The sequence below is a fragment of the Spermophilus citellus genome (genome assembly GCF_964194105.1).
Source record: "Spermophilus citellus genome assembly, chromosome: 2".
NCBI lineage: Eukaryota > Metazoa > Chordata > Mammalia > Rodentia > Sciuridae > Spermophilus > Spermophilus citellus.
The window spans coordinates 133968938-134113116 of record NC_138183.1 but is presented as its reverse complement, the minus strand read 5'-3'; the positions used below and the strand labels follow the sequence as shown (position 1 = coordinate 134113116).

At 37.4% G+C, this 144179-nt stretch overlaps 4 protein-coding genes across 8 annotated transcripts; 3 read left to right on the top strand and 1 right to left on the bottom strand.

Annotated features, from left to right (window-relative positions):
• Window positions 1–30260: 30260 nt before the first annotated feature.
• EI24 (EI24 autophagy associated transmembrane protein) lies at window positions 30261–46569 on the top strand. Of its 3 annotated transcripts, none has more exons than XM_081279367.1 (11): window positions 30261–30415; window positions 34253–34365; window positions 37769–37914; window positions 38738–38798; window positions 39930–39996; window positions 40511–40635; window positions 41175–41294; window positions 41639–41750; window positions 42873–42984; window positions 43420–43494; window positions 45045–46569. In XM_081279367.1, the coding sequence occupies exons 2-11, from the start codon at window positions 34324–34326 to the stop codon at window positions 45205–45207; spliced, it is 1023 nt and encodes a 340-aa protein (XP_081135493.1). In that variant the 5' UTR covers window positions 30261–30415; window positions 34253–34323; the 3' UTR covers window positions 45208–46569. The 3 variants fall into 3 exon arrangements, with proteins under 3 accessions (XP_081135493.1, XP_081135494.1, XP_081135495.1); XM_081279368.1 differs by having other exon boundaries at window positions 30270–30419; XM_081279369.1 differs by lacking the exon at window positions 30261–30415 and adding an exon at window positions 37189–37254.
• Window positions 46570–52038: 5469 nt separating this feature from the next.
• On the top strand, window positions 52039–79048 carry STT3A (STT3 oligosaccharyltransferase complex catalytic subunit A). 2 transcript variants are annotated; one of them, XM_081280992.1, is made up of 18 exons: window positions 52039–52124; window positions 54535–54661; window positions 55661–55721; window positions 57715–57836; window positions 58206–58351; window positions 60417–60507; window positions 62079–62185; window positions 63159–63323; window positions 63659–63839; window positions 64610–64765; window positions 66077–66168; window positions 66801–66956; window positions 67214–67402; window positions 68715–68831; window positions 68948–69050; window positions 75530–75718; window positions 76448–76563; window positions 77656–79048. In XM_081280992.1, exons 2-18 carry the CDS (start codon window positions 54574–54576, stop codon window positions 77692–77694), a joined length of 2118 nt encoding a protein of 705 aa, XP_081137118.1. In that variant the 5' UTR covers window positions 52039–52124; window positions 54535–54573; the 3' UTR covers window positions 77695–79048. The 2 variants fall into 2 exon arrangements, with proteins under 2 accessions (XP_081137118.1, XP_081137119.1); XM_081280993.1 differs by lacking the exon at window positions 77656–79048 and adding an exon at window positions 77498–77605.
• Window positions 79049–82818: 3770 nt separating this feature from the next.
• CHEK1 (checkpoint kinase 1) lies at window positions 82819–105756 on the top strand. 2 transcript variants are annotated; one of them, XM_081280994.1, is made up of 13 exons: window positions 82819–83108; window positions 83873–83957; window positions 84793–85016; window positions 86415–86479; window positions 86569–86638; window positions 91036–91224; window positions 92439–92543; window positions 94487–94582; window positions 99438–99546; window positions 100377–100554; window positions 100782–100913; window positions 102474–102575; window positions 104960–105756. In XM_081280994.1, the coding sequence occupies exons 1-13, from the start codon at window positions 82820–82822 to the stop codon at window positions 105053–105055; spliced, it is 1740 nt and encodes a 579-aa protein (XP_081137120.1). In that variant the 5' UTR covers window position 82819; the 3' UTR covers window positions 105056–105756. The 2 variants fall into 2 exon arrangements, with proteins under 2 accessions (XP_081137120.1, XP_081137121.1); XM_081280995.1 differs by having other exon boundaries at window positions 83004–83016.
• Window positions 105757–125935: 20179 nt separating this feature from the next.
• On the bottom strand, window positions 125936–132484 carry LOC308641583 (acrosomal protein SP-10-like; the record flags this gene model as incomplete). The annotated part of the gene is made up of 4 exons (XM_081280258.1): window positions 125936–126060; window positions 128505–128624; window positions 130395–130874; window positions 132433–132484. 4 exons carry the CDS (start codon window positions 132482–132484, stop codon window positions 125936–125938), a joined length of 777 nt encoding a protein of 258 aa, XP_081136384.1.
• Between the last annotated feature and the right edge of the window lie 11695 nt (window positions 132485–144179).

Sequence of the window (144179 nt, the reverse complement as noted above, 5' to 3'; positions counted from 1 at the left end):
ATACAAAATAGGGCTGGAGATGTGGCTCAGTGTCTGAGTTCCCCTGAGTTCAATTCCCGGTTCTGAAAAGGAGAAGGAGAAGGAGAAGGAGAAGGAGAAGGAGAAGGAGAAGGAGAAGGAGAAGGAGAAGGAGAGAGAATTGGATAGTTCAAGAAAGGAGAACCAAGAATTTTAATAGGAATCAGAAAATGAGATCCCCATTGTATGGGGAAGCCTTTATATCTGGAGGGACAAAAAAAGAAAACCATTACTCTTTCCCTTTTCTCTGTGGCTATAGGAAACAGAGGCTAGATAACAGTTTCATGGGTTTAGGGACACTCCTGAGATGATTCAGCTCTGTGAAAATCACTTTTAGGTTACATTTTAGTCATTTGAAATATTTATTTATTTATTTATTTCTGCAACCTGGGGATCAAACTCAGGTCCTTACACATGCTAGGAAAGTGCTTTACTCCTGAACTACCTCCATCCCATAATTTGGTTCTTCTTGAAACCCTCAGTTAAAGCAGGGGTTTAATTTGTATGAACTCCTGAGGATTGAATCCCAGTGTATGTAATCTCAAAACTAATCTCTTTTTTTTGTTACCCCCAGTATGCCCAGGTATTCAGAAATATGATGCTTCAGAAATGAAGTTAAGGAAATGAAAATGCCAAATAACACCGTCATTTCATTGCACTAGTCTAACTAAATAAAAATCACTTCAACACCAGGAAACTCCCAGCCATCAGTGTGCCCTGCAAATGCTGCCTTAGGCCATAGCTGTCCTCTTTAAGGCCTCAATTCAAAATCATGACAGCATTTTCAACTCTGTAAAAATGATTAGTAAAGAACTCACATTCTCCCCAAAGGCTCATTTTCAGCGGTTAGTGTTGCCCACAAAGTCATTCTAGTCAGGATTTAAACAGGCCACTCTCTTCTAGTTGTCGTATCCTATAAAGTAAGAGCTATATTTCACTGAACTCCAAGCCCTGAAGAAGAGGTGGGCCAAGTAGGTGGTAAGTTTGTTCTGACAAAGATTCTTTGCTTGACCACACTCTCATCAAGCTCTAAATCTTCTAGCTCCTATGTACATCCTTGTAAAATTCACTTTTAGCAAGAACCCTGCTAATTCAGTTTAACAAGTACCCTACAACCTCAATATTTTATCACCCTTTATACCTAATCTAGTTCCTCCTTCTCACTGTGCCCCCAGTTGATGTCTCAGCCTGTCTTCAGCAAGATTTCTGGTATGTCAGTTTAGCCAGAATCCTTCTCATTCCTAATGTTTCTTCTTAGTAATTTCCCATCCACTCACTTCCACCCTATTCCTTAATTATAAATACCCACTTACCTATGCTGTATTTGGGGTTGAGTTCAATCTCTTTCTCCAACTGCAAAATCCCACTGCAGTAGTCCCTATATATATTTGATGTTCCCAAATAAAGACTGCCTTACTGTGTCTTAACAAGTGCTATCAAATAATTTTTTCTTTGACAGCTCCCTTAAAAATATAGAGTGAAGAGCTAGGGATATAGCTCAGTGATAGGGTGATTGCCTACCATGCTCAAGGCCCTTGGTTTGATCCCTAGCTCTGAAAACACACACACACACACACACACACACACATACACACACAGCAACTCAGTTTTCTATGAGAGGAAAAATTCACTCTTGGCTGTTGATTTGATCCCTGGGCCATGGGAGAAACCATGCTGTAGAGCAGGAGTGCTCTCTTAGCAACACAAAGCAGTTGGGCATAGAATGAATAGAAAACCAGAAGCTTGAGAGGCTTGGCAACCTAGGATCATTCAAAATCTGCATATTCAAATAAATCCAGATTCTTTCCAGGTTAAGAATTTGTTCTTTGGGAATAATGATTGTTCAAGAATGAAATGCAAAATGTTTAAGTCAAAGACAGCCCTCCCATCACCTATTAGAAAAGATTACCCCAAATCTGATAGTAGTAAATTGTTTTTTATAGTTAAAAGAAATAAATAGAAATTCATCTTAAATCCTTTTGCTTACCTTGTTTAGAATAGAAAAGTATTTGTCCATATTAAGTGAACCATCTCTACTAATTGCAAGATCTGAAAGAATTTGCAGATTACTGTTTCATATATTTGTGTGATTGTAGCTGATCTAATAGCTAGATCACATTACAAGAGGCAAAAACTAAGCAGAAGGGAAAAGGAAGGGATAAACTGGAAAAAAATCCATGGCCTAGGAGTTAGGAGTTGGGCTTTGGTGACAACTTCACCATTAGCTAGCTTTGTGTCCTAGGGAAAATTGCTTAGGTTTTCTAAACTTTAGTTTTATTATATATAATACAAAGATCAGACTAAAATCCTCCCCTGCTCATACATTTCATGAATTTAAACTCTATTTTTTCCTTTCAGAAACTGGTCCCCAAACCAGGCATGGTGGCCCATGCCTGAATTCCAGTTACTCAGAGGCTGAGGCAGGAAGATTGAAATGTCAACCTTGGCAACTTAGCAAGACCCTGTTTCAAATAAAAAAGGCTGAGGATTCAGTTCAGAGGTAAAAATGCCCCTGGGTTCAATCCCCTGTACCAAACAAACAAAACCCCAAACAAAACCCCTAATCTCCAATGTCCCAAAATTGTGTTTAAATTCACTCTAGACTCACTGAGGGATTATGGAGCATCTTTTAGTATTTGTGCCTTTATTTCTCCATTCAAAGACTCACACATACTTCATAGGGATATTATGAGAAAGTGAGATGAAACAGTACTTAGTTATATGAAACTCCAAAGAAAATTAGAAATCAAAGAAAATCAAATCTTCAAATTAACTCCAAATTCTGTATTCAGGAATTTCCTCCAACCAGACCTCAAATGCTACTCAGTTATAAAATAAACCTATATCTATATCTATGTAGGTATTCGTCTATCTATATTTATATATCCATTAGAATTTTTTAAATTCCTTATTCTAAGGGTTGCTGGATTTACCAAATAAAAACATGGGGCAGTTCATTAACTTTTAATCTTAGATAAACAATGAATAATGTTTTAGAATAAGTATGTATGGGGGCTTATAAAACAATACCTAAGATAATGGCACTTTGACATGCCCAGTGCTTTGAGCTTTAGGACATTGGAAGAGCCTTGGATCAATGTCTATTTCTGATTTTTCTCTTGCTCTCTTTTTTTCTTTCTTCCCTTTCTTCTCAAAAGAAGTTGTATTCTTTTTAATATACATAGCCTATCAAAACAGTTAAAAACAAAGTTTCTAAAAGATATTTTAATTGTTATTGAATAATAATTCTGGTCTATGTGGCATTGTCTCTCTTTTTCCTTTCATAGTTTTTAAGTGTTTTTTAATGGGAAATAAGAGAATAACTTTTGTGTGCCCTATCTGGATATTGTGTGAGAAGGATCAGATTGCTCCATGGGGAGAGAAAGAGTAAGGCAGGAGTGGGTGGGGCCGGGGGATACAGGAGTAAAGGAGGGTATAGCTGGCAGGAAATTTAAAATGAAGTAATGACATTAGCCTCTCCTTTATGTTCACCTTTTCTTTCTTTTTCTCTTTTACAGTTTTGGGGATTGAACCCAAGACCATAAGGAAATTCTCTTAACACTTGGCTACATCCCCAGCCTTTTATATTTTTTATTTTGATATTGTTTATTTTATATTACTAATTTTCTGAGACTGGCCTCAAACTTGCCATCCTCCGGCTCATCCTCCTGAGTTGCTTGGATTACAGGTGTGAGCCACTGTACCCAGCAGTAATTTTTTTTCTTTTAATTAAAAAAAAAAAACTGTAGAAGCATTCATAATATCAACAAAATAACTACAAGTTATTTTTCAGTTACAGAGTGACTGTTAACATAAAAATTATTTCATAGAAGTTACTTCAGGGAAAACTGAAGATGAAAAAACTATCTTTCTCATATACATACCAACAAGAACCTGTTTTAAATTTCATACCAACAAGAACCATTTTAAATTTCCATTCCAATTTGCAACCTTCATCTTGTACCAGGCAAAGTTTCTGGCTATTTGAGCGCAAAGACACATTCAGTGGAGTGTTAACATACAAAAGAAGACATTGTAAAGTTTAAAAAACATCTTACACAACCTTACATTTCAATTTTTTTCTTTAAAAGGAGTGAGTTGGATACAGGGATGTCAAATGCTTTATAGACAAGAAAAAAACTGTGCTAGAGTCAAATATTTATCATCTTTATCTTCATCTGCCTCTTCTCTTTCACTCTCCACTTTGTCTTCCTCTTCTTTCCTCTGCTTTTATTTTATTTGCTTTTTCAGCCTTCCCAGCTTTTTTGCTGCATCAGGTTTTCCCTGAGCCTAGTAAGCAACATAAGCTTTTCGTGTTCTTCTTTTCACAAGGCTGTATCTTCAGCATCCATGTTATTCCACATCTTTCTCAGTTTCTTCTCAGTATTACCAATGGACAAGCCAGGGTGTCTTCCTTTGATTTTTTGGGCACTACTCAGAACAAAACAGAATGCCATAGGAGGTCCCTTGGAGGCTTTGGGGTCCTTGAACTTCTTTTTTGTTTCCCCTTTAGGAAGGATATAGGTTTTCATTTCTCTTTCATAATGGACCTTGTCCACCTCTGCCATGTCTTCACTTTTTCTTTCTCTTTAACACACATGGTCTTCCACTTCTCTGAGCACTTTTTAGAAAACTCTGAGAAGCAGACTACAGCATCTGGGTGCTGCTTCTTATTCTCCCACAAAGTTTGCAGCAAGGATGCATATGTTAACAGTTTGCCTCTTGGCTTCTTAGGAGTTCCTTTGCTCACGTTTAGTTGTTTCTTCTTACTGTGGCACAGAGTTGCCCAAGGTGTATCTAGCTCTCACTTGTCCCAGCACTGTCTCTAGGAAGCTCAGTGTTCTGCAATGACAGTGAGAGCCGGAGCCACTACATTCACCATTTTAATACCAGATCATGTCATGTAAACCATAGGGCCTGAAAGATAGAAAATAAAATTTGATCAGTACATGCACACAAAAACTGGTACCCAAATGTTCATATCAATGTATTTAGAAAAGTCAAAAAAGTGGAAATAATGCAAATGGCCATTAAGGGATGAATAGATAAGCAAATTATGATATATTCACACAATGGAAGAATGATATTTAGCCATAAAAAGAATAAAGTACTGATACAATCTACCACATGGATGAGGCTTGAAAACCTTATGCTTAGTGAAAAAAGCCAGACACCAAAAGGCACATATTGTATGATGCTATTTATATGAAATGTCCAGAATAGAACAATCTATAGAGGCAGAAAGTAGATTAGTGGTTGTCTGGGCTACAACAAGTGACTGCTAATGCATGTGTAGTGCCTTAGTTTTTTGAAGGATGCTGAAAATGGACTAGAATTGGATAATTATAGGTAGTAAAATTGGTTGTGTGATGGTTCTACAATACTATGGCTATACTAAAAGCCACTGGATTTACACTTTAAAAGAATGAATTTATTATTTATGATCATATCCCTAAGGTATTATTTTTTAAAAGTCAGTACAATCAATCAATCAAACAAACAAAAACTTGGTCAGATCTCAAATGTTGCTAAACAGAGCCATTTCTAAAAAACCAGCAAAGGTCTGGGCACAGTGATGCACATCTGTAATCCCAGCAATTTGAGAGCTAAAGCAAGAGTATCATAAATTCAAGGGTAGCCTTGGCAACTTAGCAAAACCCTATCTGAAAGAAAGAAAGAAAGAAAGAAAGAAAGAAAGAAAGAAAGAAAGAAAGAAAGAAAGAAAGAAAGGAAGGAAGGGAGAGAGAGAGAGAGAGTTGGGTATGCAAGGAACTTAAGCTAATTAATTACATTAATGTTTATTAAACTTTTTATCTCACAGAATTTTCACAACAAAATGGATGGTGGTTAAACATCAAAGAGAAAGTTCGGAAGTTTCTAATCCCCTGTAAGGGAGGGAGAATGTGTCAGCTGAGTTCGTATTCCTGTCTGCTAAAGGTCAGTTTTCTCCCAACTGGGAAAATCGGTTGGAGTTAAGACAGCTATGTTTTTGGTAGACTGTGCTGTAATAGATCAGGTAAGCTCAGGTAAGATTTCCTTCTGCATCTGCTGTAACCCAAATGTTTGCAGTTAAAAGTAACCTTACAAGGGCTGGGGATGTGGCTCAAGCGGTAGCGCGCTTGCCTCGAATGCGTGTAGCCCGGGTTCGATCCTCAGCACCACATACCAATAAAGATGTTGTGTCCGCCGAGAACTAAAAAAATAAATATTAAAAATTCTCTCTCTCACTCTCTCTCCTCTCTCACTCTCTCTTTAAAAAAAAAAAAAGTAACCTTACAAAATTTCAGTGGGCTCTTGGTTTGTGTTTTGCTTTTACTACATTCTCAGCCTTATTACAATGCTTTATTTCTTGTTTTGGTGCTGCTTGGAAATTTCCTCATCCCTAGACATCTTTAATAAAAGGTGCCCAGTCTGCACATATCCAGAACTCCAAAGATGTTTCGGGGCTCAGAGCTCTCAAAAAGCTCTGGGTGGTATCTTGCCTGTGATCCAAACTTAGTGTCAGAATCTGCTCCTGTGCTGTGAGATCTTTCTGTGTGTGCCTCCAGCCCTTATTCCTTTCCTGGTGCTGCTGAGCTACACTAGAACAGAAAAGAAAAAGAAAAAAAAAAATAGCTCTACGTCCAGTAATGGCACCCTATTTGGTTTATAGCCCTGCTCCAAGGCCTTCCAAGGAGGGAGGTTTAAAACATCAGAGGCTACTATTCCTTGCAGCCAGCCAGAGAGCTTAAGGACCAGCTGGTTGTCTTTCCTCCTCCTTTTCTCTCCTCAGCAGGATGGAAAGCTGCTTCCCCTCCCTCTTTCTCAGGACTATAGTTCTTCTCATTGCTTTCTTCCCCTCACCTCCTGGCTGTCTTTCACAGGCTGCCAGGTTGCCATGCCAATAAGGTTCCCATGGTTACTAGGAAGAGCTGCAGCATTCCCATAGGCAGCTCCCATCTACCCAAAGAGAAAGGGAGACCATTGCTGCTCCCAGGGCAAAATAAATAAATAAGCAAATAAAAAAGGACAGAAGTGGTCTCAGCCCTGGAGCTGTTGGAAGAAGAATCTTGTTTAGCTATGAATTCTCCAGACTGGACCTTGGACCAAATCTTACTGTCTCTAGTCAGGCAGTCTCTTCCCTAAACCTGAGGACAGCGGCTTCTGGCTCTGGTTCAAGTCCATTGTTTTGCCGAGTGTGGGGTCCAAATAGATACCACATTGTGAGGATTGTGTTAATATGTAAATAACTAATACATCTGTGTTGTTTGTCTAGCAAGGAAACTGGCAAAATGCAAAGCATGCTCTCTGTCTCCACGGTTGGATATCTTATTGGAGAAACTGCTTTCTCCTTATGGTGCTGTGTTCTGTGGTGTTCTTCCTTGGATTGTCCATCTTAGGCCACATCATGTTTGTTTGTTTAGCAAAGTTTGTTTTAATAAAATATAAGTATATTTTAATATAAAATTAAAAAATAAATAATTTGAAGAAAAACATTCACTATTCCAAGGTCAATATTTTTATTTCCTCTTCTTAAGTATTTATTTTAAAAATTTCATTTTCTTGTTTAATTCACATATAATAATTATACATGTTTATGGAATACAGTGTGATATTTTGATACATGTATACTGTGTGTAATGGTCAAATCAACATAATTAGCACTTTCATCTCTTTAAATATTTATCCTTTCTTTGGGCAAGATAATCTTAAAACTCTTCTCTTTTAGGTCTTCATAAAATATAAGGGCTGGGGTTGTAGCACAGTGGTAGAGCTCTTGCCTAGCATGTGCAAGGTCCTGGGTTTGCTTTGCAACACTGCCACCAAAAAGAAGAAGAAGAAGAAGAAGAAGAAGAAGAAGAAGAAGAAGAAGAAGAAGAAGAAGAAGAAGAAGAAGAAGAAGAGGAGGAAGAGGAGGAGGAAGAAAGAAAACAAACAAAAAACAGAAGTATAATAAATTATTGTAAATGATAATCATTGTTTTGGTCTGTAGAACTCTAGAACTTTTTCCTAGGTCAAGCTGCTTCTCATTCTTTTTTTTAATATTTTTTATTGGTTGTTCAAAACATTACAAAGCTCTTGACACATCATATTTCATGCATTAGCTACAAGTGAGTTATGAACTCCCATTAAAAAATATGGAACGCTTCACGAATTTGCGTGTCATCCTTGCACAGGGGCCATGCTAATCTTCTCTGTATCGTTCCAATTTTAGTATATGTGCTGCCGAAGCGAGCACCTGCTTCTCATTCTTGAAGATAGCCCACCTTCTCCCTTGAATGTGTATCTATCTTTCTAAATAAATGTTTGTCTGACTTTTTCTGGCTCGTGCTGAAATTTTTTTCTATCATATATGCCAAGAAGCCCATGGGTTCTGAGTTGAGTTCTCTCTCTCTCTCTCTCTTTCTCTCTAGGAACTCCTCGGATCCTTCTCCGGAGACAATTTTTCTCCTGTGACATCTTTTGGTGCTCAAATGTTGGGCTTGATTATGACTTATTCTGTCCCTGTAGCTTTCCCCTCTCCCTCCCTCTCTTCCTCTCAACCTTCCAAAGACCAGAGAGCATAATCTCAACAGTCTCATTTGATGTGGGTCCCCTTTTTGGGTGGCTGGGAAATCCCCAGGCTATGTAGATTCAAGTGGCAATAAAGGTGACGGCTGACAATGTCCTAGGGATCTGGTAAGAGTCTTTGAACTCTAAAGACCATGAAGGAGCTTAGTGGTCCTTTTTTTTTTTTTTTTTTTTTTTTTTTTTTTTGTAGTTGTAGATGGACAGCATGCCTTTATTTTACTTTTATACAGTGCTGAGGATTTCTTTGGTGCCCAGTGCCTCACATGTTCCAGGCAAGTGCTCTGCCATGGAGCTACAGCCCCAGCCCCCTCAGTGATCCTTTTAAAAGCTCTTTCTTTTTGTTATGCTGCACAGTGGGAATTATAGGTTTCTCAGCCTCCATGGATCTTAAAATGGTTGATGTTCTTACTGTTTCTCTTCCTCTTCTCCTTGGCCAAAAGCCCTCTTCCTTTTAGCTTGTTTATAAAAGCACAAAGACCCCATTCCTGGATCAGAAGGAACATATATTACTTGTCTGGAAGGTGCACATGAGGAATTGGTCTCCCAGAGTCTTGAGCACCGGTCCTGAGACAAGTCTTAGTCTGATTTGAGCTTTTTGGCCAAGAGGTGGCTCATTATACCAGAGTGTAAACTGAGCAGTCTCTCCTTCTTCAGCAATGCTTCTACCCCAAATCTGTCCCTGGTGTCTATCATTTAAATAGGGACCCATTATGAGAGATTCTCAAGATAGAGCTCCCCTGGCTTTATCTTATTTTTTTAAAAAATATTTTTTAGTCATTGCTGGACCTTTATTTAATTTATTTATTTGTATGTGGTGCTGAGAATTGAACCCAGGGCCTCACATGCGCCCAGGTAAGCACTCTACCTTTAAGCTACCACTCCAGCCCCTCCCCTGGCTTTAAATTAGACTGCCTTTTAGACTCTCACAAGATATCTTTTCTGTACTCCCCTCATCTGGAAAGAACAAGACCAAAAATTCTCACTTCGAGTAAACTATCCCTTATCTCTCCTAGTTCAGGGAGCCAATTTACTTTCTCTATTGGGGATATCATCCAGAGCACTAACGGGCTTGCCTCCCACTTCAAATTGAGGAGCATAATATGAAATCATGTCCTGTCCCAAAAGGACAAAGGGAATATGTAAGGCAAATTTTAAAGGCACAGCTATCTGGCAAATGTCCTCCTTAGATTAAACAGTTATCAAGAAGTTGGTATACTCTGTTCTGAGTGAGGCCCAATTCTCCCCCACACATCACTATCAAAGTTGTGATGGTCTTAGCACAGATAAACCAGGATTCATTACAAGAAAGGCATCTAAGGGTTTCATGGTCTCCCAAGGTAACAAGTCACACGCTAAGGGTGGATAGACCAGAGGCTTGCACCTTTTTCGTGGCCACCATGAAGGAGGAGAGAAGTTATGATCATACTGGTAAGGCAGCAGTTAAGTCCAGAGGCCATGGAAGGAGTGGCAGAAACTGCTGACAGCCAGAAGTCCCAGGATTGGGGAGACATCCCCTAGCCAAAAAGACAGTTTCCTTGGTGCTGGCACCCATGTTCTGTTTTCTTTCATTTTGTTTTATTTATTTATTTATTTTTACGAGGGGAGCCTTGTCCTCAAAGGTAATACCAGAGGATGACCTAATCACAGTTGAGAAAAAGGAGATGCCTGATAATTTTCTACACCCAAACCTGGCCTGATTATCAGATGGGGAAATGAAATTTAAAAAATAAAACTCTATGCCAAAAATAAATAAATAAACAGATAGATCGTCGCAATGATTGCACAACTCTTCAAATATATTAATAGCCTTTGAATTACACACTTTCTGTGTGTGAAATATTATTTATGGAATTATAGCTCAATAAAACTCTTTTTAAAAACTGAGAAAAAAATCAAAAAGAAGTATTTAGGGCTTGGCAAACAGTTGAGCGCTAATAACTTTAGTAGGTTAATATGCAAAGTCAAACAAAGCCCATTGGTCTTAATCTCTAGCTAACTAAGGAGAAATTCTTTTAAACCTTTGCTAATTCTGGACTCAGCAAATTCAGTTCAGAATCTTCACTTTTTGGAGGGAGGGGGCTGTACTGGTGATTGAACTCAGGGGCACTCAGCCACTGAACCTCATCTCCAGCCCTATTTTATATTTTATTTAGAGATAGGATGTCACTAATTGCTTAGCATCTCAACATTGCTGAGGCTGGCTTTAAACTTGCAATGCTCCTGCCTCAGCCTCCCAAGTGGCTGGAATTTCAAGTGTGCGCTACCACTGTATCCTGCTTGGAATGTGTTTCTTTTTTATTTTCTGGGTGTTGTCAAGGTAAATTGAGACTACTTTTCTAAACATTTATCAATGGGAAAATTCCCTTAGTCCATATTTTTGTTGTCATGACAAAAATACCTGAGACTGGATACTTTACAAAGTAAAGAGGTTTATTTGGTTTATGATGCAGTGGCTGGAGGATCTAAACAGCATGGTTTCAGCATCTTAGTTGGGGTCTCATGTTTGTGTCACAATATGTCTGAATAGCAGAAAGGGAATAGCCATGTACAGAAGGATCCAAACACATGGGGGTGGCCTCCCTTTGTAACAACCTGCTCTTATGGGTTTATCCCTTCCAAAGTCAGTTATGATTCAATCGTCACCCAATAGACCTCACCTCTTAAAGGGTCCACTGTCTTTCAACATCATCACTCAGAACATCATCACTTCCAGCACATACATCTTTGGGCGACACACTCAAACCATATCTAAACCCTAGCATCCCTCAACATTATACTGTGATGTCCTGGTAAGATAACTTTATCATCTCCATAATGGGGACAATAATAAATATAATTTATGTTAGCATATATAAAAAATTAGAGTAAGCAAAGGAGATGTACTGGGGTTCTCCAGTGGAACCTCAGCCATCATTAGCTGAGGACATTTAGCACATTTAGGAAATATATATTTGTTTTTTGGCCCTAGCTCCTGGCAAAGAGCCCTACAATCCTTGGAAGTTACTGAATAGGAGTACCTTTTGTTATTCACATCAAGCCCCTTTCAATTATATCTGAATTTATACAAAAAATATATGAAGCCAGAAGTGGTGGCACACGCCTATACTCTCAGCAACTCAGGAGGCTGGGGCAGGAGGATCCCAAGTTCATGGACATCCCCAGAAAGTCAGTGAGACTTGTCTCAAAATAAAAATAAAAAGTGCTGGAGATGTAGCTCAGTGATAGAGGCCCTGGGTTCAATCCCTAGTACTACAAAACAAACAAACAAATTAATTAATTAATTAATTAATGTATGTGTATATATGGCAGTTTATATTATAATACATTATATATCAAGGTGAATCTTAGTGGGCCCCTACATAGCTTTTGGTGGGGAGGTTGCTGGTCACCAGAAAGACTAAGTTATGATTAGAGAGTTGGAACTTTCAACCTCACCCAACTCTCCAACCCTAGGGAAAGGGAGACCAGCTGAAGATTGAGTTAATTACCAATGGTCAATGATCCAATCAATCAATCATGCTTAAATAATGAAACTCCATAAAAATCCTTAAGTTCAGAGAGAGCTTCTAGGTCAGTGAATTACATCTGTATGCCAGTAGGTGGCACCCCAGTGAGGGCATGGAGGCTCAGAGCAGCCCAGTCCCTCTACCTCTTCTATGCACTTCTTCCAGAGTTGTACCCTTTATAATAACCCAGTACACTTAAGTAAAGTGTTCTGAATTCTGTGAGCCATTCTAGCAATTAACTGAACCTGAGGAGGTGTCATGGGAATTCCTGGTCTATAGCTGGTCAGTTGAAAGTATATGGTTTAGGGCTGGGGATGTGGCTCAAGCGGTAGCGCGCTCGCCTGGCAGCCTGGGTTTGATCCTCAGCACCACATACGAACAAAGATGTTGTGTCCGCCGAGAACTAAAAAATAAATATTAAAAATTCTCTCTCCTCTCTCACTCTCTCTAAGAAAAAAAAAAAAGAAAGTATATGGGTTAGGACTTTTTACTGGCATCAGAAGCAGAGGCCTTTTAATTTATTTATTTATTTTTATTTTATTTTATTTTTTTTGTACTGGCGATTGACTCCTGAGGTGCTTAACCACTGAGACACATCCCCAGCCCTTTTTTATATTTTATTTAAAGGCTTAGGGCCTCACGTAATTTCTGAGGCTGTCTTTGAACTTATGATCCTCCTGTCTCAACCTCCCAAGCAGCTGGGATTACAGGTGTGCACCACTGTGCCTGGCTGTACTTTTAACTTTTAACTGAGCCTTTTAACTTGTGGAATCTGACACTAACTCCAAGAGATAGTGTCAGAATTTAATTGCATTGTTGAACACCTAGTTGGTGTTAAAGAATTGAAGAACTAGTATGAAAAAACACTATCTTGTCTAGTATGAAAAAAACACTATCTTGTTAATGTAAATTTTTATTGTCCCGAAGATACTTCACAATTCTGCACATCCCAAATAACCGATAATCATGCAAAATATTTCTTGCCTATAGACATGCAAATTAATTCCATCAATCGAAGCTTAAACTAGGCATTGTGAGACACACCCATAGTTCCAGCTACTCAGAAAGATGAGGGAGGAAGATTGCAAGTTCAAGCCAGCCTCAGCAACCTAGTGAAACCCTGTCTCAAATTTTTTTCAAAAAAGGGCTGGGATTGTGGCTCAGTGTCAGAGCTCTTGCCTAGCTTGTGTGAGGCACTTGATTCAATTCTCAGCACTACATATAAATAAATAAAATAAAGGTCCATTGACAACTACAGATGTAGTTCAGTGGTAGAGTGCTCATATGGAAGACCCTGAGTTCAATTCCCAGTACAAAACAATAATCTCTGAGTTGGTGATATAGCTCAGTGGTAGATCACTTGCATATGCAAGGTCCTGGGTTTGATTCCTAGTATCCTCAATAATAATAATAAATAAAAATCAAATTATCATCCATTATAAATTCACTTTGAAATTCTTTATTCCATGTGAATCTGTGGTTTTTTGGTTTCTGCCTTGAACTAGTTGTAACATCTTAGCAATTCCCTCACTAATAATTAATTACATTTTCATTTAAAAAAATTCTATATGAAAGTTGTGTTTTATCTTCCTTGGAAATTATCCTTGAACAATTCTTGTCTTACTATTTTTGTAAAACAAGAAGTACCTTTAGTCCTAGAGTTTATCCAATACACTAGGAACATCCCCAGCCCTATTCTGTATTTTATTTAGAGCAATCCTCCTGCCTCAACCTCCGGAGCTGCTGAAATTACGGATGTTAGATATGCACATTAATGAAAGATTACATTTATTGAGCAATATGTTTATTATTTTCTCTTTTGGGGGGGGTGCTGGAGATTGAACCCAGAACCTAATACATGGGAAAGTGCCCTACCACTGAGCTACACACTCAGATCCTTGCTGAATATTTTTTTCAGACATCATTTTAAGTACTTATTTAACTACATTATTTGTATTGTCCCTATAAGGTAAGTAATGACAAACACAATTAATTACTCCCACATTTAACCTGAGTGGTAAGAATCAAAAATCATATCCTAGCTGAGTGCTGTGGCTCATGCCTGTAATCCTAGTGATTTGGGAAGCTGAGCAGGATGATCCTAAATTTGAGTGCAGCTTCAGCCACTTAGTGAGACCCTATGTCAAAATTAAAAATTAAAAAAGGACTGGGGACATAACTCAATGTTATGGGTTCAATCCTCAGTACCCCCCCAAACTCAATTTTACTATCTATAATAAAAAGACTTTATTTCATTCTCTCCATTAGCATTATCTTATTTTACTTTTTGTACTGTCTTACCCAAGCAAATGGTTTAATTATACGTTACAGGAATTTCCCCAAAGACCAATAAGCCCCTCAATGGAAAACATCGGTAGTTTGAACAGTGCCATTCTTTGAATTGTTATTGTGTAACAAGAAAAAGAAATGAAGAATTGATACATCTTACAACATGGATGGACCTGAAAACATGTGCTAAGTGAAGAATCCAGTCACAAAGTACCACATATTGAATGATTTCATTTATATGAACTAAAATAGAACAGATAAATCCATAGAGTCAGAAAGCAGATTGATGGTTGCCTAGTGGTAGGAGGGATTGGGGGGGGGGAAAGAGAGTGAATGCCAACAGAGAAAGGGTTTCTTTCTCTTTCCTTCCTTCCTTCTCTCTTTCCCTCCTTCCTTTCTTTTTCGTAGTCCTGGGGATGGAACCTAGGGGCACTTTACTACTGAGCTACATCCCTAGATCTTTTTTTTTTTTTTATTTTGGGACAGTGTCTCACTAAGCTGGGGAGTCTGGCTTCAAACTTGCAATCTTCCTGCCTCAGTCTTGTGAGTCACTGGGACTATAGGTGTGCACCTGGCTAAGGTTTCCTTTTTGAGTATGAAAATATTGTAAAATGTATTGTTATCTGGCTGCCATAGTATGTGCCTACAATCCCAGTTATTTGACGGGTTGGGCATAATTTGAGCCTAGGAGTTGAAGGTCGGTGGGGAAAGAGCAAGACCTGTCTCATAAACAAACAAATAAAATTACTGTGATTATTGCATAACCTCATAAATATACTAAAAAGCACTGAATTATAAAATTGGCCTATGAGCTAGAACTCATGCCTAGCATGTACAAGGCCCTGGGTTCCAGCCCTAGCATTACAATTAAAAAAGAAAAGAAGAAGAAGAAGAAAAAAAAAAAGAATTGTATACTTTAAATAGGATTTACATTCCTAGCCCCCCCCCCCTTTTTTTTGAAACAGAGGGGTTTTTTTGTTTGTTTATTTGTTTTTTTGGTATTCTTGTGTTTATTTATTTATTTATTTACATATGACAGCAGAATGCATTACAATTCTTATTACACATATACAGCACAATTTTTCATATTTCTGGTTGTATACATAGTATATTCATTCCAATTTGTGTCTTCATACTTGTACTTTGGATAAAAATGATCATCACATTCCACCATCATTAATAACCCCATGGCCCCCTTCCCCTCCAACCCTTCTGCCCTATCTAGAGTGCGTCTATTCCTCTCATGCTCCCTCTCTCTATCCCACTATGAATCAGCCTCCTTATATCAAAGAAAAATTCAGCATTTGTTTTTTTTGGGGGGATTGGCTAACTTCACTTAGCATTATCTTCTCTAACTCCATTTATTTACCTGCAAATGCCATGATTTTATTCTCTTTTATTGCTAAGTAATATTCCATTGTGTATATATGCCACGTTTTTTTAATCCATTCATCTATTGAAGAGCATCTAGGTTGATTCCACAGTTTAGTTATTGTGAATTGTGCTGCTATAAACATTGATGTGGCTGTGTCTTGTAGAGTGTTTGCCTTGCATGCACAAGGCCCTGGGTTCTATCCTCAGCACCACAAAAAAAGAAAGAAAGAGAGAAAAACAATTATATATCAATTCCAAAACCAATTAAGAAAAGGAAGTAGAGACAAAGGGGAAAACAATAGGGGAGGAGGAAGAGAGAGGAAAGGAAAAATATGGAATAATGGTTGGGCTGTGTTTCAGAAGGTACCAGTCTTTTAAATTCTCATCAAATGCTCTTGATCCATAACCCCTTAGGCCTTTGTCTGGTGGGGTAACCACAGGAGTCCACCAGCTAGAAATGATCCTCTGGGCTCTGGAGCAGAGCTCTTTGGAGGCTGGAATGCATGGGAGTTGGGGAGATGGGAGCAGTGGGATCCTTTTCCAGTTGTCCTAACCCCCCAGGCAGGTTCTATAAGGTCTTTGCTTAGCATCTGGATGGCCATCTTAAGTGACAGCCATTTAAAAGGAAAAAGTTTTGCTTTCCTACCCAAGGGCGTTTCTGAGAAAGGCTCACCACTCCCTCATACTAACCCAACCCCTAAACCGCCTACATTAGGTTCTGCCTGGCTCTGATTCCTAAGCCTGCCCCATAAATGTCCCGAACCCAAGCCTGTTTTGCCTCTCTCTGATATAGAGAGATGGCCTTTATTTGTCAGCTCTGACAACTAAACTCTCGTGTGTATCTCTGCCTGGTTTCCATCTTTAATTTCTCCCTTACCAGTCTCTCCTTCCTGGCTTTCCCTTCAGATTCAAATAGTGCAAACGAGAGCTCCCTGCTGCATAGTTTAATAGGTGAGTATCCAAGCCAGGGCCTCCAGGAGATGGGTTCCAGAATACTCAGAGGGGGTCCAAAGCCAATTTAGTGAGTGGAATCTAAGGGTGGAAAGAGGAGAAGCCAGGACATAGGACAAAGCTTCTGGGCTAAGCCAGTGACAAAGCCAGAAAACAGTGCTGGGCAGGAAAGGGCTACAGGCAGGTAGGCTGGATGCTATATTCAACAGCTTGCCATCAGCCAGGGAAGGTGAAGCCGAAGATACATATGGAGCAGGACCAGAAAGACTGGGGAAAGCTGAGGGAAAACAAAAAAGCTGGGAAGAAGGAAGAGGCAGCTCAGCAGCAAACCCCAGGAGAAATAACCAGCAGCCCTTGAAGGGAAAGTGAGGAACCAGAGATGCGTAAGCGAGAAGTGAAAGATGGAGACCAGGCAGAGATGCACACAAGAGTTTATTTGTTGGAGCTGACAAATAAGGGCCATCTCTCTGTATCAGAGAGGAAGAGAGGCCCCAAGATGTTTGGGTGTTGAGCTTTTGTGGGGTAGGGGTTTGGAGGGGTAACTGTGGTGCTGTGGGATAGGCTTGGGGTGCTTGCATCAGAGCCAGGCAGGTGGGAATAGCATGGGATTGGCTGAGGTCAGTGGTACCATGGAGCTTTCCAGAGCAAAGGGGTCCGTCCTTCTAGGATTGGCTTAGGGTTATGGTACCATGGGGTAGATCACTAATGGGGGTGGGGGGAGTTTGGGTACTGGAAAGTAATGGAAAGCGGAACTTGTCTCATAAGATGGCAGTTAGCATTTAAGATGGCTGCTCAGATGTTAAGTCAATACCATATAGCCCTCGCAGCTCAGATGTTAAGTCAATACCATATAGCCCTCGCAGATTTGTGATTGTGAGGAAGGGTCTTGATGTTACTCAAACTTGGAATCCTCCTACCTCAACCTCCCAAGTAGTGAAGTAGCTTTCTTTAGGTATCTATCTTGTAGTTGAATTTGTTAGATGTGTGGGTTTATAGTTTTCATCTAATTTGGAAAATTTCAGCCATTACTTCAAAAAATTTTATTCTCCTCCTCCTTACCACACTCTGCTTTACACACTGTAATTGCATGTATATTAAGTCCCTTAAAAATGTCCCATGGTACACTGATGTTTTTGTCTTCTTTGCTTCATCTAGGATACTTTCTATTTCTCTCTTTGAATTCACTCATTTTTTCCTTTGGTAGTGCCTAATCTGCTCTAGTTCCATATATTTTTCATTTTAGGCATTGTAGTTTAAATCTAGAAGTTTGATTTGGACCTTTTAATATCTTCATCTGTCTCTTTTTTTTTGGGGGGGGGTAGGTCCTGGGAGTTGAACTCAGGGGCACTCAACCACTGAGCCACATCCCCAGACCTATTTTGTATTTTTTTAGAGACAGGGTCTCACTGAGTTGCTTAGTGCACCTCGTTTTTCTGAGGCTGGCTCTGAAGTTGTGATTCTCCTGTCTCAGCCTCCTGAGCTGTTGGGATTATAGGTGTGTGTCACTGCACCTGGCTTCTTGTGTTTCTTTAACATGCTAAATATTTTCTCTGTCTTCTTGAATATAGTTAACAATACCTCTTTTTATGTCTTTATTTACTTATTCTGTCATTTATATAATTTATGGGTCTAATTATTGTCTTCATTACATATCACTTTTGTGTGTGTGTGTGTGCTAGGGATTGAACCCAGGGTCCAGTACATGCTAGGCACAAGAGCTACTCCCCCAGTCCCACCTAGTCATTTTTTATTAAATGACAGACATTATAAATGCTTCCTTGTTTTGATTTGGGTATTTCTGTATTCATATACATTATCTTGAGGTTTTTTCCCCTGGGGTACAGTTAACTTATAGTTAACTTATTGGAAATCCTGTGGTATTTTCAAATATGGGGATGGCTTTTAAACATTTAGAGAGGCAGAGCAGATTTTGGTAAAGGGCTAGTTTTTTCTACTAGCAAAGCAATATCCTTCTAGGCATCATTTTATTACATGTCCTTTTGTAACAGTGGTCAGCTTTATGCTTTGAATTTAGCCCTTACTGCTCTTCCATTGTAACTTATTTTTAAAATGGACATGTTTCTTTCTCTTCTTTTCTCCTTGCTCCTTCTTATTCTCCCTCCCTCCCTAATCTCAGGGGAAACTGGATGACCTTTCTTCCCCATCTTAGGCAGATTTATGGAGGGTATTTACTCTCTTTGAATATATACCCACCATAGGAAAGAAGTAATCCAGACTTTGGGGATGGTACCAGATGACCTCAGAGATGACTTTTTATCCCCCAAATTAACAAGTGAATTACAATTCCAGCAGAGAACATATGGAATGTAACCTTTGAATCATCTCTATAAAAGCCCCCTGTTTCTACTGATGGGCAGAATCACAGCCTTTGGGACAGGAGTCCCCTGTGTTTCTCCTTTGCTACCAAAGCAATAAACCTTCTTTTTCCTTTTTCTCAAAACTGTGTCCTCTTAATTGGATTGGCAGCAGGGACAAGGATTGAGCTTTTGGCAAGCTTATAGTATTTTTTCTACTCTGGCAAGTGGAAAAACAAAATATTCCTAGTTTTTGTGAGGCTCAGGGATTATTTTTTAAAATCCCTTCAGATCATTCTTTCTTGAATTAAGGTAGTTTCCTCATGTGCCTGTATCCATCTGTACTCAGCTGAAGACATCTGGAGGACTCCACAGATCTCCAGAACTTCTGCCCACCTCTTTGCACTCTCTTCCTCAGCACTGTGTGTGGTAAACTCTGGTCACATTTGCCTCCCAGGACTCTCAGTTCCTTTGTGTGTCTGTCTTTCATGCTGCCCTTCCTAATAAGACAGGGCAATCGTAGAGTTCATCTCATTTGTTTCCCATTCCAGGGACCATTGTCCTACATCACCTGATGTCTGATGTCCAAAAAATGATTTTGGTATGGATGTTGTCTGTTTATGTCCCTATATGTAGGAGGGTAAATCCAGTTCCTGTTGCTATATCTTTGCCAGAAGAGGAAGTACACCTCTGTTTTAGACTTCTTTTCTTTTCTTCTCTTTTCTAGTGATTGAAGCCAGGACCTCATGCATGCTAAGTTGGTGCTATACCCCACCCCCAGAAATCTGTTAGTCTCCCCATCCCACCTACTGGGAGGAGGGTTACCAAGGATTAAACCCAGAGGCACTTTACCACTAAGCTACATCCCCAGCTCTTTTACTTTATTTTTATTTTGAGATAGGATCTTACTAAGTTGCTTAGGCCTCACTAAGTTGCTGAGTGCCTGGCCTCAGATTTGCTATCCTCCTACCTCAGCCTTCCAAATTGCTGGGATTACAGGCTGGATTACATCCAGCATTTTTTTTTTTTTTTAGAGAGAGTGAGAGAGGAGAGAGAGAGAGAGAGAGAGAGAGAGAATTTTTAATATTTATTTTTTAGTTCTCGGCGGATACAACATCTTTGTTGGTATGTGGTGCTGAGGATCGAACCCGGGCCGCACACACGCCAGGCGAGCCCGCTACCGCTTGAGCCACATCCCCAGCCCCATCCAGCATTTATTAATATGTTTTCTATTGCCAATGACATAATACCAAAGACTGGGTAAATATTAACAAAAAGAGGTTTATTTTGGCTCATCGTTCTGAAAGTCCAAAGTTGAGGGGCAGCATCTGGTGATGACCTTCTTGCTGTTGTCCAACATCTTGTGGTAAGAGTCTAGCAGCATATGGATATATCTATCTGGTCCCTCCTTCCTATAAAGCCACCAGTATTCAATCATGTGTTTTTTTTTTTAAAGAGAGAGAGAGAGAATTTTTTAATATTTATTTTTTAGTTTTCGGTGGACACAACATCTTTGTTTGTATGTGGTGCTGAGGATTGAACCCGGGGCCGCACGCATGCCAGGCGAGCGCCCTACCGCTTGAGCCACATCCCCAGCCCAAATCATGGTTTTTTGGTTTTTTTTTTATCCTAATGGCCTTATCTAATTCTAGCCACCTCATGAAAGCCCCACCTCTAAACATTATAGTTCCGTTGGACTAAGTTTTCACTTTCTTAACACTGTAACAGTGGTCTGCTTTATTCTTTGAATGTAGCCCTTACTGCTCTTCCACTGCAACTTGTTTTTAAAATGTACATGTTTCTTTCTTTTCCTCCCTCCCTGCTCTTCCCTAATCTCTTTCTCTCCCTAATTGATACCATATGACAAAGACCAACCTGCAATCACATTGATAATAATTCTGTGTGACCAAAAGCCCTCAGGTAAGCAAAAATGTTCTATCAGGTATGATATCCCAAAGGTTTAGAGATTATCTCTTGGAAGCTGGGTATAAAGACTAGCTCTCTGGACAAGATTAAATTATTTAATACACATGCACATGTACACACCTCACACCTTTTTGTTGGGTACTGTCAATTGGGGCAACTAAACAAAATACCATGTAGACCAGCTGAGAAACAGATTGTAATGGTCAATTTGAATTGTCAACTTCATTAGATTAAGAGATGCTGAAGAGGGCTGGGGATGTGGTTCAAGCGGTAGCGTGCTCACCTGGCATGCGTGCAGCCCGGGTTCCATCCTCCGCACCACATACAAACAAAGATGTTGTGTCCGCCGATAATTTAAAAATAAATATTAAAATTCTCTCTCTCTCTCTCTCTCTCTCTCTCTCTCTCTCTCTCTCTCACTCACTCTCTTTAAAAAAAAGAGAGAGATGCTGAAGATTAAGAGGCTTCTGGGGGGCTGGGGAGGTAGCTCAGTGGCAGAACGCCAAACGTGAGGCACTGGGTTTCATCCTCAGCACCACATAAAAATAAATAAAGATATTGTGAAGTCAAGATACATTATATATATATACATACATACATATATAAAAGAGGCTTCTGGGGCTGGGGTTGTGGCTCAAGCGGTAGCGCGCTCGCCTGGCATGCGTGCGGCCCGGGTTCGATCCTCAGCACCACATACCAACAAAGATGTTGTGTCCGCTGAGAACTAAAAAATAAATATTAAAAAATTCTCTCTTTCTCTCTCTCTCTCCTCTCTCACTCTCTCTTTAAAAAAAAATAAAATAAAAGAGGCTTCTGGATGTGTCAATGAGGGTGTGTCTAGGAATGGGGCTGGGGCTATAGCTCAGTGGCAGAGGAATGATCAGCATGTGGAATAACAAACTGAAGTGGAAACCCTCCCTAAGCATGGGCAGCACCATCCAATAAGATGATGGCTTGGATGGAATAAAAGTTGGAAGAACAAGGAAGGAGCAGTAGATTCAAGCTTGATTCTTCTTGAACAGGTTCTTGATTGCTGCTGTGATTGTGAGTGATTCTCTGAAGTTTCCGAAGCCTTTACTCTGGGACTGGAATAGCACCACTGATCCCTCTTGTTCTGAGGCTTCAGCCTCTTGGACTACGCAGCTATTGGTTCCTCCAGCTCTCTAGTTCTGCAGATGGCCATTGTAGACTATCTAGCTTCTGGTTAGGTAAGCCAATTTAATAAATCCCCTTTTTATAATCATACTTCTTGTTAATTCTGCTCTTCTAGAGAACTCTAATACACAGATATTTATTTTCCACAATTCTGGAGGCTATGAAGTTCAAGACATTGAGCTTGCCATCATGGTCAAGTTCTTGATGGGGAACTTTTTCTGGCTTGCTGATGGCCACTTTCTCACTGTATGGTTGGGTTTTTTTCATGGGAAGGAGGGGGGGAAAGAGGGAGAGAATGTACACTTGTGCAAGCACCAGAGACACTAATCCCATACAGGGGACGCTGTCCTCATAACTTCATTTAAAGGCAATTACCTCCCAAAAGGCCCACCTCCAAATACATAACATTAGGGGTTAGGGCTTTAACTTTTTTAAAAAATGCATTCTATGTTTTGATTTTCTTTTTTAGGGCTTTAACTTTAACAACTGCATTTTGAAGGGTCACAAATATGCAGTTCACAAAAAGTACACACTTAAAGTTCCTTCTTGAAACTCTTTCCTCTCTCGGCTTCTGGAAAAAAGAGAAAGAAAAGAAAAAAGAAAGAAAGAAAGAAAGAAAGAAAACCAAACACTTTGCCCAGGTTCTGTTTTTATTTTTGGTATACAAAGTATATTCATACAGTTTGCGTCTTCATACATGTACTTAGGGTAATGATGTCCATCTCATTCCATCATCATTTCTACCCTCATACTCCACATTTCCCCTCCCACCCCTTTGCCCTATCTAGAGTTCATCTAATCCTCCCATTCTCCCCTTCCCAACCCTACTATGAATCAGCCTCCTTATATCAGAGAAAACATTCAGCATTTGGTTTTGGGGGATTGGCTAACTTCACTTTAGCATTATGCTCTCCAACTCCATTCATTTACCTGCAAATGCCATTTTTATTCTCTTTTATTGCTGAGTAATATTCCATTGTGTATATATACCACATTTTCTTTTTCCGTTCTTCTATTGAGGGGCATCTAGGTTTCACAGTTTAGCTATTGTGAATTGTGCTAGTATATACATTGATGTGGCTGTGTCCCTAAAGTATGCTGTTTTTAAGTCCTTTGGGTATAGACTGAGGAGTGGGATAACTGGGTCAAATTCCAAGTTTTCCAAGGAATCTCCATACTGCTTTCCATATTAGCTACACCAATTTGCAGTCCCATCAGCAATGTATGAGTGTGCCTTTTTCCCCACATCCTCACCAACATTTATTGTTGTTTGTATTCTTAATAGCTGCCATTCTGACTAGAGTGACATAAAATCTTAAGAGTAGTTTTGATTTGCATTTCTCTAATTGCTAGAAATGTTGAACAATTTTTCATGTATTTGTTTGACTGTATATCCTCTTCTGAGAAGTGTCTGTTCAGTTCCTTGGCCCATTTATTGATTGGGTTATTTTATTTATTTTTTTTGGTGTTTAGCTTTTTGAGTTAGTTATATACCCTAGAGATTAGTGCTCGATTTGATTGTGAGTGGTAACAATTTGCTCCCAAAACATAGGCTCTCTAGTCACTCACTAATTGTTCTTTTGCCAAAAAGAAGTTTTTTAGTTTGAATCCATCCCATTTATTGAATCTTGATTTTAATTCTTGTGCTTTAGGAGTCTTATTAAGGAAGATGGGGGGCTGGGAATGTGGCTCAGGCGGTAGCGCGCTCGCCTGGCATGCGTGCGGCCCGGGTTCAATCCTCAGCACCACATACCAACAAAGATGTTGTGTCCGCCGAGAACTAAAAAATAAAAAATATTAAAAATTCTCTCTCTCTCTCTCTCTCTCTCTCTCTCTCTCTCTCTCTCTCCTCTCTCACTCTCTCCTTTAAAAAAAAAAAAAGGAAGTTGGGGCCTAATCTGACATGATGGAGATTAGGGCCTATTTTTTCCTTCTATTAGATGCAGGGACTCTGGTTTAATTCCTTGATCCACCTTGAGTTGAGTTTTGTGCATGGTGAGATATAGGGGTTTAATTAATTTTGTTGCATATTACCCAGGTTCTCTTTTAGGCTTTTGTGTTCTTTGATTTTGCTCCTCAAATGTTGGTATTACTTGAATTTTGGTACTCAGTCATCTTTCCACTCATTACATGCTTCTTTCCCTGAGGAATCTCTTCTACTTCCTTTATTTCAACTATCTTCTATATGCTGATAATCTCCAAACTTATTGCTATCTAGAACTCTTCCTGACTCAGATCCAACTGCCTACTAAATAAATATCTCCACTTGTATATATGACAGACACCTGGAACTCAACATGTCTAACTGAACTCCTTCCATAATTCTTACTCCTCTTGTATTTCCAATTTCAGGTAATGGCATTTCTATCCATCAATCTGTCATTTAGCCAACTTAGAAATGTTGAAGTAATTCTTGAATTTATTTCTACACTTCTTTAGCCAATCACCAAGTCCTAAAAAATCTTCCTTCTTGTTATCTTGCTAAACTGTTTAATATAGGTTTAGGTCTTCATCGTGTCTCTCTTAAATAATGGAAACAACCAGCCTCCTACTTTTCACATTCAATGCCACAATTTTGTTCCTTCAAATCCATGTGTTTTGATGCTACTAAATTTGTCTTTCATAAATACAAATATAATCATATCATTCTCTGTAAAGTCTCTCAATGGCTCCTCACTCCCACCAAAAATGTCCAAAAGCTATGGATTGACATAAAAAGTAATTATCTAACTGCCTAGCTCAACTTCCATTAATCTTTTCACTTATTCTTTCAACAAAATTTTTTAGTTGTATATGGACACAATACCTTTATTTTATTTGTTTTTATATGATGCTGCATATTGAATACAGTGCTTCATACATGCCAAGCAAGTGCTCTAGCACTGAGCCAACAACCCTAGCCCCATCTTTCAACAAATTTTGAGTAGCTCTTCCAAAGCTAGAAATCATGCTAGGCACTAGAGATATAAATGAACAAAGCATTAATTAATAAAATAATTAGAATTTGGCAGAATTAGTATTTTGGTAAGAGAAGTTCAAGGCAGTCTTGCAGCTCAAAGGGGGAATGGAGAAGGCTTCATAAGAGGTGTGGCTGATGAGTAGGACTTATCTATTTAAGTAAAGCATAGGGTAGAGCAGGAGGAGGGAGGCAGAGGGAATGCCATCTGAATACCTGGGATAAATAAAAACATTGGTACATTTTACAAATAATGGCTGAAACTTAGAGTGCAGAGGGAGTATGGCTTAAGAGGTATAAAGGTAAAGATACTCAGAGCCCAGGGATTCCCCTATATGAATAAGGAGTTTGGAATTTATTCTGATGAGAATGGTAGCTGGAAGCCACTGATAAGTTTAAAGCAGAAAAAAATAATAAAATATTGATTTTTTTAAAGCTCTATCTGGTGGGGTGTGGTGGCCCACACCTGTAATCTTAATGGCTCAGGAGCCCTGAGGCAGGAGGATTGTAAGTTCAAAACCAACCTCAGCAATTTAGTGAGGCCCTAAGCAACTCAGTGTGGCTCAACTGTTAAATACCCCTGGGTTCAATCCCCAGTACCCAAAAGAAACAACTCTCTGTCCACTGTGTAGGGGAATGGATTAGAGATGGCTGGCTAGGGACAGGAAGACTGTTGTAATAATTTAGGTGAAAGACAATAACAGCAGTAGAGCCATAAACAAGGGGGTGGGTTTGAGATACTTTTAGTGGGTAGAATCAAAACTATTTTATTGCTGTGGGAGTAAAAAGAGGAAGCCAGACACGATGTATTCATATTTGCAGTCACATTGTCTTTGTTTTTTTTCTCTTTCCTACATATATGTATTTTTAAAATTTTGTTCTAATTTGTTATCCATGACGTAGAATGAATTTTGACACATTGTCCTTGTTTTTGTGCCTGGCACATATTGGGCAAGTGTTTTCCTTGGGGCTTATGTTCTAGGTTTCCTCTGTTAGCCCCACATGTTTATATGGCTGGCTCCTCTGTATTCAGATCTCAACACAAGTCAGTTTCTCAAACTTTCTTCCCTTCCTACCCTTCAAATAGCCAATGGCAGCCACCTTGCCAGGTATTGTTTGTCATTTCCATGTTTTATTTTCCATCATTTATCAATATTTGAAATAATCTTGCTTTTTTCCATTTTATTTTATTCTATCCTACCTTAGCTTACTTATCACTCTACGTGAATGTGAGCTCCATTAAAATAGGCAGCTTATCTGCCTTGCTTATCACTAAATACTATTATTTGAAAAGAGCCTGGCAAGTAGAGGGCACTCCTATTTATTTTAGGAAGTGTATCTCTTGCCAGTTATCTTCCTATTCTAAATTCCAACCATGCCAAACAAATTGTAGTGCTGTAAAAATGCCAGACGAATTTGCTTATACTTCTTCCTCTGTATAGAATTCCCTTCTTACCCTCATTATATTGCTTTACCTTGTCTGTTTTCCCATTGGAAATAAGCAAGTTAAGGGCATCATGTGTCTCAAACATCTAGCCAAGATAGATAACAGGCACTCAGTAAATGTTTATTGGGATAGATCACTTGGGAATTTGTTAGAACTACAGAATCTTGGCCTTCACCCCAGATCAACTGAATCAGAATCTGTTTTGAGCAAGGCCTCTAAAAGTTTTGTTTACATATCAAAACTTGAGTAGCACTATGTTAGCGATGGTCATACAGATAACACGGAGCCTAAATTTAACTGGAAGGCTTTGTAGTGATCTATTATGGAAGGCAGAAGTAGTCAAGAAAAGCAGATGGCATTGGGTATTGACAAACCTGGCTGGAATTTTTGTTTAAACCAGTTACAACACAAGTCGTTGTGAAATATTAGATATGAAAGTGGTGTATTGTAGATGCTTAATAAATGATAGTATCTTTCTCCCTTAGAAGATTCTAAGACTAGAACCAGAGTTATAAAAGACCTTCACATAGATACCATATATTTTAGCATTTGTGTTTCTAAAGATTTTCAAACTAAATTAAAAAACAATCAGTTTCTCCAAAGAATACTGACTTCATTTGAGAATAACAAGTTGCTGAGGCTGGCCTTTTTAAAAAAAAAATTTTTTTGTAGTTACAGATCAACATTGTGCCTTTACTTGTTTATTTTTTTAATGCAGTGCTAAGGATTGAACCCAGTGCCTCACACATGCTAGGAAAGCGCTCTGCCACTGAGCCACAGCTCCAGCCCTTTAAAGCTGGTCTTGACATTGCCACCCTCTTGCCTTGGCCTCTCAAGTCACTGTGATTACCATGCCGGTTTACATCCAATATTCTGAAATAACAGTCCTGGTCATAATGATTAATAACAAGAGTGGTGTCAGTGTAAAGTTGAATATATCGTTCCTGGGAGATATCCCAGTGGAAGTACTTTTGTATAAATTTTTTGGTACCCTCTATGCCAGCTTGTGGTTCTGGCAGTCTTTTGTGATGGCTGGCTATTGTCAGGCAACCATATACAAGAACCTTTCCTTCATAACCTTCCAGTTTCATTTACTTTTTGTTGTTAGGACTGACACAAGTGACTCCATTTTGATTGATAACTTCCACTTGTCTTTCACAAGATATGGAAAGGGCTGGAGTTGTGGCTCAGTGGTAGAGCACTTGCCTCGAAAGTGTGAGGCACTGGGTTTGATCCTAGCACCACATAAAAACAAATAAAGGCATTGAGTCCACATATAACTAAAAAAAAAAAAAAAAAAAAAAAAAAAGATATTGAACCTAAGGCTCACAGTTAGCCAGGGAGCTTCCTTATTTGTAAAATCACTAAACTAAAATTGTTTCCCCTATTTGTTTCATATGTGACATCTAATTCTACAGAAGTATATGAAAATTTTTTTAAATGCAAGGGAAGTGGGGTGTGACATATAGTTGCCTGATAGTAGCAATTCTATCAAAATAAAATCCCAAAATAAGTAAAGGCTTTTCTAGATAGTTTTTTATAATAAGCAATTGAAGAGATTTACTAATATGGGGGCTGGGGATGTGGCTCAAGCGGTAGCGCGCTCGCCTGGCATGCGTGCAGCCCAGGTTCGATCCTCAGCACCACATACAAACAAAGATGTTGTGTCCGCCGAGAACTAAAAAATAAATATTGAAAAATTCTCTCTCTCTCTCTCTCTCTCTCTCTCTCTCTTTAAAAAAAAAGAGATTTACTAATATGGAGCAAAAGATAAGTCTAGGAATGTCCCTCTTATATGGTGAAGTAAATGAAGCAATCGATTTATGAGAATAGAGAATTTGGGAGGATAATCCTATATCTGTTTCAGTGAAAATACGGTTATTATTATTATAATTTTAAAATTTGTTCTAATTAGTTATACATGAGCTGCGGAATGTTTTTTAACTCATGGTACACAACTGGAGCACAACTTCTCTTTTCTCTGGCTGTACATGATGTAGAGTCACACTGTGCAATCATATGTGTACACAGGGGGTAATAATATCTGTTCCATTCCACCCTCCTCCCCACGTCCCTACCCCCTTCCTCTCCTTCCCTCTGCTCAATCCAAAGTTCCTCCATTCTTCCCTAGCCCCCCACCCCCATTATGAATCAGCATCTGCCCACAGAGAAAACATTTGGCCTTTGGTTTTTGTGGGATTGGCTTATTTCAGTTAGCATGATATTCTCTAACTACATCCATTTACCTACAAATGCTATAATTTCATTCTTCTTTAAGGCTGAGTAATATTCCATTGTGTATATATACCACATTTTCTTTATCCATTCATCTTGAAGGGCATCTAGGTTGTTTACATAGTTTGGCTATTGTGAACTGACCTGCTATAAACTTTGGTGTGGTTGTGTCACTGTAGTATGCTGAGAAAATAAGATTATTGCCAATGCTGAATAGAACAGCAACAACAAAAATGTCTTGCTGTAGGAATTTCCATATGTAAATCCTATATTGGCCTTTTATTGCTTGGTTCATGCTCTTCTTTCTTGGCTCTTCTTGATGCTTCATTCCGTTCTCTAATCTTTCTGGTTTTGATTCTCCTCTTCCTTAAACATAAGGTAAGGTTTCAGCAGACTGAGATAAGGGGGTACTTTATTCTGGAATAGGGCTGGAGGCGGGGCCAGGGAATAAGACCAACACTTCCCTGGCCCACTGAACTGGAGAAAAGTCAAGAGATCTGGGTATTTTTTTTGCCACTAGCCTTGACATCTGGGCTTTAGGTTTCCTCAAATAAGAAGTTGCACTGAATAGCTTGTAATTGTAAAACTCTGAATAGGTGGCTCTAGGAGTAGCAGCCCTAAGTATAGACAAAGGAAGATAGGAAATGGAAAGGACAAGGAATGAGGAATGATTGAAGAGGTAAGGAATAAGAAAGAAAAAGCTTACAGGTGAGGCTTGATGGTTCAGAAGGGTGGAAAAGTATGCCTTATCCTTTTGCATAGGTATTACTTTGAGTTAAAGGCACTTAAAAAATAAAAATACTAGATGAAAGAAAGATACTTTTAACCCTACCCTCTTTCTGAAAGCAGGAGATAAAACTTCCACATGGAAGATAGTTTCCCTATATCAAAAGTAACGTCAAGAATGGAAGTTGAGAGGTCTGTACAGACGTTATTAAAATACTTTTACTTTAGCCTACTCATATTTTTTTTCACAATTGCCTCGTTGTTCAATGTAACATAAAAACACTTAGGTTTTGCCTAATTTGGGGGACTTCATTTCCTTCTTATAGCAGTCACGGAAAAACTCACATTAAATAAAATTGTATGCTTTTCTTCGGTTGATCTGGTCGGTTTAATTCGTACGCCCAGCCAAGAAACCTTAAGAGGGTAGAGGTAAATTTTGTCTCCCTTATAGCTTTTTGCCAAAAAATTGACTTTCCTATTAGAAGAACTGAACTGGTGGGGATGGAGTCTCCAACCAATAAACTAAGGTGACCCCTATTTTATTCTGTTTTTAGGCTTCCAGGATTCTAGAAAGATCAGCAATGCTGTGGGGTAAATAGGGGAAAGGAAAGAGAAAGGAGGAGGGATCAGTGAGGAAAGTTAGAGAGAAGGTGGTTGGGGCGGCCGCCAGGCGGAGCCCGAAGCTTACGCATCCCTGCATCCGGGCCGACTTACAGGTAGCGTTGACTACATTTCCCAGGCTGCGCCGCCTGGGTCAGTCCTCTTTTCCACTAGACCCGCCCCCTTCCCAGGGCCCCGCCTCCGCCCGGCGGCCCAGCACGGCGCCCGCCCGACTTCCCAGCGGCCCCGTGCGGCCCGGGCATGCCCAGTGCGGGCGCAGCGGCCCCGGCCCTGGGAGCGCCCGGGCTGAGCGGGCTGCCGGGCGCGGAGGGGCCGATACGGTCCGCGGTGGGCGAGGGAGCTGCTGGTAGGTGCGAGCTACGGTGACCCAGGGCTCGGAGTGACCGCGCCGCCGGTTCAGGGCGGCTGGGGCCGTGAGGGCGTGTGAAGGCAGGCAGGGCCGGAGAGTGGGTTGTGAGGTTTCCCGCAATGACTGCGGGAGACGACCCTTGACAGGAAGGGACCTCGGACGGCAAGGATCCGCCGGGAACGGGGCCTGACCGCAGCGCTGTACGCTGTTGTGAAGAGCTTCTCTCCAGCTGGCGGCGCGGCTATCTTTAGTTCTCCCTGTGACCAGACGTGAGCGTGGTCCGCACCTCGTGCACAGCTGTGGTTAGGGAGAGTACCTGTTTTCAGCTTAATTTTCCAGGAGCTACGGGAGAGACGGGCCCAAGCGCCAGGGATGCGGAGGCAGTCGGTGAAGCCCAGTGAGAAGTGAGGATGTTTACCTTCGCCGTACCTGGAGTGGGATATTCCGGTTTCCTGCTTTCTCAGACTTGAGTTTATGGCTTAGAAATCAAAGTGCGGGACTGTGCCTCAGTAGATACCCCCTCTGTTTTAATGACTGTCAAGAATTTAATGTGGAGCTGTATTTCAAGGGTTAAAAAAGCTTATATGTCCATGGGACTTTCGGTTTAAACAAAAGCCCTCCTTGCATAGCTTAAATAAAAAGAAGTCCTCACCGAGGGGATAGAACGTCAGGGTTCTGAAGTTTGCTGTATTTGTCTTTTGCTTGTTGTAACGCTGGACAAGCGATTTAGTATGAGACTCAATGCTCCCCCTGTAAAATGCTGTGAACCAGATGCATCTTAATCCCCTCATTTGCAGGATCCCCCCTCCCCCCGTGTCATTCAGTCTGTGTGTCTCAAATTGTGGCAGGTTATTTTTATCTGTGCCTCAACTGTTTGTCAAACTAGATAATTCATACCAACTCTTCTTGTAGAAAATGTTAGGATGTCAGTATAAAATTGAAGTGACTTGTCCTTCAAAGGCCATTGGTCAGTAGGTACCCTGTCGGTTGGTACATGCAGAAGCCAGGTATTAACTGGCTGATTCAAATAACAGCAGTTCTGGATTGGGACAGACAGACATGTTTCAGGCTCCCTGTCAGTGCCTTGTAAGAAATACAGACAAAAGATCAAAGCCAACCCCAGCAACTTAGCCAGACCCTAAGCAACTTAGCAACCCTGTCTCAAAATAAGAAATATAAAAAGGCTGGGAATGTGGCTCACTGGTTAAATGCTTCTGGGTTTGATCTGCAGGATTTAAAAAAAAAAAAATCCTGATGAAGTAATGGGCTTCCTCACACCTTTAAACTGGCACATTCTTTAGTGGGATTGTGTTTATATAGAATCCTAATGATTTCTTTTTTCTTTTTTTTTTTATTCCATTGCATTTTGTACTAAAAAATATATACGAAGAATTTTAGTGCTCTTAATTTATATGTAAGCAAATAGCTAGCTAAGAGAGTGGATTCATGATAGTCTTAAAACTGGTTCTTGTTCATTATTGAATACTTATCATTCACCTGGCTCTGAGTCCTCAGTACAGCCTTGAGAACCCTGTCTGTACCTGTGCTCATATGCTTGGAACTCTGAAGTATATGTTTTTAGGAGGGAAGAGTAGGAGTATTAACTGAATGTTAACTGTAGAAACTTCTGTTCCTGAAGTGAGCACATCTGGATAGGATTTGACCTAAGGAGCTGATTGTTGTGCAGGTTGTCTTCGTCTGCTGCCTTCCCTGCTCTACTAGTTTTGAATTGCATTAGTCCAGTTAGGTCAATGAGGTGCTCTTTAGTGAAGTGTATAAAGGTCAGGGAAGGTGTGCTTATGTTTTGAAATTTGGAACTTTTTATAAACTGCTTGTGAAATTGTTATATTAAGGTTATACCTTTTTCTTTCTTTCCTTATTTTAATTAGGTATATATGATAGCAAAATGCATTTCGATTCAATGTACACAATTGCAGCACAATTTTTCATTTCTCTGGTTGTACATGATGTAGCATCACACCCTATGTGCAATCTTAAGTGTACCTAGGGTAATGATGTCTGTCTTATTCTATCATCTTGTGTGCCCCCATGCACCTTTCCCTAAGGTTATACCTTTTAAACTGAGGACCCCACAGCATGATTTAGTGAGGCTGGAGATAGAGTAGAATACTAAGTTCTTAAAAAATTTCTAGGAGCTGGGGATATAACTTTGTGTGTGGGCCAGTTGTACCTGGGGCCTTTGGTTTGATCCCGAGCATGGAAGGGTGGGAGTATTTCTGCAAGTGAATTTTCCATTCACCTTAAATACTATTTATACATGTGAACTCTCAGTTGCTTAACTTTTGTGTGTGTGTGATGCTGGGGATTGAATCCAGGGCCTTGTGCATGCAAGGCAAGCACTCTACCAACTGAGCTATATCCCCAGCCCTCAATTGCTTAACTTTTGAAGCCATATTTCCCATTTACCCAAGAAATAAAATGAAACCCTTATTGTTTTGAGGAATATTTATACATATGAACTTTTTCTGGCCTAATGTTTTTTTTTTTTTTTTTTTTTTGTATTTTTTGGTGCTGGGGATTGAACCCAGGACCTCACACATATTAAGCACATATTGCTGTACCACCAAGCTACACTCCTAGCCTTGGCCTAGTTTAAAATTACTCTGTTGCATGCTTATTACACTTATATACACATTTATATAAAGTTAAAAAACATAGACCTATTTGGAGGTCTTGGTAGGTAGCTTCACATTATAACTGAAAACTCTGTGTTCTTGAGGTCTCTGTGTCTGAAAGAAGTACATATTTAGTAATTTTTAGAACTTTTTCTTGCTTATATTTTCATTCAAGTGTTGAGGATATGATATACAGCAAACATAAGAATTGCTTAAGAGGATATTGAAATACTATTTTTACCCATCTCTAAATCCTCAAAAAAGCTTGGAGTCTGTAGTAGGAATAGTTTGGGACACCAACATTCAGAGGAGAACAGTGTTCTAAGCACATTTACCTCAAATAACAATAAAACGGTGGTAGCTGGGTACGGTGACCCATGCCTGTCACCATGCCCAGCTACCATGTCCCAGCATTTGCAATCCCATATACTCAGGAGGCTGAGGAAGTTGTTTTTTAAATTTTTTTATTTATTATTATTTTTAATTATATAAGACAGTAGGATGTATTTTGACATTTGTACATACATTGAATATAACTTCTCATTCTTGTGGTTTTACATAATGTGGAGTTACACTGGTCATGTATTCATATATGAACATAGGAAAGTAATGTCTGATTAATTCTACCATCTTTCTATTCCCATCCCCTCTCTTTTCCCTTCTTCTGATCCAAAGTACTTCTGTTCTTCCCTCCTCCTCTCCTCTTACTGTGTGTTAGCAGCTGCATAAAGTTTGCAAGTTTGAGGCCAGCCTGGGCAAGTTTTTGAGACCCTGTCTCAAAAATTAACAAAGGGCTGGGGTGTAGCTTAGTGCTACAGCAACCCTGGGTTCAATTCCCAGTGCTTGGGGGAGAAAAAAAAATCCAGGTGCACAGAGATTGCACCTGAAGTCCTAGCTACTCCCCAGCTACTCAGGAGGCCTAGGCACGGTTCCTGGAGCCTAGGAGTTCAAGAGCAGCCTGTACAACATGGTGAGACTCCATTTCAAAACAAACAAGCCAACCCAACAAATAATTATATGGGTTTTAAGTTTCAGCAGTTATAGGTCATAGCCTCACTTAGTTCACTGTGTTAGTGCTGGAATCTATTGCTCCCCTGTTTGAGGCACAGGAATAGGTGGTCATCATGTAGAGGTGTGCACCAAGTAATTTATCTTTAAGATAAATATTTTTCTTCCATTATGTACCATCTGTTTCCAGGTCATTCATGATGAGAGATTTTGGGGTGCTTCTCTCTCTCCTGTGTAGTTGACAGTCTGGGTGGTGAGGAGATGGCTGACAGTGTCAAAACCTTTCTCCAGGACCTTGGCAGGGTGAGTACATCTTATTTCAAGGAATTTTCCCTTAGACCTTTTTGCTAAGAAACTGACTATGAAATTCTTTGAGTGTTCTTGGAGATTTTACATTTTGGGGTCCTTCATATACAGGTTTTCATTTTAGTTAAGACTACTCAGATAGAAATTATTGTGTACCCTATAGGAGCTTGGAAGACCTGTCCAGTGAGTATTTGTAGTATTGGAGCCCTGGTCAGTTAAATTTTAACTTCTTATTTTGAGGTAGATTAAGAATTAAGAATTATAGAAAAGTTGCGAGATAGTACAGTTACTGTATATCCTTTACTAGCTTCCCCAAATGTTAACACCTTGTCTGATTATGATGCATTTGTCAAAACTAAAAAATAAACATTGGTACAGTACTATTACTTCAACTACTTTATTTGAATTTATATTATGTAACCTATTTTTTTTTTACTCTCATTTTACAAGTATAGGTGAGGAGGGTGCTCTAAGAAAATGCCCTATAAAGGTGTGTTTAGGACTTAGTCACCCAAATTTTCAGTGTTACAAGATTCTGTTACTTGTAGTGGATGTCTGGCGTCCAGTGTCTCCTCTGGAACCTCTCTTGCCATATTCTGAGCAGGAGGAGGTTCTTCCTTCAGTGAGAGTTTAAAAGGTTATTGCCTTACAGTAAAAAAGGAGAAATCAAAGGAGTATTATAGAAGGGCTAAAGAGATTATGCAATATGATCCACTTTTAATACCTTTATCTTCTATTCTCACATTCTTGAGCTATAAAATTTCAACCCTGGATCAGTTCTACAATGTGTTTCTCTACCTTACTATACTGGTATCTAATAGGTGGGGATCCTGTAAGCATACTAGGTAGGCCATTGGCTATTTGAATTGCATTTTCTCAAAGATTGGAGTTTTCTGATTAAAAAATTTATCGGTGGAAGATTTAAAGGTTAAAAGCAAAAATAAAACTAAAAGTTACTCAAAAAAAGGTCAGATGCACACTATCAGTTTATGCTGTCATCAGTAGGTAGCACAGGCTTGGTTACTTCTCTGTCTCTTGCTGGTATTTCTAAAATTTGTTTTGCCTGATAACAGTTGATGAGAATGCTACCCTTAAATCCAGCATTTTTATGACCAAGATGTATCTCATTGAAGATTCTCAATATGTGGTTGATTGAGTAGCTGGATAGGTGGATGGATAAGTAAATGTAGTTCTTTGGACTAGGTAACAGGTAATTTGGTATTTATACTACCAACACTTACCTGGAACTTTTTATGTTTGGCTGGCAGGTGCCTCTGTTACTGTCTTTATAGACTTAACTCTTTTTCTCATCATACATTCATTAAGGATATTTTCTCTTCGTGCTACCCTTCCATATTCTTATGTTTTTCTGTTATATGTGGTGTTCTCTTATCCTAGGGCTTCATATTTTATAATAATTTTTTTCTTTTTTTCTTTCATTCTTATAACAGTAATTGTTTCTTTACATGTCTTTCTCTAACTTTGGTTGTCCAGCCCTAGTCCTTTCTAGAGATCAGTTTTATTTATCCTTGTATCTTTAGATTTAATGCAGGATACAGGAAATACTATAGATATTTAATCGATAATGTAGAGTATATAGGGGAAACAACAATTTGGCATCATAGTATTGATGAATATGGAAGAGCTGGAAAACTGTTTTGCAACCATGTTTTTCAAGATTGGTTTGGGCAAGAATTGGTACTAAATCTAGAGGGGAGAACTTAATAAGCAGGATATTAGCATGAGTTTGGAAGTGTCTCCTCAAAGATTGCTTATTAGTTTCAAGAGGAAAACATTTGCACCATATAATAGAGAAACTGGACAATACCTTGACTGTAAAATTAACATAATTACAAGGGGAAAGAGCTATCATGTATTTTTTTTTTCTTTCTTCATTACTGGTGACTGATCTAGACCTCACACGTGTTAGGCTAGTGTTCTGCTACTAAGCTGCATCCCTAGCCCTTTTTTTAAAAAATTTTGTTTTGAGACAGGGTCTTGCCAAATTACCTAGGCTTTCCTTGAACTGCCATCCTCCTACCTCAGCCTCCTGTGTAGCTGGGATTATAGGTGTGTGCCACTGTTCCTGTGCCACTTGATGTGATACCTTGAAAGGTACATCATCACTTCTGTGATATTCCTGCTAAAAATGCTTAATGGGATCTAATTATGAGGAAACAAATCTCAGCTTGAGGGAATTTCATAAAATAGCTGACCTGTATTTTTATGTATTGGGAATTGAACCCAGGGCACTTTACTACTGAAGGTACTTCCCCAGTCCTTTGTATTTATATCCCTAAGTTGCTCAGTCTGACCTCAAACTTGCCTGCCTCAGTCTCCCAAGTCACTGGGATGATAGGTATGTGCTACCATGCTTTGCTGGCCTGTATTATTCAAAAAGAACTACAAAGGCTAAAGAATTATTGCTGATTTTAAGAGACTAAAGAAACATGATAACTAAATGCTATATATGATTCTGGACTGAACTTTTATTATTTTTTTTTTTCCAGTATTGGGATTGAACCCAGGGGTGATTTACTGCTGAGCTATATCCCCAGTCTTTTTGTTTTTTATTTTGAGACAGGGTCTCACTCACTGAGTTCCTAAGGGCCTTGCTAAGTTGCTGAGGCTGGACTTAAATGAGTTGTTGGAATTATAAGCATACACCACTTCACCAGGCTGGACTGAACTCTTCTGGGGTAAAATGCCTTAGAGGGCATTATTGGGACAAATGGTGGAAATTGTGATGTGTACTGTAAAATATTTTAGTATTAAATTTTTTGAATAACTATCTTGGTTATATAAAAACATTTTTCTCAGGAAATACACACTGAAAAATTAAGAAACATGATACAGTAACCTATTCAAATGATTCAGGAAAAAAATGTAAGTATTTGTTAATATGACAAAATATTAAACTGATAAATCTTGAAAAAATATATTTGGAAGTGCTCCATTATTCTAGCAACTCTTCTGGAAGCTGGGAATCATTTTAAAAAATTAAAAGAAAGAGAAACTAAGGGTCGAGGGTATAGTTCAGTGGTAAAGTGTTTGCCTATTATGTATGAAGCCCTGGGTTTGATTCTTAGCACTTCCAAAAAGGGATATATCTATATTTAATTATATATATATATATATATATATATATATATATATATATATATATGTGTGTGTGTGTGTGTGTGTGTGTGTGTGTGTGTATGTGTGTGTGTATGTGTATACACACATACTGTACTTGTATATACATATATACACACACACACACACATACATATCAAAAGGTCCTTTAAGCTCTGTAACTAACTAAATAAAATGGTATCCATTCTTACTTATCTATATGTAACTGTGGAAAGTCTTCTCCAATCCATAATCTCCTCTTGAAAAATATCCTTGTCTATAGGGAATCAAAGACTCCATCTGGGGTATTTGTACCATCTCAAAGCTAGACGCTCGAATCCAGCAGAAAAGAGAGGAGCAACGTCGAAGAAGGGCAAGTAGTGTCCTGGCACAGAGGAGAGCCCAGAGTATAGAGCGAAAGCAAGAGAGGTAAGAAGTATAGGACCATGTCAGAAAATGTCCCAGGGAGAGGCACATTAGAAGTGACTGATTCTTAGGAATAATAACGACCTACAGAGTAACTTAAAGTTTCAGCATTCCATTTTTTTTTTTGTGTTTCTTCACAGAAAGATGTTATGGTTGAATCATTCCCCCCACACTGACGTAAATTAGGATCTAGTAATATACCTTGCTTAAAATTTCATAATGTTGCCAAGTGCCGAGGTGCTGTAATCCCAGTGATTGGGGAGACTAAGACAGGAGGATCACAAGTTGAGGTCAGCCTTAGTAACTTATCAAGGCTTTCAGCAACTTACTGAGACCCTGTCTCAAAAAGTAAAAAGGGCTAGAGATGTAGCTTAGTGGTAAAGCTTCCCTGGGTTAAATTCCTAGTACCAATGAATTCATGATGTTTGAAAAAGAACAGAATGCTAAATAAAGAACCAAAAACAACAACAGGTGTTATTTGGTTTATTTGTAGGAAAGCCTATGTAGATTGATTTATTGATAGAAGAACCCCAACCAAAGCCTTTCTCTTTTGATTTTCTCTAACCTACCTCATTGTTCAGAACATATATATTATATATTTGTGTGTGTATATGTGGGTTTTTTTTTTTTTAATCTGGTTCCTCAGAAGTATTTTTAATCTTTTCTCATTGACTGAATTACAAAATTGGAACACTGGGGGAACATTAGGTGCTGAAAAATAATGTGGTGCCAATGGAAGGAATAAAATGGAAAGCTACCGAACTGACAATTAGGAAGTAACCTAATTTATATGCATTATAAGCTAAATGCGTATGGTCTTTTCCAGTGAGCCACGTATTGTTAGTAGAATTTTCCAGTGCTGTGCTTGGAATGGTGGAGTATTCTGGGTAAGTTCTTTTCTCTCAAATTCTGGGTGCATGGGCTGGGGATGTGGCTCAAGCGGTAGCGCGCTTGCCTGGCATGCGTGCGGCCCGGTTCGATCCTCAGCACCACATACAAAGATGTTGTGTCTGCCTAGAACTAAAAAATAAATATTAAAAAAAAAATTCTGGGTGCTTTATAAATATCTTCAGATTGTTGTTGTTTTCTTGAAATGCTAAGACAAATAGCTTTGAACTGTTTATATGCATTTAATATAACTCAGGTTTCTGTGCACCTATAGTGATTTTATTCCCACTCAAGAAAGAACACACAGGGGCTGGGGATGTGGCTCAAGCGGTAGCGCGCTCGCCTGGCATGTGTGCGGCCTGGGTTCGATCCTCAGCACCACATACCAACAAAGATGTTGTGTCTGCCGAGAACTAAAAAAAAATAAATAAATATTAAAAATTCAAAAAAAAAAAAAAAAAGAAAGAACACACTGTATGTAAACAAGTGTCGGGAATTGTCCTGAATATATACTTAGTTTCTGTATTTTAAATGACTCATTCACAAGTTTTAGTATTGTTATAGATAACAATTTCTATTGACAGTATATAGACATTTTGGCTAAGAGATCTATGGGGCTCAGAGGAAAAGGGCAGATATGATTGAACAAGGTTCTTCTCACATCTGATCATATGTATTGAATAGAATTGATTACTGTTGAAACCCAGAGCAGAAAACGTTGCCTATGGTTAATTGAGAACCAATGTACACTTAAGTGGAATTTAAATATTTATTTTCTTTGACTTGGAATTCAGTAATTCAATTTATCTTAATCTAAACATTTCACAGATGTTTTAAGATGCTGGCTTTAGATTTAACTAATAAGCATTACCATGTACTTAGCATATTCCTCTATATTTTGTCCCGAATACTATTTGAAGTATTCTTCTTTGTACCAAAAAGTTTGCAGTATCAGGTTTGTACCTCGTAGCTGGAGTTCTGGGAAATAGAAATGGGTCTGATTCTTTGGTTGTTCTTCAAGCTTCCTGATTTATATTAGGCATTCCCATCTGAAAAATCATTACTGAAATTTGAAACTCTTATATTAAAGAAAGACTTTTGATGCTTACCTTATTGCTTCTTTCCTGTAGTTCAGTCTCCTCTTGTTTTACCGTGTGTTTATTCCTGTGCTTCAGTCAGTAACGGCCCGAATTATTGGTAAGTACATACTTACTTCTTGTTGTCTGATAGGCATGGAGAGGGGTGATGATGTTTCTAGTTTTTCTCAAGAGTTTTAGATGTTTTTAACTTAGACTTCTCAACAATCCTTTTGAGATAAGAACTGTTGTTCTATCCATTTTATGAATGAAGAAATAAAAGTTATTACTATAGTTCAACTGTTAATAGGTGGCAGAGCTGTGATTTTAAAACCAGGTGGTTTCTTGCTAATTGTGTTCTGTTAGTCACTGTGACATTTCAGTTTCTGCCTTGTAAACAGGTTTGTTCCAAGGTAAGCAGCATGTATCTATGGCTACGCTGAATTGGAGCTGTGGCTAGAATATGGTGTGTTTACTATTAATAAGACTTTTTGAGTTAGGTATCATGATATACTGGCAAGAAACAGGAAATGTGTGGGGGGAAATAAAGAATATTTGCAAAATAGGGGTTCCATGTTTGGTCTTCTGATTTCCCATTTCTTTAATTAAACTACTACTCTTTTCCTTTTTCTTAGGTGATCCATCACTACATGGAGATGTTTGGTCATGGCTGGAATTCTTCCTCACATCAATTTTCAGTGCTCTTTGGGTGCTACCCCTGTTTGTGCTTAGCAAAGTTGTGAATGCCATTTGGTTTCAAGTAGGTCCAGGGCAGAATGGAGTCTGGGTCCTACAGCATGATGGGTTGACAGGTGACAAGTTTTAGCCTGTGAAGTTAGTGGTATATAATGCCCTAATATATCTATTTTTTTTTTTTCTGGGAATTGAACCTAGGGTTGCTTAACAATTGAACCACATCCCCAGCCCTTTTAAAAAAATTTTTATTTTGAGGCAGGGTCTCGTTAAGTCACTTAGGACCTTGCTAGGTTGCTGAGGTTAGTTTCAAACTCACAACCCTCCTGTCTCAGCCTCCTGAGGTGTTGGAATTACAGGTGTGAGCTACCATGCCTGGCAGGACCTATTTCTTAGCCTTAATTTTTCTTGGCTAAGCAGCCAATGAATGATCTATGTACTCTTGTAAAATGGAATCATTATCTTAGTGCATTGAAGCATCTCATTGACAGATGTCTGGGGCTTTTCTTTCCTTGCAATTCTAGTGAAAGAACAGTGGTATTAGTTTTGGATATAGGTAACAAGGGCAATTATTCATGTTTTGGTGCACTATTTTCTGTGTTACAGGATATTGCTGACCTAGCATTTGAGGTATCAGGGAGGAAGCCTCATCCATTCCCTAGTGTCAGCAAGATAATTGCTGACATGCTCTTCAACCTTTTGCTACAGGCTCTTTTCCTTATCCAGGTGAGACTGGCCTTCTGGACAAATTTTAAAAAGTTGCACTAGAGGGAGTATCACAAAGACAGGGTATTGCATTATATGGGGGTATTCAGATGTGTCATGTGAAAGGTAATGATATTTAAATCATTTTTTCACACCAACAACTAGAGAATTTAAATATCATAAAATTAAAAGAAATAAGGATTTACTTGTGCTTTCCTGCCACTCTAGTATTCACCACACCTGCTGTTCAGAGGCTTGAGAAGTAGCTAAGTGTCTCATCTGGAAGTGAAAATTGTAGAGCAGTGGGTGAATAATGTTAGGTCTCTGATGCTTTGGAATTAAGATATGCCATATTTGTTCTTCAGGGAATGTTTGTGAGTCTCTTTCCCATTCATCTTGTTGGTCAGCTGGTCAGTTTGCTGCATATGTCCCTTCTCTACTCACTGTACTGCTTTGAATATCGTTGGTTCAATAAAGGTAAGTATATCTAAAGAAACCTAGAATGTAAAGGCCTAGTTTAGAAATAGCTACTGCTAAGCAGACTACTCTATACTTAAGCCTTTGACAAATCATCTTTGAAAGGAAGTATTCTTATTGGCAAGAGGGAGCTTACATTTATCTTAGTGAGTTTAATCCTTGAGACTGGGGAAAATGGCAATGTAGAATTATCTTTTTGGTGCTTAATATAACTCTGCCTGGGCCATAAGATGGCGTAAGTGAGCATGAGTTGCTCTAAATTAGCAAAATTAAATTAATATCAGCATAATTAGATTCTTGCAGGATCTTTTAAAAGACTTTGGCATATTTAGCTGGGTGTGTGTGGCTGAAAGAGGTTATTTCTGCAGGCAGCATCCTTTTTGTTTGAGGTATATGTGTGTGTGTGCATTTTTTTTTTTTTTTTTTTTTTTTGCAACTGGGATTGAATACAGGAGCACTACCAGTGTGCTCTCTTTCCAGTCCTTTTATATTTTTATTGTGAGATAGAATTTAAGTTGCTGAGGCTGTCCTCAAGCTTGTGATCCTTCTACCTCAGCCTTTGAGTAGCTAGGATTATAGGCTTGTGCTATGGTGCTTGGCTTATTTGATGTCTTGCTTTGTTCTAGATTAGTTCAGACAAAGGATGCTGGTACTGAAATTCATAATTCATTTACCCTATCAGCTTTGAAATTGTGATTATTGAATTATAAAACTTTAAAAAAGAAACTTTATATCAGTATTTCACAATTCTATTTTATATGCTATAGCTATGCTATAGGTGGTAGCTCTGTATCTAAAACCCAAGCCTCAAATAGTTTGCCTATAATAGGTTTTCACTTGATTAAAAGAAAACATGTAGCAGGGTGCTGTGGCACATGACTGTAATCCCAGCAACTCAGGAGGCTGAGGCAGGAGGATTTTGAGTTCAAAGCCATCCTCAGCAAAATCGAGGCACTAAGCAACTCAGAGATCCTGTCTCTAAATAAAATACAAAATAGGGCTGAGGATGTGGCTCAGTGGTCAAATGCCCCTGAGTTCAATCCCTGGCACCCTCTCCTGCCCTCCACCAAAAAATTAAGTAAATAAATAAGAAGTCTAATAGCATTGTTGTCCTTGTTTTAGGAATTGAAATGCACCAGCGATTGTCAAATATAGAAAGGAACTGGCCTTACTACTTTGGATTTGGTTTGCCCTTGGCTTTTCTCACAGCAATGCAGTCCTCATACATTATCAGGTAATTTTACTAGAGAGATTTAAGAGAGACTAGTAAAAATAAAATTCATGTAGCGATTATCTCTTCTCTTCTTGGTTCTATGCCAGATTTCTTATTCAACGATCAGGATACCTGTAAAGATTTTTCTTCTTGACAGCTAGTCATAGACATTTATCAGTTAGTATTAAAATTACTCTGTATGAACCTCTGTCTCAAATTCTTCTATGCTCCCTCCCAGAGCAGTGCTAAATATTCACAGTGCTTAGAAAAACCTTTTGTTCCATTTGAAAGCTGTATTTGATATGTTAAGACTATCAAGCCGTGGTGTTTTGCACTGAAGACAAAGGAACTTTGGGCTTTTAATATCTTTCTCAAACTCACACTGGCTGTTGTGAAGGTGACTAATTATTTCTTTTTTCTTTTTCTTTCTTTCTTTCTTTTTTTTTTTTTTTACAGTGGCTGCCTCTTCTCTATTCTCTTTCCTTTATTCATTATCAGTGCTAATGAAGCAAAGACCCCTGGAAAAGCATAGTAAGTATCAGCTAGTAATGAAATTGTTCAGATTTTTTTTTTCTTTTAAAATAATCTCTTACATTGCAGGAAAACCTTAATATACAGTTAAGAAGAGAAACATTTCTGGGATAAATCCCAAACTTTCAAAATTTTCCCATGAATATGTGCATATAGATTTTTATATATTTCCTGAATTGATACTATTACCCATAGTCTTTAAAATTTAACAGTCCACTGAATATTAGGTACTGGTGGACATCTTTAGTTTATTTTTGTAAGAATGGCCAACTTAAAAAAAAATAATGAGCTGCTAGGCATAGTGGGACGTGCTTATGATTGTAGACTGATGCAGGAGTATTGCAGGTTAAAAGTCAGCCTGGACAACTCAGGGATACCCTTTTTCAAAATTAGTTTTTTAAAAAAAATGCTAGGGATACTAGTATGCATGCATGAAGCCAAGGGTTCAATCCCAGTACCCCCCTCCACACACACACAAACAATGGGCTATATCATCTGGTCATATCAATTTATTGATAATATTGTAAAATGTTTAAAAATGAGTTTTTAGCAATAATAATAAGTTTTATTACTTCAAAGGAAAGCTCAGTCACTTAAGTTTTGATCAGTTTTGGTAAGTCAATGAGGATACTAGTATTAGAGAATTTTCAAATCTATTTTGAGTTTTTTCATTCTCTTGCAGGTAATTTTACCAGTGTTTATAATACAAGGGGTAATTGACTTTTTTTTATTATTATTAAATGGTACTGGGGATCAAACTTAGGGATGCTCTGCCACTGAGCTATGTCCCTAACCTTTTTTATTTTGAGACACAGAGTTTTACTAAGATGCCCAGGCTGGTGTTGAACTTGTAATCCTCCTGCCTCAGCCTACCTAGTTGCTGGGATTGTAGGTGTGTACCACCGTGCCTGGCTTTATTTTATTTTTAACATTTATTTATTTTTGGTGCTGGGGATTGAACCCAGAGGTGCTTTACCACTGAGCTACATCCAAGTCCATTTTAGTTTTTATTTTGAGACAGGGTCTCATGAAGTTGCATAGGACCATGCTAAGTTGCTGAGACTGATCTTGAACTTGTACTCCTTCGGCCTCAGCTTCCTAATTACTTTTTTAAAAAATGGTACTTGCTTGAAACTAACCACAGATATATGATATCTTCGGCTTGAAGTTTATATCCTGAAATTAGCCATAGAAAAGCACTTTTCAAATTATAATTAATCTAAAATATATAAGCCCCAATACTTCAAAACTAGTGATTCATTGCATTTACAGAAGCTGCAGGACCCAGGTCCGCCCCCCTCCCCACCACCAAGTGCTGAGGACTAAAACCAGGGCCTTGCTCATGCTAAGCAAGCATTCTACCTTTGCATTATAGTCTCACACCCTTTAGTTGCTTGTTCAGCCATGTGTCTGATACCTGTTCTTCCTTGATCAAATTTTAATTATCTTTCTCTATGCAGTTTTAAATTTAATATAGTCAAATAAGCTGTCACATGACTGAATCATTTTGCTAAACTGGAGGTTAACAATGTTGGATCTTTTGCTTTTAGCCTTTTCCAGTTGCGCCTGTTCTCCTTAGTGGTCTTCTTAAGCAACAGACTCTTCCACAAGACAGTCTATCTGCAGTCTGCCCTGAGTAGCTCAACGTCTGCAGAGAAGTTCCCTTCACCGCATCCATCTCCTGCCAAACTGAAGGCTGCTGTGGGCCATTGAGTTGCCTGTCATCTAAAGGGGATGGGTGGATTGGAAAGAAGTTGTGGCAGCTCTTTTCTCTATCCTCTCCTGGCTAGGGAAGGCAGGACCCACTCTGCCAAGGGCCCTCTGTGTATTCCCTTCTCTTTGAGGAATTTTTGTCTCTGGTACATGGGAGGCAGGATCTTTCTGACACCAGTATGTGGATTTTTAATACCACCGTGAGTCTGAAAGGACCACAGGTTTTTCTGCAGCTATTTTCTAGCATTTGCCAGCCCCTGTGCCTGGACTGATTTAAATACTTTGTTTTTCTCCCTGTGCCATTTACCCTCCCACCTCTCCTTCCTGCCTTTTAGCAACCTTGGATGAATGGGTTTTGTAATTCTAGTTGTTGTATTTTGTGGGTTTGTTATTTTTGTTGATTTTCTGTGAAGCACATACATTGGATGTGGGAGGTAAAGGAGTATCTCAGTTGCTCCTTGTTTACTCCCTTTATAGCCATCACTGTCTTGTTTCTTGTATCTCAGGTTAGGTTTTGGTCTCTCTTGCTCTACTGCAAAAAAGTAAAAGAAAAAGAAGCAAAGCAAAAAAAAAAAAAAGAAAGAGCCTGAAGAGATGGGACAGAATGAAAGACCTCACAGCCAGATTGGCTGGGTTTTGAGGAGTAATCTTTTTTTTTTTCCTTCCCCTTGAAGGGGAAAAAACTTTTTTCACTGGTACATTTAAAGCTCCCCAGCTATGGGGAGGTACCAGTTCTGGACAAGTGCCACTGTAACACAGAAATGCTCAGAGAAACTGAACTTTTCAACTCTGGAAGGTGGAAATTTACTGTTGGTCACTGCCGGGTCTTACTGGTATTTCAAAGGAATATTGGGTGCTGCAAATAGGAACTAAAGGGGTAAACTTATTAAACTCATTAAACCTGTGATCAGTGATGTTTTTCTGTCATTTTAAGAGACTAAATATGGGCTGGGAGGGTAGTGGTCAAAATACTTGTACAATTTTAAAATGTAACAATTAAATGTGAGCTGGTTTCCCACAATGTGTCTAATGGCTAAATTTACAAATCATGACATTGAGATATGTATTCATCAAACACAAGACTTAGTCTTGGATAATCTGGTTATAGTTTTTAGAGATTAGCTCTGAAAAATGTCCCCTGAGGAAATTTGGGTTATATATTATAATTGTGTGTATATCTTTGGGTTGATTGTTTTAAAGTCTATGTGTATCTTGTGTATTCATGAAGGGAGGAAGGTTCATCTAGATTTCAGTGTACTGAATATGTCATTCATTTGTCAAGGAAAGAGATCAGACATTTGGTTAACAGAAACCTTCACTATGTATACAGCAAAATAAGGAATTAAAAATTGTTGCTGGGAATTGTAATCTAAGTTTGAACTGCTTATGCAATTGATGGAAGGAGGGTTTTTAAATAGTGGGTATCTTAGAAGTGATTATTATTTCCAGTTTATAAACAAAAAGTTGTGGAAGACATAATTTAAAATATACTTCTGGGCTGCTCATGGTCCAAGGTCTCTCAGGAACATTCTATCATCAGCATCTCACAATGTTCCATTTCACAGATGAGAAAACTAATGCCTAGAGAACTGAAAGTACTTGTCCACGTTCACACAACTGCCAGAAATCAAATAGCAAGTCTCAAAGCAAAGTGTGTTACTCTAACACCTGTATACTTAAACATCATCCCACAGGACATCCAGCAGCTGAGGACCTTATCTTTGTCTTGTCACAGTTCGTGACACAAAATAGGTGCTCAGTAAATATTGATTGCTTAAATAACTATTTCCTAAAAGGTACTAACTTCAACTACAGTTGTCATTTCTCTCTGTATTGTGTACCACTGGAGGGAATGTTTCAAAAGAAGTAGAACCCAAACTTGGTGTGAAGTTTTGCCTTAGATTTATTCTTGAAAACTTGGGCTTTGTCTTGAAATCACACACACACACACAAAAAAAAAAAAAAAAAAAAAAAAAAAAAAAAGAAAAAAGAAAGAAAAAAAATATACTTCTAACATTCCTGTGATACTTTTGGTCATTTGGCAGTATTGCAGAGAAGTACTTCCTGGTTGCTGGGGGCAGGATGGCCATTAAAAAAGATCTTAGTATTTCTTCAGCTTGTAATTGAAGAGTAATAGCTTTATTTAAGTATATTGTTTTAAACTAAGTTTTAGAAATAACTAGTTATTTAACAGTCACATCTTTATTGCCTGAAATTTGTTTTTATGCCAAATAGAAGCATCTTCAGTTTAGAAGGTTGAGTGGATGAAAGCACCTGATTTTATCTTCTGCACTGTACCTCTCTAGAAAAAAATTAAGGCTTAGTTATAGAAAAGTGAGGAATTCATAGTTTTATTAAGGTAATTAAGGCTAAACCTGTAAAAAGGCTAGGTTAGGCATATCTGCAATAATAGAAATTTGACGACTGATTTTTTTTCTTGCTTTTTCACTAGGGTATGGGCACTGAGCAGTGATTAGGAAACTGAGGTCAAAGGGAAACAAGGCCCTATTTTTGCCCAGTACAGAATGGCAATTTGAGGCAAATTAATAATTAGTAACTAAAAGCATGGGAACTAAATGAAAGTTACTTGAGATTTAATAACTGATTCAGTAGGATCTGAGGAATTATAAAAGTTCTTTTCAAGAACAGACATGACAGCTTGGACAAGCATGTGATTCAAAACACCTTTTTATTCTAACTTTACAGTCCAGTTATCCTTTATAGCAACTCTTGAAGAAGTAGAAAGTGGATGCTTCAGATCTGAGCATGTTGGCTAGAAACATTTTTTTTTTTTTTTTTATTGCAGTGCTTGGGGATTAAATCAGGGCCTTGTGCATGCCAGGCAAGTGCTCTACCACCCACTAGAAACTTTTAGATAAATCTATCTAACTGTTGTGCACTTAATCAAGGCTAAGGTAAAGGATTAAGAGGAATTATGACAAACTGGAACAAATCTAGAAGATGGTAACTAATGCTCAGATGTTTGTAAACCACTTTGAAAAGATACATCTATGGGCGAGAGAGAGAAGCACAAACAAAAGTTAACTTAAATTCTGATAATTATACAGAAATTTGAAGTTACTATATCCATAAAGTAAGAACAAATTGCTGTGAAAAGGAAATAGAATTATTGGAAACAGTTATAGAAATTAAAATAAGATGGTTTACAAAAGTGGCATGGAGGAGGCTAAATTAGAAAACTCCAAGATAAAATCATGGAAATTTCCCCAAAGCAAGAAGACATGTAAAAATTATGGTGATATTGAAAAACTAGAAGATCTAGCATCTACTAATAGAAACTTCTGAAAATAACAGAAAAACAAGAAGAATAAATTCACCCTAGGTTTGAACCCCAATATTAAAAAAATAGATGAAATTGGTTTTCAGATAAAGAGCGTATCATGTCTAAAGCAGGAAAAATGAAATAAAACAGATGGCTAAAGAAAAAATTACCAAAGAGAAAAATAGATTACCTATAAAGGCATGTCTCAGATTGCCATCAGCCTTCTCAAGACAACACTGAATGATAGAAGATAAATTGTAATGCCTTGAAGTATGCTTTTATGTGTGATTATGTGTATGTATGGGAAGGTTAAGACCCATTTTTTTCCTTAAAATTCTAAATTTAGCCATGCTATTAAGGAAAAATACGCCATTTTCAAACATGCAAAGGCACTTTTGGCTTTCCATTCCGCTTTTCTGGAAATAAGTTATTTGAAAGATCTATCAAAAATGAAAGATCCAAGAATAGAAGTTTTATTAAAACACCAAAACAACTTGAAACAGCAGTGTGTTGGGAGGAAGTCTCAGTCATAAAGCTTTCAAGCACACTGAGGAAAACTGGTGTTGGGGAGAAAAAAACATACTTGTTATTCCAGTGTGCCACAGATAAGATAGAGGTACATGCTTCTTTTGATCAAATGATAGTGCTATAGTTTGGATGTTCACTGTCCCCCAACGGGGGACACTGAAGGCCCTCTCTCAACCCCCCACAGAAATTCATGGCACTATTGGGAGATGGTGAAACCTTTGGGAGGTGGGGCCTAGTGGAAAGGAAGTTAAGTCATTGGATGTGTGCCCTTGAAGGGAACATTAGGACCCTGGCTCCTCCTCTTCCTATTTATTCTGGTACTGGGGATTTAACCCAGGGTGCTCTACCACTGAGTTACATCCCTAGCCCTTTATATTATTATTCAATTTTAAGGCAGGGTCTCACTGAATTGCCCAGGATAGTCTTGAACTTGGGATCCTTTTTCAGTTTCCTGAGTTGCTGGATATAGATATAGGCTGCCATGCTCAGCTTCTCTTCCTTCCTTTGCTTCCAAGTTGCATAGGGTGAACAGGCCTTCTGTCCTTGGATTTCTGCCTTTTGTGTGCTCCCAACTAAAGACCCAAGTAGGACAGAGCCAAGCAATCATAGATTAAAACCTTTGGAACCAAAATAAATTTTGCTCCTTTTTAGTTTTTCAGAGGGACAGAAATCTGACTAGCAGAGATGGAAAAGGTATAGATACTTCCAGAACACCAAAAAGTCTACTTGAAAGTTATTATTTTGAGCAATTGATGGAATAGTAAATACAATGCTTTTTGAAACAACTAAAATCAAAACTTTTGATCAGGAGTGAAGAGAATTAACTGAAATATTGAATTCATCTGTAATCTGTGGGTTTGTAATTATAGTAATTTTTGTATGATTTAATTTTCCTGACCTTGATTTTATTTTTCTGTGGACCTGTATCAAAAACTCATCCAAGGGTCTGAGGGTATAGTTCAATGGTAGAGTGCTTGCCTAGCATGTGTAGACCCAGGAGTTCTATCCCCAGCACTGCAAAAACAAAAAACTCATTTAAAAAATAAGCTTAGGTTTTAAACTTTGTTCCTTCATGTTCATTTTGGTTTTTGAAAAAAGTGGCTTAATTTTATCACCTAGAAATTTAATTATATTGCTTTTAAGGAACATGTTCTAGAGTGCTCACCTAGCTTGTGTGAGGCATTGGGTTTCATCCTCAGTACCACATAAAAGAGGTATTGTGTCCATCTACAACTTAAAAAAAAATTTAAAAGTATAAATGGCCAACAAGTAAATTTTTAAAAAGTGAAAACAATATTTTAAAAAATATTCTTAATATTAATGGTATTTTTTAACTTTAAAGGAAGAAACCCAACCCCTTTTTTTTTTTTGAAAAAGAAATACTTGTTTTGAGGACACATTTACTTTAAATTCTGTAATTTCTGCATGTTCAGCTTTAATTTCCTCCTGTTAAAATTATGTGGAATACTTAATAAAAACAGAAGGATTGGTCTATTCAGTCTTAACAGTCCAGGGATGATCCTGGTCATGTGAATTTTGAAAAGTGCCTTGTGCTTTTAGTATTGGGGATTGAATCTAGGGGCGAGTTGGGGAGCTTAACCACTGAGCAACATGCCCGGGCATTTTTTTTTTTTTTTTTTTTTTTTTTTTGTGGTGCTGGGGATTAAACCCAGGGCTTTGTGCATGCAAGGTAAGCACTTTACCTACTGAGCTATATCCCCGGCCCCCCCTTTTTTTTTAAGTTGTTTAGGGCTTCACTAAGTTGTTGAGGCTGGCTTCCAATTTCCGATCCTCCTGCCTCAGTCTCCCCAGCCGCTGGGATTACAGGCACGCGCCACCGGCCAGGCCAATGCACGTGATTTTTGAAGCATTAAGTAATGTGCTTTTACCTAGTTTGATCAGTTCACGTTATGGGAGAGTAAATGGGAACATAAGGTAGCGGCAGGGCACCGAATTTGAAGAGTGGCTAAGGCTTCCTTCTTTGGTATAGCCTTTGCCCACTGATGCATGTAGGGAGCAGAAGTGAGTGAACATATTGATGTGTCTGAAAGTTGATGGATTTGGTTGCTTAAATTGTGCTCTCTTCCCTGCTCTCAGCAACATTTTTTTTTTTTTTTTTTTTTTTGGCGGGGTGGGGGGCGGGGAAGAGAGAATAGAGGCAAGTTAGGATAGGAAGGCAGCTGTCTCTGGCAAATGTCTTATGGAAGGGTGAGTGAAGGAGGACTGGGCTGTCTCCTGGTTTGGCAAAAACAAACAAAACAACAACAACAAAAAACAGGTCTACTCTTGGGAGAACTTTGCTGGAGGTAACGACTGTCCCTTAGTCGGGCACTGGCGGTTCTTCCATCTTCATCTGGATAGCCCTTTTAGGCCTAGAAAGGCTCTTTCCCAGCCAGGGGCGGAAGCAATGAAAATGCCTAATGAAATGTTAGGGGTCCCTTGTCTAACGCAGTTACCACAGCAAGTAAAAACAGCTCTCGAGCGAATAATTAGCAGATGAATCCTGCACAAGATCGAGCGGTCGGTCTGGACCAGGAAGCGTTTGACTTTTCACCAACAACAGAACAGCTTCCCGCCTCTCCTTTAACCTTTTATTAGGCAACGGTCCATTTCTTCCTTAGAAACAGAAAAGCTACTTCACGATCCCGCTTTTTAGGTTTGGTAGTAGCAGTACCTAAGCGTAGTTTCCGCTTCTGGTCACATGGCTGCGGTAAACGGACCACACCTTCCCGACGCTACTTCTTCCGGGTCGGCAGTCTGACACGTCACTCCTCGTTCCTCAACCAAACTGCTCCAAGCACGCTCTTTTCTCGCTCTTTGCTTTCACGAACCGGCCTATGACAGCTCGGTGGGAGCTCATAGTCCCACCTCTGGACTGATAAATGATAGTTGTATTAACCAATTAAGAAGTGAAATCGTGGCTTGGTCCCCGCCTCCGAGCCTGACAGACAACGTCGTGATCTTATCGCTCTCCCGAATTGTCTTATTGGCCTGGAGCCAGCCAATGGGGAGCAGTCAGGGGCGGACTCAGCCGTTGCCAGGGTTGGGTGCACCGCTGAACGGATGGCAGAAGGAACCAAGCGGGTTCTTGAGGAACGCCGGCTAGGTGAGAAGGCCGTAGGCTATAACTTGAGGATTAGCATCTGGTGAGGTGCAGGGTGTTGGTGGGCGTGTACGAAGTTCTTGAGGCAGGGCTCTAAAAGGTGGTGGGGAGCAAAGCTTAGGGCCCTGCATAGGAGGGGGCGTGGGGTGTGGTGTGGGGACCTCCTGGAGTGGAAGGACGTGAAGGTCTGGGGAAGGAGATCGCGGGGATGGGGCGTGCGCTTAGGCCAGGACTGTGTGGGAAAAACTGGATGTTGCAGCTAGTTTGGAGGGGAAGACGCTTAGGGTGTTGAGTGGTGGGGGGTCCAGCGGCTGGTGGGGTCAGAGGTTCTCAGGTTTGGATGGTTGAAAGGACAGGGACCTGCCAAGGAGACCTGAAGGGAGGAAGGGGAGCAAACTGTGTGAGGGTGTGGAACGTGTGTAGGAAAACGGGGCTGGAGAGGTTGCAGTCGTGGAAGTTAGGATAGGGGTGGGACAAGATGCCAGAGGTAGCAGGATACAGTTGAGGAGGAGAGCAGAAAGAAAAGTATTTTCAGAACGTGTCTGTGCTCTTATTTGTTTTGGCGGTTTGTGAAAATGACCAGAAAACACAGGATGAAAACTTCTCTTACGGCCCGGCCTTAAATTACCAGTTCCTTTACTCAGTTTTCGGGTTGAGGTACAAGCACACTCTCCTTATTTTTATAGGTGTGTAGGCTATATCAAATCAATGGTGTTAAGTTTGTTTCTGTTTCTGCCATTCCAGAAAACGGCTTCAAACTTTAGAGATAAAACTGGATTGTTAACTTCCTGGAGTTAGGTCTTTGATTACACCATAAGTTTTTCTTTTGGGATTATAATTAAACACTCATATCTAAATCTGCTTCTCTGCCCCGGTTAATTATAGAAAATATGTTTGACTTCTCAGTTTCGAGACTAGGAATGTGTTTCTTCATGCCTTCCTCCTAGTCCAGTGTTATTTTTTCCCTCCTTTCCTTCTAGTAGTGGGGAAAAGATTAGGACTAATGCAGGTTCCTTTCATTTTCAGCATAGTTTTGAACAATATTAAATATTGTTATTATATTCTTCATTCCTTAGCCCTTGATCAGCTTATAATTTAAGAAGGTAGTACTGTTTTATACAGAAGTGGCTAACCTGCAACCTGCTATGGTAAAGTAATGCTATGTAGCTCTTGACTATTAAGTATTACCTTTTTTAATAGTCTATAACTACTTTCTGAACATTTTGTTTTAATTTAGTTTTCCCCTCCCCTGCTTTTTTCTGCTTCAGTAGGAAAAATTTATTTCTTTTCCCTCAAGATTAGCATCTGGTTCCATGAATTATCTCTGTGTCATGGAATCAGTCGCTTTAAATCAGCAGTGTCAGTGACAGAGAGGCCTTGAAACAGATGATTTAATAGATCTGTGCAGTAGTTGCACTGTCATGTAGGGATTAAAAGTACAGTGGTCTGTGTATGTTTATGTTCCCCTCTTGGGTGCATACTTTTACTTGCATTAATGATCAATCATGGCTTTTAGTTAACCCTACAGCCTTGTTGAGATTTGGAAAAGAAAGAAGCTTGTTGCCAGTCAATTCAATCTTATATTTAGGGCTTGAAATTGTGCTGATTCAGTCATGATTTCTGTTTTTCCTCTTTTTACTTTCACTTCTGTACTTAATGTTTACTCTCCATTTCTTACTCCCCATATATTTGACTTTTTCTGAGTGTTTTCTTCATATTTTTTCTCATTTTTCATCTTTCCTATTTTGCCACTCTCCCTTCCATCCTATTTTGTTATTATTGTTTTTATTGTGCTAGAGATTGAACTCAGGGCCTTGAGCATGCTCACCATGTGCTTTGCTACTGAGCTGCTCCCTAGCCCTGCTTTCGTTATCTGATACTATAGCCAGTTGTACTTATGTACAGTTGTATTTATGTACTTAGATGTGAAGGAGTGGGAGGCTTAAACATGAGTGGTTTCTTTAGATCATTTCTTTTTACATTTTTTTTGGGGGGGGATTGGGGTACTGGGGATTTAACCTAGGGGCATTTTAACCACTGAGCCATATCCTTATCCCTTTTTACTTTTTATTTTGAGACAGGTTCTTGCTAAGTTGTTTAGGGCTTTGCTAAGTTGCTGAGACTGGTCTCAAACTTGTGATTGTCCTGCCTCAGACTCCCAAGATGCTGGAATTACAGGCGTGTACCACCACACCGGACTCCTTTTTAGTTTTATCTCATAGATCTGATTGTGTCTACTTCCTTCCCAGTATATCATACTTCAGGCAAGGTTTGGGTATTGGTACTAGGCCTGACCGCCTGTTCTCTTTTCGCTAGCTCATATGTCCTTTATGGTTCTCTTCTTGTGTATAAGATGAAAGTTAAGTAAATGGAAGGTGTTCAGTATTCTATGATCTTGACTTTTCCATTTTAGCTATTTGAGTGTTGTCTGTTGTGACTCATCGATGTCAAGATGACTAAGCTTGGATTTTTGCGATTGTCCTATGAGAAGCAGGACACTCTTCTAAAGCTTCTCATTCTATCAATGGCTGCTGTGTTATGTGAGTATGCACCTGGGTCTCCATTTCTTTGGGAATGAGAAGAAAATGCTGAAAAAAGTAAAACATGGCTTTCTTAAAATGCTTTTTGTGTGTTTTTTTTTTTTTTTTTTTGTGTGTGTGTGTGTGTGTGTGTGTGTGTGTGTGTATGGAACTGGGGATTTAACCCAGGGAGGTCCTACCATTGAGCTGCATCCTCAGCCCTTTTTATTTTTTTATTTTGGGATAGGGTCCTGCTAAATTGTCCAGGCTGGCCTCAACTTGTGATCCTTTTGGCTTAGGCTCCCAAGTAACTAAGATTTTAGGTGTGTGCCACTGCACCTGGCTAAATGCTTTGTTCTTCTAATGGATGGTAATTTGTTCTTTTTGCATTTCCCCTTCATGATAATTTTCTAGGCAAAATAAAAGAAACAAGGAATATAAAAGGACTGGCAATCCTCTGGGAAAGAATGAAAGCATACTAATTCTTTTTTCTCATAGGGCTGAGAGAGGTAATGGGGATTGTTCACTGAATTTTGTAGAGGACAATTATCTTCAGTTTAGATACTTAGTAGTTTTGATAGTCCTTGAGAACTTATTTTATAGATTTTCAAGTTCTTCATGAGTCATAAATATAGTCATGTTTGACATACTCTTGCGTTGCTCCAAGATTAAGGTTCGTTTTTTTTGTGTATGTGTGGTGTCAGCATTTATAAAAGATGACCTTGTAAGCTGAGTTGAGTATTAGTAGGTAAATGTAATGTTAATAGGTTTTATTTACTAGAAACAATTTAATAGGTGATTAAATGTGTCCTACGTAAGTGGAAAATGTAGTGCCAGTGTCAGACTTCTTTTTTTTCCTCTGTGTGGGGACTGATGGATATAGATTTTATTGAGGAATTATTTTATTTTTTATGTGACCCCTGTGTTGAATAATTCTGTTTTCTTTATAATGCTATTATTTATTGACTGTTGTTTTCATGGCATATTGACATTAAAATATTTATTTTCTAATTTTTGTAGCTTTCTCCACTCGTCTCTTTGCTGTCCTGAGATTCGAAAGTGTTATCCATGAGTTCGATCCGTGAGTACCTTTGCTTGGTCTGGTATTTTCCTTTGGAGGTATTCAGGTTCGTGGTTTTTAGATTCAGATTTAAGTCAGCTCTCAGTGATGGGGATGTGCTTTCAGTACATTTAAGAGGAAAATCTTGGAAGTTTTTCATATTTTTGAAGCATTTCTGTTGGAATTGACCAGCTAAGTCTAGAAAAACTCAAAAAATGTGAGAAGCATTGCTGGTGTGACTTGCCTGTCATTTAAGATCTGACTAGGCTAAGAGAAATCTAGCTTCTGAGTTTGGTCAAAAGTTACAGATGCAGATTGACAGAAAGGGACCTGGTGTATATTCAGAGCTCAAAAGAAAATTAAAAGTCATGAACTTGAGATTCATTTTGTTCCAAGCATTGTTTTATAGATTATTTATAAATCCTTACGAAAACAATAAGATGTAGGTCCTCCTTTTTTTAATAAATGAGGAAGCTCAGGCTTGGAGAGGTTATCCAGAGTTACAATTTATTAATGGAGTTGCCAAGATGAATGTGGATTTGTCTGACTCCAGAGACCAGTGTCACTATGTTACCTCAAGTTAAGGCTTATGAAATGTTTGGAAAGCCAGAATCATAGGTTCTTGAAGTATCTTAAAAATATTTACCTAGGGGCTGGGGATGTGGCTCAAGCGGTAGCGCGCTTGCCTGGCATGCGTGAGGCCCGGGTTTGATTCTCAGCACCACATACAAACAAAGATGTTGTGTCTGCCAATAACTAAAAAATAAATATTAAAATTCTCTCTCTTTCTCTCTCTCCCTCTCTCACTCTCTCTTTAAAAAAAAAAAAAATTTACCTGCTGGAACATTGGTTCAAAAGTTTAATGCCTACATTGGTATGCAGACTTATCATTTTGTGAAGACACTGGAAAGCATTTTAGAGGCATTGTAGATATTCTCTTTGGGACCTCCAAAATCAACTTAAATTTTTTTTTTTCATGAATGAGGAAACTTATATTCTTGTTTCTTGATTACAGTCAGAGTTTCTTTCTCAGACCCTCTAGTTGAGAGGGTTTTGAGGAGAGACAGTCAAGGAAAACAAAGGTATTTGCTTTATAGTCATAGAACTGGAAGGGAGCATAGTGATTATGGGATTTGACCATTCTTTTTGGAGAGAATAACCTAGTTCCACTAAGATGACTCTGTAATTACTCTGCCTCCTGCTGGTAGGTAAAGGACACAATTCTGACACATATTGACTGCCTTCTCCCCTCATCCCTTCTCTCTCCAATGGTCACCAAAATAACATTCATCAGTGAAGAACAGAGGATAGAGATTTCTTCCATCTGTTGCTTCTCTTACCTATTTCAGTTGTTAAACTTGACTGACCAAAGAGGAAATAGGGTCAGGGAGATGGGCTGGAAGGATTGTCAGTCATGATTCTTATTTATTTTAGCCTTCCTTCCTTTTTCCTCCTCCTCCTCTGTCCTTCTCCCCCTTTTTTTCTCCCTTGTCCCTCCTCCCCCTTAAACTTGGTGTGTGTGAAAATTTTTCATCCTGCATATGGTGTTATACCAATATCTTTTAAGATACTCACCCACTTGAGTTTATCCACATGTCCTTGAGTCTGGTATAGAATTTTTTTTTTTTAATGTGTCTATTACTTAAAAAGGACCAAAATCTATTGGTGCCATATCTCAGTGGTCTTGTCTTCTGGATGCTTGAATTCTCTGACTGTTCCTGTTGCCTACCGTGTGCCAGTCTGGTGAAGTATTGGCTTGGGTTGCTTTTGTTAAGACAAGCATGGAGTAGAATAAGGAGACTTACAGTAATGTAGTGACTTTTGGCACTCCAAATCACCATTTTTCTGAAGTAATTATTATTAAAAACTATTAGTATAATTTTAGAACCAAATTGACTTTTATTGAAGTAATGATAAGTTTCTCAGTGGTATACCCTGAAGAAGAAAATTTAAATTAGTATAAGTATTTGGGTAGGAAGAAGAGGAGGCACAAATCTTTTCTTACTTGGTATAGGTATTTTAATTATCGGACTACCCGGTTCCTGGCTGAGGAGGGATTTTATAAATTCCATAACTGGTTTGATGACCGGGCCTGGTACCCTTTGGGACGAATCATTGGAGGAACAATTTATCCAGGTAAGAAGAACAGAATTAAAAAAAATTTTTTTTAACTGGATAGTATTTATATATAATAGTTTCTTATATTTCTAATAGTTTTATTTCATGACACTTATAATTTCATTGTGATTATAGATTTTTTTCATGGTTTATCTTATGTAAGACAGGAGAACATGTGTGGGAAAGTGGTGATGCATGTTTTTTCGTATATTCTGGACTTTTCATTGAATGCTTAGGAAAGAAATTTAGAGGTCTACTGCAGTTGCTGTGTTAGTGTTTCTGGTTGTTTGTCAAGACCTATGTCGTGACTTCATTGATGTTTTCTCTTTCCTTGAAGTTCTTTGTCTTACCAGGACAACCTAATGGAGTCTCTCCTTCCTGTTTCAGGCTTAATGATCACCTCTGCTGCAATCTACCATGTTCTCCATTTTTTCCACATCACCATCGACATTCGGAATGTCTGTGTGTTCCTGGCCCCACTCTTCTCTTCCTTCACCACCATCGTCACGTACCACCTTACCAAAGAGCTCAAGGTGAAGGATTTGGGGTGATAGGAGACTTGAGAATAAATGTTGCTCAGCCTTTCTTGTTGATGCTAGAGGGTGGGGAACTGAGAGTCTTACAGGAAGCCAGAGTCTATGGACAGTGTTTGCTAGGCTGCATTGAGTTTACTCCAACCCCTCCTAGAATATGTGGTTCTTATCATTTGCAATTTGCCCATAGGCGAGGATATTTGAAAATCAAAAGTAAATTGCTATGTAGAGAGAGAGAAAAAAAGCTGGCACATGTCTTAGGCGGGAGGTTCTCAAGTTTGAAACCATCCTGGGTAATTTAGTGCAACTCTGTCTCAAGATAAAAAGGCCTGGGGCTATAGCTCATTAATAAGGCACTTGCCAGTCCTATGTGCAGCCCTGGGTTCAATCCTTAGTACTCCCCACTACCCCCATCAACAAAACAAAACTTAAAATGCATAATGTGAGATTTTGATTTTGAAGCCCTTACAATGTAACGAAGAAGAAAAAAAAAAAACAACTACACAAAAAATTTTCTAAGGTAGTTAGTTCTTTCCTTAGGAAATAAGTACTTATAAATTATTTATTTATTTAGCATTTATTTTAAAATTCTTAAGCCATTTGGCTTCTCTCCGTAAGTGCTGGCTCTTTTTTCAGGTTTCAGCTTTGCTGACCCTGGTTCCCTGGAATCTATTCTTAGTGTGTTGCTGTGGTAATTGGGGGATACCTAAGAGGTGATAAACTAGTAGGAGAACTTTAGAAGCCTGAGTTTAGTTTGGGAAACTTTTCATCCTTCTTCTTGTTGCCCTTGTCCCAAATTTGACACTTATCAACAGACAAACCCTTTTTCTTTTGGAATGTGAGTTTATTTTGTTTCTACTTTTTTCCTGAGCTCAAAAGTTGCCTGGTGATACTCCAGCTTTATTACTTATGTTCCTGGTATCTTCAGTTTAGGTGGATTATCACTTATCCCTTTTGCCTTTTTTACTTACACAATGATTTTCTTCCTTTGTTCATCATTGCATGGCTTTTAGAGGTATGGCTGGTATTCCTGTGCAGTCATTGTTAGAGGAAGGAACTGATTAGCTTGGGGATACCTGTAGTCAAACAGCCAATTCTGTGGGCTTGGAACATGGCTCAGTGGTAGAGTATTTTCCTGGTATGAGCAAGTCCCTGGGTTCAATCTCCAGCATGATAAAACAAAAACAAACTAAAAAAACCCTAAAAGTAGCCAGGTACAATGGTGCATGTCTTAAACCCAGCAACTCAGGAGGCTGAAGCAGAATGGTTGCAAGTTCAAGGCCTTGGCAATTTAGGGAGACCATATGTCTCAATAAAAATATATATATAAAAAAAAAAGATTGGGAATGTAGCTCACGGGTAAAGACCTGGGGTTGGGTGGTACATATATACAATTGAATGTTACTCAGCCATAAAGAAGAATGAAATTATGGCATTTGATGGTAAATGGATGGAACTGGAGACTATCATGCTAAGTGAAATAAGCCAATCCCCCCAAATCAAAGACTGAATGTTCTCTCTAATATGCGGATGCTAACTCATAATGGGGAGTGGGAGTGGAGCTTTACCAAACTTGACAGGGAGAATTGGGGGAAGGGTGGGGGATAGGAATGGGAAAGACAGTAGAATGAATTGGACATACCTTTCCTTTGTTCATATATGAATATATGACCAGTATAACTCCACATCATGTACAACCACAAGAATGGGAAGTTATACTACATGTATGTACAAAATGTACAAAATACATTCTATTGTCATGTATAACTAAAAAGAAAAAAAAAGCAAATAGCACATTCTGGGGCAAGTGCTGATATTTAGGTAGGTCATGTGACTTAATCTGTCCTCAGTATATGTGTACTCAGTTTTAGACTTGGTGTCATGGGAACTTGGTTATAAAAGTTTTAGCTTTCTTGGTGATGTGAGCATTTGTAGTACTTCACATCTACCTTGGAAATTGTTGGGTGCTCTCTAGGCCCATTTAATCAGAATGGACTAGTGGGTTATTGGTTATTTGTTCTCTCTCATAGATGTGTTGGTGTTAACTCTTATTATTTTTTCTTAGGATGCAGGGGCTGGACTTCTTGCTGCTGCCATGATTGCTGTAGTTCCTGGATATATCTCCCGATCTGTGGCTGGTTCCTATGATAATGAAGGTAGACATGTAAAATGCTAAAGGGGGTCTGTTCACTTCATTAACTTCATTATCCAATAGAATTTCACAAAGTACCCTAGAATTTGGGTCAGATCTAAGGCTTAGCAATAATAAAAATGATACTTGATAAGAATTTTAGAAATGGGCAAGAAGGGATCTTGGACAAGTTTGTTTTATCCTGAAATTCCTGCTAGAGAGGTAACCGGTAAATCTGTAAGCTCTTGGCTCATCTCAGGACTCAGAGTTAACTCTTGTTTTAACATTATAATTATTTGCTTTATTTTCTTAGATAAAGGGATATATTTATCCTTAAAAATTATAATGACTTTTAAAATTCTAAATGTATTGAAAGTCGTTTTCTGGAAGACAGTGTTAAATATTATAAAGATAGATAATGAATAAGATTATTTTGGCTCATAATTAAATTAAAGGGATAGATCATAGTATTTTTGTTTTGTTTTGTGGTGCTAGGGAATTGAACCCAGGGTGTTGTGTATGCGAAGCAAGCACTCTACCACCTGAGCTATATTCCCCAGCCCAGGGATAGAGAGTATGAATATTATGTTGGCCCATAATCTGGTATGATAAAAATGGACCTATAAAAGTTACTCTAGGGCTAGGGATGTGGCTCAGCGGTAACGCGCTTGCCTGGCATGCGTGGGGCTCTGGGTTCAATCCTCAGCACCACATAAAAAAAATAAAATAAAGATGTTGTGTCCACTGAAAACTGAAAAATAAATATTGAAGAATTCTCTCTCTCTTTAAAAAAAAATTACTCTAGTAACAGGCATATAGTGCTTTGTGCTCTGATAAAAATATAAAGACTACTTTAGAATGAAGTACAAGGAGAGATTATCTTGGGTTTTTGTCGTCAAGGAAAGCTTTCTGGAAGTGATTGAGTTTAAACTGGGCCCTGACGTTTATACTTCATTAGGTAGATATTAAGATGAGTTGCAACCAGAGCCAGCTTATGTTACGATCTAGAGGCAGGATGGCGCATGATAGTATAGTACTTCTTTAGAAGTAGCAGGAAATATAATGTCTGGAAAGAACAAAAATAATATTGGCTTACATTTCCTGAGTGCTTACTGTTCTAAATTCTTTTTTGGGGGGAGGAGTGGGGGAATACTGGGGATTGAACTCAGGGGCACTGGACCACTGAGCCACATCCCCTATTCTGTACTTTATTTTTAGAGACTGGGTCCCACTGAGTTGCTTAGCTCCCTGTTATTGCTGAGGGTGGCTTTGAACTTGTGATCTTCCTGTGTCAACCTCCTGAGCTTCTGGGATTACATGTGTGTGCCATGGCACCCAACCTAAATTCTTTATGTGCATTATTTATATTTATCTTCACAACAGTTTTATAAAGTAGCTACTATATCAGACATCTTTTTTAATAGGAAACTGAGACAAAGGGAGGTAAAATAATTTACCTAAAATCACAGTATTACTAAGTAGTAGATAAAAGATCTTAATCAGGCAGTCTGCTTCAAAACAGTATTCTTAGCCACTCTGCTGGCATAGCTTCTTGAATTTTTGGTGTTTTTTGTTTTTTGTTTTTTTTTCCTGCAGGGATTGCCATCTTTTGCATGCTCCTCACCTACTACATGTGGATCAAGGCAGTGAAGACTGGTTCTATCTATTGGGCAGCCAAGTGTGCTCTTGCTTATTTCTACATGGTAACTTTTTCTACATGTGCTTAAACCCAGGGCTGCACACACACATGCTAGGCAAATGCCTTACTACTGAACTATATCCCCAACCTCTCTACATGTTTTTCATTTTTGAATTTCTTTTTCTTTTCTTTCTTTTTTTTTAAACCAGCACTAGGGATTGACCCTAGGTGCACTTTTGTACCATTGAGCTATATCTCCAGCCTTTTAATTTTTTATTTTAAGGCAGGGTCTCACTAAGTTGCTCAGGGTTTCACTGAGTTTCTGAAGCTGTCCTTGAACTTGTGATCTTCTGCCTTAGCTTTCTTACTTGCTGGGATTACAGGTTCCCACAGTGTCCAGCTTTTAAATTTCTTTAACTATTTCCTGTGGGTACATACTAGTTGACCAACCTTTTCTGGTTATGTTTTCCTTAAAACTTTACTTTCTTCCTTTAACTACTTCTACTTGCTTATATATCCCTAAATTCTCTATGGGACCATACAGTGGATTGCATCTAGATTTACTCTGATGCTTGCGTATGTCTTGCTATAATGCTAGTAGCCATAAGGGAGCTGGCAATTAACTTACAGTAATGGGGTGTGATTTTTCTACCCCCACCCCCCAAAAATCAATTATTTAAACTTTTTTGTATGTGAGCGTGTGGTATTAGGGATTGAATCCAGGGATCCTGTACCATTGAGCTATATCCCAACCCTTTCTATTTTTTATTTTGAGATAGGGTCTCTCTTAGTTGCCAGGGGTGGTCTGGAACTTATGATCCTGTTTCCTCAGCTTCCTGAGTCGATAGGATTACAGGTGTGTGCCAGTGTGCCTGGCCTATTTAAACTCTTTAAGCCACTTGACATAAGTAAAGTCAGTCGTTATGTAAACAAGTAAGCTTTAGAAAGTTCACAAGAGACATCCTAAAGTATAATAGTGGTGACCTGAGGAGGAGTGCTCAGAGGAACTGTTTTTTTTTTTTTTTCCCCTGCCATAGGTTTCCTCATGGGGAGGTTATGTGTTCCTGATCAACTTGATTCCTCTTCATGTTCTGGTGCTGATGCTCACAGGCCGTTTCTCCCACCGGATTTATGTGGCCTATTGCACAGTTTACTGCCTGGGCACCATTCTTTCCATGCAGATCTCCTTTGTGGGTTTCCAGGTGAGTGTTAGATTTAATAGAGTTTTCAGCCTCTTCAGGTATTGTTTTGGTTGGGTCTTGAATGATGAGAATTTCAATGAAAGAAGTTTCAGGAAAATTGCAGACCAAGCCAAGGAAATAGCCTGAGCAATAGGCAGAGATGTGATTAAGATGGTGTGTGGTATGTTTTGGAGGACTCTATGTATATTTGGAAAATATGTCAGATGAATTAAACCCTTGCCTAGATTGGACTGATTCCTTTGGGAAACTTCAGAACTTATTTGACCCCTGAAATAGATCAGGGTAATAAGGGTCTGGGCTATATTATTACCATATATAATGCTTTTTCCCTACAGCCTGTCCTTTCATCAGAGCACATGGCAGCCTTTGGAGTCTTTGGTCTTTGCCAGATCCATGCCTTTGTGGATTACCTGCGCAGCAAATTAAATCCACAGCAATTTGAAGTTCTTTTCCGTAGTGTCATATCCCTGGTAGGCTTTGTCCTACTCACTGTGGGAGCTCTCCTCATGCTGACAGGTAGGGTAGGATCTTAGCTTCTAGTATTAAATGAAAATGGATACATAAAATAAACTCCAAAAAGAGTATTTCCTGAACATAGGAGATTCTTTCTTTTATTCCTGTTTCTCTTTATTTCAAATACTAAAGTTTTGCTTTTTTATATTCAATTCACTTGTCATCCCCAGTGTTAGATTTACCATAGCAGAAAATGTCTTATTAGAGCTACTTTTAATTACACCTGGTGAAAGAACTGTATCTTACCTTGCTAATCTTTTTCTTTTCCATTGGTTGGTAGACCTTCTTACATTCCTAGTGATACCTTATATCATGGCACTCATCTAACCCTATGGGAACTTAATCATGGCCATTCAGATTGGTTAGCCTGCCACATTTTCCTCCTTCATTTTTTTTTTTTCCACTCTCAGAAGCTAATTTGTTTTTACCCAAGTATTGTCTAATTCAGAGTGGGACTAGAGGACATAGTTTATTTAATCTCTGGAGTTTTCCAGATTAGGCATAATACCTTTTCAGGAAGCTCTTTTGCCTTCATTTTTTTCTCTGAATTTATATATAAACCAATTCTTATTCTATTGGTGATGTTGACTCAAGTATGCTCAAGTTTGAAGGAAAAGGAGTGAAACTCTTCAGTATTATTGGTGGCATTGAAGCAAAAACTTAGTCCTTCTCTGTCTCTAAGAGTGTTATTAAAATGAGATGTTGTGATTAGTTAGGTTAGGATGTTTGTTTTAGGAGTGTAAGTGAAATATTTATTACTTCTTTGCTGCCAGGAAAAATATCTCCATGGACGGGGCGTTTCTACTCACTGCTGGATCCTTCTTATGCTAAGAACAACATCCCCATCATTGCTTCTGTGTCCGAGCATCAGCCCACAACCTGGTCTTCCTACTATTTTGATCTGCAGCTCCTCGTTTTCATGTTTCCAGGTCTGTCTACCTTGTGCTCTGAAGTGCCCTTTTTCATAGAATCACCATTTGATTCTAAAAATGTCAACTACCCTCATCTTTGTTCTTATTTGCCTGTTTATGCTGTGCAGGACAGAGGATGGCTAAGCACATTTTCCAGATATTTGAAGGAGAGTAGGAGTCAGAAGTTGAAGTTACAGATATTGGCAAGCTCAGTTCTTCATAACTTTCTGTTTATTTGTTTTATGTTAAAATTTAACTCTACTTCTTATTTGGGTTTTTTTGTTTGTTTTTTGTTTTCTTTCTTTTTCTTTGTAGTATTTCTGGCATATACTCCTGACTTCATCTAATTTCTCCTGTTTGCAGTATTGAAGTTTCATAATGGCATTACAAACTGTAGAGCATTTTCATTATCTTCTGGCCAATTCAGATATATTTTAGAACTTACCAATGTCAGTGGTCTTTTATAAAATAACTTGTACTTTATTTTATTATGGAAGTATTTGTGTATTGTGAAAATAATATAAATAAGTAAAAAAAAATTGTAAAAATTAGAGTTCTTACCACCTATCTCTAGCTACTATTAATAATTTATATTTATCCACTTATTGATATTGTGGATATCAGTGTATATTCATTTACTTATTTATTGAATAAGAATAAGATCGTACAGTTTTTTCCGCTGATCCTGAAGAATCATCTGAGGATGTGGCTCAGTGCTAGAGTACTTGCTTAGCATGCTCAAGACTCTAGGTTCAATTCCTAGCACTGAAAAAATTTAATTTCCCTGTAATTTATTATTATTATTATTATTATTATTATTATTATTATTGTTATTTTAATATTTATTTTTTAGTTTTCAACAGACACAACATCTTTATATTTTATGTAGTGCTGAGGATCGAACCCAGCGCCCTGCACATGCCTGGTGAGCGCGCTACTGCTTGAGCCACATCCCTAGCCCATTATTTTATAGAAATATTTAAGATATATCATTCGTTAGTTTTATTGTTTCAGTACAAGATGCATAAAGATGTGTAAAAGGGCAAATAGTCCATAACCCTATGCAGCAGTGTCTTAATTGACATATTCCATTTTTAAAATATGCTTTTAACTAGCTTCTTTGCTGGACATTTTAGGTTGTTTCTCAATTTTTGTGACAGTAAACATCTTTTGCACATTTCTATGATTTTTTTTTTTAGGATAAATTCCTGGAAGTGGAATTGCTGAGTTAAATGTGTGGAATCATCCAGTGATATAATGAAGATAATTTCCCTTGTAGGTTTCTGCCTATAGGGCTCATCTGCTTACTTCTCCTTCCCTCTTTTGTAGTTGGTCTCTATTACTGCTTTAGCAACCTGTCTGATGCCCGGATTTTTATCATCATGTATGGTGTGACCAGCATGTACTTTTCAGCTGTAATGGTGAGGAACTCCCTCAGTCTTAGCAAAACTTTTCACTCTTAACTCTGAGGTGCTTTTTTGTTTTTGTTTTTTCCTGGTAGGATTCAGAAAATAGTAAAGTTTGTATAGACGTTTCCTTCTGAGCACTTGAGGGGCTGAGTTGTAGAGCTACTTGCTATTATTGATTCTCGCTAGGGATGTCCAAGACCCTCATACATTCTGGTTGTGTTGTTCTGCTTTCTTGGGTTCATAATCTTATGTAGCAAGGCAGTTTTGCATTTTTTTGAAGAATTTGACTCTGGGTGACTTAAAAAGGGAAATGATGCTTTTTTACTTGAAGGTATGGGAGTACTATCTAGAGATAGATAGTTAAAAGAGAGGAGGGATTTTAAGACAATATTTCTAACACTGTTTTGATTCCAAATCGCAATTAGGAATGTATTTTGTATTACTCAAGACACATATGTATACATAAGTACCTGTGACAGAGTTTAAGAAATATATACTTTTGTTGTTGTTATCCCAAACATTTTCTGTCTTTACTGAAAAATCATGTTTGATGAAAACCTCTAAATTGATGTCATAGTTTACTAATAGAATGAAATTTGTAATTGTAAAATGTTGGTTAGACTGATGATTCCTGTCTCTCTTAGGTACGTCTAATGTTGGTGTTAGCACCTGTTATGTGCATTCTTTCTGGCATTGGAGTCTCTCAGGTGCTGTCCACATATATGAAGAATCTGGACATAAGTCGCCCAGACAAGAAAAGCAAGAAGCAACAGGATTCTACTTACCCTATTAAGAATGAAGTAAGAATTAAATGACAGTATAGCAGATTTGGGAAATTGCCTGTGTGTGTGTGTGTGTGTGTGTGTGTGTGTGTGTGATATGTATGTTTGTGTTTTTGAGTGGGAGAGTAAATTAGAGCATTGTAATAGGTGGTTAGAATAAACTCAGGTAACCTCTGACTTATTTTGATTCATCTCATTTATATTGTCTATATATAGAAATTGTCCTGTTAATTTAGTTTGGTTTGTTTATTATGTAATTCTTTTTCCTTGTTTAGGTGGCAAGTGGGATGATATTGGTCATGGCTTTTTTTCTCATCACCTACACCTTTCATTCAACCTGGGTGACCAGCGAGGCCTATTCTTCTCCTTCTATTGTATTGTCTGCCCGTGGTGGGGATGGCAGTAGGATCATTTTTGATGACTTCCGAGAAGCATATTATTGGCTTCGTCACAATACTCCAGAGGTGAAAATTTGGGAGGAATGCAATTGTGGGGTAGGGATTAAGGGGGAAACACTGGATATTATAGTGAATCATGTAGCTTTGAGAAGGGTGGAAAGTTTGGAGAAATTGGAACTTTAGAAATCTAGTCTTGAATAAACTTTAAAGGCCAACTTCCATTTAATTCAGATAATTCTTCTGTAGTGAATCTTAATTATCTAAACTTTCCATGGCCACTTGCATTGATATGTTGGTGGGTTGATATGAAACAGACCATCCTTCCCAATAATAAAAGAAAAGCTGGTCATGGTGGTACACATGTATAATCTCAGCAGTTTAGGAGACTGAGACAAGGGGATCACAAGTTCAAGGCCAGTTTGGGGAACTTATCAAGACCCTGTCTCGAAATTTTAAAAAATGGCTGGGGATACAACTCAGTGGTAAAATACCTCTGGTTCAATTTCCAGTACTGGGGGAAAAAAAAAAAGTTAAAAATATATAATACATGTTTTATGTTTTTTTCTTTTTGTATATTTATGTTTTAGTTTTAGGTGAACACAGTATTTTATTTTTATGTGGTGCTGAGGATTGAACCCAGTGCCTCATGCATGCTAGGTGAGCGCTCTACCACTGAGCCACAACCTCAGTTCCAGAATACATGTTATTATTTCCATAAAGTTAACACTTAATGATAAGTACTTTTTAACATTTTAGTTTATTACCTTTTGAGAATCTGAAGTCATTTCTTTTGGACTATCTATTGAACATGGCATTTCTGAGCATATTTGTTAAGAGTCAAAACCAGAATATTTTTTTTTTTTTTGGTAGTGCCTGGGGATTGAGTCTAAGGCTTTACACATGCTAAGCAAGTGCTCTACTACTTAGCTAGAACCGTAGCCTCAGAACTAAGAGTCTCTTAATCCCTGCCCATCAAATCTTTTGATTTTGTGTTTTTCCTCCCATATTTATAATAACTGATTTTTGTTATATTGTTAGGAGGTCATTTATTTAATAAAGTTACTTAGTGATACTAAGCTATCACTTAAGTATCATTTAGTGTATTACACAGTCCCCTACACATCCCACATCATTGTGCTTGTTTATATAAAGTGATTTGGGAATGTTGGATTGTATATAACTTGTGCTGAGTTTTCATGATTGTATATAAATGGAGGAAAAGATACCAACATTTATTTTCTGATTAGGAGTGTACTATGTTGTGAAGAAATTGGTTAATGAGCCAGGCCTCAGGATCACAGATGTCCTACCACTCTTTGTCTTGCATTTGATTTTTAGGGTAGTAAGAATCCTGTTGTTTCTTTTACTATTCTTTCAGGATGCAAAGGTCATGTCATGGTGGGATTATGGCTACCAGATTACAGCTATGGCAAACAGGACAATTTTAGTGGACAATAATACATGGAATAATACCCATATTTCTCGAGTAGGGCAGGTAAGTTAAGGGATCCTTTGAATGTTTGATATGCACAGTCTAGTGGAAAATACTCCTCATGAAGAAATCTCATGATTTGAGATTTTGTTCTGAAGATTATACATTCATTTCTCTAGGCAATGGCATCCTCTGAAGAAAAAGCCTATGAGATCATGAGGGAGCTTGATGTCAGCTATGTGCTTGTCATTTTTGGAGGCCTTACTGGGTATTCCTCTGATGGTAATGTACTTGGTTCCATTTCTAACTGCAGGGCATAGATTATTATTATTAATATTTAAAAAAATTTTTTTTAGTTGTCAGTGGACCTTTATTTATATATGGTGCTGAGAATTGAACCCAGAGCCTCATACATGCTAGGGCATAGATTATAAGAAAACTAGATGAATCTCCTTACTACTCTAACCAAGACTTTATTTCTTTTTGTTTTGTTTTGTTTTGTTTTCCCTGTCCTTTCCTTCCTTCTCACAGTATGACATGCTATGATTGTCTAAAGACAGTAGTTCCCCAAGTAGTAAAACTAAGACTGTAAGGCTTATGAAAATAAACTTAAGAATTAGCATTATTTAATCAATTTAAGCCATGTAATCATTTGTTAGCTTAAAAAATGTTTTTTAAATATATGTAGGTATGAAATGCATTTACATATAAAAAGTATATATATATTGTATGTATATATAAGTGTCATATGTACATACACACAGCCCTGTTATTCATGAGTTATACATCCATGAATTCAATGAAAATATTTGGGGAAAAAAATTGTGTCTGTGTTAAATATGTACAGACTTTTCTTATCATTATTCTTAAAACAGTATAGTATAAAATGTATTTACATAATATTTATGTTGTGTCAGGTATTATAAGTAATCTAAAGATGATTTAAAATATATGGGAGGATGTAAGCTATATGCAAACACTATTTTATTTAAAGGACTTGAGCATCTGTAGATTTTGGTATCTATGGGGAGTCCTAGAAGCAATCTCCTACAGACACTGAGTGACAACTGAATCTATAAAAGGGCAAATATTACCATGTTCTTTATGATAATTGGCAAAAAGATATTTTTATAAGAAACATGAAAATATAGTTCACTGCTTTAAAAATAACATTTACAAGATTAAAGTAATACCTGCTAATTTTTTAAAAAGTTAAAACAATTCTGAAGGTTTATAATGAAGAATTATCGTATCCCCTAAACTAGAGCCTCTTTAACACCAATCCCCAAAAGCAGTTATTCCTAGTATTTATTTATTTTTGGTGCTGGAAATTGAATCTCATGTGTATGTTAAGGCAAGCGCTCTACCACTGAATCATACCCCTAGCCCCTCATAATTTTAAGTAGTATGTATATTTTGCTATATTCAGTGATTGGTCAATTATAGATATACTTTATAAATTTCTTATCATAAACAAAGAGTTTTGCAGTTTATTTCATATTCTCTCCTTTTCCTTTCTCATTTCTTAGCATAGTTAATTTATAATTGTTGATTAAATCCAGAAGTGGTTTCAGAATCATGACTTTTAAATATTATTGACTGCTGAGTCAACTAGTACACTATAACTTGTTTACCTGCAGTTAATGATTACTTTGTGGTTATCTTTCTTTTTTTTCTTCTTTTTGGTGGTGAGGTTTGAGCTTAGGGTTTTGCTCATGCTGAGCATGTAGTCTACCCCTGAGCTAATCCCCAAGATGTGTTCTTATTTTAGATTAGTTTCTGATATAGGCACATGACAGTTCCATCCAGATAGTATATAAGTAATAAAACTATATCATGTTTTATAGTAGGGACCTGTCACCAGACTTCAGTTTTCACAAACAATTGCACCAGCACTATTTGGTTGTGTGCAATTATTTTTCGGTTTTCTTTTTATTATAATAACAACATTTCTAAGTCTGTAGAAATTTTTATGTATATCTGTGTATGTGTGTAAATATGTACATACATGCATGTTGTGTTTATGTATGTATGTATGCATGTATGCATATGTGTGGTAGAAAGGGATAGTCCCCAGAAGTCTTAGCTTAAGTAGCCATTGCTAACAATATTTTTTTGCTTGTTGAGATGAATGGAAGATTATGTTTATAATGTTGGAATAAAAATGAGTGTAATTTTTGGAAAATATTTTTTTGTGTGTGAAATTCTAGAAATTAGCAATTAGCACATGATACCCGACAAAGTAACTTAGCATGAAAGTAAATATTATTAAAGTCAAGACGTCTTGGTTAGCCGGGCATGGTGGTGCTCCTGTAATTCCAGTGGTTCTGGAGGCTAAGGCAGGAGGATTACAAGTTCAAAGCCATCTTCAGCAATTTAGCAAGGCCCTAAGCAACTTAGTGAGACCTTGTCTCAAAATAAAAAGTAGAAAAAGAGCTGGGATATGGCTCAGTAGTTAAGAGACCCTGGGTTCAAATGTTGGTTCCAAAAAAAAAAATAGTCTTGGTTATACAGATGTTTTAAGTAAACTTGGGATTGAGTATATTTAAAAAGAAGTAGACATTGTTAAGTGTATAGCTTGATGGGTTTTTAGAGAAAAATTACACTCATGTAACCACAATCCAGGTTGAGTATTACTAATATTCTAGAATTATTCTTTATACTTCCTTGCAATGTCTACCACCAGTTCTCAAGGCTGACCACCGTCCTAGCTTCTAATGCTATTTAGTTTTGAAACAGATTTATTGTTTCATAATTGTACCTTGCACATATTTAAATAAAAAGTATCATTTGATACATTTTGTCATATGCATATACCTATGAAGTTTTGCCTGTTTTTTAACTTTATGAATGAGAATACCATATATACTCTTCTGACTTTTTTTGGTCAGTATTATGTTTGCAAAATTCATTCATATTGTGGATCCAGGCACAGTGTAGCATGCCCGTAATTCCAGCAACTCAGGAGGCTGAGCCAGGAGGATCACAGGTTCAAAGGCAGCACCAGCAACTTAGTGAGACTCTGTCTCAAAAAGGACTGCAGATGTAGTTAGTAGTATGGTTTCCCTATGTAGTTAGTAGTATGAGGTTCAGTCCTCAGTGCTAAAAATAAAAAAAGAGATTCATTCAGGTTATGAATAGTTGTAAATTGTTAAATTTTATTCCTGCATAGTATTCCATTGTGTGAATGTAGCACAGTATATTCACTTTAGTGTTGATGAATATTTGTTCTGTGTCTACTTTGAGGCTATTATGAATAATCCTGATTTGAACATTCCCTAATATATTTTTGATGAAATATGTACCAAAGAGTAGAATTACTAGTTTAGGAGTAATGTCTGTTGTTCAGTTTAAATAGAATAAAGAGATACTGATAAAGAGATTCCCAGAGTGGAGTACCTGTTTATGTTTCTACTACCTGTGACTGCAAATTCTTAGTTCTATGTCTTTGCATATACTTGTTAGTATTTGTAGTTTTCATTTGGCACATGTAGTGATGGTATAGATATTTTAATGAAAATGGAGATGCTGCTTCTTCATAATAAATTGGTCATGTAAAAGCATAAAAATGTTGTGAAAATCAGACATTTAATGAGGTGAAATTGATGTTTAATAGCTTAAGTTTACATGAAAAAACACTCATTCATAAAGAAAATCTTAGCAGAAAAGAGTATGCCATGCTTTTAAGTTGAAAGAATGATGATTGACTAGTTAACCATGATCTTTAGAAGCTAGACTATTATTTTCAAAGAAGAAAATAAAATACTAACCATTAAACAATGCAGAAAGACAGCCCCCACCCTCCAAAGAAAAAAAAAATCAGTACAGAAACTCATTATCTAGACACATGAAAATATGCATGTGACAACTATTAGAGAAGACAGTATTAATTTGTTTCTCATTGGACTTATCTCTTGGGATCATATTAGGCTTTTTAGTTTTTTTGTACTGGGAATTGAACCCAGGCACTTTACCACTATGCTGCAACCCCCGACCCATTATTTATTTAGAGACGAGGTCTTCCTAAATTGCTAAGGCTGGCTTTAACTTGCAGTCTTCCTACCTCAGCCTCCCGAGCCTCTGAGGATTACAAGCATGCACCCCTATGCCCAGCCAAAAAGTAAATCTTGATATTTAGCATTGTCTTAATTACCCACCTTCCCTTACGTCCCAACTCAACTTCAGTCATTATTCATTTTTTTTGGTGGGGGGAGGTACCAGGTATTGAACTCAGGAGCACACAGCCACTGAGCCACATTCCCAGCTCTATTTTGTATTTTATTTAGAGACAGGATCTCACCGAGTTGCTTAGCACCTTGCCATTGCTAAGGCTGGCTTTGAACTCAAGATCCTTCTGTCTTAGCCTCCAGAGCTGCTGGGATTACGGGTGTGTGCCACCACACCCGGCCCCAGTCATTATTCTTGTCTTTCCTGAGTTTATTAAAAACTAAACTATAGCTGGGTGTGTCAATGTACCCCTGTAATCCCTGTGGCTCAGAAGGCTAAGATAGGCGAATTGGGAATTCAAAGCCAACCTCAGCAATGGCAAGATGCTTAGCAGCTCACTGAGACCCTGTCTCTAAATAAAATACAAAATAGGGCTGGGGATGTGGCTCAGTGGCTGAGTGCCCCTGAGTTCAATCCTCAGTACCAGAAAACAAAACAAAAGCAACCAACCAACAAATAAGCAACACTGTGAAAAAACAAAAACCCATGACTTGGGCTCTGAAGGCGATCATTTTTTCTGTGATGCTGAGGATTGAATTCCAGACACTTGGTGGACTAAAGATATACTCTGGCAGAGTTACACACTCAGGCAATCTTAAATAAGTAATTCCAAAATGTTTTGAATATATTTATGCTAAGTGGTGCATACTCAAAAAATGACATTTTCTAAAGTGATAATAGGCATTTGGGTATGAATGATTTTTTAAAAGCTTCATTATTTCATGGTCATATCTCATTGCACTTCTTGAATGTTCTTAATTTAAATTTCCTTTGAATGTTCAGGTCATGGACAAAATTTTTCTCTTTTGCAGTGTAACACATATTTCATTTTACCTTCTATTGAATACTTAATGCAGATTTGAAACAAAATAGTTAAATCTGATCATAGTCCAGATTCCCTCCAAAGAGAGGTTGATACAGTATTACCTTTATTTGAATTTTTTTTGTAGACAACTGTATCTTCCAAATTAATTTTTATGAAATTATTATTGCTGTTATTATCTTGGTGGTGTTGGGGATCACACTAAGCCACACCCTCTAGGCCTTTCCTATTAGTTTTCACTCTTCATTTAGTAAGGTTGCCAGATTTTTGCCTCAGATGTATTTGCCAGATAGCTACAGTGCCAGAGTTCTGTGATACTGAGTTGATACTTGAGTTTTGTTTTTGGTCTTGTTTCTGTCTGTATGATCTGGGCAAATCTCTGTCTCAATATTTCCATCTATAAGATGAAGGAAAGACTATAGATATAGGAGGATAGTAATGTTGTTCAATGAATGCTAACCTTGTGAAAAGTGATATAGTTAGTTTTTATTTGCAACCCTCTTATTTTTCTAGTTTGATAGATGAGGAAACTGAAGCACAGAGAGGTTAAATAACTTGCTCAAGGTCACTCACCTAGAATTGGAAGTGCTAGAATTCCAACCCAAAGCAAACAGTGTGGATTCAGAGTCTTTTCTTTACCTCTGGAATATCCTTTGGAACCCTTTTTAATAAAAAGGGTTAATATAAAATTACTAACCTATGGATCAGTAATACTTTTTATACTAACCATTCAGTTAAACAGAGCAGTTGATTTCCCTAAAACTATAAATAAACAATAGAGAATGACATATCTAAGAAATATCCTGAATTGATGGTGGTATCAGTATTTATAGAGTCTGGGAGTATATTTGACACAGAAATGTTGACTTCTCATGTTTGTGCTTTGGAGGTAAGTGACTTTGAAATTGTATTTCAGGAGGGAGCAGCAAACTTGTATTTTCCTTTTTGGTAAAGCTGCTATCCCTTGGGTCAGTGCATAGGCCAATAGAAATACAATGGGATCTACATAGTCATTTTAAGTTCTCACATCAAATAAGTGTAAAATACTTGAAATTAATTTTATTTAATTGAGTATATCAAAACATTTAACAAATAACTAATGTTTTACCCATTTTTGTGTGTGTTTTGTATTAAGTCCTAGAAATCTGATGTGTATTTTGTTTTTATAGCATCCCTTAATTTTTTTTTTTTTTTAAAGAGAGAGTGAGAGAGGAGAGAGAGGAGAGAGAGAATTTTTAATATTTATTTTTTAGTTCTCGGCGGACACAACATCTTTGTTGGTATGTGGTGCTGAGGATCGAACCCGGGCCACACGCATGCGAGGCGAGCGCACTACCGCTTGAGCCACATCCCCAGCCCAGCATCCCTTAATTTGTATTAGCCACATTTCAAGTTCTTAATTAGTGTCATCTGGCTAGTGGCTCCTATATTCAATAGCTCAGTCCCCAGCTAATATGTAAGAATAATTTCAGTTGTGGCATAAGACTGGATCAATAGCATAGGATTTCAGGAGTCTAATAATTTCTGAGAAAAATTATATATTTTGAGGAAAAATATTTTACTCACACATTGTCTTTCCTGTTTTTAATATAGAGTTGAGTGGATGGTATCATTCCCTTTTAGAAAAATATGGGGAATTTCCTTACATAGCTTTTTCATTTGGTTATTTAGCTCTAGCAACCTTTTTGATGCAGCAGTTTCTTTTCTCTAGATATCAACAAGTTTCTTTGGATGGTTCGGATCGGAGGGAGCACAGACACAGGCAAACACATCAAGGAGAATGACTATTATACTCCAACTGGGGAATTCCGTGTGGACCGTGAGGGTTCTCCAGTGCTGCTCAACTGCCTTATGTACAAGATGTGTTACTACCGCTTTGGGCAGGTCTACACAGAAGCCAGTGAGTGATTCACAGCATTAACAATAATCGCAGTAACAGAAATAGCTAGCAAACTCTGTTTTTTAGGCTTTGTTCTAAATGCTTTATATCTGTTAATTCATTTAATCCTCACAGTGATTCAGAAAGTAGACGCTAATATTGTTATTTCATTTTGAGTCAATTGAGGTGCCAGTAGGTTACTAAACTGGCCAACTTCACATGACTAAGAGGTAGGGTCCGGATTCAAACTCAGGCAGTATAGCACCAGATTCTGTGCTTTCAGATATCTTTTGTTGTGTCTCAGTAAAGAATGTTGCTGAGGAAAGGAATATAGGGATAGACAGACAGAAGACTTCATTTCTTCAGATGGATACACTGAGAAGAATTTAATGAGGTTGTCTTTCCTTTGGTCTTGAATTTCATGGTTTTGATGTTGAAAGAATTTCTGAAGTACATGCAAGTCCTTGGTTTCTGATAGATTTTCTGATCCATGGAAGGGTTTAGTAGTGTGTTACAGAGGCTTCTGATATTTCTCAGAAAAAGAGGGGCTTGGAAGTCGGCCCCTATCTCTTAGTAAAAATAAGCTCCATGGATTCTGGCAATACATCAACTTGAACAGGGTAACCTTGATTTGCTCTTACTACCTGATGCTCTTTTTTTGCAGACTCTAGTGTCTAATCAAACTGCAGCCTGAGGAATAACAATCTAAGTAGTAGAAGATATACTGTATTCTTTTTTGTCCCTTTCTAGAACGCCCACCAGGCTTTGACCGTGTCCGAAATGCTGAGATTGGTAATAAAGACTTTGAGCTTGATGTCCTGGAGGAAGCATATACCACAGAACATTGGCTGGTCAGGATATACAAGGTGAGCAGATGCTATACTGTTTTAGAAAGTGACCCTCATGTTTGCAGATAGGTTCTAGTGCTTAAATAATAGGCCACCATATTTCTTTTTTTTTTTTTTTTTTTTTTTTAAAGAGAGAGTGAGAGAGGAGAGAGAGAGAGAGAGAGAGAGAGAGAGAATTTTTAATATTTATTTTTTAGTTCTCGGCGGACACAACATCTTTGTTGGTATGTGGTGCTGAGGATCGAACCCGGGCCGCACGCATGCCAGGCGAGCGCGCTACCACTTGAGCCACATCCCCAGCCCCCACCATATTTCTTAAATGGGGGTATTTCTGATGACACCTGTATCTGAAAGATAGCTTGCAATTCATTCAGAATTTTACTTTTAAAATTCTAAGTTATCCTTAGAGTAGATCTCCCAGTGGCTGTCATTTTAGCAGTTGGTGCAGCAACATTTTTTCCAGTTGCTATTTAGATCTGAATGTTTCAGTGCTCAGGCCTGAGGGGAGAAAAGAAAAAGAAAATTCGTGTGTTTGTTTCTGAACTACATTACTTGTCTCCTACTGAGGAATTGATGGTAAAAAGAGACATGTAATCACATGAGTGTGCTATAGCTCTTACATAAAAAAAGATTGAGCCAGGCGCAGTGTCGCACATGTGTAACTCAGTGGCTCAGGAGGCTGAGGCAGGAGGATCACAAGTTCTAAGCCAGCCTCAGCAACATAGTGAGACCAACTTAGCAAGACCCTGTCTCAAACTAAAAAGAAGTGGATAGGGATGTGGCTCAGTGCTTAAGTACTCCTGAGTTCAATCCCTGGTACAAAAAAGAAAAAAGAAAAGATTGAGAGCCTTTGATAATGTGAAGGGAAAATTATTTACTATGTCTCATAGAGATACTCTGAAAGATTAAGCAGTGTTACCAGACCTTCTAACCCATGTTTATTTATTCACAGTGTCAAACCAGGCAGCAGAACCAAACATAATCCAACCTGCTCTGGGTGAACCCATTTCACTAGAAAAAACTCTTCAAAGTTGACCTGGTTATCAGTATTAATTTAATTGACTTTTTTTTTTTTTTTTTTTTTTTGTGTGTGTGTATGTGTGTGTGCAGGTAAAGGACCTGGATAATCGAGGCTTGTCAAGGACGTAAATGTCACATCCAGCTATGATACGCTTTGCACTGAGCGCCTCATATTTAGAATGTTGAAGATTTTTTTTTATATGCAGTTTATAAGAACAGAGCCGGATGGCATTAGAATCGTCTGGAAGTTTTGCCCTGGACAGTATGGGCTGGGCCAAAATGGAATGATTTTTATAATTCTGAGCAGGTTACCAAATGAAATGTCATGGATTTACTTTGGTCAATTAAAGGGGGGAATTTTTTTTAAAAAACGTGCCTTATTTGTTTTGACTTAATGGCTGATTTGAAGACAAAAATTTCTGCTGGGTTGCTCAAAGGACATATAGCAGACTTTACCAATGCTCTTAGCTCCCTGAACTAGGTGGGAGGAGCATTCTTTTTCTCTGATATCAGGAAAACTATTAAGGACTAGCTCTGATTCTACATTATATGAACAGTTTTGTCATACTGTCTGTATTGTAGCACTTAGTGTGAAGCCTTGCACATAGTAGGTGCTCAATAAATTTTTATCAAATGAATAAATGTTTATGGAACAAGAGAGTGCTATTTCTGGGCAGGAAAGACAGCTTTCTTGCTGTTATGTCTCTATTTGCAATGTCTCTCATCTTTAGAGGCGCTTTGACTTTATAAGGGATAGAAGGTGGCTAGCCAGACCTGATCTCACCAGTAATCTTTGGGACTAGTGAGGGTTTTTATTTTTTTAGAGCAGGAATAAATCAAGTGTGACTAAATCAGCAGTTTTAAAGACTCAAACAGTGAAATGTTATCAGTGGAGAGGGAGAAACTCTTTCAATGTTATGTGTAGAGCTTGATAATCAGTAGATGCTTGTGAATCAGCTTAAATATAATTATAAACATCTATTTGAAATTTAATTTTTCAGTACTTTTACCAAATTGTAACACTTCCCTGAAGGCTTTAGTTTCATTTCCTTTAGCCTATGCACTAAAACTCTTGTGGTTGTTTAGAGGTAAGCGTCTCTCCTTGTCTCAGTCTACTGTGTTTTTTTTTTTTCTTTAGTGGTGCAGGGGATTGAACCCAGGGCCTTGTGCATGCAAGGCAAGCACTCTGCCAACTGAACTATATCCCCAGCCCAGTCTATTGCTTTTATATACCACTTCAGTCAAGTTTAATTACCTGGTTTTGAAATCCTTGCTTAATAAACTACAATTTAGAAGGAGGACACATTGCCAGCCTGACTGCTAGAAGAGAAACATCTTAAAAATGTTTAGCTCCAAAGCACAGTGGACCCATAGATGTTTAACATCAAGATAACTTCCTGTACAGTTCAGTCAGACATTTTATTTATTTTTTTTAAACTACATAAGACACATATCACTGAGGTATATAAGCCCTAAGTCTTTTTTTTTTTAAGAGAGAGTGAGAGAGAGAGGAGAGAGAGAGAGAGAGAGAGAGAGAGAGAGAGAGAGAATTTTTAATATTTATTTTTTAGTTCTCGGCAGACACAACATCTTTGTTGGTATGTGGTGCTGAGGATCGAACCGGGGCTGCACGCATGCCAGGCGAGCACGCTACCGCTTGAGCCACATCCCCAGCCCAGCCCTAAGTCTTTTAAAATATATGAGGAAACTGTCTAGTGTTACATGTTTAATAAAATAGGAGGAATTCATGGCTTTTAGATAAATCAAAATCATATAATAGTACCCCGAAGGATATGCTTGGGTATACTTTGATATCTAGGGAACTTAACCTTCCAAGTCAGTTTATATTCTATGTGGTTGAGATTTAGATTTAAAATAAGATTTGACTTACTATATGTAAATATATTATTTAATTTATATACAGAATTATTCCCAAATGGAAGAGGTTATTCTGAGTTCATCAGTATGATAATACTAATAAGAGATTATTAATTAGTTGCTTCCGTAGTATAATTGGGATAACACTTTTGTCAGTATAATTGTGGCTCTTTGGGTTCTAATTTTGTTAGTCTCCAGACTATATGGAACTATATCCCCAGTCCTTTTTATTTTGAGACAGGGTCTAAGTTGCTGTGATTGGCCTTGAACTTGGGATCTTTCTGTCTCAGCCTCCCAAGTAGCAGAGATTACAGGTTTCTGCCACTGCACTCAGCATGAAGCTTTCTTTTTTAAAAATTGACTTTTAATTTTTATTGTTATAATTTACTTAATATAAAAAGTTCTTAAAAAGCAACAAGACAGTGTTTCCTACTCCCCAAGACATCAACTTTCAACTTTGAAGATTCTCACTTCTGTATCATTAAATGACTTGCTTTAGTTTGCTGTTTTAGTGTTTCTTGTCCATTTTCTGGTCTGTAGACACATTATTACTCTTTCCTTTTATAGTTTTATTGTAATTATTACATCCTGTTCTAATTCTAACTATTTATTCAATTCTATTATAGTTATAATTTAGATTAAATCAATAATTCTTACCTGGATATTCTCAATTAAGCCATATATACTATTACTGTTAACTATTTTTCTAGCATAATTTTTTTTTTAATTGGAGATTTTTCTTCATTGGAGATTTCTTTTTTTTTTTTTTTTTTACTTGTCACTAGTTTTGTTTCCCAGTTTGCCTTGATGTGTGTCACTTTCTTAATATGTTTGAACATATTAGGTATTCATTCTTGGGAATGTCTTCTATTTTGGTATGTTGCAGTTTGAATCAGTTTACTCTCCAGGGTTACTAGGTTATATCATTTTTTAAAAAAATATTTATATTTTTGGTTGTAGTTGGTCACAATACCTTTATTTTATTTATTTATTTTATTTTATTTTTTTTCTGAGGATCGAACCCAGGGCCTTGCTAGGCAAGCACTCTACCAATGAGCCACAATCCCAGCCCCTAGGTTGTATCATTTCACAGGTGTTTTTTTTGTGTGTTAATCCTTTAATTTTTTTTTTTTTTTGGTAATACTGGGACTGGTTGCAGAGCCTTGTGCATACTAGGCAAGTGCCCTACTACTGAGCTACATCCCAAGCCCTATTTTACTTCTTTCTTGATTTTTATCACCTCTAAGTATCTTAGAAAGGGTATGTGAGAGAATTTTGGGAGATTTTGTTTTTTTTCACACTGAACTTGTAAATTCACTAAGTATATTTTGGAAATAATTTTTCCTTGGGATCATGAAGGGATTGACTCATTGTTTTCTGTCTTCCAAATGTTGAGAAATGCAATACTATTCTAATTATTATTCCCTTTTTCTTATTATAAATAGGAGTTGTTTGGATGTTGGACTTCCTGAATTAGTCTCCTAATATTCTCGTATTTACTTTTCTATTTTTCATCTTCTTCCATCTGGGAAGAGTTCCTCAAGTGTATTTTAAAAACTATTTTAAAATAGTTTGTTTCAAAATTCCTCCTTTGACATCTTTTCAACTGAAGACTCAATTCTTGGTTGTTTGCTCTTTTTAGAGAGTGGGACATAAAAAGCTCATTGAAAAGGCTTTTGGATGGCAGGTGGTGCTTATTTATGTGTTTTTCAATCTGCTGTGATCTGGCTGGGCTATTACACAGGAAAGTCTAGTACTGGTAGCTAGGTATTTTTCTCTTACATAGATCAGATTTCCTCAAGGCATATAATCTCTTACTCAAGGACAAGCCAGGCTATCAGTTTTCTGGGAGTAGGGAAAAAAAGCCTATAGTCTCAATTTTCAGTGTTTACAATTAAAATTAATTCCTCTGTGTTTAGTTAAGGTAGCTAAAAGCTTTTAACTGTCCCTATTTATTTCCAGTTCAAATACCACATAATTACTAAAAGTCTTGACCCAGCTTTGGAGAGAAGCAGTTCTTTTAGGGAGAAGTCTATTTGCTTCTTATAAAGTCTTTCAACCTACCCTCTTTTGCCCCACTTTCACCTCCACATTCAGAGTTGCCTGGTGTCACCAATTCAAGTTGAGGCTTTTAGGATTTCTGAGATGTAAATCGTTGCTTTATTGCATTCTTATTGCCAGTTTTGGGTTTCATCTTTATTTCATTTAAGTTAGTTACCTTCCATGTCAAGGCTTTCCAAAATTGTTTTATACTCATTCTTAGGTTATTGTCTTCTAAAAATTTATCTTTTACCATTTTGTTAGTCATTTCCAAAGGGCACAGAGGCAATTCTTTCTCATATATGCTGTATTTAACTGATATTGTGTTTTTTCAGGAAAAATTTAAATTCTACCCAGGCACACTGGAACTGGTACAGATCCTTCTCTTCTTATCTTTGTTTTCAGCACATAGAGAGGAAATCAGGGAGGATGGAGTAAACTAGAAAACATTACATGAAATCTAAATTGATATCATGGTTCAAAACTTCACACCCAAGCATTTGCAGTTTGTCCCCGACTTTGCTTTTTTAAAACAGATGTATGCATTCTTTTATGTGTAACATATTTTACTCCATTACTAGTATTGCAAGTTATCTTGAATGTATTTGGCTTGGTTTTGAAGAAAGGGGGAATTTAATGTACTTGCCTGTGCCTTCAATTCTCAGTCTACTGCAGGGGAATACCCATTTCAGTTTTTCCTGGCTTATTTTGTTCTCAAATCCCTTTCTTTGGAATTTTCTTCTCTTAAAATTGGTTACTTTAAAAATTTTGCATTGTAAAATTTATACTGGCTTTTACTTGCCCGTTTTTTACACATTAAGAACAAGAAAGTTGCTAGAACTAAGCTAGGCAGATAGTCTCATCCTTCAAAGTTAAGGCTAAATTAAAGTATTGTTTTGAAGTCTATTCACCCATAAGGCAAAACTGGTTATCCTGATATTACCTCAGATTCTCCCCAGATTACTTTATTCCAGTACTTTTCCACCTCCCTTAATGTGTGGCCACTTTTGATGGCTCTCCCCTCCAACACAAAACCCCTCTTCACCACAGCTGTGGATAGTAGGTACTCGGTCCTTATAGTATAGGTTCCGCATTCCAAAGTTGAGAAATCTGGAGCCTCCTTGGTCTTTTCGGGCTGCCAGGCCAGGTGCTCAGAGGTCACAGGCTGGGTGGGTTTCCGTAGACAATTTATGGCCTTTCCAGGCCCAGGAGCGGCCGGGAACAAAGCGGGGACCACCGCCAGGAGGCGCAGCCCACGGTGGGCGCGCTGCGGAGATAGAGGCGTAGGCCCTGCCCCAGAGCGCCCGAAGCCGCGCAGCGGAGCCCCACACACCGAATGTCATTTCACACGGACCAAGAGATCAATTCGCTGGTCGGTTCGTCAATCTTCAGCCAGGATCTGCTCCACACCTCAAAGGAACCCAGGCTAGGCCAGCTCCGAACTGGCAAGAGGGACTACAACGTGCAGGTGTTTTGGAGCCGCCAATTTTCAGAGGGACGCGGGAACGCGCGTCGTCCTGCTTTACGGCAAGGGTGCGCGCGTTTGCGGCAACGTGACGCAAGCAAATTTTGGCGGGAAAAGCGCTGCATTTGGATTCCTGTGGTGGCGGGCAAAGGACTGCTTGGTGAGGAGGGGCGGCCGGTAGGGCGAAAAAGGGGTCTGGAGAAGGAGTTAGGAGTCTAGATTAGTGAGGAGGAGCACGGTGAGATAATGGTACTATTGAACGGAGGGGATGGGAGATCCTCCAGCGGAGGGGCGGTTTTGGAGAGTGGAGGAGTGTGGTACCACGGGGTCCTCATTGTAAAGGGTGTGGGGGGAAGGGAAGGCTACCTTTCTGCTAGCTGGGGACCTCAGAAGTTTGGGCGCTGTGCTGGGTCCCAGCTCTTCCTTCCGCTTCTATGGGCAGTTTGGCCCCGCCCCGGGCTCCTCCCGGCCTTTGGGACGGGTGGGGTGGGGTGGGGGTGGGAATTGGAACTGTGCAAGTGGGGAGGAGGGGCTGCAGTAGCTGCAGTTATTCCAACCCCTCTTCTAGCCCACATCCCCGTACTCTCTTCCCCAGACTCCCACCACTTCTACCCGCTTCCAGTCATTCACCCGAAAGCATCCGTCTTCCCACTTCTCACCACAACTTTTAAATTTCCCGTGAGGCCTGAGGAGGGCAGAGTTTCAGCCCTCGGTGTGCCAGGGAATCGGTATTGCGATTTCGGCAACCAAATGCCTAAACTTAGAATACTTGTTTGGGGTTTAAAGACTTGGATAAATGTGAATGAGATGTAAGGGGAAACCAAGCTGTTGTGAGGAATCATGGCAGGAAGCAGAGCGCGGTGGCTTTACAGGTGATCTGAGCTTATGCTCGTTCCTTATTTTTCGGGTTCCTGCCTTTTACAGCCGTGGTGCTCTGTGGAGTCATGGCAGTGCCCTTTGTGGAAGACTGGGACTTGGTGCAAACCCTAGGAGAAGGTGCCTACGGAGAGTGAGTTTGAATCCGAATATTATCTTGCTTTCACGCTTGCTTTAGTTTTCTATTGTTTTGTCTTAGTATGTATTTGTTGTTTTGGGATTGTTTTTTCCAATACGTGGCGCTTTAGAGATCAGATCTTTGCAAACCAAGGCTTTTAGCAAGTGAAATTGCACAATTTTTGTAAGGATTAATATTTCTGATTATTTTTTTTATTTTTTCTTTTTCTTTATCAAGAGCTGCAAAAGATCTGTTGAGATTATTGTTTCCTCAAACAACCACATAGTCTTGGGCTTTAAGAATAGTGGCTAAATGAGCAAATGAGCAGACTTTGGGGATGGCCTGCCTGGTTTCAGATCTTAAATCTGTCGAATACTGGGCTTGTTTTGTGGACTTAGATGAGCATCCCAATGTTGTATGTCTCCGTTTTCCTCATTTATATAAGATGAGAATAACAATACCTACTCCAAAGGTGCTTAGTACTTTTATCACAGTCATATGTAGCATGAGATTAATAAATGTTAGGTAATGCTATTAAAATTATGTGAATAGAACTAGTATATATGTAAACTAGAATTGCTATTATCCCAATTTAGTTTACTTTATCAAGCATTTTTTAAATGACTTGCATGTACAGCATAATGACTTCTTTGGAGTAATAGCCATAGTAATTCACCTTTCAGAAAGGACCAATATCTGTTGAAAATATGGCAGAAACCATTTCCTTGGTTTCCTTGGTGGAGAAAGTAGTAAAGATAAAACAATTTTGGATTTGTCATGTTTAATCTTTTGAAGTTCTCAAAGAGAATTCAAATGTCTACAATGTTATAACTCGTTTTCCTTTTTTTAGAGTTCAACTTGCTGTGAATAGAATAACAGAAGAAGCAGTTGCAGTGAAGATTGTAGATATGAAGCGTGCCATAGATTGTCCAGAAAACATTAAGAAAGAGATCTGTATCAATAAAATGTTAAATCATGAAAATGTAGTGAAATTCTACGGTCAAAGGAGAGAAGGAAATATCCAGTATCTATTTCTGGAGTACTGTAGTGGGGGAGAGCTTTTTGATAGAATAGGTATGGAAACAATTTAAGATACTTATTCTACTAAATAAGTTTCTAAGTTTGTTTTTTCATATTGAATAGCTAGTCACTCATTTTCCCCTTAAGTTTTTCCAATATTGAAATTGAAGTAAAAATTCGTTTTTTTTTTTTTTTTGGCTAATTTTACTAATATATGAAAACATATAGTATCAATGAAAGAAAACTGTCCTTAAGTTATAAGTAATTTTTTCAGGATTGCTGTATTATGTAATTTAAAATGATAAACTGTAGTTTGATGATGAAGTATAAATGCATAATAAGCTGAGCTCAGTGGCACATGCCTGTAATCCCAGTTACTCAGGAAGCAGAGGCAGGAAGATGGCAAGTTCAAGGCCAGATTGTGCAATCTTGCAAAACCCTGTTAAAAGAATAAAACCCAATATCACAAAATAAATAAATAAAACAATAAAAAGGACTGCAGATCTAGCTCATTGATAGAGTGCCCCTGGGTTCAATCTTCAGTACCACAAAAACAAAACACAAAAACCATATTGTATTGTTTGCCTATACAGTTTTTTTCTTTGTAGATATTCTGTTTACATGATTATTGCATACACTTACAGGTCCAAAATAATATCATATTGTTATTTTTCCCCCTTATTTGTTGAAGTGAAATGATGGCTTTATATACATATCAAGTAAATTGTTTGCTACTTAAGTGTTCTGTGCAAACTCAAATGATTGATGTTGCAAAATGCTGAGAAATACATAAAATATATGCTGTGGGTCTAAGTTTATTATTTGAAGCTATTTTATTAGTAGTTAAAAACTGTTTATTTAAATCTCTAATGGGAATCTCAGGAGAGAACTGAGGGCAAAAGAAATCATGAGTTAGTGAGAAATAAAAATATAAAAGGTAAAAGATAACTGATAATAGAAGCTCTCTTAATAAGACTGTTTCCTGAAGGAACTTTGTAAACATTCAGTGAAAGGGATTTTATAAAGTTTAAATCTGTTAAAAAATTTAGTGAAATAGGTTTAGATTGTTTTAGGCTTTCACATTGACAATTATATTTCAGAAATGGGAAAATACTAACAACATTTAGAAACAATAGGGCAGAATTTAAAAGATACCAAGTAAATATTAATGTAAGAGTAAAATAGGAGCTTTCATAGCATGTATTACGTTCCTGATTTGGATGATAGCTTTATTTCTTTGTAATGGTCCCATGATAGTAGTTTGTTTTTGCTCTTTAACAGATTGGAAAATGTTGGTTATTAAATACTGTATTGTTAAATGTACTTAATCTTTCATTAGTATAAGATTGCTGAATTATAATCACAAATGTCTAAAATCAGATTAAGAAACTATATGTTCAATGCCTGGTTGTATTTATCTAATAAACTAACTTTTGTAATTAATTCTTACAGAACCAGACATAGGTATGCCTGAACAAGATGCTCAGAGATTTTTTCATCAACTCATGGAAGGGGTGGTAAGTATAATTATATCTTTTCCTTTTATTTAAAATTAGTACAAATAGTAAGTTACTAAATTCTGGTGTGTTTCTCTATTTCCCCGTAGGTTTATCTTCATGGCATTGGAATAACTCACAGAGACATTAAACCAGAAAATCTCCTTTTGGACGAAAGGGGTAAGTTTAATATTTTGTTACTACTAATTTTAAGACAGCCATTCAAGTCAGGATGAAACTCTGAGAAGCCAAGGAAATTTGGGAGACTTGGTATATTTGGAATTCAAGTTTTTCATGATATAGTTGTGGATGAGAAGTCTTCCCTAGATCCAGGGGAGTTTGCTAAAGATGAATAAAAATAAGAATGCTTGAAAACAACTTTTTAAATGAATTAATAAAGGTAAGCTTCTATTGTAATACCTGAGACTTTAGCCATGAACTGTTCACCCTTTTTATCTATGACTTGCATAATATGCAAGAATTTTAGTTTTTTTTTTTTTTTTTTTTTTTTTTTTTTTTAATGGATGTCATAAAACTGAGGGGATGGATAGTGAAAATGTTATTTTACAGAGTCGGGACCAAAAAGATGAGGCAGTGATTTCTGTCTGTTATGTTTAAGACTGTATTCCTAACATTAGAGTAGTTCCTTGCAAATAGTAGATTTTTAAAAATAACCATTAAATAAATTAATCTAGCAGACTAGAGAGGTGGGCTGAATCTTTTTTTTTTTTTAAACATAAATGTTCTTTATTCAAGAACTAAATCTTTTTCCATTACTTGTTCACAATGCAAAATACTCAGACACCATGGGTTTCTTCACATTCTGAAGATAATTGAATTTTTTTTTTATTGTTGGTTGTTCAAAACATTACATATATCATATTTCACACTTTGATTCAAGTGGGTTATGAACTCCCATTTTTACCCCGTATACAGATTGCAGAATCACATCAGTTACACTTCCATTGATTTACATATTGCCATACTCGTGTCTGTTGTATTCTGCTGCCTTTCCTATCCTCTACTATCCCCCCTCCCCTCCCCTCCCCTCCCCTCTCCTCTGGGCTGAATCTTAACAAGTTATTTTTTAATAGGAAAAGATCGGAAGTCTACTATTTGTATTGAAAAAAATTAACCAAGCATAATTAAATAGCTTGTTCTTGGCATTTAACAGTTTTTAAAAGACATTTACCAGGCATTAAACTTTGTATTAGTCACCTGTGTGATTTGTTCACCATATGTAAGAAAACTAAGGTGATACAGTGCCCGGAATGAGGAAAGTAGTGGTCCAGTATTACTCTGGTGAGACTTCTCTGGAAATAGTGTTTCCCAGGGCCACATTGTAAGAGATGTATAGACCACTGATGTACTTTTATAGGAAAGTGAACAAATGAAGAGCTGTGAACTATGCAAAATAAGAAATTATTGCGGGAACTCAGGGAAACTTGCTAATTGTTAAATATGGTTCTTCAGAACCTGTGGGTGAAAACTGTTTAGAAGTAATTTGAATTAGCACAGGGATGATGTTCAACAATGTATCTGTGTAAAAAAAGCGTGGGTTGCTTTGGCATGTAGTGAGTTTATAACATTGAACAATGGAGTATTAATTATCAAGGATATTATAAAGGGAATTTAAACATTGCTTGTCTAACACTGTGCTTAAGTTATTTAGCTTTCTACAAGTCATTTCACAAGTCACATAGCAGTATTTTAGATATTCAGAAAATTTAGTGTATGATAAAAGGAAACTTTGGATGATTTGTTGATGAATCCTGAGAGGTGAGCACACAGCACAATCTGAGGATTCTCATGCTTCTGTTTTCATGCTGTTCCCATTACTTGCTGAATGGTAATAGCCTTGATGATGTTAAATTCCATTCCTCCCCTTCCTCATACAAAGCAAGTCCTTTTTGAATTAAATGCAGGTTTCAAGATACACAAAACACCCTGGAAAAGGATTACGTGTCTCTAAATATGAAAGGCAATATAGGATAGTGTTAAGAGCTTGAACTTTGGAGTCATTTGAACCTAGGTTTAATCTAGGCCACCTCATTCTAGACATGTGGCCTTAGGTAAGTTGCTTAACTTCTCTCTGCCTCACTTTTCTTATTTATAAAATGGGGATAATAGGAGAATCTATCTGAGTTATGAGGATAAAGGATACAAACATCATGTGTTTTTGTAGAAGTATGTATCTGGAATGTATAAAACAGGTATTTATACCTATGTTATACACATACATTTTAAAAATGCATAAATGTGGGGGTTGTGGCTCAGTGGTGGAGTGCTTGCCTTGCATGTGTGAGACACTGGGTTCAATCCTTAGCACTACATAAAATAAATAAATAAAATAAAGGTACTGTGTCCGTCTACAACTAAAAAGAAGTGTATTACAAAAAATGCATATGTGTGTGTATTTTTGTCATAAATAGTAGGTACCTATTATATAGTTGATGCTGAAAAAAATGGTAGCTATTATTACTATGTAAAATTAAGTTACATTAAAGCATAGGTTATATGCTTTTTTCCTATGTGCATGTGGGTTTCATTTTTTTACCCTTTTAAGTTGTGTTTATGTAGTATAAAAAGTAATTTTATTTAAAACTTAATTCAGGTGCCCCCAAATTTTCATAATATAAATTACATATTATAATAAAGTGTAATGAACACCTATCTGCCTACCTGGCTTAAAAATAAATTAGTACTTATAAGAATGCTCACAGGTCTGTTTAATAGAAAAATTGCAAACAACTCACAGGTCTATCAGCAATAAGAAAGTCTGAAATGGATAATTTGTAGCTGCAAACAATGACATAGCTGGATTTCAAGAATATAAGGCCATAGAGCAAAAAAATAAACTAAAAGAATTGATACGCTCTTTTTATATGAAATTAAAAAATATATAAAACCAATTATATTGTTGAAGTATGCAAACAGGGCAAAACATGGAAACAAAAGCAAGGGCATAATAAAATTCAGAATGGTGGGTGTCAGAAGGTAGGAGAGGGAATGGGTGTGTCCTTTTTCTTGGGTGTTAGGTGAGTGGTATTGTTCTTGTATAATATGTATTTTGTCCAAATTATGCCATAGATAGCTATTAAAAAAATATAGCTGGGCATAGTGTCATGTCACTCGTAATCCTAGTGGCTCTGAAGACTGAGGCAGGAGAATCTTGAGTTTAAAGCCAGCTTCAGCAACAGCAAGGTGATAAAGTAACTCAGTGAGACCCTATCTCTAAATAAAATACAAAATAGGGCTGGGAATGTGGCTCAGTGTTCCAGTGTCCCTGGGTTCAATCTCAGGTATCCCCCACCCCCTCCAAAGAAAATCACAGTATTTACCTCCTGGAGTCAAATACAAGTAAGTATTAATGGCTTACATTAAATTGGGTATATGTGCTTGATTTTTAAAGAATCAAAGAATAGAGAAATGATGACTGTTATATAACTGTGCATAGGCTTAGTACAAAAATTGGATCATGTTATAATTTTTGCTATAACACTAGCCTATTCCCCACTTATATCCTGTTCCATATTAGTACACCTTGTTTTTCTTTTTTTTTCTTAATAACTACTTATTGTATACATGTTTTATAACTTTTACCATTTATGGTGTGCATTTAAGTTATTTACAAATAACGTTGCTATGAATATCCTTGTTTGTGATGTTATGAGACTATTTCTGTGGATATGTTCCTAGAAGTGGGTATTACTAGCTGAAAGAGAAAAATTTTTTTGAATCTTTGGCTGGATTGCCCTCTGAAAAACTTATAACCATTGACAACCTCTAATAACAGAGGGCCTTCCAAAGCTCCTAAGACTAGGATAGAACCCTTTTCTGTAACATCCTGTCATGTTCTATATTTTTATAACTTTCTTGGCCATTACCTATTGTTAGTCTACCTCATTGATTTGTTCACTACCTGCGTTGGCTCGAACAGTGTCTGTTATGTGGATACAGTAGACATTCACCAAGTGTAAAAGTCCTATCTGCAGTTTTTATGTGCTGGAGATGGGAAGATTAGCGTGGAAGTTTGGTTTTTTTTGTACAGTTCCTCCTCTTTTTCTCAACATAGCTACTTCGACAAGAAGTTCTCATGGATTCTGGATCTTTATAGTTTGTTGTATCTTTATATATTCTTCTTGCCTATTGATTTTGTTTGCTGCTGAGAGTGTGCCTCCTATTTTACTATGTCTCATTCTTGCCTTCTATACCACTCATTGAAGGGCTTTTCTCTGCTTTCAGCCCAAGTTTGGAGTGTTCTTTACCAGAAGAATAGCCCCTTTTAACTCCAGTATCTTTCTTTAACCTGGTCCAAACTGTTTGGTGTGTTGGTGACAGTTTTCTTAAGTTAATATCAAAGATGAGGGCCTTTTCCAAGTTTAGCATAGATGATTATGTCTTTAATTTTTCTTAAAAAAATTTTTTTTGTTGTTTATTTTGGTCATGTTAAGGTAGAGAAATTCTACAAATCAGGTAATGTATTCAGTAAAACTTAATTCTAATATATCTATTTGCAAATTGTTTTTATCCAGTGCCATTCTCTCTCTCTCTTTTTTTTTTTCCTTTTGGTGTAGATAACCTCAAAATCTCTGACTTTGGCTTGGCAACAGTGTTTCGGCATAATAACCGTGAACGTTTATTGAATAAGATGTGTGGTACTTTACCTTATGTTGCTCCAGAACTTCTGAAGAGAAAAGAATTTCATGCAGAACCAGTTGATGTTTGGTCCTGTGGAATAGTGCTTACTGCAATGTTGGCTGGAGGTAATAGTTATTTAGTCATGATAAAACTTTTGGTTTATGACTTTGTGGGTTGGTGCAATGCCTGTAATCCCTCTGGAAGGCTAAGGCAGGAAGATTGCAAGTTCGAGGTCAGTCTCATCAACTGAGTGAAATCGTGTCTCAAAATTAATAAACAAATGATCTGTGGATGTGACTCAATGGTTAAGCACCCCTGGGTTCAATCCCTGTTATCAAAATGAACAAACAAAAAACTTCTGGTTTATGGAAAGTCAGATTTGCTATACCAAAATAAATGAAATAAACCAACGGAGTTCGTGTTTATGTAATAGTATTTTAATACTGTCTTAATCAGTTTGGGTTGCTATAACAAAGTACCGTAGACTGGGTGGCTTATAAGTAACAAAGATTTATTTCTCACAAAGCCTGGAATGAAGGTGTCAGCATATTCTGGTAAGGATCCTCTTCTTGGCTTTCAAGTAACCAGCTGATTATTATTACTTTCAAGTAACCAGCTCATATGATGCAGAGCAGAGAGAACAGAAGCTCTCTGTGTTTTCATAACAACAATGATCCCATGAGGATCATGAGGGATCCTACCCTCATGAACCCAATCCCTGCCCAAAAAGAGCTGACCTCTAAGTACCATCACATTGTGGGTTAGAATTTCAACATGAATTTTGAGGTGGAAACAAATATTTAATCACTGCAAGTAGTAACTTATTCATAACTAACTTGTAATCCCCAAAGTTTTTAAAAGTGTGGTATGTGTATCTATTAAATGAAAAGTCAAAATAGCTATCTCTTTAAAAGTCATGTAAATGTTTTTTGGTGATTCTAGGGATTAAACCCAGAACTTCACACATGCTAGGCAATCACTACCACTGAAGAACATTCCCAGACCTTTTTTAATATTTTATCTTGAGACAGGGTCTCTTTAAATTACCAGTCTGGCCTTGAATTTGTGATGCTGCTTCAGCCTTCTTAGTAGCTGGGATCATAGGTTTATGCCACTGTGTCATGCTTCATGTAAGTACTTTTGAAAGAGTAGGATAAGAAGTGGCTCGTCTTTTCTTTAAAGTGCCTGTGAAGCTTCTACAAAACTTCTTTTCCCATTTTGTAAGACATTGAGTTAATCTGAAGGAAACTTTGTATGGATTTGTAATGATTATTTTTCCTTGAAATTTTTACAGTATAATTTTGTTAATATGAGGGAATTGTAACTTGTTTTATTTTAGAATTGCCATGGGACCAGCCCAGTGACAGTTGCCAGGAATATTCTGATTGGAAAGAAAAAAAGACATACCTCAACCCTTGGAAAAAAATTGATTCTGCTCCTCTAGGTAACTGGGTTATCTTGATTGATACAGATTTCTTAGATTTAAGTCTTGTGCTATTTGAATTTTTCTTAACATTTTTTTTTATAACTTTTTTTTTTTTTTTTTTGTGGTGCTGGGTATTGAACCTAGGGCCTTGTGTATGCGAAGCAGGCACTCTACCAACTGAACTATATCCCCCAGCCCCTCTGTTATAACATTTTAATAATTAAATAAATAACCCATGATCCTCGTAAGTTAGGAAATATAAATAAAAATGAAAAAAAGCCTATAATTCCTTCACTTAGATATAGCATTTTAAAGATATTCTGTGTGCTTCTGTGCTTTGCTGTAAATACTTTTAATGTTTATTACATAAGTTTATATATATATATATAAAATCAAAAGTTAGATCATACTACAAATAATATTTCATGACTTGTTCTTTGGTTTTAATATTCTTTGAAAAATTTTTCCTTGCCTGTAATTGTAGATCTGTGTCATTGTTTTTAAAGGCTATGATGATATTCTGCTACATGGATGTGCTTTACTCATTCATTAGAAATTTATTTTGTAAATTTTTACTGTTTTAAAACAGATCTGAGCTGGGCGTGGTGGCTCATGCCTATAATCCCAGTGGGTTGAGAGCCAAGGCAGGAGGATTGTGAGTTCAAAGCCAGTCTTAGCAAAAGTGAGGTGCTAAGCAACTCAGTGAGACCCTGTCTCTAAATAAAATACAAAATAGGGCTGGGGATGTGGCTCAGTAGTCAAATGCCCTGAGTTCAATCCCTGGTACCAAAAAAACAAATACACACACACATATGATAAGCATCCATAACTTAATCTTCACACATATCCTTAAATTGTTTATATAAAATAAACCTCCATAAACAAAATTGCAGGGTCAAGGATATATGTAGATTTGTAAGTATTGAATCTTATTTTTCCAAATTGCTTTTCAAAAAGTTGATACTATTACAACAGAGTTTTATTTTTATTTTAAATTTAATATTAATGAAGTTGGAACCCTTTTGTCAGTTTTGCTCAGTGTTAGCAAGGAGATTTTCTTACCCTTGAAGGACTTTTCCCAGGGGTGCTCTACCACTGAGCTATATCCCGAACCCTTTTTATTTTCTATTTTGAAACAGGGTCTTTCTGAATTGTCCAGGCTGGCCTCAAACCTGTCATCCTCCTGCCTTAGGCTTCTTAGTCAAGGGTTACAGACATGTATCATCACATCCAGCTTTGACCTTTGCATTTGTTACAAATATTTTCTACAATTTATCACTTATTTCTATTTCATTTGATATTTTGACATGTAGAAAATTTTTTATTTTCAAATCTATAATCTAGTCATTTGTGATATCTCACTACATTGTCATATTTGGAAAGGTTTTTTTCTATGTCTACTGTAGTTTTTTAAAAAGTCCCCTATGTTTTCATGGCTTCATTTTTACATTTAAATCTTTGGTCCATTAGAAAATAATTTTAATGTTAGGAAATGTATAACTTATTTGTCAAAATAATTAAGATACCTTAGGATAATGGTTGGTTATATTACTCTCTTAAAAAAGTTGTTCATAAGTAAACACATAAAACTGTGCAAATGAGGAAGTAACATGAGAACATGATATGCTGAGTGATGAAATTTGGTGTTAAAATGGATAGAAGATTTCTTTGTATCTTTTTGTTAATGCCACATGGGGAAAAACATTTCTTTCAGACTCTTATTCTGCTTATTTGCAAATAATTGAGAATTAGATCTGGGAAGATTTTTCTAAAGTGTAGACAACAGCAAAGAAAAACTATATGACCTTAAATCAGTAATGAGTAACTTTATTCTTTCCCTTCCCCAGAAATAATATTTAGACATAAGAAGGCTAAAAGAGAATGTGTTCTTTAATCTAAGTTGTAGGCTTTTCTAATATGTATGACTTTTTGTAAATATTGCTTTAATATTTTGCTTTCAGCTCTGCTGCATAAAATTCTAGTTGAGAATCCATCAGTAAGGATTACCATCCCAGACATCAAAAAAGACCGATGGTACAACAAGCCACTCAAGAAAGGTATTAGTTTTAATATATAAACATTTTCTCTGGAAAGCATGAAAATTCACTATCATAAGTGAACAATACAAGATAGCTAGGGTCTCTTTCCTCATGAAGATAGATTATTATGTCTAATAGGGAGAACAAGTATAAAAAGTAGTTTTGTTTATTAATAACTACAAAGGGGAAAATTGGAGTACTGTAGCCCATTGTTTGAACAAATGTTAAGGGACAGTGATGACTTTTTTCCTGAGGAAAAGACATGAAATTAAAGGGAAGTTAAACAGGCAAGTTGAGTGTCAGATCTGATTCTAAGCAGAGGGAGCAGCATTAGGAAAGTCTGGTGCATTTGAGGAATTTTAAACAAGGTTAGTGTGGCATGGGCCTTGTCTGTCTTCATCCTTGTGTTAACAATCATTAGCACAGTGCAAGGCATGTTGCAGGCACTTGGTAAATTTGAATAAATGAGTAGGGAAGTGGGAGAGGGAGACATGATGCTGGAGAGGCAGATAGCAGCCAAGATATGAGAATGAGGCCTTGTGATCTATTTTAAGGATTTTGGACCCTAGCTTAAAGCCATTAGGGTCATATATTTGGTTTTAAAAGATCCTTTGGTTTTTTGGTTTTAAAAGATCTACTCTTTTTCATTGTTTTTGATGAATAGAAATAGGCTAAGGGTAGTAGATTAGATGGGAGAAGATGGTAGTTTGGAATAGGTTAGTTATAATGGTATTAGAGAAGAGAGGTGGATTCCAAAGAAATTTAAGAACAGCTGGTGATTGTTTAGATGTGGGAAATGAAGGGAGATGAACAGTCAAGGGTGACTCTAGTTCTGATAACTCAGAAGAAATTGGGAAGAAATTTTATTTGATTTTTGAGGAAATGAGTAAAAACTGTTCAGTTGTGTGTGTGTGTATGAGAGAGAGAGAGAGAGGGGAGAGAGAGAGAGAGCACACTTTAAGACTAAGCTTTAGATATCAATTTTGGGAATTTAAACCATGGTAGTAAAGGAAATTTTAGAGAATTTGAAGGGATGCCAATATTCAAGTTGTAGGTAGAGACCAAGGAAACAGTAATCAGAGAGATGGCAGGAATAACTGGAGAATGTAGAGTAGTGGAGGCTAAGGGAAGAAAGTTCATGACAATGACAGTTGCTGTTAACTGGACCAAGAACAGGAAGGCTAAATTTTGTCCATTGAATTTCATGATATGGCATTTATTCATGATCTTGGCAAGAATAATTTCTAAATCACATGGATATAACTTCTCTTTTCTCATTAATTATTATTATTTCTTTCACTGCTAATGATCAAACACAGTGCCTCATGCATGCTAGGCAAGCACTCTACCACTGAGCTATACTCATAGGCCTGAAATAGTTCAACATTTTTTTAAGTACTAGGGATTGAATCCAGTTCTTGTACATGCTAGTCAAGTGCTCTGCCACTGAGTTATGTCCCCCATTATTTTTCCTTAACTTTTAATACTTTCTTCCCCAATCTCATCCTCTGTTAGTAGCAGAACTTCCTATTTCACTGGGAAATAGAACAACGAAGAATGGAATTCACAAGCTCCCATCACGTTCTCCTCCCATCTAACTGCCTCTGTGCTCCTAGACTCTACTGTGTACCCTGTTGCTATGGATAAGTTGCTCCACATATGAATCAACACTTGCTTATTCAAAGAGATCTGACAGTTCTTCTCTTTTCCCAAATCACTTCTTTTTCTTCTCCACTGCATCTTATCAGCATACCAACATGCTATTTCTTCCATCATGAAAACAAACAAAAAGTTGAATAAATACACAAACAATTCAGTAAGTTAAATAGTAATAAAACTTCTCTTAAACTCATTTCTATCATTTCAGTTTTCTTTTTACAACTGAACATCTCAAAAGATGTTTCTAATTTTTAACACCTCATAGCCAGTTTTAAGGATTTCCATCTACGTTGTTGCCAAACTAATAACCAGTTCTCAGATTTCCTCTTAGTCTGTCTGATCAGCAGCATTTTATGCAATTGGTCATGGCTTCCTCCTTTAAAAACTGTCTTCATTTGACTCCCAGATATTACACTCTCTTTACTTTTATTGGCTACTCTTTTTCAACCTCCCATGATGGTTTTCCTTTATGAACTGAGCCTCCTAATACTGGAACAGACCAGGGCTCAACTGACGAACCTCTTTTCTTGTCACATTAACTCCATTTTTAATTTTTTTAAGTTTCAGGGCTTTAAGTAAATCTTTATACTTATAAATAACCACATTTATGTCAACCTGGACTTTTTCTATGAACTCCAAAATCATTTGCCTAGTATTTCAAATTTCCCTTGAGTTTTAAGAGGCATCTTAAACTTTGAAATGTCCCAAACTGATTTACTGATTGTTTTCCTTCATACCTCCTCCTATCAGAGTCTTTTATATTTTGGTTGATGGTAACTGTGTCATTCTTGCCATACAGATCAGAAACTTTGAAGATAGCTTTTATTATCTTATTTCCTATCCAATCTACAGGGAATTTCTGTTAACCTCTACCTTTAAAAGTTCTCAAATCTGACCACCTTTTATCACCTCCACTGATACCCTATCAGTTGAAACCACCATGATCCTTTGCCCAAGAGTGTTCTGATTAAAAGGTAAGTTAGAGCTGGATGTGGTTACACACTTTTGTATTACTAGCGACTTGGGAAGTTGAAGGAACAGTATTGTAAGTTGCGGACCATCCTTGACAACTTGATGAGACCCTCCCTGTCTCAAAAATTTTTAAAAAGGGCTGGGGATATAGCTCAGTCGTAAAGTAGCTCTGGGTTTAATCCCCAGTACTAAAAAGAAAGAAAGAAAGAAAAAGAAAAAAAGTAAGATGTCACTGTTAAAAATGTCACTGTTTTGCTCAAATATTTGCTCAAATATTCCAGTGCTTTACTTTTCACTCAGTATATGAGCTAAAATCTGTTCATTTGACTTGCAAGGTCTTATATAATCTCTCTTTCATTACGTCTCAGATTTAAATCTGCTCTTCCTCTTGGGCATAGCTGTATTTGTCTTCTCGTTATTCTTCAATTACTCCATGTTCACTTTTACTTTATTTTTATAATGACTAATATGACTGGGACCCCCACCCTATGAGACTTACTCATATATATTGTTCTGTCACCTTATTTGGGTATTGACTTCAGTGTCATCTTTTCAGAAAGAAGTTATTGGCCATCCAAGAAAACTTTAAAACTATCCCTTTCTCCCTGCAACCTACTTGTTTGTGTTATTTTCCTTCATTGTGTTCATTACCATTTAACTTACTGGATTTGAACTTATTATTTTACTTCATTTTGTCTCTTCAGTAGAGTACAGGATTTAAGAAGTCAATGATTTTTGTCGGTTTTGTTCACGGTTAGATACTTAATACCTAAAATAATGCTTGGCACATAGATTTAGTAAAATGTTTGAAAGATAAAAAGGTTTAATCTTAGCATGTTTAATTGGTTTGGTGACAGATCCAGTACAGGAAGAGGCTGTAAGTCTTAAAAGAAAGGGAATAAGTAGAGTATCAAGATCTCTGAGGAGGTAGGAGTGTATGGGCTCCTTAGCACAAATGGAGGGTATATTTTGATGGATTCCTTCTGATGGGAGGATGCAGAGGAGGAAAAAAAGATGGGTAAGAATGCAAGTAAATTTGCAGATTTGGTGGTGACATGTTGAGATAATCAAAAGGTTTTACTTTCTCTATGGATGAGAGATGGTATCATATGTTAAGTAATGGGGGGATGGCAGTGATCCTGGAAATTTCCAGAAGAGTATAGAAAGGGAGAGAAGGCTGGAGATAGGGAGGAAAGGCTGACTAGAGAAACAAATAGGGTTGATAGGATTGACTAACAATGTTGAGGGTCTAGCTAAGGAGTATAACCATGAATTTGTGGGAGCATCATTTTCTTTCTTTAAATGTTTTATTCTTTTTAGTTATACATGACAGTATAATGTATTTTGACATATCATACATACATGGAGTTTAACTTCCCATTCTTGTGGTTATACATAATATGGAGTTGTACTGGTTGTGTATGTACATATGAACATATGCCTGATTCATTCTACTGTCTTTCTTATTCCCATTCATACTCCCTTCCCTTCATCCCCCTTTGTCTAATCCAGTGAACTTCTAACCCCCACCCCTCAACACCCCCATTATTGTGAGTCAGCTTCTGCTTATCGGAGAGAACATTTGGCCTTTAGGTTTTGTTATTGGCTTATTTCACTTAGCTTGATAGTAGTCTCCAGTTCCATCCATTTACTGACAAATGCCATAATTTCATTCTTCTGTATGGCTGAGTGTTGTGTATATGTACCATATTTTCTTTATCCATTCATCTGTTGAAGGGCACCTAGGTTGGTTCCATAGATTAGTTATGAACTCTTACAAACATTGATGTGGTAGCACCATTTTCTATATAATGATTATTCTATGCAAAGCTTTTCTTTTCCAGGGCAGCAGAATGTTGGATAGAACAGATTCATAATGTCTGTTGCCATTATCAGAAATTATTCTTCATTTTGAAAAGTTTTTTTTTTCTTTTAGCTAGCCGTCTCTGTCTTTGTAGAATAGTATTGTTACCATAAAAGATGCCATTAAAATTGTGTCCTTAGTATGATACCCCACACTCTGAACATACTTGTGAAGTACCTAATTTGATAGGTGAGTCTTTGTAAGTTTCTAACTTGACCACGTCTTACAAAAGCATGTAGGAAGAGCCATTATTTGTTGTATGAGTATTCTGTTCTGTAAATGGTTCTTGATGTTGTTTTACTTATTCAAGTTGCCATTTGGGTTAATTAAAAAATAATTCCGTAGAAGACTTAAACCTGTTATTTCTTTTATTTTAAGGGGCAAAGAGGCCTCGAGTCACATCTGGTGGTGTGTCAGAGTCTCCTGGTGGATTCTCTAAGCATATTCATTCCAATTTGGACTTCTCTCCCGTAAGCAGTGCTTCTAGGTAAGACTGATAAAAGATTAAGTAGTTATTGAAGTATTCTTCATGAAGAATAATACATGTATATATGTATTTTTAAAATAATAAATATAATTTTGTCAGTGCAAGAATGGTTGATATAAGAAAAGCCTGGTGGGTTTTACTTAAAAGCATATATTTGGCTGGGCATGGTGGCATAAGCCTGTAGTCAGTCCTAGCTACTCCAGAGGTAGGAGGATAACAAGTTCAAGGCCAGCCTGGGCAACATGGCAAGACCCTATCTCAGAAAACTAACTAATTAAAAATTAAAGCTAGGCATGGTGGTGCACACCTGTAATCCCAGGGTAAGCTCAGGAGGGTGAGGCTGAGGATCACAAGTTCAAAGCCAGCTTCAGCAACTTAGCAAGGTAGTAAGCAACCTAATGAGACCCTGTCTCAAAATAAAAAATAGAGGTCAGGTGGTGGAGAGTAGAAATTCAGTGGATTAGACAAAGGGGGCTGGGGAATAAGAATAGGAATCCTAGACAATAGAATGGATCTGACATAACTTTCCTAGTACATATGAATACACTACAGTGAATCTCCACATCATGTACAATCACAAGACTGGGATCCTAATTAGAATAGGATATACTCCATGTTTGTATAAACATGTCAAAATATACTCTACTGCCATTATATCTAAAAATAACAAATAAAATTTAAAAAAATAAATAAAAAGGGCTGGGGATGTTACTCAGTGGTTAAGTGCCTCTGGATTTAATACCTAGTACCAAAAAGAATGAAGAAAAGAATAAAGTCATATACTTAAAAAAAAAATTAAAGACATATTTTCCTTTCTCTTAATGTCTTAGTGAAGAAAATGTGAAGTATTCCAGTTCTCAACCAGAACCACGTACAGGGCTTTCCTTGTGGGACACCAGTCCCTCATACATTGATAAATTGGTACAAGGAATCAGTTTTTCCCAACCGGCATGTCCTGATCATATGCTTCTAAATAGTCAGTTACTTGGCACCCCAGGATCCTCACAGGTAAGGGAATTTCCTTTTTTAAGTAAATAATGGTTGTCCTTTATTTTTATTGTCTTGAAGTCTTTTAAAATGTGGAAATCTTAGATACATAGTAGTAATACTTTTGATTTATACATAGTTTTTGGACTTAGAGGACACCTTCATGGAAAAGAATTCTAAATCACAGAAAAATATTGTGTCTGCTTTTGGTCTTAGTGGGCTTACTCAGCTTTCTGTTTGGCACATAGAACCCTTGGCAACGCTTGGTCAAAAGAATGACACGATTCTTTACCAAATTGGATGCAGACAAATCTTATCAGTGCCTGAAAGAGACTTGTGAGAAACTGGGCTATCAATGGAAAAAGAGTTGTATGAATCAGGTATGTTGATTTTCATATATCTTTTCCTGCAGAAAATTCAATATGTGAATATAAACTCTCATCATTAGTATCTTCCAAAAATAGAAAGCAGTTTAATTTGAAAAAGAAAGAGTTGAAATTAGAGGAATTTTCAATAAAATGTTCATGATTTTAAGGAATAATATGTTTTTTTTTTTTCAAATACCTCTCCAGGTTCATAAAAATATTAATGGACTGAAATAATTGTTTTCTTAAAGGCTATTATGCCTCAATTGTAGGTAATCTCATATTTCTTCTCATCTCCCCTGATCCCACCTACCAATTTTTGTTGTGTGTGTTATTATAGCATAATTATAACATTTATTTGTTAGTCTAGTCTATCATTAGGCTTTAAAAAACATTAATATGACGAAAGACAAGAAGAGGGAGTTAATCTGTATTAACGGATACTAAAGAGGCCTGATAACTAAATGCAAAGAATGCTCTTTCATTAGATCATAGATTTTAAAACAACTTTGAAGGATGTCATTGGAACTATAGGGAGAATTAGAATATGGACTTTATATTAATGTTTTTGTAGCATTGTCAAGTGGTGTGATGATATTGTTGTTTGTAAAATGTCCTTATTACAAGAGACACATGTTGAAGTAAGGTTGAAGTAATAACTTAAAAAAACTTAAGAAAGGCAAATAGCTATACAAAGATAGTCAAACCCACAAATACTTAGATAAGGCGAATGAAGGATATATAGTTATTTATCGCACAAATGTTTTTTGTAATTTGGACTGGGCTTAGCTGGGCAAATCTTCCAATCTTGCTTGGCCTTATTCATCTAGCTGTAGTCATTCAGTGGCTTTGCTGTGGCAATCAGTCTAAGATGTCCTCATTGTTATGTTTGTGTCTTGATATTGGTTGTTGGCAAGGAATTTCTTTTCATGTCACTCATTTAGGCCATTGGAACATTCTAAAAGGCTGAAAGTAGAAGTTGTAAGTCCTCTCCAGATCTTTGCCATCTTCTGATTTCTGCCCTAGCTTTTTAGCCACAAACCTAGCCTCTCCTTTTCTCTCTTACATTTTCATAATTTTGTTTTCTAATTACATTTTTATTTTATTTCTTCTTTCAATTGTATTTGGGTAAAATTCTAAATTTCTTTTGTTGCCAAGAGTTACACAGAGCCCATCCATGTTTATAGTGTTTTTTGTTTTGTTTTGGTTTTGGTACTGGGGATTGAACTCAGGGGCACTCGACCACTGAGCCACATCCCCAGCCCTATTTTGTATTTTATTTAGAGACAGGGTCTCACTGAGTTGCTTAGTGCCTCAGTTTTGCTGAGACTGGCTTTGAAGTTGCAATCCTCCTGCCTCAGCCTCCTGAGCCGCTGGGATTATAGGTGTGCACCACCATGCTTGGCCTTATAGGGTGTTTTGGCTTGGACACACATGCACATCTATGGGGAATTAGATTTTCACATATTTGATACTACTTGTTATGAAACTACCCTGTGTGTTTTTATCATAGAAGTGTCACTGACATGAGCATTTGTTTTTTGTTTAATGGCTAATCTTATTTTTTTGTCACAGGTTACTGTATCAACAACTGATAGGAGAAATAACAAACTGATCTTCAAAGTGAATTTGGTAGAAATGGATGAGAAGATATTGGTTGACTTCCGGCTTTCTAAGGTATTTTTGATATATTTCATTATAGTATTCTTTCTATGGGAATATTTCTATATGGATATATATAATATATATATAATATATATACACACACACACACACATATATATATCTATATATATATATATCTATATATATATATATATATATATATTTTTTTTTTTTTTTTTGGTGGGGGATAGCAGGAATTAAACTCAGGGGCACTTGACCATTGAGCCAGATCCCCAGCCCTATTTTGTATTTTATTTAGAGACAGGATCTCACTGAGTTGCTTAACACCTTGCTTTTGCTGAGGCTGGCTTTGAACTTAACAATCCTCCTGCCTCAGCTTCCTTAGCTGCTGGGATTACAGGCTAAATGGATTTTTTAAAAATGACAATATTTATACAATAGTCTCCCCACTTGCACTTTTGCTTTCTGCAATTTCAGTTTCTCTTTTTTTTTTCTTGAGGTCACCCATACCCCAAAAATATTAAATGTAAAGTTTCAGAATTAAATAATTCGTATTTAAATTGAGCATAGTTCTGAGTAGCATGATGAAATCTCCATCCACCTGGGATAAGAGTTATGTATTCAGCATAAAAACCTTAAGTATAGATTTTTATTCATGCCAAATACAGTACTTGTCTGTTACTTATTATCTTTTCTAGTTATCACATTGATTTTCATAGTACTGCAGTGTTTATGTTCAAAGAATGCTTATTTTACTTAATAGTGGCCCAAAGTACAAGGGTAGTATGGTTATACTTGCACTAGTTTAATACTAATTATATTAATCTCTTACTATGTCTTATTTACAGACTAAACTTTATCATAGGGATGTGTTTGCATATATACATACAGAAAGAAGAATGCACTTGGTGGATATAGTATAGGGTTTCATACTCTCCATGGTTTCAGGGGGTCTTAGAATGTGTGGATAAAAGAGAACTGTTTATTTGGCATTTGTAAATATATGGTAACTTGCTTTGTTCATTCAGTATTATGAACTTAGTTAGATTTTCACATATTTGATACTACTTGTAACTACCCTGTATGTCACTGACATGAGCATATGGTTTTTGTTTAATAACTAATCTTATTTTTTTGTCTCAGGTTACTGTATGAATAACTTTTCATTATCTGTTCTTCCAAAACATGATTTTTTGTAATTGATATTTATTATAAAAGTTTTTTTGTTTTTGTAGAAATGTAGATTAATATAAAAATAAAAATAATACCAAATTATGCTTCTTAGCAGTAATCACCCCTAATATTTTGAAACATTCTGTTTTTTGGTTTATTTGTAATGTTTAGTTTTTTAATATTATAATTAATAATAAATGTACATCATAATATAATAGATTCTTATTTGATATAGTAATTCTGTGATTTTTTTTCTTATACATTGATTTTTTTATATATTGATTTTTTTTTCCTTTTGGTCACATTTCTGATTATTTCTATTTTTAAAGCTCTTGACATGTAATACCAAAATAGCATTTTTTTCTCTTTCCTGAGATATTGTTGTATGTGGCTCTGAAGAAGGTTGGGAGGGTGTAGTTCTGTATCTCCAGATCTGTACTTATATTTTCAAAGGGTCTGACTAGTTTTTTGTTTTATTAAAGTTTTTAAAAAAATATTTTTAAAAAAATATTTATTCTTTAGTTGTAGTTGGACACAATATCTTTAATTTATTTATTTATTATTATGTGTTGCTGAGGATCAAACCCAGGGCCTCTCCCATGCTAGGTGAGCACTCAACTGCTAAGCCACAACCCCTGCCCTAGTTCACATTTTTTATATTGAACATTTGCTACAATACTGTCTTCCAGATCCTTGCTGTGAAATTTAAATTGTGAAGGATTGTATTATACTGAAATCCTTCTCAGAGCTGAATCTGTTGATTTCATTGCCATAGAATAATGACAACACTTGACTGTCCTTGTGGGTTTATTTCAAGTTTACAAATTCCCACTACCTTTGAAAACAGTGGTTCAGAGATACTAACCTTTAATACAGGCCTGATGTATTTTCTTGCTCTCTGAGCTCAGTATGGTGGGAATACTGAAGAGCACAAAATTGGGTCAAAATTATTTATATAGTCATTTCCTCTGCTAGAATATTTGTTGTTTTTTTTTTTTAAAGCAGCAGATTTTTTTTTTAATATTTATTTTTCAGCGGACACAACATCTTTGTATGTGGTGCTGAGTATCGAACCGGGGCCGCACGCATGCCAGGTGAACGTGCTACCGCTTGAGCCACATGCCCAGCCCCGAATATTTGGTTTTTATAAGAGCACCTGAAAAGTATTGTAGCTGGACATATCTGAGGTGTTTGTTTCTATTTCCTAGTAAATAATCTGTTTTTTTTTTTGACAATATTTTTATATATCATTCTTGCTATAGGGTGATGGTTTGGAGTTTAAGAGACACTTTCTGAAGATTAAAGGGAAGCTGAATGATGTTGTGAGCAGCCAGAAGGTTTGGCTTCCTGCCACATGATCGATCCATTATCTCTGGGGATTCCTGGTGAATATAGTGCTGCTATGTTGACATTATTCTTCCTAGAGAAGATTATCCTATTCTGCAAACTGCAAACAATAGTTCCTGAAGAGTTCTCTTCCCCTTTATCCAAACATCTTCCCATTCATTGTATGTTTTGCATACAAATAATAACTATATCTTAATTGTCATAATTTGGGGGAAGGGATGGGTAGAATTCACTAGATATTTCTTTAGCAGTGTTTATTATCTGAATTTGAAATCCATCTGGTGAAAACCAGGTTTTGGGATACCTGACTTTATCAGCTCTTATACCAATATAATATTCTATTTTTACTAAAACATTTTGATACATCTAAAATTCTACTGATTTAATTATAAGGATAAATTTGTAAAGACTAGCCCTTGTGACTTTTGGATACAAAAGTCGATTTATCAGTCTATGAGGTGGAAGCCAGCTTCAAAAAATGTATCTCCAGATCTGTACTTATATTTTCAAAAGGGTCTGACCAGTTATTCAAACCTGTTTTTGAGTTATAACGATTAATTAAAACTGCAAGTCTGTTTTTTTCTGGTGTAGCTAGTAACATATAAAATGCTAATTGGTCTTTCAAGAAGTTAAGCATAAACCGTAGTGCTTAACTAACTTTACTCAAAAATTAATGTTGCACATCTTAAGTATTTTCTATATTATTTTCTACTTTCACAGCCGTATTTTAATTCTTTACTATGGAAATAAATTCTATTTTGAAAATGAATATCTAACTCTGTGAACTTATTGGTGAGCCAGGCTTTTAGGTAATAAGGAATAGAAGGGGGAGGGAAGAGTATGGAAGCTATCAGAAATAGATCAGATTCCTGCTTTCTTTATCTGTTATATTTACTAAAACTTTATTTTTAAAATAAAATTTATATTAACTTCTGAATAAATGGGTTGGGGTCCTATATTGCTTTTTCTAGATAAATTAAAAAATTAATCAGTATCTCAGTCTGAAGAACATGTAAAGTTTTATGGTTAGAGTGTATCACATATTAGTAAATACTGATATTGTGTTAATGGCAGCATACCCAGAGGAGGAATAAATTTGAACCTATTTTATTTATTTGAACCTATTTAAGAATTAAGCCAATACATTCTCAAGTATGGGAAAATTGCTGTTCTTGAGAATTTGCTGCCAGTCATTATTATCTATTAAAAGTTTTCTTATTTTGAGCTCTTTCCTGAGCTCCTGCCTTTGATAGCCACCACCTTTGACATTTCCACTTAAATATCTAATAGGCGTGTCATGACCAAAAACAGCTTTTGATTTAATTCTTCCAACCGGTTCCCCTTCCAAGTTCTCCCGTCTCAATAAATGTTACTTTTCTTTTCATATTAAGGTATTTTTTAATTGGTTCCTAATAGTTATACTTTACATTAGGATTTATTTTGACATAAATAATGGATTACAGTTTTCTCTAGTTAAGTAAGTCCCCAGCACTTTAGCCTTACCCTCTACTTCCTCCTTCCCCCTGTTCTATTTCCTGTACTGATCTTTTTATTTATTTATATTTTTTAAAAAATTAGTGTCTTAAAAAAATTAGTGTCTTGTGAGTATATATAATGATGAGATTCACTGTATATTTATATATATGCATTGGAAAATTAGGTCAGATTCATTCACTATTTTTTCTTTTCCTCCCCCTCAATCCCCTTCTCTCCTGATCTTTCTTTTATTTTGATGGAATCCCCCCATTTTTTCTTTCTCTCCCTCATCCCTTACTTTCAAATCCTAGTTCCTTAAGCCAAAACCCTAAAAATTATCCTTAACACTTTCTTTCATATTCTATTTTTGATTCAGCAAATCCTCTTTAATTCAGCAAATATGTTCAAAATATATTCTGTTTCACACTTCTGTACCACTCTAGTTGAATACAGTCATCTTTTTATAGAATCCCTCAGCGTTATTTTTTTGAGAAAGTACTCATAGAGATCCTTATAAAAATGTGAATCAGATGTCTCTTCCTTGCCCTCAATTCTCATGTCTTTTTATCACACTTAAAATTCAAGATTCAAAATTATGTGTGAGTTATTCAGCTTTATGTGATTGTCCTGTGACCACTGGTTTCATCTGTTGCTCAGTTGGTTCATTCTGCTCTCACTCCTTCAGCTTGGTGTTCTCACAAGATGAGCATATTCCCTGCTCAGGGACTTTTACTTGCTTTTCCTCTGCCTTGAGCACTTTTACTCCCAGATATTTGTGTGACTTGTGCTTCACTTTGGGTCTCTGCTTAAATGTCATTTTCTCTGCAAAGTCTTTCCCCTAACTTATCTAAAAATAATACTCTTCTCTGTCACTTTCTTTTTAATTCTTTTTATTGTGGTGCTTTTTACCTGACAGGATATTTTTATGTTTATTATGTTTCTCTATTGGAATATGTAGTATATAAGCAAGGTCCTGGAAGTCAGGGACCTTGTCCTCCCTGTTCAGTTCTATATCTTTGGCACCTAAAACAGTGCTTGTTACATTACGGTATGCAGAGTTGATCTTATCTATTCTAAAAAATGTCCAAAAGCTGTCCCGTTGTCTCCATTTCTATTATTTAAGCTCATTCACATCCTCCCTGAATTTCTATATTTTTATCATTGCCCAATCTCCTTCCCTTAAACGTTTTTTTTCCTTTACATAATCCCTAGTTTTTTTTTGTTGTTGTTGTTGTTGTCGTTGTTTTCTGTTGTTTTTTTTTTTCATATAAATTTTACTGTGACCTTCTCTTGATTAAAAACCTCTCATGGCTTTCATTGCCACTCTTATTATGACCTACCTGACCTTACATGATTCACCCTCTATCCTCTTTGTTTACAGGACTCCAAACAGAGTTGCTTTCTTTCTGTTCATTCACTATGCCAAGGCCCATTCCTCTTAAGGGCTTTGCTTACTGCCTCCTGTGTCTATAACCCCTTCCAGTTGCTTGCAGGACTGAGAATTCAAATCTCAGCTCATATGTTTCTGCCACCCCAGTTAATATCACATTATTCTATTTTCTTCACAGAACTGACCACTATTTGAAATTGTCTATTGTCTGTTTCCCCCCACCAAAGTGTAAGCTTAGATTTTGTCATTCCTTTTCTCACTTGTATATCTAGTATATAGAACAATACCTGGAACATAGTAGGTATGACCATACCTGGAACAGTATCTGGAACATAATAGGTTTCTAAGGTTTGAATATTTACAGACCTTAGAAACTTCCCAGAACCTGTCCCAATCATAATCCTCTCCTTCTACAAGTAAACATAAAAGTGACTTGTGATAATTCTTTCCTAAGTTTTCTCAGGTTTTTGAGTATCTTCATACAGTATAGTTTATGCATGTTAATTAATATAGTTTCTGTTTTTGAATTTTATATGTGAAATTAACAATATAGTTTATGCATGTTAATTAATATAGTTTTGTTTTTGAATTTTATATGTGAAATTATGATGTATGTATTTTGTGTCTACTGATTTTCCTGATAGCCATACTTTTACATGTATAGAATTAATTGATTTTAATTATTATAGAGGATGCTTTTTAAAAACATTACTAATTATCCATTCTACTGCTATGGACATTTGGATTATTTATAATTTCATGCTATTATAAACAATCCTGCTGAGAACATTCTTACTCTATGTTTATGAGTTTCTATACTCTCTAGAGGTATATACCTGGAAGTGGAATTGCTAGATCTTAGGATATATATATCTTCAATTTTAGTAGTGTAGTGGCAAACTATTTTCTAAAGTGATTGTATCAATTTACACTTTAATTTGAGAACACTTTATGTATTTGGAGATTGTGTTCTTAGGTTAGATGTTCATTATTCCTATTGTTTTTTTCTTTTTCTTCCTCTGTTTGTCAACTTGTGTTAACAAACATTTTCTCCCATTCTATCACTTATTATTCCACACTTCATGGAAGTTTATAATTTTAATGTAATCCTATTTAGACCTTTTCCAAAGTTAATTATTATTTATTCCTAAAGGATTTATTCCCTACTCCAAGTCCGAGAAGACTTTCTGGTAGATTATCATCTAAAAGCTTTATAGTTTTTGACTCATTAAGATCTATAATCTGCCTGAAATAGGGTGCATTATTTGTTGAAGAACTTATCCTTTTCTCACTACTTCTCATTGATATCCACTCAGTGTTCAGATGCTCAAATTATTTTTTATAGTTTGTTTTGAATAAGGATTTAAATAAAGTCCATGCTTTATTGACCTTTAAGTTGATTTTAGTTCATAAATTTCCTCTATATCCTCCAACACCCTTATTTTTTTCTCTTGCATTTTATTGATTAATCTTCCTTAGTCTAAATTCACTGATTACATTGCTTTGGTGGTTTCACACGTTTCCTCTACCTTCTGCATTGTAGCTAAAAGCTACAGATATTCAAGATACTAGTATGAATTACCTACGTTTAAGTAGTTAAAGCCATAAATTTCCATCTAAGCGCTGTTTTCCTTCATGCCACAAATTACCTAATTCATATTTTTGTGATTTGTTTTATCCATGGGTTATTTAGAAATAATTATTATATTTCTGAATTTCCAGACCTCGTAGAAATTGTTTTTATTTTAAAATTGTTTTTATTGAGAGATACCTTACAAACCATAAAATCCACCCCTTGAAGTATATATGTAAGTGGTTTTTGGTTCATAAAGTTGTACAATCATAACCACTACCAAATTCCAAAATAATTCCATCACTCCAGAAAGAGATTCTATACTTGTAGCAGTCACCACTCATTTTTCCCTTTCTTGGTTCCTGGAAAATATTAATCTCCTTTCTGTTTCTATGGGTTTGCTTATTCTGGACATTTCATACATAAATAGAATTATATAGTATGTCTAGCTTCTTTCACTTGGTGTTTTCAAGGTTCATCTATGTTGTAGCATGTGTCATTACTCCTTTTTTCTCCCCCATGTGACTGGAGATCTAACCTAGAGCCTCACACATGCTAAGCAAGTGCTACCATAGAGCTGCATCTCCAGCTCTTTTTGCTTTTAGAGATAGGGTCTTGCTAAGTTGCCCAGGATAGACTCAAACTTGTGATCTTCCTGCTTAGCTTCCTGAATAGTTGGGGTTACATGTGCACACAATCTCGGTACTCCCTTCTTATAGCTCAATAATATTTCACTGTGTATGTCTGTGTATATATGCACCCTACATTCTGTGTATAATCATTTGAAGGACTTTGAGTTCTTTTTACTTTTGGGCTATTATGAATAAAACTGCTGTGAACATTCTTGTACAAATTTTTATGTCTGTATGTTTTCAGTTCTTTTGGGTAGGTACCTAGGAGTAGAATTAATTGCTATATGGTGATAGTTTTACAAATATTTTGTCATTGAATTTTTAAAAATATTTTTTAGGGGGCTGGGGATATAGCTCAGTTGATAGAGTGCTTGCCTTGCATACACAAGGCCCTGGGTTCAATCTCCAGCACCACTATCAAAAAAAAAAAAAAAAAAAAAAATATATATATATATATATATATATATATATATATATATATATATATATATATATATATATATAAAGTTGTAGATGAACACAATACCTTTATGTATTTTATGTGGTGCTGGGATTGATCCCAGTGCCTCACATGTGCAAGGCAAGCACGGTACCACTGATCTATAACCCCAGCCCCTTGTCATTGATTTTTACTTTAATTGTATTATGGTCACAGAATATTTTATATGGATTTAGTTGTCTGATAGTTGTTGATCTTGCATCATAGCTTAGAAAATAATGAATTTTTATAAATATTCTATATGTCTGTGCTTGAAAAAAAAATTAGTGGGTACAGTTGTTTGGTGCAGAATTCTATATATGTCCATGTAATCAGACGAGTTAATCATATTCAAATATTCTAAATCTTTACTGCTTATTCAACTAAGCACTGAGAGAAATATGTTAAATTTCATTATGATTATGGGTTTGTGTATTTCTGTTAGTGGTTCTGTTAACTTTGCTTTATGTATTTTGGGATTACATTCTTAGGTTGCATATAGGTGCAAACTTGTGAAATCATTGTAGTGAATTAAAACACTTATTTACTTAGAAGTTACCTCTTTATAGAGACATGAATTCTTTTTGCCTTAAATATATTTATATGATACTAAATATATTTATATGATACTAATCTAACCACACATGCTTTCTTTTGGTTAATATTTGCATGGCATACTTTCCATCCTTTTAACTATTCTATATTATGGTAAAATGTACCTCTTTAAATTACTATATTTTAATTCAGTCTGAGACACTTTGACTTTTACCTGGAACCATCTATTCTGTCTATAATTAGTGTACTTATTATAGATTTATTTCTGTCAGTTATTTCAAAGTAACCATGTTACTTTGGCTTCACTTTTATTCTGTATTTTTTGGAGGGTCTTTGTTTTTTTGTCTGGATTGATGTAAAAAGTTACTTATTCTTCCTTTTCTAGTTTGGAACTATATTCTCTTCTATGGAACCCACCTAGGGTGCCATTCAACAGATGAATAGATAAAGAAAATGTGATATATATACATAATGGAGTATTACTCAGATGTGAAGAATGACTTTATATGACATTTGCCATTAAAGGAATGGATCTGGAGATTATCATGCTAAATGAATAAGCCAGTCCTAAAAAGACAAAGGTCGAATATTTTCACTGATATGTAGAAGCTAACCTACAATAAAGGGACAAGGGGAAGAATAGATATTCAGTAGACTTGTTTAAGGGGAAGGAAGAGAAGGGAGTGGGGATAAGAAAAGGAATGACAGTGGAGGGAATCTAAAATAATTTTCCTATGTACATATATGAATGTACCATAGTAAATCCCACCATTGTGTACATCTGTAAGAATGGTGTCCTAATTAGAATAAGATATATTCCATGCTTGTATGATTATATCAAAATGAATTCTTCTGTCATATATAATTAAAGAGAACCAATTAAAAAAACAGTTGAGATAAAACATTTCTATCACTTACTACAAGGATCCCTCTGTCATCCTTTTATAGTCACACTTGCTTCCCTCTGGCTTTCTGGCAACCACTCATGTGTTCTGTTTCCATAAGCTTGTCCTTATAGAATGATATTAGTCTGTTCAGGCTGCTGTAACGTAAACTGAATGCCTTAAAAACAACAATTTCTCATACCTCCGGAGGCTCAGAAACCCAAGGTCAAGGACCTGGCGGGTTGACTGTCTAGGGAAGGCCTGTTCCTCACAAATGGCACCTTCTCTGTCCTCACATGGTGGAAAGGCAAAGCAGCACTCTGCAGCTTATTTTATAAGGGCATTAATTACACTCAGGAGGGTTCTGACCCCTGACCTAATAACCTCCCCAAAGTTCTACTTTCCAGATCCCTCACATTGGAGATCAGGTTTCAGTACATGAATTTAGTGGGGCTGGGGTGCAGAGGAGGGGTCCACATTCAGACTGTAGCAGTTACAGAATGGAATCATAGTGGTATTGTAATCTTTTGGGACTGTTTTTTTTCACTTACTATAATTCTCTGGTGGTTCATCGAGTTGTTGGCATGTTGATGCATCACAGCTTAACCATTCATCTGTTGAAGGACATCTTGATTAGTTATACTTTTTGGCTATTAAAGATAAAGCTGCTGTGAATATTTACAAGTTTTTGTGTGAAAATAGTCTTATTTCTCAGATAACTTCTGGATTATATAGTAGTCACATATTTAGTTTTTGAAGAAACTGCCAAACTCTTTCAGACTGGCTGTACATTTTATATTTCCACCATTGATACATGAATAATTCAGTTTCTTCACATCTTCCCCAGCATTTGGTGGTGCTTTTTTTTTTTTTTTTTTTTTTTTTTTTTTTTTTTTTTTTTAGCTACTATCATATTTCATTGTGATTTTAACTTGCATTTCCCTAGTGGCTAATGATGTCAAATATCTTTTCATGTGCTCCTTTGGAATCTGGGTATCTTCAGTGAAATATTTCTTCATATCCTTTGTTTCTATTTTTTATTTGTTTTTAATACTAGGATTGATCCAAGAGTGCTCTACCACTGAGATACAATTTCCAGCTCTTTTTATTTTATTTTATTTTTTTGAGACACGGTCTTGTTAAGTTGCCAAGATTTGCCTCAAACATGTGATCCTTCTGATTCAGTAACTGGGATTACAGGTGTGTATCACTGTGCCTGGCTTCAGGTTTGTTTTTAATTCTTCTGTATATATGCAGAAGTGGAATTGCTAGATCTATCCCATTTTTAGTTTTGGGGGAATTGCCATATTGTTTGCCACAGTAGCTGTACCAGTGTTTATTCTTACCATCTTACAGTTATAACAATCTACTTAAAATTAATATCAACTTAGCTCTGACATAGAAAAACTATACTTCTTTACAACTGTGCTTATTCTCCCTATTTAATTTTATCAATGTCTCAAATTATCTTTAGACAAATCAACTAGTATAGATTTATGATTATTTTAACATATTTTTTCTTTTTAAATTCTGTACAAAAAAAGTGAAGTAACAAACAAATCAACAATAACGTTGATTTTTTTTTTTTTTTTTTGAGATGGGGGGTCTCAGTATGTTGCCCAGGGTGATCTCAAACTTTTGGACTCAAGTGATCTCACACCTCCACCTTTTAAGTAGCTAGGGCAACATGAAAACACCACTGTGCCTGGCTTTTTAGTAATTTGTTGTTTTTGTTGTGCTGGGGATGGGACCCAGGGCCTCATATATGCTAGGGAAATGCTCTCCCACTGAGCTGCATCCCTAGCTCAATACTACTATTTATATTTTTTCTTTATTGGAGAGCTTTATATTTTCATATGGCTTTGTGTACTATTGTTTATCATCCTTTCATTTCAGCTTGAAGGACTCTTGCCAGCATTTCTGGTTTTTGCAGGTCCAGTTACAATCAACTCATGTAGCTTTGATTTATCTTGGAGTGTGTTAACTTCTCTCTCATTTTGAGGGACAGTTTTGTTGGTTATAGATTATTTGGTTGACATCTTTTTTTCTTTCAACAGTAAATATATCCCTTTGCTGTCATTTGACCTATAAAGTTTCTGTTGAGAAAGTGATAGTTTTACTGAGGATACCTTGTATTGCTTTTCTCCTGATGCTTTCACACTTCTTTTTCATCTTTGTTTTTTGATTGTGTGGCTCTCTTTAGATTTATCCTACTTGAAGTTCATTGAGCTCCCTGTATTTGTTGATCCATGTCTTTTTTTTTTTTTTTTTCAGATTTGGGAAGATGTCAGCCATTACTTTATCAAATAATCTTTGTTCCTTTCTCTTTTCTCAAGGGATTCCTGCAATAGACATATTGGTTGCTTGATGATATCCTATAAATCCCTTAGACTATTCACTTTTCTTCATGTATTTATTAGTTTTTGTTCTTTAGACTCAATAATTTTAAATGACAGGCTTTCAGATAGCAGATTTGGGGATGGGGTCATAGTCATAGGTAAAGTTCTTGTCTACTGGGCATTAGGACCTGGGTTTGAGTCCCAGCACTGGTAAAGAAAAAAAAATTGTTTTGCTTATGTATTTGTCTATTAAAGTCTGCTGTTGAGCTACTGTAGTGAAATTTTCAGTGTAGTTTTTGTGTTTATCTCCAAAATTTAGTACCTTTTTATAATTTTTCTTTGTTGATAGTCTCATTTTGTTCACATGTTTTTCTGATTATTCTTTGTTGTTTGTTATGCTTTAGCTTTTTGAGAATACTTGAGACACTCATTTTAAAGTCTTTGTGTAGTTCATCCAGTTTGTGTTTCCCAAGGGATTATTTCTGTCACTTTATTTTCTTCCTTTGTATGTGCTGGGGTTTTTTTTTTTTTTTTTCTTTCTTTTACTTGTGATATTTTTGTTGAAAATTTGGCATTTGAAAAAAATCACCTCTCCTAAATTGGCTTTGTGTTGAAAAAGAATTTCACTAATAGTAGGGCCTACTTTGAGCCTTGAGATCATGTTGGTATAAAGGTACCTGTCTGCTCTGGTTTCTTTTTGGCATTCTTCTTGCTTGGGCCTTTGTGTATCTTTTCTGTTTTCCTGTATATACAGCTGCTTTATATATCTTAGTTTTTTAGTTTCATGCCAGCTTCTGTTTGGGGGTTAGAGAATCTAATGCATCCCTATTCCATAACCTCTTGCCCAAGTATCTGACTGCTATTCCTCTATAGTTTTAAAGAGCAGTATCCATTGCTTCTCATGGTTTTCCCCAACCCGAGACACAGGTTATTCTGCTTTTCAAAGTATAAGCTTGAGTTAACTAAAAAGTTAAAATGTTAAATAAAGTCTGCCCTGTTCTCTGCCCTGAGGGAAAGTATTGACAATTGGGCTTGCTCCTTCTAATGCTCTATGCCAAGAAGAGGATGGGACAAAAACTAATAAAAATACCATTTGTACCCAATGTTTATATTATTTGGATCAGTTTTGACCTTTTATGTTTGATTTTTGGCATTTTAACTATTATATTCCTAAATGATTTTGTTTTCTTAGATCTAGAAATTTATTTTCACCCAATATGGGAAAACTAGCTATTGTTTCTTTAAATTCCTTTTCTGTCTCATTATTTCCTTCCTATTCTTCTGGGACTCTGCTTACTTTCATATCATAGTGTTTGATATTGTTTCATAAGTCATTGAGTGTTTCTTCATTTTCTTTAATTTTTGAGCCTTTTTTCCTCTGTGCTTAAGATTGGATACTCATTATCAATGTGTCTTCAGTTTGCTAACTTCTTATGTGCCCTCCAGTATGCTGTTAAAGCCATTTAGTGATTTGTTGTTATACTTTTCAGTTCTAAATACTCTCCTCCTCCCTCCCCCGCACCAGTATTGGGGATTGAATTTAGGGGTATTCTACCACCCAGCTACATCCCTAGCCCTTTCTTGCCCACATCGTGGGCAGGTGATAGAATTTGGGGTTCTTCTGCGTGGAGTTGGCTGCAAAATAAAGCTAAGAAAAAAACGAATGACACGGGAAGTATTTTTAGAAAGCGAGAACAGGATGGCTTTTTGACTTTAGGAGTCGGCCTTCCATACTGGAAGAAAGAGCGAGAGCCCACATTTGCTTTATTTATATGGGGTGACTTCAAAGGCTTTCTACAGAATGTTCTTTGCCAAATAAGGTAGGAGGTGGGCTGTCTGGTTCCCAATGGGTCAATCCCAACTCTGGAATTATGAGATCAGTCTTCTTAGCTGAGTGAAGACAGAAGTCAGGTGCATTGTGCATTCCATTAAGTGGGAAGAGCCACAAAATAGCTTGCAATACAGAACCAAAATCCCCTTGGCTCAAGGCCGAGTGAAAACATTCAAATAGCTCAGGGGTGGCTCCCCACAGCCCTTTTTATTTTTTGAGACAGGGACTCACTAAGTTGCTGAGACTGTGATACTTGTTTTGAACTTGTGATCCTCTTGCCTCAGTCTTCCCTGGTAGCTGGGATTATAGGCATGTATGCCACCATGCCTGGCTGAGTCTTCTTTTTTATAGTGTATAGTCTTCTATATTAAATTTCCTTATCTGTTTATTCATGACAATATTTTTAAAATTTGAAAGAGTTTATTCTCCCTGTTGTTTTCTTTCTAGGATTTCTCTCTAATTTTACAGCTATTCTACTAACCCCAACCTATGTTCTCTGAAACCTCAAACCAGTTTAGATTATGACTTTGTGCCATCCTGTAATGTATGGATTGAGAAGCTCCTCAGGCACAAACCCACAAAATCTCATCCAGTGATTTTCCTCTCTGTGTAGGGTTGATTTTAAGTAGTTTTCTTTTCTCTTTTGTCTAATGTGTATAATTGTTATCTGTGGAGGGTAGTTCACCATAAATGTAAGCCATAGCTCCCTTACCCTTAAATTTTAACAATACATTTGAACTTATATTTTTCCCTTGACTTACAGCTAGTAGATATTTATTCCCTCTCAAAAAAAAAAAAAAAAAAAAAAAGGCTATAGTTTCAACACTGTTGGCAGGCTTTCATTCTCTTCTTGTCCTCATGTAAACCATATTTAAAGTTCAGAATTCATTTGGAGTTTTAATTTCAGGTTTTTGGCCTTTCTTGTTGAATACCATTACATCTATCGGTAGGAGTATGCATTTAATTTTCATCTAGAAATTTGAAGTTTCCTTTTTTTTTTTTTTTTTTTTTACATTTTTTAGTTGTAACTGGACACAATATCTTTATTTTATTTATTTTTATGTGGTGCTAAGGATCAAACCCAGGACCTTGCACATGCTAGGCAAGCGCTCAACCACTGAGCCACAATCCCAGCCTTGAAGTTTCATTTTCTTCCATCTTACAGTTATTACCAATGAAAAATGTTGTATTTTGGGGGGGGGGGGGCAAAGGGCCATAATATATTTATAATTTTGTATATGTATATGTATTTTATATTTGTATATGTATATACAAAAACCTCTGCAAGTTGAAATGGCATTGAGATTTTGGGACTGCAGCAAGGCAGAGCCTGGGGAATCTGAATATATATACACATGTATATATATTATGAACTTTAAATTTTACATACAGTAAAATTTGGCTTTGTTTCTTGGTGTACTATTCTGAGAGTTCTTAGGCCTGAGACCAAAAACTCTATTAAAAGAAAAAAATGGTAAGGTGGACTTTATCATAAAGTTGAAGGCTTTTGCTTTGCAAAATACCTTAAGACCAGAGAGATCCAAGATGGCAGACTGGAGGGAGGCTGCATTCCTTGTCCATCTATAACTGGGGATTCAAGCAGAGGTAACACTGTTTCTCTCTGATCCCCTGCTGTTTACCCCCATTCGTAGGCCTTGATCGCCCACCTTTTGAGCACAGATTGCTCATTGACTGCTGCCTTTTGTTTGCTGTTACCCCTTTGTCCCTCTCTTTTCTGTCATCTGCCACCCGAGTCACTTGCTCACAGCCATTAGCCTACAGTCCGCCTGCAGATTGCCAGCGGAACACCTACTGCCCACTGCTGCCCGGAAGTCCATTGTCACAGTACCCGCAGGTTTGGTTACACCAGGCTGCTGCCATCTTGGGACACCACCAGGGCCTGCAGGTTTGCCACCACCACCACTGCTGCCATCTCAGGGTGCAGCAGCCTCAGTCTGGGGATATAAGCTAGAGCCTGGAGATATATTGTTGGGGTACCTGCAGGTCTGATTGCACCTGAAGTCTTTCTGCTGGGTGTGCTAGTGGCTGCCATCTGACTGCCTCTTTACAGGGTTGTTTCTCTGTGTGAGCACATACCTGGATTCTGCAAGTTGAAAAAACATTGAGATCTTGGGACTGTAGCAAGACAGAGGCTGGGGAATCTGAAGCCCAGGTCCCTCAGATTACAGCTGGATTTGTGTGGGCCAGTCTGGGTCTAGCAAGCCTGTGGAATACCAAAGACTAGGAGCGGTTCCCTCAGGGGGAGCTTAGGTTGGAGAAAATTGTGCTTTTTCCAGCTCAGTGAGTCCTGAAGTGCACGGGTCCAAAGGGGCTAGCTACAATGGGTGGAAAGATTGGAAGAGGGTGTGAAAGCATCTTGCTATTGGCTTGCCCACCTAAGCAGTTCAGCACCCAGTGGACTGGAGCTACCACCAAACTTCAGACAAGCCCTACCTATAGGTTAAGGGAAGTTGAGAAAAAGTTTTGAAAGCCAATGGAAGTTATCGTTCAATTTTCCATTGAGGCTTTTCTTTTGCCCTCTCTCTCACACATCTATAACATCTTTGAATCCAAATATTTTTTATGCATCTATTTATTGAGGAATGGGATGTACAGATAACATATTACAAGTTTTGCATGCATTCTTATATTTTTACTTTTTTATTTTTATTTTTTCTTTCATCTGTTTCCCTGGATTCTTTTTCTCACTTCTCTGATACTCACAGCCAATCTCTCTATTAATTCCTCCTTTGCTCTTAGTATAAATTTTTACCAGTCTTCTCTCCTTCTCCCTCATAAACATCACATCTTACACTACTTCTGTTCCCTCATTGTCCATCATTAGAAATGGTAAATCCTTTCATCAAACTTACTGTTATATCATAGATAATAATTGAATACATCATTTTTGTTTATTGTGACAAAACTGTAGATGCCTGAATAGATGATCTTTGGTTTAAAGGTGTACATGTTTGCATTGGGTGTTCTTAATATTGGTCTCTCCCTTAAAGGTGAGATACTGGAAGCCTTCGGGGACACTATAAGACTACAGGGTAGAAATTGTACTGCCTTAGATCCATGCCATTAGATGGAAAGACACACAAACAACATGAAAAAACAAGGGAAAAACACTTCAAATAAATGAAGATGTTCCAACAAAATAATCTAAAAACAAAGTAGAAGAAATGTCAAAAAAGAAATTTAGAATGTACATAGTTTAGCTGATCTACAAAGTAAAGGATAGTATTAGGAGTGAAATCAAAGAAAATACAAAAAGTGAAAGATCACTTCAATGAACAGTTGTTAGAGATTGTGGCAGGGGGAAACAAGCAGAAATCCTCAAAATGAAGGAATCAATAAACCAAATTATAAATTCAATAGAAAGCATCATCAACAGACTAGACCACTAGGAAAACACAACCTCAGACAATGAAGACAAGTACTCTTGAAAATAAACTCAACTCAACTACACATAGAAGATGGTAAGAAACCATGTACAGAACTTCCAAGAAATATGGGATAGCATGAAAAGACCAAATTTAAGATTTATCACAATACATGAAGGCATAGAGATACAAACCAAAGAAATGCACAATCTTCAATGACATATCAGAAAATTCCCCAAATCTAAAGAATGAAATGGAAAATCAACTACCAAGAGGTTTACAAGACTCCAAATGTACAAAATTACAGCAGGCTCACACCAAGGCACATTATAATGAGAATGACTAACATATAGAATAAGGACAGAACTTTAAAGGTTGTGAGAGAATAAAATCAAATTACATATGGGGGGAACCAATTTGGATTTCAACTGATTTCTCAACCCAGACCCTTAAGGCCAGGAGGTCATAGAATAATATATATCAAGCTCTCAAAGAAAATGAATGCCAATCAAGAATTTTATATCCAGCAAAATTAAACTTCAGATGTAAAGATGAAGTAAAAAGCTTCCACGATAAACAAAAGTTATAAGAATTCACAATAAAGCCTGCACTATTAGCAAAGTATTCCAAGGGGAGGAAATTAAAAAAAAAAAAAAACAGCAAAAGGAGGAGTTACAGTAAAGGAAAGGTCAATCAAAGGAGAAACTAAGTCAAGTTGAAGATCAAAAATAAACCAAAATGACTGGGAATACAATACAAATCATATCTTAATAATAACCCTGAATATTAATGCTCTAAACTTATCAATCAAAAGACATTGACTGGCAGATTGGATTTTTTAAAAATAGACCAACAATATCCTGTCTTCAAGAGACTCACCTCCTAGGAAAAGACATCCATAGACCAAAGGTGAAAGAATGGGGGAAAACATACCACTCACAAGGACTGCATAAACAAGCAGGGGTTTTCATCCTCATGTCAAACAAAGTAGATTTCAAACCAAAGTTAGAAAGGATAAGAAGGACATTTCATATTGCTTAAGGGAATCACACATCAACAAGATATAACAATCAAATATTTATGCCCCAAACAATGGAGCATCTACATGCCTCAAACAAACCCTTCTCAATTTCAAGAATCAGATCACAACATAGTAATAATGGTTGACTTTAACACTCCTCTCACTGCTAGATAGATCTTCCAAACAGAAAACAAACTATAGAACTAAAAAACGCAATCAATGATTTAGATTTAATGGACATAAATAGAGTATTTCATCCATCATGGAGTGAATACACCTCCTCAGCAGCACATGGATCCTTTTCTTTAATAGACCGTATGTTATGCCACAAAGAAACACTCGGCAAATACAAAAAAAAATAGATACTACCCTGCATTCTAACAGATCATAATGGGATGAAATTAGAAATCAATGATAAAATAAAAAATAGAAGCTACTCCAACATTTGGAGACTAAATAATATGCTATTGAATGAACAATAGATAGCAGAAGATATCAGGAAGGAGATAAAAAAAAATTTCCTAGAGGTAAATGAGAATACCGATATATCGACATCTCTAGGACACTAAGAAGGCAGTGCTAAGAGGAAAGTTCATTGCATGGAGCTCATTTGTTAAGAGAATAAAAAGTGAACAAATAAATGACCTAGCATTACATCCCAGAGCCCTACAAAAAGAACAAATCAATATCAAAGAAGTAGAATACAGGAAATAATTAAAATCAGAGCTGAAATCAATGAAAATGAAAAAAAACAATTGAAAAAATTGACAAAGCAAAAAGTTGGTTCTTTGAAAAAATGACTAAAATTGATAAATGCTTAGCCATGGTAATGAAGAGAAGGAGAGAGAAAACTCAAATTACTAAAATTTGTGATGAAAAAGGAAATATCATGGTGGACACTATTGAAATACAGAAGATAATTAGAAACTATTTTGAAAATTTATACTCCAATAAAATAGAAAATCTCAAAGACATCGACAAATTTCTAGAGGCATATGATCTGCCCAAACTGAATCAGGAGGGCATACACAATTTAAACAGATAAATATCAAGCAACCAAAAGCCTACCAACAAAGAAAAGCCCAGGACCAGATGGATTCTCATCTGAGTTCTACAAGACCTTCAAAGAGCTACTAATGCCAATACTCCTCAAATTATTCCATGGAGTAGAAAAGGAGGGAACCCTTGCAAACTCCATCCTGATACCAAAACCAAAGACACATCAAGAAAAGAAACCTTCAGACCAAAATCCCTGATAATATAGACGCAAAAATTCTCACTAAAATTCTGGCAAATCGCATACAAAAACATATTTAAAAGATAGTGCACCACCATCAAGTGGGGTTCATTCCTGGGATGCAAGGTTGGTTCAACATATGGAAATCAGTAGATGTAATACATCACATCAATAGACTTAAAAACAAGAATCATATGAGGGGCTGGGGATGTGGCTCAAGCGGTAGTGCGCTCGCCTGGCATGCGTGCGGCCCGGGTTCGATCCTCAGCACCACATACCAACAAAGATGTTGTGTCCGCCGAGAACTAAAAAATAAATATTAAAAATTCTTTCTCTCTCTCTCTCTCTCCTCTCTCACTCTCTCTTTAAAAAAAAAATTCTCTCACTCTCCTCTCTCACTCTCTCTTTAAAAAAAAAAAAAGAATCATATGATTATCTCAATAGATGCAGAAAAGGCATTTGACAAAATACAGCACCTCTTCATGTTCAAAACACTAGAAAAACTAGGGATAGTAGGAACATACTATTGTAAAACCTATCTATGCTAAGTCCAAAGCCAACATCATTTTAAATGGAGAAAAATTGAAAGCATTCCCTCTAAAAACTGGAACAAGAAAGGGATGCCCTCTTTTACCACTTCTATTCAACATACTCCTTGAAACTCTAGCCAAAGCAATCAGACAGAGGAAACTAAAGGGATACAAATAGGAAAAGAAGAACTCAAACTATCACTATTTGCCAATGACATGATTCTTTGTTTAGAAGATCCAGAAAATTCCACCAGAAAACTTCTGGAATAAATGAATTCAGCAAAGTGGCAGAATATAAAATCAATACCCATAAATCAAACTCATTTCTACATGTAAGTGATGAATCCACTGAAAGATAATTTAGAAAAACTACCCCAATCACAATAGCCTCAAAAATAAAATACTTGGGAATAATCTAACAAGAGAGATGAAAGACCTCCGGAGTGAAAATTACAGAACACTAAAGAAAGAATTTAAAGAAGACCTTAGAAGATGGAAAGATCTCCCATGCTCTTAGATAAGCAGAATTAATATTGTCAAAATGGCCATACTACCAACACTGTTATACAGATTTAATGCAAATTCTATTAAAATGCCAATGTCATCCTTCATAGAACTAGAAAAAGCAATCATGAAATTCATTTGAAAAAATAAGAGACCCAGAATAGTCAAAGCAATCGTTAGCAAGAAAAGTGAAGCAAGAGGCATCACAATATCAAACCTTAAACTATATGCTACAGAGCAATAGTAACAAAAACCACATGGTGTTGGCACCAAAATAGACATGTAGACCAATGGTACAGAATAGAAGACACAGAGACAAACCCACATAAATACAATTATCTCATACTAGACAAAGGTACCAAAAACATACATTGGAGAAAAGATAGCCTCTTCAACAAATGGTGCTGGGAAAATTGGAAATCCATATGTAGCAAATGAAACTAAACCCCTGTCTCTCATGCTGCACAAAACTCAAAATGGATCAAGGACCTAGGAATTAGACCAGAGACCCTGCGTCTACTAGTGGAAAAAGTGGGCCCAAATCTTCATCAGGCCAAATTAGGCACCGACTTCCTTAACAAGACTCCTAAAGCACAAGAAGTTAAATTAAGAATAAATGGGATTGGATTCAAACTAAAAAGTTTCTTCTCAGCCAAGGAAACAACATGAAGAGAGAGCCTACAGAACAGGAAAAAAAATCCATACCACATGCACATCAGATAGAGCACTAATCTCCAGGATACATAAAAAAGTCAAAACACACCAAAAAAAAAAAAAAAACCCACAAATAACCCAATCAATAAATGGTCTAAGGAACTGAAAAGACACTTCAAAAAAGAATAAATACAATCAATTGACAAACATGGAAAAAATGTTCATCGTCTGTTAGAGAAATGCAAATCAAACTACTCTAGATTTCATCTCACTCCTGTCAGAATGGCAATCATCAAGAATACAAGTAATAATGTTGGTGATGATATGGGGAAAAAGGTACACTCATACATTGCTGGTAGGACTGCAAATTAGTGCAACAACTTTGGAAAGCAGTATGGAAATTCCTTAGAAAACTTAGAATGGAACCACCATTTAACCCAGCTATTCCACTCCCCAGTTTATACCCAAAGGACTTAAAATCAGCATACTATAGTGATGCAGCCACCTCAATGTTTATAGCAGCTCAATTCACAATAGCTAAACTGGGGAACCAACCTTAATGACCTTCAACAGAAGAATGGATAAAGAGGGCTGGAGATGTGGCTCAGCGGTAGCGCACTCGCCTGGCATGCATGTGACCCGGGTTCGATCCTCAGCACCACATACAAACAAAGATGTTGTGTCCGCCGATAACTAAAAAATAAAATATTAGGATTCTCTCTCTCTCTCTCTCTCTCCCCCTCTTTAAAAAAAAAAGAATGGATAAAGAAAATGTGGTACCTATGAACAGTGGAATATTACTCAGCCTTAAAGAAGAATGAAATTATAGCCTTTGCAGCTAAATGGATGGAACTAGAGAACATCATGCTAAATGAAAAAAAATCAATGCCAAAGAACCAAAGGCCTAATCTTTTCTCTGATAAACGGATGCCATAGTTTGTGTGTGTGGCCGGGGGTGGTAGGGAAGAATGAAGGAACTCTAGTTTGTGTAGAGGGGAGTGAGGGGAGAGGTGGGGCTGTGGGGATGGGAAAGATGGTAGTATGAACCAGGCATTATTTATTACATGTATGATTATTACACTACTGGTGTGACTCTGGCACCATGTACAGCCAGAGAAATGAAAAATTGTGCTCCAATTGTGTACAATGTGTCAAAATGCATTCTCCTGTCATGTGTAACTAATTAGAACAAATTAAAAAAACAGAAGGGAAACCAGTTAGAGTAGAAGGTGGAAAACAGGGGGAAGAAGGGGTAGGAAAGTGGGGGTACTTGGAAATGAATTTGATCAAATTGTACTGTTTTATTGTGTGCACATATGAATATATTATAGCAAATTCCACTGTTATGTATAATTATAATGTACCAATAAAAAGGGGAGGAAAAAATACACGAAGACCATTCCAGCTATCTCAGGAGCCTTTAAACTGAGGTATGTGGAAGCAGTGGCTGAAAGGAGATGAGTTTATGTAGGAGGAGAGAATTGATTTTTGTCTTAAAAGAACCATTCTGGCTAATATTCTGAGGAAATGGCTCAGATTGAGATCATGCAGATTTGGTTTTAGAATTGTGCTTTGGTGTATTCTAGTTCTGTGACCTTGATCATCAATTTAGGACAATATGGAGTATAAATAGGACATCTTTATGTCATATTTCGCTATCTTTCCTCATGATAAGACCATGTACGTGAAAACATCTTGAGTGTGAGAGTGTTTAGTATTCCACCTGCCCCTCTATACTAAGTAGATGAGCCAGTAATATTGTGTTGAGAAACTGATGTAAGCATTATGAACTGCTGCATATTTATACAGCAAACAGAAAAGAATAATTTTATTCTTAAAAGTGGACTGTTGAAAACTCAAAATTCTCAAGAGCTAAAGAAAAGTTGACTGCTATGTACTATAAGTAAAATGGGGGGGACAAGGGTAGGAAAGTGGGGGAGGGGGACAGAGAAGTACCTACAATATTCTTTAAGCCCCATAAAAGATTAATACCTTACTTTGTATTCCTCCTTGCTCTCTCTGTCCTGGGAGAGCCCTTCACTTTCTTAAGTATGGAATGGTTATAAAATCATCTACATTAGTGGGGGTGGAAGGAAGTTCAGGCTGACCCTGCAACTGGACTGATGGGAAAAGAAATCTGTCTGGATCTCATGTTCTCTACCATGAGGGTTTTATTGAAAAAAAGAAAATTTGGAATATTGAGAGAGTAAGGGGGAAGACAGAGGACAAAGAATGGGTAAGGCATGAATAGGAAAGATATTTGAGCATCCTGTCTGATGCTCAGGCAGAAGCAGATGTGATAAGTCGTTGATGCTATAGTGATATAATATAAATTGAGCCAAGTACGATGGAAAAGGCTTTTTGCTGCCTGAGTCAGAGCAAAAAGCAGAGGCCCAGTCTTCTAGACCTTGTTGCAGAAAGGTTGATTCCGACAGCATATAATTTGCATCCTCGTTCCATGAGAGAAAAGGTTCATAGATGGGCACATGTTCTCACACCCTTGAACCATGAATTGGAGTTTTCCACCTGAAAGGAGTAAAGACAGACTGGAATTAACAGAAACCTTCCTTTATTCATACCTTTATTCATGATGCCCTCATGAAGGGCTGGCTACCACCCCCGTGTGTGTATTTTTCTCCCCTTTCCCTTCTATCTTCCTCCTCTGGGATCTTTCACCATCAGTTGCACACTCCTTGTATTTTCAGTTTGTTCCTCTCTCCTGATTACCTTTCTGGTTTACAAATATGCTCAAGTTTCCCCAACTCAAAAAGATAAAACAAAGAAATCTTTCTCTTAACCATGCTACTCTCCTATACTAACATTTCCCCACAAACTTCTCAGAGAGTTGACTGTCGTCAACCTAATCCTGCTTATATCTGGCCCTAAGACACTCTGATTCATTACTCCACTATTCTGAAAGGGTACTTGAGTTCTAGTCATTCTGCTGCCCTTCTCAGGACTTGACCCCTTTGCATTTACATAGTGCTGATGACTTCTTTCTCTCTCTCTCTTTTTTTTTTTAAAGAGAGAGTGTGAGAGAGAGAGAGAGAGAGAGAGAGAGAGAGAATTTTTAATATTTGTTTTTTTTAGTTCTCGGCGGACACAACATCTTTGTTGGTATGTGGTGCTGAGGATCAAACCTGGGCCGCACGCATGCGAGGTGAGCGCGCTACCGCTTGAGCCACATCCCCAGCCCCTTTCTCTCTTTTTGAACTGCATAATCTCATTTGTTTATGCAAAAAAAAAAAGTTGAATACATAGATGCCAAGAGTTGAATAGTGGTTACCAGGAACAAGGAGTGGGAGTGTTGGGACTTGAGGTAGAAAAGGGGAGATAATAGATCAAAGTGTAAAAAGTTGAAGTTATGTTAGTGAATAAGTCTACAGATCTAACATACAATATGCTGACTGTAGTTAATATTGTAGTATGCAACCTAGATGTCCTTCAATAAATGAATGGATAAAGAAAGTGTGGTATATATACCGATGGAATATTACTCAGCATTAAAAGAGATTAAAATTATGGCATTTGCAGGTAAATGAGTAGAGTTGGAGAATATCATGCTAAGCGAAGTAACCCAATCCCCAAAAACCAAAGGCTGAATGTTTTCTCTGATAAGTGGGATACTGATCCATAACGGGGGAGATGGGTGGAATGGGGAAAATGGAGGAACTTTGATTGGGCAAAGGGGAGGGAGGGGGAATGGGCGTAGGAAAGATGGTGGAATGAGATGGATATCATTACCCTAGGTACATGTATGACTGCACATATGGTGCGACACTACATCGTGTATAACCAGGGAAATGAAAAGTTTTGCTGCAATTGTGTATAATGAATCAAAATGTATTCTGCTGTTATATATACCTAGTTAAATAAATTAATTAGAAAAATATAATAGTATGTACTAGAAATTTGCTAAGGCTGTATAGATTTCAGGTGCTCTTAGAGCAACACAAAAAGTAACTATGTAAGGATGAAGTATAATGCATGTGCCATAAATTTATCCTTTTAAAATGAATAACACAATATTGTTTAGTATATTCACAGAATTCAAGCATCATCACTAATTTTAGAATATTTTTATCACCCCCAAAAGACATTCCATTCCCATTAGCAGTCACTTCACTGGCCCACATCTTACAAGCTTTTTCTGAAAACTACTTTCTCCCTAATTTCTCTGCACCTCTAATCTCTCCTTCCCTTGTGAGCACCCAGTGCTTTTCTGCCTTAAGATATTTACCAATTGTTCCTTTGCAATATTGTTTCCTGTTTCTTACATTGGACCATAATCTATTTGTACATAGTCTATATTTGATTCATTTTTCTGTAAGGACCCATGGTATGTGTCATTAATGTTTCTTAAGTGATGGTGGATGAATGCACACATTGTAGAATTGTGGGCAAAATGGTATTTCTAATGAGAGACCAGACAACTGACAGAGTTGGGCAATGATCATGGGATGGAAGTATCCAAGATCTCATTTTGGGGATGAGGAGTGAGTATAAGGGTAGAGAGATGTGGGAATATACTTAAGTTTTGGCAACCTGTGGACATAGATTTGTAGACAAATGTTTATTAAGTTTATTCATATAGTATTCGCTAAATGCCTGCCATGTGCTGAACATTGTACTAGGTTCAAGGAACATAAGCCATGAAAAAAACAAACCATAGTCCTGAGCTTACAGTCAATGTCTCGGTGGTCTAAAGGGCAACACACAACATTTCTTTAAAATAGAGAGCCAATCTCCCTGCCTCCTTTTAAGAACATTAAGACCTGTTGGGAAGAGTCTCTACCTCCCCATCAGTACTTGGGATTCTATTCTTAATCCTTAAAAGCATGAGGTTCTTCTGAATCTCCAAGTTCCTGATCCCTCTCCTAGACCACTGCTCTCTCCAACTGCCGTGTATTAGTATATAAGTTGGTTAATGTATTCTCTGGCAAAGACTGCCTTTAGAGGTCCCTACATACCTTCAAAGATCTTCTTTAGCATGCACTGCTGGGAATTCTGAGTGGTGCAGACTCCTTCACCACGAAGGCATTTTCCTTGCTCAGTCATATAAGCACATGTGTAGCAACTTAACATTGTGCCTGAAATTTTAAGATAAGCCTGATGAAATTCCCATACGGATCAGATGTGTATATGTGAGTCACACATCTGGGGAGAGACGATGAGTTATAAGTAGCATGAATACAAAATTAATTTCTTAATTCTTGTTGGGATCTGAGGGATTTGTGTTTGATAGAGGATATTCTCTATTCTAGAGGAAATTCCTTTCATTCGTATTGCTTCATCTATGACCTTCATTGCTGATGAATCCCAAGTTTATCTAATACTGACTTTTAGTATAGTCCATATCCTTATTGGCTTCCTAGATGTTTATAATTAGATGCCTTTTTGTCATGTCTTACCTGATAGGAGCATGTTGTCATGTGACTGGCTCCCTTTCCTGCTTCATGTCATACTCTCACAAAGCACAAACATTTGGATTCAAATTTGACCAACTAATAAGCTATTTTAGAGTATTGTTGCAAACCTTGTAAAGAGCCTACGTTATTTTCCATTTTCAAATTGGCCTTGTTCTTTTCTTTTTAAATTTATTTAAAAATATTTTTTAGCTGTAAATGGACACAATACCTTTTACTTATTTATTTTATGTGTTGCTGAAGATCAGACCCATTGTTACAACCCCATCCTCTCAAATTGACCTTGTTAAAGGTTGCTGAAATATTTACATGTTACCTCTTTTCATTGTCTCTGTTTATAATCTCCTAGTTCAGGAAGCATAAAGTAAGGAAAGGGGAAAAAAAATTGTGCTTTAAACAGATCTAAAGTGTGTGTGTATTTACAATATGGAGGTTGAATTCAGGGACCCTCAACCACTGAACTAATTATCTCCAGCCCTTTTTATTTTATTTTGAGATAGAGTACTCTTGCTAAGTTGTCCCAGCTGGCCTCAACTTGGGGATCCACCTACCTGGCCCTCCTGAGTTGTAGATAGGCCTAAGTTTGAATCCACCATTGCCAATTTCTAGCCATGTAACATTGGGCATATTATTTTTGCCTTGCTTCTCCCATCTGAAAGTTTAGAATAATAATGCTTATGCAATGGGGTGAAATATGAGGCATTTTATGTCTGTTATTAACTTGAGGCATCAAACTTAGGGTCTTATTTTCCTTCCTTGACCAACCCCTTTTAAGTAAGTCACAGAATTGCAGTTCTGGGAACTAATTTTTGTCTCCAACAGAACTAATTTTTGTCTCTGCATGCTTCATATTCTGTTAGTCTTCAGAACTTTGCATTTTCATGAGCTGCTTCTAGGGGAGTCATTGGGCATTTATATTCACAATATCTTATGGAGAATGTAGTTGGAAGGGCAACTGGCATTTTGTATTTGTATAATTGTTCTTAAAGAGGGTCCTGCAAATTGTGTGGCTTTCAGGGCCCCATAAACCTGGAACAGCCTTTTGGTATTGTGCAGAGACCTAGAAAACCTTTGGGAGAGCTATTTGTGAAGTGTTAATGGTTGCTTCTTTAATACTTCTTCCCTAAAATTGGGTTCTCCTGATGTGTTCCCCACTCCCCACTTGAAGCTACTTTGGCTCACCTGGAGATGTGCTTGCAAATGGTGTACTTGAAAGCTGTTCAGCTGAAGACGGTTCACCTGAGGACTTTTCACCTGCAGACACTTCACCTGAAGGTACTTCACCTGAAGTGTGCTCAGTGGCAATATGTTCACGTGTCATCTGTTCGCTGGAAATATGTTCACGTGAAACCTGTTCACCTGAACCATGTTCTCCTGAAGGCTGTTCTCCCGAAGGCTGTTCTCCCGAAGGCTGCTCTCCCGAAGGCTGCTCTCCCGAAGGCTGCTCTCCCGAAGGCTGTTCTCCCGAAGGCTGCTCTCCCGAAGGCTGTTCTCCTGAAGGCTGCTCTCCCGAAGGCTGTTCTCCTACAGGTTGTTCTCCTGCAGGTTGTTCTCCTGAAGGCTGTTCACTTGTGTGTTCACCTGAAGGATGTTCACCTGAAGGCTGTTCAACTGAAGGCTGTTCACTGGAAGCATGTTCACCTGATGACTTTTCACCTGAAGGCTGTTCACCTGAAGTGTGCTCGCTTACATGTTCACTTGCATGCTCGCTCTCAACATGTTCACCAGAAGTGTGCTCCCCTTCACTATGCTCGCTGGAACCATGCTCACTTAAAACAGTCTCACCTGAAGAAGTATCATATAAAGCATCAACATCTGAAGGGTTTGCAAGTGAAAAGTATTCACTTGAAAGTTGCTGAACTGGAGCTTGATGATCCATTGAGCCCAGGGGCTCATCAGGCTGATCTGGTGCTCCTGGGATGGAGAAGAAACAGAAGAGAAATGGAGAAGGTGAGAGTGGGGTAGAGGTTACTTTTCCATGTTTTGAGACAAATGGAGACTCCTAAGTTTCTTGTAGGTCTAAATCAGTTACTTGAAGATAGTGCAGGTGTTGGGGGGAAGTCAACTAACTACCCCAAGAGACCAGGGAGGATGGAGGTATTTAATAAAAACACAGAAACCTCCTCTGGGATTAAAGGAAAAAATTTTAAGGTATATTAAGAACTCCATGGGGGTGGGGGGATTCACTCATCCATGCATCAAAAGCACCTGAAGGAGCCAGGCATGGTGGCACACGCCTGTAATCCCAGCAGCTTGGGAGGCTGAGGCAGGAGGATCCCAAGTTCAAAGCCAGCCTCAGCAAAAGCGAGGCACCGAGTACAAAACAGGGTTGAGGACATGGTTCAGTGGCCAAGTGTCCCTGAGTTCAATCCCCGGTACCCAAAAATAAAAACAAAAAAAAGGTAAGATTTTATTTGATAAGGCTTTTGGTAGATTTTTGTTTTAAAAATTTGTTACATAAATATCTGCCCAGCTGATTCTTTAATACTTTTTTTTTTAAAAGAGCGAGTGATAGAGGGAGAGAGAGAGAGAGAGAGAGAGAGAGAGAGAGAGAGAGAGAGAGAGAATTTTTAATATTTGTTTTTTTTAGTTCTCGGCGGACACAACATCTTTGTTGGTATGTGGTGCTGAGGATCAAACCCTGGCCGCACGCATGCCAGACGAGCGCGCTACCGCTTGAGCCACATCCCCAGCCCTGATTCTTTAATACTTAACAAAATTTTTAAATAAGAGATGCTTCTGATATAGGAAACAGGTTTGGAAAATGTGCTAATTTTTTAATCATTCTTAGAGTTTGTAGTTTATTACTTCACTACGTGACTAGCACATAACTACCATCTAGTGGCTGGGTATCTTTGTTTCTGAGTCAACTTTGTGGAAGTCTAAAAGGCAAAAAGCAAAATTTCTGAAAGCTAGTATTAGAGAAAACATTCTGTCACTTCACAAACAGCACAGAGCTCATAAATCTCTCTCTTGTAGGAGGCAGCCCTCCATAAATAGGGAATCCTGAAAGAGAAAATACAGAAACTGGATGGATGAACATAGCCATGAAGGAAAGGTTTATAAGGTTTCTGGCCCAAAGCCCTGTGTGTTCTGAAATAATTTTCTGGGCACATCACCTTCCTATCTCATTATAGCTTTGCTTGGCACCTTAAGTATACAAGGATCCCTTGCACTCAATTGATGGGAACAAACCTTTGCTGAACTTCTGCTGAGCTCCTAGGCCTGTTCTCCTGTCTCACAGAACATCAGGTACAAATGTTGAATGGCTAAATGGAATAGGAATAGGAACATGCCCTCTGACTATAAAGCCATAACTAGGAGAAATCAGCTGGTTCAGGAGCTCTCAGAGATAGTCTGTCTAATTACTCTTAATTCTGATTTGGGTAACTAGGAGACTGGTCTTACTTCTTCAAGGGCAAAAACGCCTTAAAGGTGGCCCCTTACATACCCAAGCTAACAGAAGACTCACCTCTAACAGATCCAAGCAGATGAAAACTCATTAGTAAGATTAACTGGTTCATCTGGATTTAGAAAAAGAAGGGCCTCTAGTGTGGGGCACCCAAGAGCTGTAAAGAAACTGTGAGCAGGAGCTCCCAATACTGAATCAGAGCTTCTGGGAATTCTAGAACCTCAGGAACAACCTATGATTCCTCACAATGGGTTGTGCTCTGAGGTCCTCATGTGGCCTGTCTAGGCAAGTTGACCCTTAATAATTCAAGGAAATTTCCACTAGTGAAGCCTAGTGAGTATTTTTTATGTTGGGGCTATCTGCCCTCTCTTAAAAAAGAAAAAAGTATTACCAAAATACATATATTCTTAATAAATTTTTAAAAAATGTCTCTTTTAAGTATTTTTGACTATGAGGTGTGGTGGGCTGCTTATTTTCTATTTGATTCTCTAAATCAGCCTTTCTTGCCTGATTTGTACCCCAGGAGGCTCATCTCTGTTGACTTCATTACTTGAGTACTGGTTGGGATTTTCTTCATATTGAATTTAACCAATGGAAGATTGGAGGTGAGAAAGGGAAGGAAATAGAGAAAGAGGACTATTTTTTCTATTCTTTCTTGCCACAGTTGTGTTTTCAACCAGCCTATAGTAACATGTTTTCCTTTTACTGACCCCTTCTGCCTTGGGATAGTAATGATTTACACTGTTGCTGAAACCTGGTTGCTCCACTTTTTTTTTTTTTTAATTTCCTTATCCCCACTTACTAGTGTCAATAGTCTTTTCATATACACCTATTTCAGTCATAGTTTTGGCAGGAAGCAAATTGAAAACTCAAATAGGTAACTGAGGAGAGTTTACACAGAAAGGGGGAGAATAAAGGGATCAGCAAGGGATAATTGAAAGCCATATCTTGATCTGTAACTTCTGTCAAGGAGGTAGCCAAGCTGAGAATATGAGTGCAGTGAGATGTCCACCTGGTATAAAGCTGGAATTCTGGAGTGAGTGGAGGGAGGGTGTGGCAGAACTCCTTTTAACTCCCATCTCCTGCTTCTTCTCTTCCCAGTTCTCTTGAACCACTTTGTCTCACCTGAGGCCCATGCGGGCAGTGGAAATGGTGTTCCCCTTGGTAGAATGGGCTGGCTGAGAAATTAAAGCTAGGAAAAATAGAATGATGAAAACACCACTGGACACAGAAAGTAGTTTCAAAAGCGGGGGCAGGACAGGCAAGCGGATCAGATGGATTGAGCTTCTAGACTCTGGCAAATTGGAGCCCTTGCCTGCTTTTTTTGTATCGGGAAACATCAAAGGCCTTCCATAGACTGTTCTTCACCAAAAAAAGATTAAAGTTGGGGCTGTTCAATTTCCGACAGGTTATGCCCAACTCCATAGCTACTATGAGGGATTTTCCTAGTAGAGCAGAGATAAAGGTCAGGTACATTGGCCAATCTATTGTCCTGGGAGAGCCATGGATAATTTGCAATGCCAAACCTAAATCTTCCTGGCTGCCATACTGAGTGAAGATCCTCAAGTCATTCATGGATGGCTTCCCGCAACTTTGTTATATGTGCCATTGAATATTGGTTCTAGAATAGATATATGTATCACTACTGTAATTATTTGTTTAGTATTTGTCTTCCCTTCTGAGTCTAAACCCCTGGAAAGCAAGGACACTGTCTCAATCACTGCTGTAGCTCCAGTACCTGGCAGCATGCTTTCACATCATAGTAACTTAATAATTCTTATTTTTTTTCTGAATGAAGGGATGATTGAATTGCCTGAATATTAAATTGTCTGAATATTAAATGGGATGATCTCCTGGTTCCATTCTCTTCACAGCTCCTTGAATACTGATAGTCAAATTCTAACAACTCCTTTACACTTAGGCAAGAGATCAGTACATTCTTTCCTGGAGAAACTGGATGGTTCCAGAGGAAAGATCCTATAGGTTTGGGTACCTGAATATGCTAAAATGAAACATTAGTTCCTGATGAGCCCACACATGTCTGGGGGCCAATTTAGGACATCTAATGTGAATACCTGGTCAAGGATTACCAGACATTTTAGAAAAGCCTCTGATCTGAAAAGCCAAAATGGATAAAAGTATCACTGTGGCCCTAGAAACTAGAAGCAGATGAAAATCTTTATATATTATATTTTTAGTGATTTGATTTCCCACTACAAGGTACAAAGAGAAACTCTTAAAAGTTTAAAGAAAGAAAAATAGTATCTATGGAAAGAATCAGGAAAAAGTAACAGCTCGTATATTTCTTAAAACGTCACATAGGAAAATTTTTAAAAAATGAAATTTTTAAAAAATGAGTAAAATTATTCAACCCAAACATTTCTTTACTCAGTTTAAATTGAGACTAGAATAGAGATCTTGTCAGAAAACCAAAGTCTCAAAACAAATGAATTTCTGTATTAGATAGAAGTGATCTCCTACAAATAATGGGATACCAGTCCTTTGAAAGGATTCATGTGATCACAATAAGGGTTTGTTCTCTCACATTGTAAGTCTGAAGGTAGCCAGTTTCTTACAAAGGGTCAGACATCTCAATGTCAGACAACTTTCGGAAACTCTTTTGCTCCTTCCCTTGTTCTTTTTGTTCATAGTCACAAGATGGCAGCCTAATCTCAGGCATCACATCCAGATGCCATCAAGGTGGTAGGTGTGTAATAATTTTTCTATCATTGTGTTACAAATTACCAAAAAATTAGCAGATTAAAACAATGCTCACTTTTTTTCTAGTTCTAAGACTCATCTGGATTCTCTGGCTAATGAGTCAGAAGCCAAAATTAAGATGTCTTCAGGTCTGACTGGATTCTTACCTAAAGATTCTGGGGAAGAATCTACTTTTTCTTTTCTTTTCCTTCCTTCCTTCCTTCTTTCCTTCCTTCCTTCCTTCCTTCCTTCCTTTATTGCTATTGAAACCAGGGGTGTTCTGCCACTGAGCTAAATCTGAGCCCTTTTTTATTTCGAGTCAGTGTTTTGCTAAATTGCCAATTCTGAGTTTGGGACTCTCCTATCTCAGACTTCAGAGTCTGGCATTATAGGCATACACCACCATGCATGGCTAGGGAGAAGAATCCACTTCTAAAATCATTCAGATTGTTGGCAGAATTTATGTCCTTGGAGCTGTAGGCCTAAGTCCCTACTTTTTGTTTTTGTTTGTGCTTTTTGCTGACTGATAGCCTCAGGTTTCTCTCAGCCTTTGGAGACCATTCATATTGCTTCTCCTTTGACCTTTCCATCTTCAAAGTTAGAAAATTTTAATCTTTGATTTATTTTTAAAATTTTTTTAGTTATAGATGGACACAATACCTTTATTTAATTTATTTATTTTTATGTGGTGCTGAGGATTGAACCCAATGCCTCACACATGCCAGATTAGTTCACTACCATAGAGCCACAACCCCAGCCGCTAATCTTCAATTTCTCCTTTTGCCATCATCTTAAGAACTGTCTGCTTTGAAAGGGTTCATGTGATCACATTAAGCCCCACAGATAATCTTCCCCTCACATAATAATGAAAGTAATGTCATATTTGCTGCTTCCACCAACACCACAGGGATGGATGGTACATGGATAAGTCTTTTTAGGGTTAGTCTTAGAATTTTACTTATCTCAGGGTCAGTATGCATACCTTTTGTCAGGTAAGTTTTTTTTCCCCACAGAAACAGCCTCACTTTCTGTTCCTTAGGTCACCTCACAGTTTTGATGATTTTCTAGAATGACTCAAAGAATTCAGGAAGTGAATGACCAGTTTATTATAAAGGATATAACTCAGGGAACACCCAATGGAAGAGACATAGGGCAGGGTCTGGGGTGGCCACTCAGCTTCCATTCTTTCATTCTCTCTATGATTATGCCACTTTCCCCACACATAAATGTGTTCACCAATCCAAATGGTCCCCAGTTCCTATCATTTAGGGAGTTTTTCTTTTTTAAATTCTCTTTGCAGTTTTATTAAGTAGAGAAACATTCTTTGATTTCTAACTTTCAAGACAAATAACACATAAACAATTAACTAAATCTTTGTTGAAACTTGAATAATGCAGGGATTTAGTTAGGCTGTTAAATGGAAATATCAGAGATATCAGAGCTCCTCTCTATGGAAATGACCATTGATGGAAAGATGGACTGTAAACAGTGTACATTACCATACATCTAATTTTTCATCATTTCAAGCAGCTGTCAGTTATATGACATAAAGCCCTTTAAAATAGGTATACATCTAGTGAATACAAATTATCACATTTGAGAGCAATGAATAGTTAAAATTAATCATAAGTGAATGAATGGTTCAAATATCTCAGAGAGACTCATGCCTAAGATGGATGAATTAAAATAGTGATAACATAAGAATGAGCTTGGAAAGATGGGTATGGGTGTTGGGTATAGTGGCTGGGATCTGGGAGAGGGCTTCAGACCTTAATTAGCATGATACACACATATGGATATTACATAATCATCTGAAATTTAGAGAAGCCAGGACAAGTTTAATAGAGGAACTCCTACTTCATTTGCCTCCTACAACTTGCTCAATGGAATCCCTTCCTGACCTTCTAGGAGTGTAGACTGAGACCACTGGTCATTCTGTACCCAGAATCTTCGGAAGTCTGTGACAAGGAGAGCTTTCTCTCTGTAATTTGTGCTGATTTGGAGCCAGACTAGCTGGAGAGAAGGAAAAAAATTGAAGGAGCATAAGTTGTTCCAGTGTAGATTCCTCCACTAGTTCCATCCCCACTATGATGACTTTTCCTGGCACTAAGTTACAACAGAAAGGGCATTATTCAGATTTCAACTCTGCTGGTTCTGGTTGTATGACCTCTGTAAGAGATTTTCCCTCTCTGAGCCTGAGTGCCCTTGTTTGTAGAATGAGGCTGATCTCCGTTCCTCTCGCTCAGGCTTCTGAGGAGTAAATGGAGCAGTGCAGGGGAACACAGCACAACGTCTGGCATGTGGTAGGCTCTTGTAAAGAGTAGTCATTAAGCATTAAGCTTCTGCTTCCCTTTAGGGTTTAAATTCTGTTAATACTATAATAAATATTTAATTTGTTTACCCGACACTTTACAGTTTGTTAGCATTGTGAGGCATATATTAACCCTATCTTACAGAGGAAATGAGATTCTGTGAAGTTATATGTTGTTAATTTAGTTTATCTTGATTTCACAGCAGATATTTCTCATGACTCCCAAATTCTCTGTGATTGGTGATAATGTGTACTGGAGGCATTCCAGGGTCACACCTTCTGCAAAAGTGACCAGGAAGGTGATTGGAGGGAGGCGGAGTCTATCAGCGCTACAGATCCCCTCAGCTGCTTGAGGCCAGCTGCTGTCACCTTCTACCCACTGCTTCTTCACCCTGACCTGTGTATACACATTGGTCCCTCCCATGCACTGGTATCAGGAACTCAGGAATGAGTGCCATTTTCCCAGAGATTAGGGAGACATTGGTTGCTCAAACCCTTTTTAGGCACCAGCTTCTGCAGGGTGATGTTCTAAAAATGGTTGCCTAATTTCTTCATCTTCACTTTAACAGTTTATCCCCCTTTTAACAAATGAAGGAAGAATAAAAGGCATTGAAATTTCCCTCCAAGATGACACAGCAAATAAGTGACAGCTCCGAGACTCTAATGCATGATCAAATAGCAACTTCAGAGTCTAAGGTATTTTTTTGTTTTGATTTCTTTTGAAATTATACTCTGTTGTCTCTCAATGAGAGCAAGATGCTGTAAAAAGGAACAAAAGGAAACACCTGTTCAGAAGAATAGTAAAGCAGAATATGGATTCAATCACATAAGGAAGATTAAGATAAAAATGAAATATTGAGGGCAAGGGGATGAAAAAAGAATATCAAGAAAAATTTTTATAAAAGTGGCATTTGGAATGGGATGCTACAGTTGTTCTCACCTGGGGATGATTTTCCCCTCCAGCAGGTATTTGGTAATGTCTGGAATTGGTTTTGGTTGTTACTATTGGAAGATTGTGATACTCCTGGAATATAAGGTTGGGAGGACTGGATATAAAGTAAGTGCCATTGGGGGAGAGTCTTGAATGCCAAGCTGAGGACCAGTGGACAGTTTGAACTGGAGAGTAAAAGGATTGCAACTGTTTTAGGAAGTCATATCCAGGGAGGCATACGTGTTGGACTGGAGCTGAGAGTAAAGAAGCTGGCTATAGCTGGGCGCAGTGTTGCATGCCTGTAATCACAGCGGCTCAGGAGGCTGAGGCATGAGGATCATGAGTTCAAAGCCAGCCTCAGCAACTTAGTGAGGCCCTAAGCAAGACGTTGTTTCTAAATAAAATTTTAAAAGGGCTGGGGTTGTGTCTCAGTAGTTAAGCATCCCTGGGCTCAATTTCCCATCTCCAAAACAAAAACTGGTTAAAAGCTGGTTACATCCAAGAGCACAGAGACCAAAAAATAGATAAGGCAGAATTTCATAGAGATTAAGAGGAGCTAGAATTAAGTTCTTTACAATTTCACTATCAATTCCTATTCCACAAGGTTACCCTGGAAAGGCAGAAGTAGTCAGAAAGTAGAAGGGACATTTCCAGTAGACTGCTTACAATCAAATTCTAACTGGCATACACTCTTTTCTCCCTCCCTCCCTCTCTTTGTCTCTCTTTCAACACATATGGTTATCAACTCTCCTTTTCTTCACCATGCCAGTAGCATCTGGCAAACATTTTTGAGACATAAAACACTGGTAGCACATCAGGAATGTAGAATGGAATGGAGTGTTTTTGCTTACTTCCCAATTCTTTCCAAGAAAGCAGTGCTATAAGTCATTGTTGATTCAATCCATGATAGAATCAAATGTATGATTTCCACTTATGGAAACTCAATCAGAGGCACCATGATGAGGACTAGATCTGTAAGCCAGTTGTACAGAAGTTACATTATTGTGACTGTACTCACCAGCAACTGTCAGATATAAGGATCCTGATTCTTTGCCTGTAATCAAAGGCAGAGGCTGCCTGTGCTGTGCTGGAGCCAAGTGTTGTAGTTCACTATTTTTATCATTATAATACTGAAAATAAGAGGAGAAAGAAAAATTTTTTGTTAATCTACTTGTCAAGTAGCAAAGAGTGTAAAAAAGTGAGGAGCTACATACTTGGAGTCAGTGGCCAAACTTTGGGAATTCCTCAAACCTGGTTTCAGAAGTCAAATTTTTAAATATTAGATGAGGATACTCCTAAGGGGACTGAAAGACAAGGTCTATGCAGGACTGGCAACATCATTTGTGGGACTCAGAGCAATGTGAAGATTGGGGTCCTTCGTTAAAAAATTATCAAGAATTTCAAGATGCTGACAGCATAGCATTAAACCAACAGCCCTTGAGGGTGTGGGACCTACATGTCTGCTTGTGAAGCTGCAGGAGACCTTTATAATTCGAAAACAGTTAACCTATTAACCGTGCCTTAATGCACATACATATTGAAATACACACACATATTTTCCACCATCTCTGAAGTAAGTCATTGATCGTGTGGGCTTTCTCCTCCTCCCTTATTTTTTCTATATGTGGAAAGTTTCACACATATACAAAAAGTAAGGGAACCCTTCCCATGCCTTCCACACAGTTTCAATAATTATGCATAAATAACTAAGCTTATTTTATCTCTATCCCCTGTAGGTCATTTTGAAGCAAACCTACAGAGTGGATTTTTTGAAAGAATTTTTTTTCAGCTGAAAATAATCGGGAATTGTGTACAATATGTTATTGCCTATAATTTAACTATAAGTTATCACATAATCCCAGAAAGAAGCAGAATGAGTGGGAAATAGACTTAGAAGCAATGTTTCACCAAGCAGCAGGCCAGAGATAAATTTGCACCAGTGGTTCTCAAGGGTAAAACTCAGGGTGTTCTGACAGATTCACCTCAGCATTTTCTGTGGGAAGATTCAGAATGCTTGTCAATGTCCAGAGTTTTCTAGTCAGTGAAGTCAACATAAGGATTCTATCAGCAAAGTTTCTCTCAGGCTTTTGCATAAATGTGAAATAAAAATTTGATATGGCTTCTTCAGATGAGCTTCAATAGCTTTATAGCTCTGCCAGTAGTGTAGCATGCACAGATCTGGTTAGACACATCTGCAGGGGCTTTTTTAGACTTTTTAGGACAATTAGTTCCCTAGGTCATTTCATCAACCCTGGAGAGGACAGGTCTATTCATAAGTTGGGCTGTCCATAGACATTTGTCTCTCAGTGATAAATCAAGTCAAGGGTAGGACAAGTGATGCACTAGGAATTATGTGAGTAAAGGGCACCAGCTTTACATAAATGTGGCTTAACCATTGGTATGTTGGGGGTTGGCCTGTGTTGGCTTATGAGAGCCAACTGTTAAAGTTTCAGTAATTTTATGAGCTGTTTGTTGAACAAAACTATTATTAAAAATTAACTTACAGAAAAATATAACTAAATTAGCTTATTCCAAACAAAAAAGAATCAAAACACCATCAATTCATAACCTACATTTTGCTGTTGTCTGAGCTCTGAAGGTCATTTAGTTCCATTGCACCAATGTGCTGAAAATACTGCTTAATGGTGTGCATGTCTCTTCTCACCTCTACATTCAATGATACCAGAATGCTAGCTTGGAATTTCCATTTATACCACAGAAATGTGCACATACTATAAATCAGGACTCTCCTCACCCTCCCTCACCCCACAAGCCAGTTGTTAAAACACTTGCAAGTACACAGCTGGGCCGCACCCATATACTCACGATCTGGAAAAAGTTGATGATCAGCTTATCTTCAGGACACTGAGACTCAAGTTTGACATGGTAACTGTTAAATGTTTTTAAAATTAATAGTCAGGAATTCCACTGTAGGGAAAGATAGATGAGGAAGAGTGATATGTGGTCATTGTTGGGACTAATGTATGCAGTTTGCTGTAGTTTGCACCTGGATTTCCCCCATGTGTTAAAGTGTAGTCCTCAGCTTGGCATTATTGAGAGATGCTGAATCTTTAAGAGGTTGGACCCAGTGGAAGGAGTTCCAGTCACTGGGACTGTGCCATTGAAGGGGATATTGGGACCCCACCCCTTCTTGTCTTTATTTTTTATTTCCTATCTGTTGTAAAGTGAACAGGCTCCTGCTGTGAGGTTCTGTGCCACCACAGGCCCAAAATGACAGGACTAAGTGATCATAGACTGAAAACTCTAAAACTGTGAGCCAAAATAAACTTCTTTTCAAATTCATATGTCAGGTATTTTGTCTTAATGACAGAACCTTCTCATGAAGGTTATATGAGTCTGCATTTCTGGAAATGCTAGAGTTCTGTCACCTTTGTGCTGAGTATAACTGTTGCCCTGGAAAGCTTGTTGAGACCAGGTGCCTAGGACAATGGGTTCATCTGTTGCTATTCCTGCTCTCACTCTGTGAGACTCAGCAATGGAGCTAAGCTACCTTCTTGTAATTGAAGGTAGGGAGAATAATTAGCAAACAGCATACAAATAAATATTTCATGAAGTTACCAGAGTATATGACTGTTTTTATGTTTACATTGAATAACAGAGAAAAGGATTGCTGAGAAGTTTTATGGACTAACACAGGACTAGCCGGGAGGAGCCCCAGGTATTTTGTTCCCTGTACTCAGGAGAGTAAAGATGTGAGGCAGAGATTTCAGGAACATCAGCAAGGAATCCTGGCTGTGGGAGGAGTATGAGAGTTGCTATGAGGACTATTAGCCATATTGTGTGAAATATGGCTGAAAAAGTCATATCTGCTGGGAGCTCATTCCTTCATGAATCAGTTGCACTGTCTGGCCTGACCTTGCATCCGCCTGGGAAGAACTGAATTGCTGCCTCCTCCTCAATCCTCTCTCCACTCACTGATAGTAGCATAGCAGAGTCTCTAGTGCTAACCCCACATTATGAATAAGAATAGACATCACCATCTTTTAAAATGAACATCATTTTTTGATAGATATATAAGATCTTACCACACTCTAGAGTGGACCCCTTTAAATGTTCTTCTTAAAATTTTGTTCTAATTAGTTATACTTGACAGCAGAATGCATTTTGTTTCATTGTACACATATGGAACATAACTTTTCATTTCTCTGGTTGTACACAATGTAGTGTCGCACCATATGTGCAGTCATACATGTACCTAGGGTAATGATGTTCATCTCATTCTACCATCTTTCCTTCCCCCATGCCCTCTCCCTACCCCTTCCTCCCCTTTGTCCAAAGTTCCTCCATTCTCCCCATGCCCCTCCCCTTAAGTGTTCTTAATAGTGGCTGAGAAAGAGTTGGCTGCTTTCTGATGTTTCCATGTGTTGAGATTATTTTGTCAAGCACTGTGCAATTTATACTAGGTTTTATTTTTTCAAGTCTATCATATTAGTTATATAAATATAGTTATTAAAATGATACCTGTTTCCCCACCCTACATTTCTGGTGATATCCATCCCCATACCCAGCTCATGCACAATGTACAATGTTGAGCTCCTCAGCACCACACAGGCTAAATTGAATCCTGCCTCTTTTTCTATTGCAAAAAGAATTGTGAGCAGTGGCTCAGGGCAGTTGCTGGCCTTGGGGAGCTTGGGCAACTGGGCTCTCTGGAAGGAGAATGGGGCAGGTCCAGGGAGTAGAGAGAAAGGAATTCTTAGAGCTGGCCTACAGAGCCAGGCCCAGACTCTTCCTCCCATTCACAGCATACTGGCTTAAGGCTAAAAGGGAGTCCCAGAAGAAGAAGCATTTAGTTAAAATAATTTTCTCAGCAAATGACAGAGGTTATTTATTTTGACACATGTCCATTCTTATTTACAATGTGAGATTCGCATTAGGGAACTTCTCTAAGGAGGCCACAGGTGGCATCTCTGGGACCAGGAATGACCTTTGGCTCCTGAACAACAATTGGAGGCTCTTGGGAAACATCAAGACTTCTACTGGCATAATAACAAAGTTAGTGGGGTCTGCGAAACTGGGTTTGAATCTGTATCATCCTTTCTGTTCCCTTGGCTAGATTGTTTTCTCACTAATACAAGATGTTAATAGCTACCACATAGTCTCTTGTACAAGAACCAAATGGAATGACATTGTTCAAAGATTCCACACTAAGTCTCTCTCAATCCATGTCCTATGTTATTTTCTGGTGGGATAGGTGACACAGGCTTCTGAGACTTCAGCACTGGGCTGGGGAATAATTAGACCTTATACCTCCGTGGAGTATGTTTCCCATTTCAGTGGGTTTCCAGTTCTTAAGGTAGGAAATAGGGGGAAGAAGGGAGAGGTAGGCTAATTGTTGAAGTACCATGTTTGAGTAAGGGAAGACTCAGATCCTAGAGTGTGCCAAGGGCTATGGAGTAGTCTGAAGCCAAAGCTACACACCTTTTCCTGCAGATTAGTGTTTTTAAATTCCACTCATCAAGTATGTAAACAAATAGGAAACTTCTTCTGGTTGGGATAGCATGGAAGATAAACCCAAGTCTGCTATTTTGGGTTTAATGCTTTACTGAATAATAGTCTAGCTGCATATCCATTTCCAAGAAATAAGGAGACATAATACCTACCTGGACTCACCATGTTGAGGCAAATAGTTTCCTTCTGTATGGAAGATCATGATGCAGTGTGCTGCTGCACCTCACCAGGCTCATCATCACCCATAGCCTGTGTGATTGGGTCACACAGCCATAATTCTCCCATTTATTATGGCATTTGCTAGTAAATGGATTGAAATGGAGAATATCATGCTAAGTGAAATTAGCCAAATCAGAAACTCAAAGTTAAATGTTTTCTCTCATATGTGGAAAC

What these genes read in the sequence shown, in the direction of transcription:
- CHEK1 (XM_081280994.1), top strand. Translation starts at nt 82,820, where the DNA reads ATGTCATTTCACACGGACCAAGAGATCAATTCGCTGGTCGGTTCGTCA. An exon ending in TACTGCAATGTTGGCTGGAG is followed by an intron (nt 91,225 to 92,438) that starts GTAATAGTTATT and finishes GTTTTATTTTAG; the next exon opens with AATTGCCATGGGACCAGCCC. An exon ending in AAAAGAGTTGTATGAATCAG is followed by an intron (nt 100,914 to 102,473) that starts GTATGTTGATTT and finishes TTTTTGTCACAG; the next exon opens with GTTACTGTATCAACAACTGA.
- EI24 (XM_081279367.1), top strand. Translation starts at nt 34,324, where the DNA reads ATGGCTGACAGTGTCAAAACCTTTCTCCAGGACCTTGGCAGG. An exon ending in TTCTCCAGGACCTTGGCAGG is followed by an intron (nt 34,366 to 37,768) that starts GTGAGTACATCT and finishes CCTTGTCTATAG; the next exon opens with GGAATCAAAGACTCCATCTG. An exon ending in GGAATGGTGGAGTATTCTGG is followed by an intron (nt 38,799 to 39,929) that starts GTAAGTTCTTTT and finishes TCTTTCCTGTAG; the next exon opens with TTCAGTCTCCTCTTGTTTTA.
- STT3A (XM_081280992.1), top strand. Translation starts at nt 54,574, where the DNA reads ATGACTAAGCTTGGATTTTTGCGATTGTCCTATGAGAAGCAGGACACT. An exon ending in CTTACCCTATTAAGAATGAA is followed by an intron (nt 66,957 to 67,213) that starts GTAAGAATTAAA and finishes TTCCTTGTTTAG; the next exon opens with GTGGCAAGTGGGATGATATT. An exon ending in GCAGGTCTACACAGAAGCCA is followed by an intron (nt 75,719 to 76,447) that starts GTGAGTGATTCA and finishes GTCCCTTTCTAG; the next exon opens with AACGCCCACCAGGCTTTGAC.